General features: G+C 41.0%; 4 protein-coding genes across 10 annotated transcripts; all 4 read right to left on the bottom strand.

Annotated features, from left to right (window-relative positions):
• Positions 1–1,214: 1,214 nt before the first annotated feature.
• Positions 1,215–24,855, bottom strand: ccser1 (coiled-coil serine-rich protein 1; the record flags this gene model as incomplete). The annotated part of the gene is made up of 5 exons (XM_071546440.1): positions 24,723–24,855; positions 17,433–18,450; positions 16,108–16,531; positions 11,969–12,153; positions 1,215–1,353 (listed from the first exon to the last, which is right to left on the bottom strand). Coding segments are annotated over exons 2-5 (1,741 nt in total), but the record flags the coding sequence as incomplete, so codon positions are not given.
• Positions 24,856–25,953: 1,098 nt separating this feature from the next.
• trim36 (tripartite motif containing 36) lies at positions 25,954–62,170 on the bottom strand. Of its 7 annotated transcripts, none has more exons than XM_071546431.1 (15): positions 62,104–62,170; positions 57,861–58,095; positions 54,418–54,483; positions 51,804–51,884; positions 50,292–50,638; positions 49,179–49,325; positions 46,774–46,869; positions 45,453–45,590; positions 44,875–44,990; positions 42,915–43,036; positions 34,828–34,945; positions 34,391–34,596; positions 31,036–31,219; positions 30,289–30,402; positions 25,954–29,461 (listed from the first exon to the last, which is right to left on the bottom strand). In XM_071546431.1, exons 1-15 carry the CDS (start codon positions 62,164–62,166, stop codon positions 29,092–29,094), a joined length of 2,403 nt encoding a protein of 800 aa, XP_071402532.1. In that variant the 5' UTR covers positions 62,167–62,170; the 3' UTR covers positions 25,954–29,091. The 7 variants fall into 7 exon arrangements, with proteins under 7 accessions (XP_071402532.1, XP_071402538.1, XP_071402536.1 ...); XM_071546437.1 differs by lacking the exon at positions 51,804–51,884 and adding an exon at positions 34,657–34,663 and having other exon boundaries at positions 34,391–34,565; positions 54,421–54,483; XM_071546435.1 differs by lacking the exon at positions 51,804–51,884 and having other exon boundaries at positions 54,454–54,483.
• Positions 62,171–67,076: 4,906 nt separating this feature from the next.
• Positions 67,077–86,790, bottom strand: pggt1b (protein geranylgeranyltransferase type I, beta subunit). Its single transcript, XM_071546439.1, has 9 exons — positions 86,659–86,790; positions 85,871–85,989; positions 83,156–83,220; positions 82,738–82,889; positions 82,151–82,283; positions 79,247–79,292; positions 75,251–75,435; positions 74,351–74,459; positions 67,077–71,366 (listed from the first exon to the last, which is right to left on the bottom strand). Exons 1-9 carry the CDS (start codon positions 86,784–86,786, stop codon positions 71,209–71,211), a joined length of 1,095 nt encoding a protein of 364 aa, XP_071402540.1. The 5' UTR covers positions 86,787–86,790; the 3' UTR covers positions 67,077–71,208.
• A 608-nt stretch (positions 86,791–87,398) lies between these two features.
• Positions 87,399–93,849, bottom strand: LOC139667056 (coiled-coil domain-containing protein 112). The gene is made up of 13 exons (XM_071546442.1): positions 93,761–93,849; positions 93,138–93,259; positions 92,723–92,812; positions 92,375–92,450; positions 91,660–91,780; positions 91,022–91,138; positions 90,704–90,841; positions 89,908–90,029; positions 89,607–89,733; positions 88,992–89,159; positions 88,273–88,371; positions 88,019–88,137; positions 87,399–87,511 (listed from the first exon to the last, which is right to left on the bottom strand). Exons 1-13 carry the CDS (start codon positions 93,769–93,771, stop codon positions 87,481–87,483), a joined length of 1,341 nt encoding a protein of 446 aa, XP_071402543.1. The 5' UTR covers positions 93,772–93,849; the 3' UTR covers positions 87,399–87,480.
• Positions 93,850–103,285: the final 9,436 nt, after the last annotated feature.

Below are 103,285 nucleotides of genomic sequence, written 5' to 3'. Positions count from 1 at the left end.
GTGCTTTCAATTTTGACCAATCGTCCCACTTAAATACAAAGAAAAATGGCTCCAACAAGGTTACATCAGCAAACTGAAGTCCTTCTCACCACATTCATGCGTGGTTCTGATAGCCGCCTACATAAAATTTCCTCATGTCTTCCACGAAAGTAGGTTAAAGTGTTTGGCGCTGCATGCAATATTGTGGCAGAACACAAGCAATAATCCTCCCTTGACAGTCACTTTTGAACCGTGAAGCATGTCAGGCGTATGACTGCAATGCCAAAACAACAGAAAAAGATATATCACTGTAAACGAGGCAGCTACATCAAAGTCGGTGGCACGTGTTGAAAAGAACCAGGGTGATGGAATTCAGTCGGCTTAATTAAAGTACCAGAAAGGTAGAGGTAAGGAAAGAGACAGAGAGAGAGAGTGGGAGAGGGAGAAGAGGGGGTGAGGAGAGGGGGGAGGAAACAGGAGGAAGGAGAGAGAGTAACAATGAGAAACATGAGCAGGCATTCACTTGAATAGAAGGCGAGAAGGAGCCACAGAGAGACGCAGGCATGAGGTTGTGTGTGCGCACATAAGATTATTTCTTGTTGTGACCTCTCAATTTCTTTTAACTGACATGCAATTTCGACCGCTTCCCGCAATTATACTGCAAGGCTTTTCGATACCTCCTGCCACTGCAACTCAATTATAATTTCCAACTGACCTCGCTGTGTAAAATAACACAATACATGCATCACATACATGCAAGCACTGACTTTACGGTTTTCCTACCATGCTTTTGCCACTGGTTGTTATTGGATTGGACAATGGAACAATGATCTCAGTGGTAAGTTGCTTTTGGGAAATCCACTCAAAAGGGGTAAAAAGTAACAGGCCATGAATTTGTCCCATTTGCTTGATGTGCTGAATTCTGCACTTAATCTATACTGTATAACTGCAGTAGTAAGGATAAAGTAACAGGTATTTTCACAGTGTCCTACCACTATAATATGTTTGGTCGCCTGAGAAGTCTTTTGCATGTATTCTACGTTCAGTATCACATGTATTACGATGATGACTTAGTACTCAGGTAGACAGTAAGGTGCAGAAAATTTACTTGTTTTGTTCACTTGCACCTTAGAATTATAATGAAGTGTGAGAAAGTGAGCTGGTGTGTCTTCTGTGTCTTTATATAGCCTGCTGTATGCTTCACCTCTGCACCTGTCATAAAGACTCATGTGTACCAGAGACGCAGATCTCATGCAGTGAAGGGAAGAAGGGGAGGAAGTTACCATGCCGATGTCGCTGATCGTCTGAGAGGTCCAGGTCTAACATCAGGTCGTCTTCATCCAGCTCTGAGGAACCCAGGTTGTTCAGAACGTCCTGAGGAGAAAAACCAAAAACGTTTTACGACTTAAAAATATCGCTTTGATACGACGTTACTATGATTGATTATGAAATAATTTTCATAAAACTCCAGGTTTTATTATTATCCAGGTTGTTCAGTACTACCTAAGGGGGAAAACCCAAAACATTTTACTACTTTAGAATATGGCTTTAATAAGTCATTACGATAGCTAATTTTAAAATCATTTTCATTAAACTCTCAGTAATCCAGGTTGTTCAGCACATCCTGAGGAGGAACACCGAAAAACAATTTATTACTTAGAATATGTCTTTGACATGACATTGTTGTTACTAATTATTAAATAATCTTCATTGCACTGATTAATCCAAGTCGCTCATCGCACATCCAGGAAGAGATCTGCAAACCAGGAAAGGCATAAACATGAGCAACAATAATGGATGTTATTTTTATTAGGACATGGGGTTCTTAAACTTTTTCTGCCTGCTCTTAATGAGATATTTAGTCCCTCATCATGGCATCCAAGCTCATGAAAACATATTGCTACTCTTGTTATGTTGGGATCATTAGGTTCAGTTTGGGAAAAGCAATGAATGTGCCAAATGAGGCTGTAGTTTTATGTAACATCTGTTAGCATTCCCTGTGCTTCACAAGCAAAAAATAGCAGCTAAACAAACCAGAGAAACTTCTTTTGCAAATCTATTTACTCTCAATGACCCAGCGTTAACAGCCCACTATGTAGCATCACAGATTTCAAACATTTTTTCAAGATCCAAACTTTCAAATCATTTTCTCATTATCTAAACTTGATTTTGTAGGCTGTTATAGGTATAGGTTAATATATCATTTCTTTATCTTTTTCTTTAACAACCTGAATAACTTTTGATATCTTGTCTAAAGAAAACTTTCCTGACACAAAACCCATGTTTAACCCCCATGACTTTTACAAGGCACTGCTGTACTAAAACATTCAGTTTCTCCTTTGAGGATATCATTCAAAATGCAGTACGTCATTAGCATGTGGAAGAAGAAAACAAAATTACAACATAAGAACTTCTAAAAGTCTACATAAGTAAAAAAAAAAAAGACAAAATACTACTCTGGTAAAAGTCTGGTACTCTGCCATCCATTCAAAATTCTACTTAGGTAAACATACTGAGATATTTGAAATTAAAGTAAACATTACATATCCAACATGATGTCCTCAGTGCAAGGAACCTTTTAATCTTCAGTGTTTTAACCTCAATGGATTAAGCTGAAGCTGTCATTTCTACAAGTGGCACTTACAGGTACTGCCTCTGAAAGATGGCTGGCTTACAGTCAAAAATTACATTGTTTTTATGAACACATATTTTTATGGAGCTCATATTTTTATGGGGAAACCTTTTTTCTTAAAAGGTAGATTAAATTAAAGTGAATTAAGAGAAAGGTTTTGCTGTAAAATATATTGGAGTCAAAGCGTTAAGTTAGTTAATGAAAATATTAAAGTACCTCAAAACCGTAATTAAGTTTGGTGCTTTGAGTAAGTTCTAGGTTAGGACACACCCCAGTCTTTAGTTTCTTCTGTATTTCTGTCTATTAGCTAAAGGGAGTTGTCCACATTACTATCTGCGTTGTAACCCAGCCAAGCAACTAATTCAGTTGATCCCAAGGGCTTTCAAATTGCTGTCCCAACATGTAATATGTAGGTGTTTTTTCTCTCTCTGTGATTCATTCATTGCAGCTAATGCAAAAGGCTTAGACTAGAGTCAGAGTGTGATCACATACATCCAAAGTAATGGCAACATCTTGTGTACTAGATAGAGCCTGTTTTCATCTCAGAGTGCCAAGTTCTCAGTAGTCAACTATATTAGAGTAAATATAGTAGAGACCTACAGTATATAGGGCCAGGGGGATTCATTCAACCAAGTTAAAACTAGGTCACAGCAGCCACAAAGGGTTAAAAAAAAAACATAGAAACACAGGATTGTTGATTGAGTCTTCTGGAGCCATATGCATGCCCCTGCTGGCCTAGGATCAAATGGATTGAAATATGTCCAAAAAAAAAGAGGTGTGTGCAGTGGGGGTATTTTCACTCATAAAGGACCTTTAAATTAAAGTTAAAAAAATATACTCAGAGACTGTATAGTAATGATGTTTCACCCAAAACCTGAGGTAATCAAGTAATAACGTCCTATAAATCCATGCTTTATGAACCTCCCTCCAGCTTGGGTGGCCCTGAGTCATCAACACAGTATCCCCACTCGCTGCACTCGTGTTTAGCTTAGATCTGCTCAAGCCCTGATCTATCAACTGAGCCATAGCCACAGGACTGTAGTGAGTCATACCTCACCACTTAATACCCACCACCAAATCTTCACTTTAAAGCTTTCGTGGACATGTGGGCATTATTTACCTCCGATTTATAAACCACTGCCTGGTGAACATTGATGAATTTTAGTAAATACTCCCGTGTTGTTAGTGTTACTTTGAGGTTATAATGATGCAGTAGGATGACCCTCCTTTGGGTTTAGATGAGTTTCAAAAGGCAATGCTGCCATCTGATGGTAGCCAGAGGGAAATCAACTGCCCAAGTCTGATGATGCTTAAAGAAGAAAATGTGGCGTACCAGTTGATTGAAACACTCCTACATATTCTAACATTAGAAAATGTAACTGAAAAAAGACCACTGAACAATCTATTAATTACATAGACAGTAGTTTTTCTTACAAGGGAGAGAGCTGTGGCAATATAGGAGTATATTAAAACAAATACAACAGCAATAATAAACAGAAGAGTGCAGAATCAGCAATAGAATTAAAATCAATCAATTGAATCCTTACTGAATTTATCTGCGAACAAAAATTTACCAGCAATTTACCAGGTGCAAAACCGCACAGTGTGGCTGAGCCTTTATGAGACCACCTGGTGCCAATTGCTTGTCCACCAACCTTGCCCTTTTCCTTTGGTTGAACATTTTCTCTTGATCACACACACAAATCCTGGGGAGGTCAGGAGCGCCAACTGCCCACACTGGCTACCTTTGGAACCTGCTGTCACCACCAGCATCAAGACTTTTCCTACTTCTCAAGACTGATAACTGCAACAGACAGAATTACTTGACTCTGGACACAAAATGAAAGACTTTACCGATGCCAAATAGTATTTTCAAATAATTCTTTGCATTTGTTTTAGACTGTGTACCATTTGGGTGGAGTATAACACATAGGACAGAATAAGGTGCAGCAGAAAGTGTAGACAAACCATTGTATTTTAAAGTCTTTTTGGCCTTTTCTATCTCACATGATACCAAGTGATATTTTCAGAGTAGCTTTATTCTTATAGAACAACTATGTGCACTAAAAAATGAAAATGTTCAATCTTCAACATTTCTTCGAGCCAAACAAATTTTATCTGACATACTCATGGAGTGTATGGAGATGGATCAGAAAATCCAATAACCAGCTCTGTTGAGCTCTCATCGCTGTTGTTTAGACATAAACAGCCTCACAGCCTGACTCTGTATTGATCTCCTCACATCTGAGTACAAGAGCCTCAATGCTTAGTGTCATGTCTGACTAGTCAACCATACCTTTCATCTCCATCTCTTTCTCTGTGTTGTGTGTGTGTGAAAGAGAGGGAGAAAGAGAGAGAGAGAAAAATAATATCCCCAAACAGCTAAATCAGTGTTCCCCAAAGCCATATCTTTTACGATATCTTCCACAGGAAGCCATGGTGTTCTGTATATGAACATCTAATATTGTATTATCGTGTATGGGATGCCCAATGTAGTAAACATCACCAAAAGACTATAATGCTTGTCACCATAGAGCAGTTGAACACAAGACCTCATTTTAGGCATTAAAGCTAATAGCTAAAAGGTATTGGAAAAGAAATGAAGACCCATACCGTGCGATACTAGCACACACCAAGACTTCATTTGAAGCTAAATTACCCATTTTAATGTGCCCCTCAAGCCACAGAAATGTGTTAATACGATTTTATAACCCAGAGATGTCACCTTTTTACCTCAGATGTGTGATTTGAGTGAGTATAATCTTTGAGTTAATAGAGATAATATCAGATTCGGGTCTCGTTAAAAGATGGCTCCATTTCTTAACTGCCAGGTGGAATGACATCCAAAACAGGGATAAGAGGAAGCAAGGGATTCTTTCCCTCCATTAAAAGCCACTGGGTTCTGTGCATACTCTATGGAAATGACATATACAGTCAATGAAAATTACATTTATGCTGTGCTTTAGGGGTTGTAAATGCATTAAGATCAAGGGAGAGAGATTTAGCTTTGCAGAGCAGCCAGGTATTATGGCTTCAAGCAATCGAAAGTATGCAGACTTACAATTGACTTTCATTCTTTATGGGACGATACTTCAGAGCCAATTGCCTTTACAATATGCTTGAGGGGAAAAAAGATTGAATGTCCAGTCAAATCTGAAATGATTTCATTCATTAAAAGCAACCTGTATGTAAAGAAACTGATTTTCACTCATTTTGACTGATTTACAGCAACTGACTTGTTTTTGAAACTGTGTATCTCAACTATCATTTTTTAAGTGTGAAGGTATTGAATGATGACTCAAATTGGAGTCAAAGCAAACATCCTTTTCCTATGTGACAAGCATTATCAGTACTAACTAAACCTGGGCATCTCTGTCATTGAGAAACTAAGAAAGAGACAAATCCAAAATCCCACTGTGCTTTATAGTAGTAGCGCTCAACTGAGTTTGCACTCCAGAAGAATTCTAGAAGAACAAGCACTTATTCTGTACAGTCCCACTGTGCATTTGGGGTGATATCGACTCAACCTACTTAATCATCAGTTCACACAAAATGACTAGAGCGGTTGCATGTCTCTAACCTCTGTGATAAATATTGACTACTAAATGTAAATTTAAGTAATATGTTTACCAGCTGCTGGATGGAACACTACAAATTATTGGATTAAAATATAAATAGAGATTACCAGTTAACAGTTAAATTTGGGGAATTTAATTTTCACAGGCTAGCTAGCTGACTAACTGACCCACTCCACTTGGACTTTGAGGCTTATAGTGCTTTCTCACTGTGTACTCCTCTACCTGAAACCCCAATAATGAGTGTGAACCATTTTATAGTCTATGGTCTGAACTAAAAAAAAAAAAACAAGAACAGAATGTGTTGAATGCTAAGGAGCTAACTAGCCGGTTCACCTCCCTCAAGCAAAAGATAACCAGGAACACAATGGATGTCACAGAAAAAAGGTATGTAACAGGAAGGTATGGATTATCAGATGAAAGTTGCAAATCTCTGCAAACAATAAACTGATTAATGAACTACAAGTGTAGTGAAGCAGAGCATTACAGTCTGCGATGGAATTAAAAAAACAACGAAAACTAACAAAGATGTTAGGCGGAAAGTCTTTGAGATCTTTGGCCAAATTGCTCCGGATGATAAGACCAAACTTGCATTTCCCGTTGACACTAAATCGGGTTAGCCGCGCCAGAGATGATAGGAGCACACGTACAGTAATTATACAAATCACCATGCGCACTTTCAAGCAGAAAATTTGGTGGGCCTCCCTGAATGCGGCGGTCATGAAAGAGCAAATTTGACTTTCTCATTGACACTGTGCATCAGGTTAACCGCCCCAGAGATGATAGGAGCTCACATACAGTAATTATACAATTCACCATGTGCACATTCAGGCAGAAAATTTGGAGGGCCTCCCTAAATGCTGCGGTCATGAAAGAGAAAAAGTTACGCCTTGTAGAGGATCTGACTATCCTGAGAAGACAGTGCTGGACAATACTCTGGCCACTAGTCGACAAAGCTCACATGACATGCATGAGCCAGATGCAATTATTGATGGAAAAACAGTTACTTTGGGTGAGGTTAAAGAAACATTCTACAGTAACTGGTTGCACATATTTCTTAAGAAAATTTTCTGTTTGTTTACTTAAATTACCAGAGTTAGGAATCACCTTCACTTTGAGTAGTGGATGGATGGAAACAGAGATTTCTTATGTGATCTTTATGGGGCAACGCGGTGGCTCAGTGGCTAGCACTGTCACCTCACAACAAGAAGGTCCAGGGTTTGTACAGTGTTAGCCCTGTGATCGACTAGTCACCTGCTCACAGTGTTTCCCTGCCTTCCACCCAATGCATGCTGGGACATGTTCCAGCCCCCTGCGACCCTGAATAGATACTGCTCAATAAAGAACAGACATGATTTATAAAAACAGATCTTTACCACACTATGACGATGTTTGATAGCATCCAGATACAGAGTGAAGTGTATCGTCCTGACTGACTGACCGGAATATGGCACTTGCAAACCAGGAGGCCATGCCGACTGTGCTGAGGTAAAGTTACACCGAAATCTCAGTGTGAGTCGCTTGGTAATCATAAATGACCTCGAGGATCAATCTACTGAATGCAGGCTTGCAGGCTGACAGGTTGGTAAGGGCAACCACTTAGTAGTCTCAGTGTTGCTGATTCAGTCGCCAATAGCAGTACTCAATACTGCCAAAGTGCTGCTCAGAAAGGATATAACCTCCATCACCTTAATGTTCGAGCCTCATTTAGGCAAAGGTATTGAAAAACAGTTAGCTAAACTTTAGTTAAAACACTGATACAAAAATGGGTATACAAAAATCAGTCTGCAATAATCCACACTATTCCAGATAAAAAACAGGATAATATAGGTAGAGTATGAACAAGAGGCACTTAAGCTGCACAATGTCCTGCCATAATCACCATCATATATCAAACATAACCAGTTATGCTAATGAAGTCATTAATTACCCCAATTAATGCATTAATTAGCAAATATTTCTATGTGAACCTGCTTGTATTCACATAACACATGGGTGGTATTAATATGAAGTCAGTATCTTAAAGCATTGAGGAGTTATAGTAGTTTCAAGAAAATCGGTTTTTCCTCATTCATATGCAAATTGATGCAGCAAGGGGCTCCAAAATCTAATCAGATCATCTGCTCTATAGGGTGAACCTGTGGTGTAGGTATGAAGTACAGAATAATAAAGCTCTTCACTTAAACTGTTTATTTTACAGCTTTTGTAGCTCATCTTGTTGGTGCCAATAATCCTGGACCGCTCTGTATCTGTCAAGCGATTAGTAAGAACAAACATCCTTTTCTTCATCAACCACTTCTGTCAGTGCTCTGCTGCCTGGCCAGTTGGCATTAAGACACTTAGCGTAGAAAGATGCTGATTTCATGTATGTATGATAATTACAACTGCCTTTTATGATATATTTGAGCAAAGAGAGTACTCATAACCCATATGAATACTTCCAACCATCCTAATCATTTTCCTTTTTAATACCCAACTATCTGGTTGTAGTTATCACTGTGGATCTTGCCTGGGGAAGACAACAAATCCTTATCTATTATATGATTAATGCAGGCGTCATGTACAATATCTAGGCTTTACAAGGCAGCAATCAGACACTGGAGAATATGAAAACATGAGGCGCGCTGCTTCAGACACTGTCGAGCAAGAAAGCTACCAAGAAACTGTTGATATCCACCCTTTTCAGTAACAAAAGCGCGTGCTAAGAGTTATTCAGCTTGTCTGTGGGATAAGAGACAGAGAATTTCTTACAAAATGTCTCTGAGTTATGACAAACATCCATTTTTTTCATCAACTGGAATTGAATGTAATCACTGTCAGCCTGCCACAATCTCATCACAGCTGTCACTGAGAATCCTCTGAAAGAGAAATACTGAATCTGCTGGTAAGATAAGTAGCTTGCAGCTTCCCCAGGCTACATAGAAAATTACAATAACAATCACAGAGAGATCACCAAACAACTCAAGCAAACACAAATTCCCTTCGCCTGCAGCATACCTCTGTGAATTAAACAAACTAGTCACGTTCGTCACTGCAAACCAAATCTTCATTTGCTGTATGATAATTACACCGAGTCTGTGGTTTAATTAGACAATAACAATCAAACAGAATTCATCAAGCATACTTTTTTGTACGGTTCTCGTCAAGCTGTTATGTACTTTAGTCTTTCTCTGATTCACCCTTCACAGGTGATGAGCCCCACAAGCCTCCTTAACACAAACAAACACATCAGAGACACAAACAACACCTATATGCACACACGATGAACCATAAAACAACATTTTCTCTCTCTCACTCTCCCTCTCTTACACCCTCAATCGTTTTAGTTATTTATTTATTTAGGCGTAATGCTTTGCTGACTGGCAAATGAAACGACACACATACAAACAGACACATTATGAATACATGGAACGTAAATATTGTAAAGATACACACATACATAGGCACAGTGCAAACACTCAAGAGTCTCACTCCAGATTTTCTCATTAACTAGAAGTGCCTTCTGCTATCTGACAAACTTCCATGAGACAAAAAAGAGCAAGGAGAAGTGAGGGTGGATAATTTAATACGCACTCCCACACTCCTGCCTTCTCTCCATGACTTGGGCCCCTGAAGGGACCTTCATAGGCCCAGAGAGGGAAACAGAGAGATTACTCCATGCTTGGTGAAGTGTAAATGCCAAGGAGGCGATGCAGTCTGTGTACATAGCAATGTATGTACGCCTGCCTTTTTGAATCTCTTAGTATAAGCCTACGCTCCCTGGTAAAGTAAATGGGAACTACTTTCACAGCCAATAAACTAACTTTCAACCCACGGAGCTTTACTCCTTGGGCGTGCTGCAGGAAAGCCAATCCAAACAGAATGGAAGGATACCCACTGTGGATATAGCTACAGCATGCATCGACAAAGACTGGTGGGATGTTTGGTAGGCAGCCTAAGCCAACAAATAGGATAATAATGCTGAAATCCTACAGATGATTGAGGAAGTTTTTCAAAGTACTTTATCCATTCACACTCAAGCTGAACTTAATTTTAAGGCTTTGCATTAAGTAGCTTCAGATGTAAGAAACCAGACTTTTCCTGTATTCCAACTTCATGTGTATACACATATTCTTTATCTGAAGATTCTCAGACTTAATGTGAGCGACTATATGTCTATACTGAGCAATACACTGACACTTGAGATGCCATTTTGTCATGGCAATGTCATCACTATTAAGTGTCAAAGTTAATATAAACTATAAATTTCAACGAAAAAAGGCAGAAATGTCTCCAAAGGAGAGAACAACAACTCCAACCCTTCCCAACATCTTTCTTGTTAAATCTGAATGACTCACATAGTGAAAGTATAGCAATTTAAATCAATATTCACTCTTTAGCCTGCACACCTCCATAGGAGTGTGTTACTTCTGTTCATATTATAGTTCTCGCCAGCTGGCTCAACTTCTGACATTAGGAGGATCCACAATTACCACCAGCATTCAGGCTTTTGTACCAGCTCTCAATGCTGATAATTGGAATCAGGTCAAATTTTTATTTTTCAATGTATAACTTTTGGCACAGAATGAAATCATGTTAACAAGGTGTATTTACCTTAAATGCATGTACTGTATGATGGCAGTATGATGAGAGGAGCCAATATTGGAATAAAATAGAAGAAAAAATAAAAAATTTAGTTTTAAGGAACTGGATCATTAAGAAGGACGTGTTAAGGAACTGACACTGATAAAATCGTATCAATTCCTAATCCTAATCCTGAGCTATTTCATGTACATGACCCAGGACTCCAATCCATACAGCAGCATAGAAACAACCACTGAGCTGTATAGTGACAGGCCCAGTGAATGATTTCATAAACACAAACATAATAGGAAAGACACATATAGACATACACACATAACACAAGGACACACAAATAAAAAGATAGTATAGAAATATAACAACAAACACAAAGACACGCACACACACACACACACTAAGAAGCATACAGTACATACAGACACATACATGCGCAAGAGTACTGAAGATGCTGGTTAAGCCATTAATCCACATATTCTAGGGCAGCGATGTTATCCCACTGTGAAGATATACTGTAATACAGCAGAGGAAGCGCCACGGACTAAGCTATTTAGTCACCCTGGTTGTGTGTGCGTGTGTGTGTGTGTGTGTGTGTGTGTGTGTGTGTGTGTAAAAACCTACCTAGCTTCCCTGCTGAGTAGAACGGTGCCAGCTACTGCGCCAAGCCTATTAGCTAATTATGCATTCTCTGAACACCTCAATTAGAATGTAAACTATATTATACACACTGTGCTGTACATTTCATGCAAACACAATTAATCTCTGCTAAACATGATGTCTTTATGAGAGGAGGTTTGATGAGTAATACCACTGTGAAATAAAGCGTAGTAATGGCTTCAATTTCTAAGGCTAAGGATGAACGTAAACATAATGTTATCGAGGCCCTCTGTGCTCACTGACACTATGGTGGATGATAGTTTGGATGAAAACACAAAAACATTGTCTGTGATTGACAGGCAGAGGAACTGATTCACAGGCTGCTCATTCACTCATAATGTATTTTTTTTTTTTTTAAATCATTCAATAAGACACATACAGATAAACATACAAATGTCTTTCAAGGCTTGTAACTTCATGCACACACACATTAAACTGTGATATACATACATATACTTTTACCCATTTACCCGCCAAGTTTGCATATTTCACCCATAAACACACACACACACACACACACACAAACACACACAGGTTTGAGACCTACCAGACTTCCCAGTTTGGATGATGAAGAGTTGTTCCTGTGTTTCAGCAGACCGCAGCCCTCGATGCCCGGGGCATCTCTGGGGTTTCCATGGATACGAGGACCACCCGCCCCCTCGGACGAGGAGCGCAGACGCCTTTCCATCCGCATCACTTCATGGTAGGGGCTGACACTGCTACACAGAGAGGCTGCAGGAGAGGGTTAGGGTGAGAGAGAGAGAGAGAGAGCGAGAGAGAGAGAGAGAGAGAAAGAAAGAAAGAAAGAAAGAAAGAAAGAATGAAAGTCAAATTAGTTATTCCACTAGCATATCTTTTCCTTCAAGTTATTATTTTTAAATATATTTCCATTTCCAAAGAGAGAATTTAAGTATATATTTAAGTATATATATAATATTTTTGTGTAAAACTTGCTCAAGGAGCAGCTCTTTACTCTGAGAACACATATATTCAGGTTCTGAATCACATAGGCCTAGTTAGAAAACATACTTATCTGCTGCCTAGCAATTACAGGAGCTTAGTGAAAATTTCTTATCTTCCCTGCATGAAGCCCTTCAGTCAGGTTGCTAATGGTCAATTAAAATTTACACTTGTTTTGGTAACAGCCACCTTTTGTTTGAGTGCCTACGCAAGATAGCTGTGTAGCAATAAAATTGAATAGAAAATGAATGGAAAGAGATTTCAGTGACAATACTTCTCAGCCAGGCACGCTGAGGGCAGAACAGAGCAGATTGCTGTAATTGCAAATGGACAAAGGGAGCTCTATTTTGCCCTACTATTAATAGATAGACTTGAAAACAGACAGAGAATACCACATCCTCTCATGAAGAGAGAAGCAGGGACTGTAAAAAAAATTGATAAAAAAAACAACGAAAAAAAACACTAGGATCATGCCAGCTACTTTCTTTCTGTCTCTGTCTCTGTCTCCATCTCTGTCTCTCTCTCTCACACACACACACACACACACACACACACACACACACACAACAGTGGGAAAAAAAATCCCTGCTCTTCTGAACTCACACACTGTAATAAAAAAGAGCGAGGATATCTGCAGTTTTGGTTCTTACCCTTAGCAGATCAAGAAGAAGCCCTGCGACTTCAACCACGATTAAAGGCTTGTCTCCTTATGTCTCCACCCATGTTACTCAGGGCTTTGAAACTGTTTTCAACCGGAAAGGAAAACGAGACCCATACTATCACCCTTGTTATGTGGGGACCCACCAGCCACAGGCCTGTGTCCAATACCTTAATAAATGTAGCTTTATTGTTTTGCTGTTGCTGTAATATAATAAAAAATAGAACATTTTGTTGTTGTGGGTTCAACAGGCAAGCTCACCCCGTTAGAGGTTGAAAAACTATTTTGCCACAACTTCACCCACTGAAAAGGTGCATGGCATGAACAGGCAACACTGTCCATAACAAATATTTATTAATAAAAACAATGTGTTTCGGCACGTGGCCTTCGTCGGAGTTTGCAAACCCTGTACAAACCCTGCTGAAGGCCACTTCTGAAACACGTTGGTTTTACTAATAAATATTTGTTCTCAGTACTGCAAGTGTGTGTATGTGTGTGTGTGTACAACAGCTTATAGGCCACTGAAACAAGCCTAAATGATTCTATGCACATAAAATACTACAATTAAGCCCACTTCAAAATGCACAACAGCTCTGAACACTTTGAGCTGATCGCTGTAGTTCCTGTTCAGATAGAACAGTTCCAGTTCCAGTTCCAGTTCCAGTCACAGTTCTTTCAGAGTTACTAATATGAAAGAGAAAGACAACAGCGTATCCAATTGAGTATGCCGTAACTCAAAACTTTTTTACTAGTAGGATTGGCGCTTTATTAGTGGAATGTGACTAGGGCTGTACATTTATAGCTGAAATGATAATCACAATAATTTTGTTAGATCCTGTGATCATGATTGTTAGTCTTTGAAGAACAAAATGATTTCACTGCATTTTTGGCGTCTCTTATGAACACACTGACAATTTTCAACTAGAAGCAGACGTTCTAACTGAAATGAAATTTCAGTATTGCCAAGTTGCAATTATTAATTGTGGAAACTAAAATTATGATGTACAATTATACATGATTAATTGTGCAACCGTAGATGTGCCAACACTCTTCACGAGTCACTCTTCATGAGTTTGAATGATCCATTTCTCTTCCTACACGGCACTGAACTCAACCAGACGAGTCTCACTGATGCATGCACAGAACTGGATAACAAATGATATTTACACCTGTCAGACGGGCAGGTACCTGTCCAAGAAAATACACTGAAAAAGGTGTTCAAAAATGTAGTGTTCCGTGAAGGTTTGGCAGGTTAACTGGAGTCAAACATTTGCAGGAAAACATAGCCACGGGCTACACATTTATCTAGAAAGAACTTTTTGTTACCTGAGAAGCCTTGGCTAAAGAACCTCCTGTGCAATATGTTACAGCTGCTGAAGAGGAAGTGAGCGTGACAGTAACCAATCATCTGTGTTTGAAGGCTAAATCTGGGGTATGACACGCAGTTTAGCTACTGTCACCCCACTACTGGCATTGATTTATTGGTCTGAAGGCATTTTTTCTAATTGATTGTCAGAGCTATTGCTAAAAGGACTGCCATTATGTGACAGCTACACAAGTTTCAAATCTATTTTGAAGCTGTAGAATTTGTTGTTTTTATATTTGTATTGATTGGGAACAGGCTCAAATTCTATCTGTACTTTGAGTAACCTAAGAATTTGAAAGTTTATTTTCAGTCAGGAAGTCCTAACTTATCGTCATCTAGTGGTTTTCAGTCATCAAGTCCTTTATCACTAACTGTGGCCTAGAGTGGCAGTTTTTTACTCTCAACATTGATGTTTGATATAGTCAGTATAACTTCATCACAATAGTTTCGACTTGATGCTCTGTGACAACCAAACTTCCCTTCGGTAGAATATCTATCAATATTTCCTCTGTCCCTGTTTGACTGTTAAATGTCAGAACAGAATGCCCCTTGCTAGTCTATCCAAGTAAGTTATCAAGCAAGTGAGCAAGGGAGTAAGTAAGTAACTAAATCTAAAAAACATATCTACATCTAAGTAAGCAAGCAAAGAGAGAGAATATATCATACTAGCAAGTGACAGGCTACATGTAAGCCTAACTGCAGCTGCCCTCATATACTGTATCTTCACTGCACAGTAAGCTGTCAATATTGTTGCTACCTTTGAGCCGACCTACGTCTATTTGGTCAGTGATTTAAGTGGCCTGTCACCATCAATAATGGCACTCTGATTAGTAAATGTCCTACTCAGTGTAGAATTATATGGTGCCCAATGAGAGATAGTGTATAATAAGAAATAAGCAGCGTGGGCATACTCTAAACGAAATATATCAAAGTGGAATCTGTAGTGATATGTGTTTGTGCTGAGAGAAAGAGATTCATTCATTCACTTTCTTTACCAGCTTATTCCTCTGCAGGATCACAGGGGGCTGAAGCCTATCCCAGCATACATTGGGCAAAAAAACGGGAAAACACCCTGGGCAGGGCTAACACAGACAGACACAAACCCACATTCATACCTATGAGCAATTTAGGGTCTCCAATCCGCTTGACTTGTATGTCTTTAAAACCAGAGCACCGTGTGGAAATCCATGCAAATCAAGGGAGAACATGCAAACTCCACACAGAAAGAGCCAGAGAGTATCAAACCCAGGTCCTTCTTGCTGTAAGGTGACAGCGCTAGTCACTAAGTCACCATGCCGCCCATAGAGAAAGAGACATTGATTATCTCCTGTAGAAAGATCAAGTTCAATTCTATTCTTTCCTACTATGTTTTAATACGCTATATTCAATCCTGTTCTGATCTCTTCACATCTGGTAGTTCCTAATCACATCGCATAAGGGATGTAAAGGAGTTAATTGCATGCACGTTCCTTGGCAAAGTTCTGCGTGTTTCATGAGTTAATCTCTGTATTATGAGTATGTGTACTTGTTTGTTGTTTACCTATATGTGGCTTCTTTTGGTATGAGGACCAGTTTTGTATCTACCTGTGTGTATGTGGGGTGTGTCTGTCTGTGTGCGTGTGTGTTTGTGTCTGCTTTCTTAAAAGGTACCAACCTGGGTCTGTGTGTGTGTGTGTGTGTGTGTGTGTGCTGTCATGCTTACCTGCATGTGGTTTCCTCAGGTGTGAGGACCTGGGCTCGTGGCGGCCGCAGCAGCTCCCTCTTCCTCCTTCCTGAACGGAGAGTGTGTTCCTCGCCCTCCTGTCCGACTGCTCTGGGTTGGAGTGACACCCCTCGCTGCGCACCACACACGCCTCGCTCTCACTAGTCGTCTCTGTCTGGTAACCGGTCTTCCTCTCCTCCACCGATTCCTTCCTCTCCTCCGCTGACACCTCATCCCGCGCTTCCTTTCTCTCCTCTTCCCTCTCCTTCCTCTCTTCCGGTGATTGTTGCAGCGGGGGAAGGCAGGGCACAGCTGTCTCGGGCTCTGAGAGGGAAATGGCGGTTTCGTAGTCTGTGTTGTTGGCTGTGCTGGTCTCGGGGAGTAAGGGTTTGTCGGCACTGGACTGGGCTGGAGTGAAGAACACCTGGGGAGAAGACATTTTGTGGAATATGTTTAAAAACAGGAAATGCATCACAGGCATTTCAAAATGAAACAATCAAATGAAACCACAACTGCCAACTGTGTGGAGAAAGGGAGAGGTTCCCAGTAAGGCAAAATGTTAGAAATGTAAAGGGGAGGAGTTCCCAAGGCAAAATATTAGGAATATAAAGGTTAGCATAGTCATATTGATGAACACATGCGCACAAACATGCATTTCTCTCGCTTTCTTTCTCTCATATTTTAACTTTCTGATGAGTGCCCAGAATTGAACTGCCCCTCGGGGATAAATAAAGTTTACTGAATTGAATTGAATATTTTTATTCATATATTTTTATTATTATTTCTTCAACAGCCTAAGAATTCTTTTTATCTTTGACACTGTTAGCTTGATAAAATAGTTTTCATTTTGCACTGGAAGTAGTTCCCCGCCCCTTCGTTCAAATAAAATAATTTCCTGTTGATCAATGAGGAACGCTGCACAGGCTTCAAACATGTTCACTGGAGGTACGCATTGGAGAAAATGCACCCTGCATTTTCTGACGTTTTAACATGAAATAGAGGAGACTGCCTTGGACTTTTTCTTCTTATTTTTTCCTCTAAAAAGAAATTCCTGTTTGTATGTTTACCAAACACAAAGACTTACTATAAAAAAAACATAATACGCATTTCAAATGTTATATTACTGTAAAATGTATGTTTAGCATAAATATCATACTGTAGGCCTATGATTACAAGGAACATTTCAACATGCCTCTAAAACAGAGTACTACATCCCTTAACAAGATCATAACACACTTGATTTCAAAGCACTTTAGAGGAATCCAAAAGACACTGTAAGAATAAAGGTAGGATAAGAATAAAGGTGTAAGAATAAAAGAGTTGACCTGGGAGGTAGAGACAGCCACGCTGAAGATCTCTGGAGCAGGTGGAGGGTTAGGGGGAGCTGGTTCAGTAGCCTGCCCAGGGACAGAGGTAGGTCCTGGGGCTACACCCGATCCGGGGCTGGGGGCTGGCAGGGCATCCACCTCTGATACAGAATCCTCTGTGATGGGGATAAACTCCGAAGGGGTGATGGCTGTGGTTCGGTCCTCTGATATCATAGGGGACTGGAGTGAACTCTCACCCCCCGCGCCGAGCAGCTCCCCGGGCCACGACCCCGGGGTGAGCTCCCCTGCGCCTGGAGTGACGGTGGTGGAGGTCGGGGGTTCCAGATTCACCTCCGGAGGTCGGTGATGATCAGAGGTCCGGGAGAAGCGGTGGTGAGCCGAGAAAGATTTGGGCAGCAGCTGCTTCTTCTGGCGTGTCGACCGTTTGTTGTTATTACTCCCGCCGCTGTAGTCATCAAGGAAACCGGAGTCGTCGCCCTCATTGGTCCCCGAGCTGCTGATGCAGTTGATGAACACATTTCGATTGGCCGTGGAGGAGGAAGAGGAAGCCTTCTCAAAATCCTCGGTCTGAGAGCGTGTGATTTTCTTTTGCCTGTGGCTGCCAAACCCAAACGAGTGGCGAGTCTTGGAGCGCCTGCCACCATCGCTGAACCCTGTCGATGACGACGACGTTACCGTCTGTTGGTTATTCCCGTTAGCGTCCGTGGCCTGTGTCAGTGGAGGTGTGAGGTTTAGGTTAATAGGCTGGACACGTGGCTCGCTGTTCCGTTTAGCAGTGAAACTGAGCGACGGAGTGCGAAATAGGCTCCGGCGTTTCCCGGTGCTGCCGGAGCTGGAGTTGGTGCTGGAGGGAGAGGAGGTGTGGACGCCATTTCCCACGCCGCCTGAAGATGGAGAGGAGGGGAGAGAGTCCTGCCGCTTACTGCTGCTGCGGCGGAAGATGGGCAGGCGAGAGACAAGTGTGGAACGGCGTGAACCTGATTCACCCATCTAGCAGCTGAAGCAGTGGGGCACTCTGAGGGAAAAAATAAACAGATGACATACATCAAAATATGCAAAATTCACATTAAAAATATAGCCAGATGACAACCTGGCAAAAAAAATCAATTTTTTTTTGCCAGGTTGTCATCTGGGTTTTGATTTTAGGGTATCTGTTAATTGTGACATTGACAACTTCTTACATGTAAAATGTTATTACGTGTGACAGTTAAGAAATCTCAAACTAAGATCAGGATCTCACTTCCCATGGTGAATGCATTCAAATTTGCTACTGCTGCATCACTCCCTTGCAGATGCATTGTGCTGCAACAAGGGTGTCACATGTGCTGGATTATTCCTATTTAGGCATGGCGTTTTGTGATGAAAATGTTTCATCAGTGCCTGCGAAAAGGTAGCCAAAATTCAACTGCTTCAGATTTTGAAAATGAAAAAAATATATCAATGACAATATTTTCCACAGGTAAAAAGTGTTTGTATCTGGTCTACACATGAATAAAGATCATAAAGATAATGTTTTCACAATGATGCGAAAGGCCCCAGAATGAGACTAAATTTCTCATTCATTCAAGCTCTTGACCCTACATTTTAGGAATCCCTGGCATAGCCCACTGATGAAGAAACATCACCATTACATTTTAAATTTCTACTAAGGTGAGACAACATGATCTGTGTCAAACAATCTCCTAATCAAAAGGAAAAATGCAGTGGGACACACAGAGCTGATGCCACAGACGTACTGTAGATAGGACGTTCAAGATCAGGGTAAATCTGATGTTGAGAATGTCTGTGCTGCATGTGATTACTCTAGGTATGAGACATAGAGGCTTGACATCGCTTTAACATGCCACATTCCACCGCAGTTAACATTCATCTGACAACTAAATCCTCAAGAGATAGGAGACTGGCCCAGAGAGAGAGAGAGAGAGAGAGACAGAGAAACAGAGAGGGACACAGAGCGTTAGAGGGCCGTAAGTGCTGATTCTGATCTCCTAACCTGTGCTTGTGTACTAAGGTTAGCACAGTTGTAGTTAAAGTCACCTGGCGGGTGGCTTCAACGTGTTTGACACAATAAATATGTATTTTGAGGCCCAAAAATGAAGGAGGAGATTATTGAAATGGATCATTCCCATTGATTTACTAAACCAAAACATGCTTAATTGGAAATGCTATTTAACAGCCAGAGGGACCGCATCCTAACTTCTCACCCAAAGAAAGCCATGGCAAAACAGGCAGAGAGAGAAAATGAGAGAGGGGCCTATGCCATTTGAGAATTACTTATGCTTTAAAGGATGAGATTAAAATAAATTATAGGTTGCAAATTATAACTCTAATAATAACATCAATATTATTTTATCACTGAAACTGAAACCTCAAGTCGGACCAAGAGGAGTCATGTCATACCCATACTGACAAAACTCTTCATTTCCTGGCCTCTGGCTCATCTACAATGGGGATATCACAGTCTGTTCTATCACCTGCACAGTCTATTGCTTTGAGAGCAGTGCTGCAGGTGGGGGAGTATGGTTGCATCTCAGGTATTCTTAACACACTTTATTTACATAAGTGATTTTAATGCATCAGGAAGTGGAGAAAGCTGCACCCTTTAAGTTTTTGCAATCTAAAAATGAAGGCACCTCTTAGTAAATACGGAAGACCAAAGAGCAGACCAAAGTTCCACATGTAGAGTCAGTAAGTCAAGGGAGACATCCATTACGGTGAACACTAGGGCTGGGCAATAATTCAATATTATCATTAATCATCTTTCAGTGGAATCATATCATGATGACATGACAATATTGTGATATCGTGATACACAATTCTGTTGGCTAAACTGATGATAACAAGCATAGTATATTTAAAAACTGACAAACTGAGGTAGAAAAAATTTTAAGGAATATTATTTGAAAGTTTTGTCACACCTACCATACCATGCAGTTCAATGCGATGAACATCAATTTGATTATTTAACATGTGATTCTGCATATGTAAGCCACATCCTGTTATATACTGTATATATATCGATATCGAAAAAAATCTTTACATACTGATATCAACCATATAGCCCAGCCCTCGTGAACACTGAAATTTTCATTGTATTGTGTCTTTTGCATCATTACAGCAGCTGTCCTTCTGTGAGCCATTGAAGTGTTTTGTATCCACTGTGTGTGTATTAAGCTTTGAATAACAGCCATTATTGCAGTGGCTTACTAATGTGTGTCACCGCCTTGAAAGTAAATTTGAGTTCAAGTTCTAAGCAAACCTGCTGTGGTTCCTATGATGTGGTTCCTATGGTACTAGCGACAGAGAAAACCAATTACCTCTACAGTAATGACTAAGTAAACAGTGAATTGATACAAGCATATGACAAAAAGCTGTCACACTTTGCTCTGTCCTGGATGTCTTCTAGCTGTCTGTGCCAGTCATTAGCCAAACCAAAGTTTAACCTATTGAACCATTCAATGAGTTTTCAAACCAACACACCTCAATCTGCTGACCAGGCCACAGTACTAAATGTATTGAACTTAGACTTGCCAGATTAAGAAGAGGTAAACAAGTAATTAGACAGAGATTAAAACAGATTAAGAACACCTCTATTCTTTACTTGACAAGAGACCAATGAGCAGCAACAGAGAAACACTTCCTTTTATGCCATGGCCTCTAGCTGTCAAGCCTAGTGAGCAGTAAAGTGCAGGAGGCGTACAGGCTCACATGGGTTCCACTGACCAACCGTTATGTGACATACAATTGTATTTCATGTAGATTATTGGCCACGGCTATATCACTGAAACACAATGATCTGGCCAGCAAAAATACAGCATCAATGAGTGGTAAAGTACAGGCCACCTCACATGAGGTCAGCTGGGGCACTGACTTACCAAACAGCTTAATGAGTTCCTAAACAAGGGTAGTACAGCACTGACGCAGGCGGCTACTTCCCCACTGCTCTGTCACTGCAGTGTTGACAAGTGTTACGAGTGCTACCTGTGTTGCAGAGGCAAAGTAAAAGTCACCTCACCTCACTTCCACTTCTCTTTGCTCTGTGCTCCAGTTAGCGATGGTGCTGCTGTATTGAATAGCAAAGTGCAGAGCCAACACAATTTGATTTTGCTGTGAGTACGCCTGGCTTCCATTTTGATGTAGGCTTGGGCATACACTGGAATAAATTAAACCCATTCAAGGTGGACGAGGCCATATGCAATAAGGCTTTGTAGATACTTGCAGGTTTCTGGGTGTTTCATTTTATGAATGTTTCAGTAGTTTTGCAAATCGCAAATGTCCACATTCATAACGTGCCAAAACCATAGAATGGTTATTATAGGAATGTTCCTAATATTGACAGTGCAACAACAGAAATGCTGATGGGGCATGAACTGAAAAGTGGCTATAGAGGCTTTGCAGTTACATCAGAAATGTCCTAACAAGTTTTAGCCTGATAAGCACGTAATGTTAATGTTTTTAAGATTACTTTTTGGGCATTTTTGGCTTCATTGGCATTATTGGAGAGAGAGGGGGAGGACATGTGACAAAAGTCCCAAGCTGGATTTGAACCCAGGACATTGGGTTTACATGGTTGGCACCTTAGACTGAGCCACCAGGAAGTTCAGGAATACAATCGGCTATTCTCAGCCATTGCTGCCAAGAACTGTGGACTTCCAATATGGCTTCACCTAAAAGCCCTCTATTGGCATCCATTTTTCCTTACTTCTTTGTGAAATGAAAACTTCATAGACCTGTTTCCGAAAATGTAGTAAAACGGTTTCATAGTGCAACTTAATAAACTAAACCAATGGATTAATTTATTGTCAAGTTTTGAATTTTTTCATGCAGTGTGCAGGAGTCTTCTACAGGACAATCTCTGTGTGTGCCAAGAGCTAAAACCCCTAAATGGTTTACAAGCAGTTTCCGAAACCAAGTCCTTGGTCACTGATTGTGAAACACTGTCACAGTTCTCAAAATGGAGACATGACATTTTTAAGGATATGAAAACATTTTCAAAACATCACAGATGGCTAGTGATGGCTTGTATGAACAAGCATACTACAGTTTCCATTTGGAAAATTAAAACCAATCTGTTATGTCGTTTTCAATTCCATGCTCATGACTACACTATATGCCAAATAAATAGTCTACACTTTCTAGTGTTCTCCATCAGATTAGCTAGAAGTCTTTTATTCCTGTGCTGCTGTGTGGTTTGTGATGACCTATCAACCCAGCCTGCAGCCTGAGCCCACACTAGTTATATAATAACTGAGAAGGCTACTGTATGGGTCCGCCTTCCCATTTCTGTGCAATTTTACATTCACAAGTAATTCTACCAGTTTGAAAACAAAAGAATGAAAGGTGTGTATGGGGTGTGACTGCCTGGGCGTTTCCTATGTGACAGGTTCTACATGTGATACTTTTGACAACAATAAGCTTTCATTACATGCATGGACTCACGCCACAGAAATATTGGGCTACACTGTACTGCTGTACTTACAGTAGTACTACGGACACCAATGGAATGCCTAGCCTATGCATCATCTCATTTATACAAGCTTTCACAGTTTCCTGGTGACTAGCATGGCATCCTGAGATTGTCTTAAACATATGTAGTGGAGTAGCTCTACCCAAGACCCTGTAAGCCTAAATATCTGCTTTAGCCAGGGTGGCATTTGCTTTCCTACATGGAGTTAGCTCCATGTGTAATCAACTTGCGTTGATATCAAATCCATTCCATAAAATGGGTCAAATCCAATGGGCTACAGGTTATGGACAGCTCCATCATAAACCAGATACATTCTTTCTTTCACAAAGCAGGCGCTGTACCCAAACGATGCTGGTGGGTCCACAGTGTAAAAATGTGTGTTAAATATAAATAGTGGGCTCCTTCTACATGGAATGACCATGAAGGCAAAAATATTTTCAATCATGTCAGGCATAAGATAACTGCAAAACTCTTCCATACAGGCAAAGGCATGTGGTCAAAACAATCAACTGTCCTACCTTTTCAACCAGAGGCCAAAATGAGAAATTTAGTCTCTCACCTTCGGCCTGGCCGCCCAAGGCTGATGAAAACATTGGCACTCTTATCACATGACAACCCAGCATAGGCCCATCTCTTGTTTTGGGACAACTCAAGGATTAAGAAACTGGCATCTAAAAACCCTCAGCCAATTTAAACTACACATGTTGTAATATGAATCTCAAATTGACATGGACATGGACAGGTGGAAATGTGTTAACAGGGAAAGCATTATGCTACATTAATTATCAGATGAACAAAAATAATAAACATACAATAAATACAACCAACAATACAGCGATACAACTTCACAGTGCATCACACAGACAATTCTGAGATGGCAAAGCCTCACTAAACTCTACAAATACTGCTAGCATCATATCAGCAACACAATGCTTACTAGATGGATCACAATATTGCTAGTGGCCTATACATTCAATCTTCTGTTCAGGGTAGTCTACAGGTAGTAGCATGCAAAGATGTAAAGGAGAGTAAACACATTTAAACTCAGTTTATCCAGATTTAAGAATAGAGTTTATCCACCTTTATAGGCTGACATAAATATTCAGGTTTTAAATTCATTGTAGCGTATACATCATAGTAAATAGTGTCAAACTGATGTAGGTTATATGAGATAGGGTCTTTTAAGAAAAAATACATTAACACCTTAGTGAAAATATATATTTTACTTCTAATGGTGGTTAGGGTTAGGGTGATATACCTGACTGGAGGTTAGGCTATAGTTTACCCACATTCATACGTCCCACTACATCACAGCATAACATCAAATCACTATGATTGTAGTGATTGGGCCCTACTGTACTACTGTAGGCGTGATACAGTGTTACTACTACAGTCACATCGTTGTAGTAACAACCGTTTAATAGGCCTAATGCTGCTTTGTATTCGCTCCACGAACAAGCTAGCTACTAATCAGATTAAAACACGTTATAGTTTGCTTCAGATGTGAACGCATGTATTCCTAACCGGTGGCAGCCTAGCTGGAGACCAACTGTCAAAACGAAACGTCAACAACGCTTAACAAGCCTGCCGACCTTAAATCCAGCCTAGCAGTGCAATTCGGTAATACTGAATCGTGGAGAGATTTAGGGATTTAACAATTTGGCTTTATAGGACAACCGCTACAATAAAATACCAGTAAAATGTATCGCCGTCTCTTTCTTAAGCTGCAAAGGTCACCGGTGTTCAGAGGAAATAGCACGGGCACCGGCGGCAGTTCAGCTGGGCTGGCTAGCAGCGAAGACACACACACACAAGCCTACCTTCAACGGAATTCCAGTGTCTTTAACCAGGCCGCTCCGCACAAAAAAGAGCTGGATATCTTCGCTTTATGGTCATACGAATTATTATAGCCAAATATGAGGATATCTGGAATTTGCAAGGGTATTCAAATCGCCTAGGAATAGCACCTTGTGTTGCACTGACGCCAATATTACACCTCAGTGACGTGGAATGTCTTTTCCTCCTTCGTCTCTTCCGTGTTGCACAGCAAACAGGCCGCGAGCGCACCGTGCACAGCGTGACGTCTCTCCTCCTCTCCTCCCTCCCATCCCTTGACAACCAAGCATCCTTTAGCAGGTGGATGGACGGCCAGTCCCTCCTATGATATTTCTCTCCGGCAACTATCATTGGAAAATATTGCTTGCTTGGCATGACCGCAGATGTGGTTATCCTGCAGTGCGTGGCACTCTGCTCATCAAAATTGGCTGCTCTCGTGCATCTGGGATTGAACTAGCCTGCATTTTAACACCTTATATTGAGTGTGTTATGTCATTTTGGCATTCACATTGCATGCCTAAAGTAAGCTGGTTTTGGTTTCTTAAAAATGTATCCATTTACTGTACATTCCTAAATTAGGTGCAATCAATTTCATTTCACAGCAATATTTTTAAGCCTAATATTCAGTTTAATTGCATATTTCTTCAGTTCACCTGCCTTACTTTGGGCCAATCTTGCACATAAGGATACTTCATCAAGGGGCTGTTTTAAATTCAACCCCTCATCCAAGACAGACTTAATTTAGGCTAGGATTTTTAGTCTCCAGTAAGAAGCCAAAATTGTCTTTAGCTCTCATCAGAGGAATAATAATTCAAGGCTAGAGAAATGGCATCCAATTTCAGCAAAGTGCTATTGATTAAGGAATGACCTCTCTTAGGGTTAAGCTACATGGGTTTACATCAACCTTTTCCATAATGTTAGGTCAAGGCTGTGGATTTCATGACAAATGCATTAGGCTGTTTGCTGTACAGCAAAAATATTGTTGTTTTTTTTTACAATATAGGCCCAAATAATTTATACTGTTTTACATTACAGAATTAACAAAAAAATTCTGACATGTAATATAAAGTCTGATTAGCTGGACAAGCTAGAAAATGGCTTGGAGAAGTATATGATGCAAAAAAAAAAACAACAACTGATGATTGCCACTGATTAATGAAGAGACCACAAGTTGATTTTAAAAACACACTACAGTTTTATTTGATAAAATCCCCACACAGCAAATTAAAAAGCGTAGCGTTTCCAGGAATCAGGTCGGAGAACACACACAAATTTTCATGTCTTTACATACACTTACAGAAAACCACCACTTACACACCACTTCCCAACCCTCTGGAGAACACACTACAGGACAAATGCACTGTCACTACTTTAGAGTTTAGAAAATTTTAAGTTTTGCTGAAAAACAAAAGCTTCATATCTAAAGTCAAGCAGTGTTTTTAATTCAGTTTTCACCAATTTAAAACTAGAATGTAAACTTTAAACTATTAACAGTGCAAATTGTCTTAATAGCCTACATCTGTCTAAACTGTTCTCTTCTCTGTTCCGCAGTCTACCTAATATTGCACACACAAATTTAATTTATCATACACACCTGCAGAGCCAAACCACCTGCTGACATGCTACAGATCTTTAAAGTGCTAGCTTGAAATTAGATTGGGAGCCAGCCTGCAGAATATTTGGTTTTAAATTCACTACTGAAAAGCAGGCTAGGATGCATTACTTATTTTCCTAAACACAGCTGTGACGCTCAGATTACAAGCTTTGTACCAAATTTCTATACCTAGAGACAATGCTGCTGTGATCCCAAGTGAAAGAAACCAAGAGAACTAATTTAAAAAAAAAAAAAAAGACATTCAATTGTTTGTTCTGTAAATAACAGGAATACATTCTGTGATGTAAATAAACCCCTGAACCTGCCCTGCGTATTCGTAAGTGCATAGACTTGTTTTAAAGGTGTTTAGACAGTCAATTTAAAAATACAGGTATCACGGTTCAGGTCTGTGACCTAGGAGGAATGGAGTGAAAATAAATGACAGAGCAGCACAACTGATGAGTCAAATATGCACACCAAACATCACAGAAATTTGTGTTTCAGTTTAAGACGGGAGAAATTTTCTGTTTAGCAATAATAAAAGAGTGTGATTTTATTACATTTTTAAAACCAAAAACAAAAATCCAAAATATTGAGTCACATACGATAATTTCTATGATATCCCAACATTCAAATAAATGGACTAATCAAACCAACACCACAAACAGGAGGAAAGGGGATGTTAGTACCATTTTAAAAACACTCCCTTGACAAAGGCAGCTGGAAAGGGTAACATCTACTTGCTTAGTTACAATATATTTCCACCAATAGTAACACACAACATGAAATGTTTTAAGATGTACTTACAGTAGTTTTATTTCACTGAAAATAATATACTCTCGATTAATATGTACATGAAGTTAAAATCAAAAAGATCAGCTTATTATCTGACATAAGAGAAGGCTGAGATATTGAACTGACCGTGACTAACAAAGCTGCAAATCAAATCAAACATGTTTCTGAGAGGAAAGGTACAGTAGTTAAGGTTTTCCAGGGCTGACAGATAGAGGTAGGTAGCATTGGGACCCAGTCAGGGCCAGAAACCTGAGAAAACACACACACCGATTACCCTAACCCTCCAGAAATAAAAAATATACATGAATGTACAAACAAATCCATGTGCAGGCTCACATTCACACCTATACAAAAACCAAGGGGGGTTCCCCATGGAAGAGTTCATCTAGTGTGCCATCTTAGATTTAAAAATCTGAGCTGATTTAACCAAAGCCAATCAACTACTTTCATAATGTCCGTCTCTGACAGCCAAACTCACCACTGAGATACGTGAAATATGCTACATGCTGTCTGTCTGCACTGCAAATAATAGAAGGTCTTAATAGGAACAGTACTGAATAGTGTTTTGTGTAGCACTTTTTTGAGAGAACCTGAATCCCCTTTTTGTGTTTTTGTGTCTGGCTAGGCCACAGAACTGTGTGTTTTGCTTAAGTCAGTACCAGAACCAACTTGCTTTGGCTATTAGTGACTTAGGGAACACCTGTAGCTATAAAATTAATGTTGACGAGTACAAGATGTTCTGGTGCCTGGCTCGTTATATGATGTTAAAGATAACATTCAGTGCTGTGGAACAGCTGTGAGAGTGCAAACAGTGAGAGGCCTTTAAGTAACCATTTCATGATTCATATTTATATTAGTGAGGATGAAAGCTTTTGACAGTGTGACTAGGTTACAGTGAACATCAAGGTGCTAATTATGTCCATAACATTTAAAGTGAAGAGCTAACTAGGTAGTGATTAGAAATTGATGATTGTTTTAACATTCTGTGCAAAAACGGCTAAACACATTTGTGACAAGGTGCCCCTACATTAAACCTACAGTGGCAAAGTAGTATTTTCTGTGATATATTCAAGAGTAAATATATGATGTGAATACCATGAAGTGTCATAAGGGAAGATTTTGAGACCGGTGTCTGTGATCAAACCAGGCCTATAGTAGAAAATCAAGTGTTTTTATGCTGATAAACCTTTTCTATTATGCTTGTGCATCGACACATCATAACATCTGCGTGCTAGAGCAAACTAAGTGACCCATTTCCCAAAAAAGGCACCAAGGCACTAGCTTCAAAGTAGCTACAAGGCTCTCTTGGTCCACTAAGATTACAACTGGACCTATGCTGCTACAAAAGGTTACTCAAAATCTAACAACAAAAAAAACAGCCAAAGTGACGAAGATCGCCCAAAAATGTGAATGTGAATTCATTCCAATCGCACACAAAATAATTCTCTATAAACATAAACCTGGCAAAAGAGAAAGAGTTTTAAGTGTAAGCTAGAAGGCGTTTCAAATCATAGACAGACTTAAGATGACTGCAGACTAGCTTTGCAGCCAACTCCAACACATTAACAGCTGACCATAGCTGGCAATTAAAACCTGGTGAAATACAGTTAAGAGATACAGAGACTTTGGTATAGATGTGAAAGGTCTTCTCCACACCAATCTCTCAGTATCTTTGTATGTGGAACAAAAACCCACATCTAATATTTAGTGTCATAAGCAACTCTAAGTAAGTCAGTCTCAGGCAAAGACCCCATTTTCACATTTAGGACCGATGGCTATGATCAAGTCTGCTTTCTAGAATAATCTCTTGGATCGTACTCTGTCACCCTGTTAGCCAAACCCATGTCACATTTAAGACCTGGTTCTCACCAGAACAGTCATAGATTATACAGATGTATAAGTACAGGAGAAACCCAAACATACAAAGGTCCTAATGCATCAACGCTCTCCATCCCCATCCCTCCCTAGAAGGTCAGTCTCTTGGCGGTGATGAACTCTTCCAGGTGGACCTTGCCGCTGCCCATGAGGCCGAAAGCTGGGTACATCGTCCCGGAACAATCCACCTGCCTCTCGTAAAGGCACCTCATGGTGTCGGCGTCGTAAAAATACACCCGGCCCGCGTCATAATCGAGACAAACGCCCACGCGGTTTGGCATGGGTAGCACGCGGTTGCCAGGGTCGCCGGAAGCTGCGCTTGCCGTGGAAACGGAGGAGGAGGAGGATGCCTTGGGGATGAAGAGCTTGCCCATACCCAGAGTGAGGAGGGTGAAGGGCTGGGAGATCTCGTAGCATGTGTCCTCGCTGCCGCTGTCATGCCCGCTATCGTGGTCGTATCTGGTGAGGGGAAAGGGGAATGTAAAGGGAGAGGGAGGAGACCAGAGGGGAGAAGAAGGGGGGAGAGGAGGGGAATAGGGAGAGATGACTTTGTGACAATTTGAATCAAAGTTTTTAAAACCTATGTCAAAGCGAGAGCTGGGTGCAATTCAATCAAGTGTGTATAGAATAAGTTTAGATGGGGGAGTGTCCGAGTTTAAATAAATACTTACAATTTTATAGCGGGAGAGCTACAGTGGCTTAGGAATTAGGTGAGCCATTTTGATTTTAGCCCCCAACGTGAAGTATGCAACTGTTTCAACTCTTACCAATACAAAAATCCTCCAAAAAATATTAATTGATATGACTACTACTATACTGCTATACTGTGAAGTATTCAGGAGTTTTAAAAAACCTTTAGAAGTTTAAATGCTGCATATGCAAGCTTCAAGTCACTGGCTGAATGCTGCCTGGTATTTGTCACCTGTCATGCTTTACATTATGCAATTACCATAGTATAAACAATTATTTACGCAAATAATGTGTTCCTTTACATGCTTTTACACGAGCTGATCCAGTGAGAAAGGCAGGCTTTGTCAGTGAGTAAGCTGTTTACAAGTTAATACTGGCTCTCTTACATCACAGGATTAAGTATGACTCAACCACAATTATCCCTGGAGTGAGATCCTGTGTGTCTATATGTGTGTGTTACAGTCAGGTGTGTAAATGCATGAACACGTTTGTACTGTAATTTACTCTTCATTCAGCCAGGGACAAAAATAACGGACAAATTTAAAATGATTGCCTGATATTATGCACATAGACATGTGTGCCTGGCACTTACTTACCTAGGGCTACTGGTGTCTCTGGGATTGTGAAACCATTCAAGCAGCTTGGAGTCTGAGGCGACCCCAACTTTGACCAAGTAGGAGTGAGGTTCCACCCTGAAGGCCCAGTAGTGCCTGCAAAACAAAAGTCTGTGTCAATTCCACATTTATGACTGCAGGGTTAGAAAGTTTGATAACCCCTAGCCCATGGTTAGTTATTTTCTGACTATTCTCTGACCTCCCTGTGGAGTGCAGCTGAAAAGAGAAGGGATCAATAAAGTATCACATTCTTTTAAATGGAGGGTAATGGAGATGGTATGGATATATGGACAGTTTAATAATCCCATCAACGAGAAATAAGCCATGCAGTTGCTGAATCTGTATTCATTTTACATCAACAACGGCTAGTTTAAAAGTTTGCACACGAGTTTCGGGAGTTTTGAGTGGCGGCGGGTCACGCTGGACACCCGTGATTTGCATAAAGTAGACTAGACCTCAACTTTAAATGTGGAGCATTACATAGAAAATAAATGGGAAACGTGGAAATGACGGAACCTGTAAAAACACACCGTAAGAATGTTTATGTGGACAGCATGATACACTGATAAAAGTCTAATGAACAAGGTGGCAACAAGCTTCAGCACATGTGTGAATGATTCCTTTGAATACAATAAAACTTGCTACACTGCCTGTGTTGTGCTGTTTTCAAAGTCAGTCTCTGGCATCAAAATTTGCCTGGATTCAACTCTAGATGTTCCGATGGCCTACCTCCCCTGAGAGATGCCGGCGTCACCGATAATGTAGTCCAGGCCGATGTAGCTGCCGGTCTGCACGCGCTCAGCAGCAAGAAGGAAGGCCATGCCCGCCACACTCTCCACACTGTCGCGCCGCTTGTTTAGCACCAGGCGCTCTGTACTGAAGCCACACTTGTCACTGAAGAGGAAACCAAAGGCTGTAGGTGTGGAGACGGGGGATGGATCGAGAGAGAGAGAGGATGGACAAAAGGGAGAAATGACAGGAGGAGAAACAAGAGAAGAGAGGGGATGGAGGAGAAGCGGAAATGGGAAGAAAGATGGGAAGAAAGCAGAAAACATGGTAGAGTAGAAGAGCAGGTAAGACAATGGAGAGAGCAAAATAAATATATATTCAGGAGAAGAAAGAGATTTTATCACTGCACACAAAACATTCAAGGCAGGGGTTTATTTCCTCTACTGGATGTTGAGAAATGGGCAAGTTATCAAGGCTGCCACAAGAGGGTGCTATAACACAATCTGAAAAAGAGCTACATGAAAGCCTAATTTGCCAACAGCAGCATGTGGAATGACCCTCTTTACTGAAATCCATTGCATCATTCCTTACTCTTATTACTCACGTGTATCAACCAATTACAGGCCTCATCTGGATGTGATTAAATTCACTCTATAAATAGTTTATGGGCCAAAGGCCATGATTAGCATAATATAGGATACGTGTAGGCTGACATAATTATGCCTGTTCACTCAACCATCCCATGCAATCTGAGGTTTACACGGGGGAAGACCACTTCATTTGCATGCGGCTAGGGAAGTTCTCATAACAACTAGGGCATGATAATGATGATGACTGCATCAGCCTGCCTATAGTGTGAACAGACCACAGTACTCAACCTATTTCAAGTATTTCAAGCAGCATAATTGCACGCAAAGTTACACTGGATCTGTGATGTCTGCTTTGGTACTGTGAATTGATATGTTATTCGTCAATGCCATTGAATACAATTTCAATGCAATAAGTAATTTAGCAATTGCTTATGAGACATGTTTACAAGTGGTGAAATTGGTTAAAAAAAATAAAAAGGAAACAGCATAATGAAATTGGCCCCAGAGCAGTTATATTTGAATTTTACACCCAGTAAAGTAACTGGCCTAGTTCTTTATTGAATGGTAATTTGTTGGCAATACTGTAATATTGACACTTCAGTGAATGCGCCAGGATCGAAAAATTGTTTAGGTCTCAACAACAACAAAACAATCAAATCTCCTTGACGACAATGGGTTCAGTAACCATGGGCCCAGCACAAGGAATTCTTTTTGGGCAGGCAAACCGGCCCTGGAAAATGTTGGTCCCATGCCAGCCCATGAGGGACTGGGACTGATTTTCTTCCTCAAGCAATGACTCAATATCAAGAGTGATCGACCTTGGATAGCACAGACCTAAGTGCTCATGTCTTGTTGTGATGTCCTTATCGTTTACAGCAGGGTCTGGTTGAAGAGTGTATGCACATGTATGCGCTGTCTGAAACCAAATACTGCGCGCCATCCTGTTCTGTTGTGAGTAGGGAAGTGTGTGAGCGCGTGCATGTTTTGACCTCTTCTGCGTTCCGCCATGGCCCAAAATTCCACCTCATTACTGACGCACAGTGAATCCATCCACTGCCTCTTACACGAACCGCGGAGCACAGGAATGTGAAGCTCCAACCACAACACAAATGACAAATCAAAGCACAGCCATATCACATCGGGGAGTGACATGCCATGTATACATAAGAACAACGGACCGATTTTGATGCAGTTTCCTGGGAACTGCTTTCGTTTTGAGAGAAAGGCATGAGGTAATGTGCATTCTGAGACAATTATGTATTCTGGGAAGTGCATCAAAATGAAGTTCAAATGTTATGGTTTAGACAGCCACAGAAAACTCTTCTGTGAATTCAAATTCTATGGCTCAGACTCCAGACTTTGACTAGAATAGAATGATGATGCAATGAAATGCTACATTGAGCAATTATAACTACGCTTATGTACAAGTCCAGGTATGTACAATCTGGGCAGTCCAGGGCAAAGGGAACCTGATGATACACAATCACTCTGTAGAAGAATCAAAGTGATATGGTCCCTTGCTGGGAGGATAAGATTTAAACTCAAGTTCAACAGATGGCTGGTGATGATAGTTAATCAGAAAAGCTTTAAAATGAAAGCCACCTTGAGTCTGTCTGGCAAGCTTAAAAAGTCAATGACAGATGCAGACCAAACTGCAACTGCAGGGTTCCTCTGCAAGCTGGCACAATACACAAATATCCTTAAATAACACAAAAAACGATGCTGGTTTCCACTGTCTGCAACACAGAAGACATTACCATGGTGAAAAGCCACTGGAGGTGGTCCTTCATTAACTGTATCATGTACACTAGAACAGAATTCAAATTTTAAACAGTGAAGCATCTGTCAGTCGGTAATCTTCCTAAAATCCGGCACAGTTCTAAATACTCAGACATGCTCTGAGAAGTAAAGGGGATAGAGGAGCTTAGCCCTCGCCTTGGCCAAAAGAGGCCCAATAACAGGGAATGGTCTGCCAATAGGAGCCTAATGCTGGGAATAATAACGGCATTTTGTGGATTAATTAATGAAACTAGCATCAACAATAATGATACAACATCAGAAGTGAGTTTAGCCTGTGGAGAGATGAGGCATGGTAATAAAAGATTTACTCAGTTTACCACTTGCTACTTGTATGTATTCATCCACAATTTTGAACTCAAGAAGGTGCTAATGAGGATTATCAAATGTTTTTATCCTTCCCATTTCTCATCCTGTCTGTAAGTAGGCCTACTCAGGCAACATCTTGACATGTTGCCTCAGCACCTCAAATGCTCATAATCTTTATTAAAGATCCGATTTCGCATTTAAGGACCACTTGGCCATACCTCTATGTACTTGTCATAGTAGGACATGCTTATCTGTGCCATTACACTTGTCAATACGCTCTGCATCTCATAGGCAGGCTTTATTCACCACCCCAAATCCTACACTTGATGCAGTCATGAGCCGAACAGTAGCAAGAAGGACTGCAGCTTTAGTGTTCTTGGTTCCTAAGTCTGACAGTTTTATCTGGTAGAGAATGAATATAGGTCTTGGGGCCTAAATGAGTCTTTCTTGCTCCTGCTTGGCCCACCTACAGACTAGAAAGACAGACCAAGAATGACACATGCAAGGATTTCTCGATGATTTTGATTTTTTTTGTATTCTCATTTCTTCGCTCCCATACCCATTGCATGGAATGGTTGAGTATAGCCCCCTACTGCACTGCATTCATATTTTTCTAGCCAACAGATTAACCGCTTTGCCACACTTCTCATCATGCTTACCAGGGGCAGGTGGTGTGTGGAAGGTGACCTCAGGGCTGTAGGGGCTGAACATGGAGTTCCTGCAGCTCCGGACCCTGAAGGCGTACAGGCTGTCGGGCTCCAGGTCACAGACTACAGAGCTGGGACCGTACACCCTGTCTGTGGCCCTCCAGACCCCACTGTCCTCACCATCCTCCTGGGATGGGGACTGGCTAGGGCCCCCTAGTCTGGGGAGAAAGAAGAGAAACCCCCTATGGTTAGTTTATTCAGATTTTTCACACGCACACAGCTTGTCTGTGGGTCTACAGTCCCCCCACTCTCCTCTTGTTTGTTGTTTGAGTGTGTGTGCACATGTATGCAGCCGAGCGTGTATGATCCAAATGATACTACTCAAGGATAATTGGTAAGTAAGTGATATTCCATCATAATTATCTCTGTGTATGTGTGTGTGCACCCACCTGCGGTACTCGAGGATTTGATGATCTGTAGGCAGGTGGTCATCAGACAGCCTCCAGCAGATTGTGGCCTCATTGTAGACTCTGCTACGGGACAGGTCAATCAGAGGAGGGTCTGGGACTGAGAAAAGAAAGAAAGGGAAAGAAAGTAGAGGGAATGATCAACTACAGGCAGATTTCACCAATTACTAAAGACATGAGTCTATTCGCTTCATGCCAGAACTACAAAGGTCCAATTTGAAAAGTAAGGAAAACTGAAAATACTGAATACATTTTTTAAAACAAATTCATCACGGTGAAACTAATTTGTTCCTGTCCGATCTGAAGTACGATGTGAGAATATGTAAAATAACGACTGACACAACACAAAGAAATACCAGCGAAATCAAACCTTGATCGTGCCAAACACCCCTAACAGGAAAAAGGATCTGAGCCCAATATCTTGGGTTTATGCAAGTGAAAATGTGCAAGTGTGGCAAAGATTAGATTTGCCTGGATCAGGACTATCCCCTTGGGACAATGGACAAGATTGTCTTGCATAATGGAGCCTGCTAAGAGGTTCCCACATACACTCACTGCCAGGAAATGCACTTTGTAAAGCTCACCCCCCCCCCCACCCCCCACTTCCCCTTTCACCTCCACTTTCCCTCCTTCCTTTCTTTGCTTTATCCTTCCCACCTTTGACCCCTCTCCATCACTGTCCTACTCTTCATCCTCCATTCCTCTCTCTCTTCCCTCCTCTCTGTGGGTGTAAGCATCAACCTATCTTGGCCCTGGCTTTGGATTCAGGCCCCCCTCATTTCTTTCTGTTGCATCCTTTGTGTCATGCTTCCTCTCCCCTCATCCTCTACAATTTTCTCCCTCAATCTCCTCTTTTCCCTCCAGAAACAGAGAATCACATTACGACAACCATGTAGGTCCTTGTCCTCTTTCTGTAACATCCAGGCACGCTTTGCTAATTTCTCTCACTCTGCCCCTCTGAAATGTAATTCCCCTCCTTCTCCTCTTTGTAATATTTCAATCTTTCTCTCCCTTTTGACAATGCTGACCCCCCACTCCCCTTCCTCTTTTCTCTCTCCCTCTGTGTTGCCAATCCCTCTCCTAAAGCCCTTTTCCCAACAGACGGATTCCCCTTGCCAACCAGTGTCACCACTATCCCTGACCTTTCTGAGCTTCCAAATTTACTTTGCTAATCCTCACTCTCCAAAATCTTCTCTTCCTCCCAGGCATAGCTTTCCTTCATGACATTTTGTGTCCTCTACAGAACCAGATTTGGCTTTAATAACCATTTACATGTACTAAGAATTTAACCATGGTTAGTTAGCATCATAAATACAGCAAAATGTGCAGATATACACTCACCGAGCACTTTATTAGGAAGACCTGTACACCTGCTTATTTATGCAATTATCCATTCAGCCAATCAAGTGGCAGCAGTGCAATGCATACGATCATGCAGATACAGGTCAGCAGCTTCAGTTAATGTTCAAATCAAACATCAGAATGGGGAAAAAATGTGATCTCAGTGACTTTGACTGTGGCATGGTGATTGGTGCCAGATGGTTTGAGTACTTCTGAAACTGCTGATCTCCTGGGATTTTCACGCACAACAGTCTCTAGAGTTTACACAGAATAGTGCGAAAAACCAAAAAACATCCAGTGAGTGGCGGTTCTGCAGATGGAAGCGCCTTGTTGATGAGAGACGAGAATGACCAGACTGGTTGGAGGTGACAGAGAGGCTTCAGTAACTCAGATAACCTCTTTACAACTGTGGTGAGCAGAAAAGCATCTCAGAATGCAACACGTCGAACCTTGAGGCGGATGGCACTTTGGTAGCCGGTTGACACTGAGCTGAAAGCTGATACCTACCCAGTATTAGTATGGTGTTCCTAATAAAAGTGCTTGGTGAGTGTACATACACAGAACATATAATTAGAAAAATGGAGACGTAGATGTAGTAGATGTACGATACAAAAGATGACCTCTCCTTTCTAACTTTTCGCTTTCCTGTCATCACCATCACCATGTTAGTCACAGTGTAGATCTAGACTAGAGCGGTTTCTTTGAAATTACTGTTAACGGATTGTACTGACATACAAGCTGCAGCTCTGCCGACAAGTGCAGCTGTTGCACCGGTTCAGCTGCCCAAGAAAATCACAGACTGGATTGGGATCAGTAATGTCTGTGACTCTACTCCTGTTGAGGCGTTATATGATATGAAGTCAGTTCATAAGAGAAAGTTAGTTCCATAAACATTAGATTCTTATATACATTCCCAATAACCCTCCTCCCATTCTTGAGACACAGAGATTCCCCATAAACAATGACAACCACAGCCCAACCTGAGTTGTTCTTAACCGCTCTCCTCTACCTAGAAGAATTACACCTCCATTATACCTTCCCCTTGCTTCAGGCTAAGCGAGTAGCAACAACCAAGAAATGTAATCAGTCAAGCGGGCACTCCCATCACGCTTTACAAGACTGTAAAACACAAGATGGCACTCTTTATGGAAAATCACACTAGTTGCTGCGCTAACTTCTGTAGCAACCAGACAGATGGCAAATTTTCCTTGCTTTCTGCAGTTTTTTTTATCCCCCACAATGAAATCAGGGGAGGGCCCTGGTCCGGCCATCTGTAACGCACAATATCTTTGACACCACTTGTATGTCATTGCTCCATTCTGGCGATGGCACTGACTGGCCTAAGATGGGGCGCTACAACATTTCTTTACTTATTGGATTTTGTTGAAATTACACTCATCAGCCCAACAGGGGGCACTACATAATTTATTCACGCATCCATGTATCGCGCAATCTCTCAGACATCACTGATTAGATTTTGACACAATTTAGGGAAATTATGCATCTCACTGCTGCATTCCAGCATTCAAAATTACACTGACTGGCGCAAGGGGGACCTACATTTACAGCTCTAAACAAGGTGACATATTTGTTGCTGATTGGCCCAGACGGGGACAACATCAGTTGCGTGGGACAACATGTTTATGTTTGTCCTCGTTTTTAATGTGCGTCCAACAGAATGTGTGTACAATAGAACACACAATACAAGAACGTTTTTTAGACAGGGCCTTGTGTAAAAGCCATTATATCTGAGGAAAGCAAAAGAAATGTATTATTATCATTATTATTATTATATTACAGGGTTCACTGGTGTCCTGGTAGCCCTGGATGGTGCAGAAAGGAGCAGCGGGCAAGGACCAAACAGGGCAGCCAGCCAGGCAACGCAGCAGGCAGCCGTCCCAAGAGTTCAGCTATTCTGAGAAAAACAGCCCTATTGATCACATACAGGCGACGGCCAGACAGACAGAAAGCAGCACGGCCAAGTTACCCTACAGGGAGCTGCTTTCTCTTGTGCCCATATTCATTCCACTGTGCCGTTCACAAAATGTGACTGGACCGGGCACTCAACTGCTATATTTCTCCCTTGTCATTCCCCTGTATTTCCATTTTGTCCTGTCAACTAGACTTTCTCCTGGACTGCAATATCTGTGATGGAAAGTTCATAAAAAAAAAAAACACATTAAATGGATGAAATGGTGTTGGGCAGGGTGATTTCAAAATTGCCCATCAATGGAAACAGAAGAAAACAGCACTGTGTTTTCAGGCTGACACTGTTAGCCTGCAAAACCTCAGACACATGAGAGGAAACTTCAATTTGAAATGGACCACACAATCATTTAGGCTTGACAACACAGGCTTTTACAGCCTCTTGAGAAGCAGAGCATGGGGTCAAAACCCACAGAAGGGCCGAACTGGGGTTGGCATGGCAGAACACAAATACAGCCTTATCCAAGGCAGGAAGAGATGCCTCAGAAACATGGGCAGCCTTATAGCCATCGAGGACAACACATACAGCCTTGTGCACCGAAAAGATGGCTGCCACTAGTACTGGAGACTGACAGTGGGATATTATTTGATTTAAGTCGAGTGTTTCAGTGACACTTGAGCAGGATACAAGCCACACAACTCAAGGATAACAAATGATAGTATCTAGCTATTATCTCAGTTTTCTTAGGATATTTCTGAGACTGAAAACCTCCAGTGAGAAATAGTAAACTCTTGAGCTGAATGCACAATGTTCAAGACACTTGAAAATCCAATAAAGGAGGGAAGGTCCCTCTTTACTGGATTTAGAGTGCCTTTTCTCAGTGGAGGTTTTCAATCTTAGCGCTATAGTATCTCAGTTTTCTCTAGATTTGATTCCTGTTCACAATGAGCACCTATAAACATAAGGACTTCACTGCTTTTTTCTTAAAAACAACAAGAGCACCAAGTGTTACTTCTGTCTGCCTCTCTGATAGAAATATCGTTTAGACGCAGATTAAATGGGCCTCGTTCTAGACTGAAAAATGTCCTTAGAGGTTCTCCAAGCACCCTCACAACTAAACACCAATGTCTTTACAGCTTATACGAGTGCCACACATTGCGGTTTAGGCGCACGATGACTCAGTTCAATAGTCTTTCACTCCAAGGAAACATTGCTGCATCAACTTCCAAGACACCAATTCAATTACTGCAGTATATAAATGCCCCTATAGTCTCCTTTCTCCCTCTTGAGCTCAGACTGAGAGCATCATTACCTCCCGCAGGCCACTTAGATTAAACACATGCATCAATATGACTGGCACCCAACTGCTGCATACAGCACTTTCTATAAAAGACAGGACATTGATTCGTTTAGGGTACATTTCCTAACCCATCGAATATTCCACAAAATGGATGTCTAAAGAGGCATAATAATGAATATTCAGTCATTTTATAAAACAGGTCTGACTGACAGCCTCTGAATTAGTAAATGATCATAGTGGGGAAACTCATCTTATTGCTGCTGCTTTGTCCATCTCAAAAAAGGTACAGTTTATTATCAAACAAAAAAAGACATAGCATATACAATAGGACTGGAAACTCATCTTGGGAATGTGAATACAAGATTATTTCCACTTTTAATGTATTTTTCCTTAGCCATAAGACAGTTCGGTCTGCACTGAACATTTACTGTACTTCTGTCAAATGTACCAACTCCATAGAATGTAGAAAACATGGGAAAGGTAAATGTAACAATAACAATTATTATTGATTTCTGAAGAGCAGGGTATATTATCCGATTTGGAACGTAAAGGTTCAAACAAATATGGCAACAAAACAAAGTCAGGCTCCCAATTGTGGTCAATGGATCAGTTTCAGGTTGTACATCTGTATGACATTACATATTCAGAATTTTGATTATTTGGTTCAAAACTTTATTATTGAAATACCTGTTGTAGGACATAAACATCTAAACTGAATGTTATTCCACTTTAACAAAGAAAAGTCTCCATTACAGCGTTGCATCAATAGCCAAACCAGGTATCAATTTCCTCCAGTGTTCTTCCAGAACATTCAATATGGCTTTCTGATCTTCTGAATGTAAAACCCCACTATTTGTTCACTATTTGTCTTCACTGGAGGAGTATGGGCTTGCAAATGAAACATACATGCTTTCTCACCGACTCTGCTGTGATTGGGCCAGAAGGGAGCAGCCCAAACATTTCACGTTTTGATTAGGGCAATACAAAGTAGTCCAAGCCATTTTAATCCTAGTCCAACTGTCCAAAAGTCTAGATCCAGCCGTTTCTAGCCTTTGAGATAAACCTCACATCACTGACTCAACATTATTAACTGTAACAGGATGGCTCTCCATTGTTAACTGAATAGCCTTGTTTGTTGTCAGCAACGGTTATCGGTCACTGAACAACTGTCACTTGTTTAGTCGCATCCACTTGAGGGAAGTTGGCCCTAAGCCAATGAGAATTCAGCCTTGTAAACAGGGTCAGGATATGTCTATTCCCATAATAATCCCAATTCACTTTTTAAATGCTGAGGTCTGGAAAATAGCACAGCTGCCACTCAAAGCCAAAGTACTGAGTTTGTCTTGACGTTGGTTTAGTGGCTCATCTCACTTTCCATTAATGTCAGCTCTGACCCTGGGACTCAGCCTGCCCTCAAACCTCTAGCACCAGTCAACTGTCGCTGGCTAAATACGACTGAAAGACTGTCACAACTAACTGTCACTATCTGCAACACAGTGTCATTCAATACCTCCTAGTCACTCGCTTATACAATGTTGTTAGATTAGACAGGAGACAGACCAAAGGCCCATAAACAAGCCTCTGCCACATGCAGCCAAATGTCACCAACTGTCACTCAACTTTCATTTTCCCACACAGATGATCAATCGATGAAACTGGATTGATCCCGTCAAAAGACCAACACCAGCAGAACCATCTGTGTCAGGAAGCTACAATTGTATTGATGAAACTCAGAGTGACATGTGCCTGTTCCAGCTGGATGCCAATAAAACCTACAATACCAGACCAACCAACAAAATTTGTCCCTGACTGCAAGATCACAGCTTTTGATATTTAGCATATGATGAATGAAAGGCCCATTGGTGCTGCAGCTTTTATGAAGAACCTCTCCACATTTACCATCGTTTCAAAATGATAAAAGAGAAAAGTGCAGCTGCAGCGGCTTCAACATCATAAAAATGTGTGTAAGAGGCCCTTTAAATGATAACCAACAGCCATCAATCACTGCCAAACTCTATTCACATGTAGACAAGACCTACTGCAGTTCAGAACAAAAGCCATTTCACACAGACGCTGATGTTGCCTTTGATTGATCTTTTAGTGACCCTCATTGATTATTTACAGTTCCTTATTTTGAGATTTTTATGACCCTGCTCAATTATCTGTGGACTTTTGGCCTTTGGTCTTAGCAAACCTTATTGAGCATTTGTTTGCATCTTTGTTATGTCTTGGTAAAAGTTTTGAACCTACCAAGTATTGTTCAGTTCTTTTTTATCTGCAATGCTTACATTTGTTGTGCTGCTTTCTTGAGATTCTTGAACTGAATTGGACTACCTGGTATAATTAAGATTAAATGATAGAAAAAATAGTTAACTTGAAGCAAATGGTTATTTCATTGTTGAGCTCTTGACAAGCTTTAAAATAAAGTCTGATAGTTGAGTGACTAGGTGCCAGAACTTTCTTTCCTGTGCCTAATCTGGGCAGTCCACAGTATTTTATATTTAGTCGGGACAGTTACGAGACACTCTTTAAAGACAACATGCAATCATAGAAGTACCGGTCTGCCCTTGTCTCTGTATCCCTTAAGGCGTCTGCTACCTGAACAGGCTTATACAGAATGAGCCTCTGCACATCAGAAGACCAGTAAAAAGCTTCAGAAAACATCTCTAAAATCCAGTGTGAGCATATCCAGGGTTTTAACCTGCTTATCCAATCTAGCAGCCCATACATAACCTCTAAGCACGGCACAGTTCACATGGCAGTTCAGGTGATGACACACCGCTTATCCTGACCACACAGTCTTATTTTAAAGAATGACTTCACTTGGTAACCTAACAATTTGAAATGGCATAGCGCTATAATGATGGCCATGTTTTACCATGGTCAAGAGGACACAAGAACAAAGAGTGTCTTTATCTTCAGAAATGAATAGAAGCAGAAAACGTCACCATATTTTCCTGACTTCAATTGATGGTAGCTTTTTCCAGTCTTGGAAAAAGCTTGTGGTCAAGCTTTCACTGCAGCTTGTCCTTTAGCACAATGTATTGCTAGGAGACACGCTGTGACAACGGGGCACTGGGAGCAGGACCACAAACTGTTAGTGACCTCTTTAACTCCGAACAGCCCGCTCCACAAAACATAAAAGCCATTTCCAGACGGGAAGTGACTTTTATCCAGTTTGACCTTCCAGTGTCACTTTGCATGGAATCATGGAAACCAATGAAATATTAACCTATGTTTTTTAATTTGGCTCAATCCACAATTCAGTTCTGAACTGTAATTTGTTTTCAGTCAAATTTCACATTGCCTTCATCCCTACATAAATTAGATAGCATGCCTATATTAATTTGTGTTGTATAATTGTGTCTGTATAACTTGTCTGTATAAATAAAATTCAAATGTTATTACTTCCCTCCTTATACATGCACATGTGCAAAGGACTATGTTTATCTCTTCTCATAAGGCACAATACACTATTTAATGGAAATGAACTGGTTGTACCTCCACCAAAGCACATCTCTTTGAGCAGGGTCTCTTCTCTGGACGTGTCCAGCACAAACTCGTCAAAGCAGGGGTCGGCCGAAGGGTGGAAGGTCCTCAGCGACTCTGTGGCCTTCTGGATTCTGAAGACACAGACGAGACACAAAATGATGCCATTTTCACCGGAGCTGGATCTTGGTTGGTGAACAGTAGCGTAAGCTCGCCATTTACGAATACCAAGGGCACCGAAATGGCACCGTTATTCACTGCAGACATACTCAAAACTGTTTTACATCATTTCAAAACACATAAATAGTTCTGGCTGGCTGAGCTTAATTGAACACCAAGGTGCAAATGACAGCTATGTGGTTGTTGAAATGGAACTTGCAGAATAAAGGAGGCACAAAATGGTAGGACGAGTCACTGAGATGAAAAATGGTGCTATAAAAGCACTTTGTGACTCAGTCAGCAAAGACAATTAAGGGAACGATGTATCATTACCTTGAAAGATTAGACACTTCTCACAGTTAATTATCTGAGGTATCGCCTGCCGTAATTTTAATCAACCCTGTACTTTGAGGTTAAGAGGACATGGATCTATATTTATATTGTCTTTCATAAACTGTGAAAAACATCCTTGAAAACCAGGACTTTATGTCTGTTGGAAAAAACAAAACAGGCTCTGTCTGTACAGGCAATAGAGCACCACGCTCTTGAAAGTGAAACTGTTCCCTGAATATCCAAAGCCGCTAATGGAGATCAATTAGCCGCCTTAGAGCAAAAGACTCTCCCGTACCGAGCATTAACTGGACACTGTGGTGAGTCTGTTCTTAACTGTCCTGTAGACTTTTGCTTAACCTCTGCACTTGTGGCTCTGTATGTTTAAAACCCTGACACACTCCAGTCACACAAACACATAATCAGATTGAAGCCCTCAACACTAAAATAACAAACTACCGGTAAGTCCCACTAAGGAAAATCCACTGGGACCTAGGAAGGCACTGAAATTTCAGAGTCAGTGATTGTGCACATTGTTAAATAGGTAACTTTTGGAATTAATTCAAATCATTATTGAACTGAAGTGACTAATTTGACAGTACTGCAGTTTACAGCCATGGTTTTAGTGGATGAAGGCCTTAAGAATTACTGCCAGACTTTCTGCCAGTTTCCTTACATTCTGTTGAAGGAAAACTACTTCAAGAGATTGGAGGTATGCTGTAGTGCTCTGTTGGGACTATCCCACTGCAGAGTATGATGATGCCAAAGTTTTAAGTAGTATAACACAAATCAATTAAATTTCTGCTTCACAGACTCCTCAGCTTAATTGATACTGCACTGTTTTACACTGATAAGCACTTCAGTATCTTTATAGTGATACTTCACATAGGGAGAATGATCTAATTTTAGCTGCAGATATCCTTATTAGGTTTCAGCCACCAATATTAGCTGTCCCAGTTACACAATTGCATTAATTTCTGCCTCTGTTAGTCTCAATATCCTACTTCTAACACATGAATTGAAGCAGGGTAGTGAAGATGATGCTTTTTTTAATCTCCTCTTCAATAAGTAAATCTAGGTTGTATCTAGGTATAATTAACAACAAGTCTGAATAAGAGTCCTTAGGGTGCTGCTGGGAACAGGGAGCTCACCCTTCAACCACGGGGTTGAGGTTCAAGCCCTCCGTGTCAGCAAGTATCCGTCCTGAAGAGTCCCTGAGCAAGACAGTAAATCTCTACCAAAGGGCTCCGTTCTGTAGCCAACCCTGCACTCTGACCTCACTGTGGCAGGGGGCAAACAGAACGAGGATTTAAGTATCTCGCAATTACAATTCTAGAGGTGCAACGCATTCCCGGAGCAGGCGATGTCAGAGGTCGACTGCTGCGAATCAAGTCGAGTGGAGAGCGCTGCAAAATGAAACTGACAGGAGAAATAATGGTTCAGCATTTCCTGCTACATCACTATTCTCCAGTACACATTTTACCTGGTGTGCAGTTGCTTCGCAGTCTGTACGAAGCAGGACTGGTCGGTCTCTTTCAGCACCTCCTGGGCGTAACCCACCAGACCGCTGTTCTCCAGCATGCCCTGGTACTCCTCCACCTGGGTTTAAAAAAAAATCATTTATTTAGGTTTTTCTTTTCAGCTTTTTTAAATTTCCTTTACTTAAAAAGGAGGCTTCATATTGATATATTTGACATATTTTCAAAAACAAACATCAGATACAGCTCGTTTCCATCTCTAGCCTCTGTATTCATTGATTGACCTTAAAGATACCTAATGACTTGAGTGCTATTCATGGATTTAACCGTCAAGCTAGCGAGAGTAAGTGTCAGCAGCCAAGAGCATGATGAATAAGTGTGAGTCCCCACCCCTTGCCCTTCCTTTGCCAATTTATTCATCTATGGGCTTGTATCTAAAATGTACAGTCTATTCTATGTTCATTCAACTGTCTGACATTTCAACTACTAGACTGTGATTTACTAATTCATGCCAATTTTGGAAGCATGTGTTAAGTGGAAACAGACACAGAATATTGATTGCAGGTGTTCATTTCTGCTGTACCTGGCCCTTGAGTTGGTCCAGGCGTCGGTTGCGGGACTGTTCGATGGACCTCAGCATCTCCGACTTCCTCTCCTGCAGCGTTTCGAACAGACGCTCAAAATGCTCATTGGCGTGACGCTCTGCTAGCTGGCCATTTTCCTGTAAGGGAACAGTGAGCCACAGTTAATGCTTGGTCATGTTATTTGATGATCCTGTCGACTGGTTACTTTTTTTCTCCTCCCCTCAGAAGAATAGTGAGGAAACAGTTCATACTGAAACATAGTTACAGTTTCAATGTATTGTACTATGCATGTGTCGTCACATGAAACTTTTGACATAACACAGTGAGGGATCATTCAAAAGTCTAAACCAATGGAATATGAGTCAGGGAGAGAAATGCAGTTTTATTTGATGGGAGGGGTGGAGGGAAGGGATTGTTCAAAAATCTGATGGTTTTATTGGATGGAATTTTTCATTCACGCCTACCAGTACCTACCAGATCCACTGTTTTCCAGGAAGTGAAAGTAATGGGAGTTCATTTAAGTAATGTGGACTATGGTAGAGGACTGAAACCCAGACACACATAAGGGGAACTAGTATGCAAATCCTGTGTTTCCTTGTTTGTGTGGTTTGCATAATGTTTGTTTAAATGACCTTCCTCATACATTTACAGAGAACATCTTGTTCTTCAACTTCTCAAACTGGTTTAGAGGAGGCTATATAAATATTTGCCAAGTAAGAAAGACTACTTACTTACAGGCATCATAACACATGGTCTTTTTGCTTTCTAAAACAACCAATTGAACCATTTTGAAAATGAAATAAAGCAGTTCAAGGGACTATTAAGAGTGATTTACCATTTTATGCCAACCTTTTTTTCTCCAGGATTAAGGCAGAGTTTTAGAGATGTTAAATCAAAAGCAACATGTGAGATTCCTCTGGAGGAGAAGGGGGTAGAGGTTAGGGACCAGAAGTGGGGAGGGGTTAAGAGAAGAACTAATAACTAATATCTAAAAGTGTTGAGAGTGGCACAGGGGAATGTAGCTGGGAAAAGAGCTAAATCTTTAATAAGCGGTTTAAGCAACACCTAAGCCAGTTCTTTTGCTTCTTGATTGATGGTTAAGGGAGTGTGAGCTTAATACAAAAGAGTAATTTTACCCTTAGGGATCAAATACAATCAGGAAAAAGACAATGACATGGTTAAAGTGAAAGATTTTGAAAAGTAAAACAGACTCTTCATTCCATTGTAAAGATTATGAAAAAGACCATGCTGTGTAGGGGTTTGGGAGTGGAGGGGAAAAGGATGTTGGCACTGCAGCAGCATGAGTCAGCGCTCTCTTACCTCAGTCTGATTGATGAGCAGCTCAAGCTCAGTAATCTGAGTCCTGACCTGGTCCTCTTTGCTGATGAGGTAATGGATACTCTTGGCCAGCTTCTCCTGGTGAGAGAAAAGATCAGAGGCAAAGAGAGTGGGTGTCATAATGTCTAAAAACAATGATCCATGTATGCACACATAGCGCTGAGATTAGGTCTGGGCGAGGTGACTGAAATCAATATCATAAGGAATCATAAGGATATCGATATAAATCACAACATGCAAAAATCACATGTTAACTAATCAATGTTAATCCCATTGAACCGATGGTAATGTTAGGTGTGATGTCAAACGAAACTGAAATTTTCAAATAATATTCCTAATTTTATTAAAATAACATTTGTTTGTCATCATCAATTTAGACAGCAGAATTGTGCGTCACAATATCCAAAAATCACCATATTGTCACAATAATATTGAATTATTGCCCAGCCCGAATTGAGATGGTGACAAACATAGTGTGTTGCGGCAACTTGCTGGAGGTAAAACGTACTCGACCATTAAAGACACCAGATCTCAACCAAAATTCACAGCTGCAGCTGAAACCCAAATTACTTTGTGATTTATGATAAGTTCTAGTCATGTGCAGAACATCCAATACGGCCCCGACCACAATGAGAGCTGGTTTCAGTAGGTGCAGCATGTCACACAACATACACTAGACTATTACAGTCACATACAGATGTGGAACAATAACACACTGAGTTTAAGGGTACACACACACACACACACACACACACACACACACACACACACACAGGTGGTGTTCAACAAAGCAGCTGAAACCCAAACTACTTCCTGACTGATGAAGGGTTCAGGACATCCAATCCGGCCTCAAACAATCAGAGGATACAACACACACAAACTTATAGGGAACAAATCATCTCATTAAATATTAAGAACCCTAGAGTCTGTGTCCACATGGACCAGCCTATCAGATTTCACCCAGACTCCACCCTGATTGGCTGAACAGACTGTCATCGAGCTTACTGACTTGGCTTGTTGTTAATGCCCATCACCGGATAAAATTACTATTTGACACATTTCACTTCAACCCAACACCTATTCAGTTTAACAAGGTGGAAGTTCTCTTTGACTGACTGGTCTTGCCTAGTTCACTGGAACCAATCAGACTGTCCCAAAGCACACAACGCCCAACCCATCTTTGGCTCCTCACAGGCTAAACCAAAACACTCAAACTGATTGAAAAGAATTCAGTTACTAAGCGACAAAGTCTCTTGACCACATGTGAGGCCAATTAGCGATAGCCTGGTTTGCTAGCCTGGTTTTCAGCATCTAAACAAAGGGGAAATTGATATCTATGGTCTGGTGCGCGCCAGCACAGGTGCGGGTCAGCCATGAATATTACAGCAGGAGATGAGAGATCGAGGCACCAGGTCAGTGGGAGGTGTAACAGAGTAAAGCAGTTCCAGGATGAGGCTTTGTGTTCCAGAGTGGGTTGATCAGTCAAATGGTTTACTTACGGCCCAGCACCGGTCCTAGACCCTTTTGTGAAAGCAACATAAGGTGTTGCTGTAGGTGATATGTAGCAGAGTTTGACTGATACATCGGTTTGCCGATATTGGCCTTGTTTTAAATGTCAGATATTGGCCAGTCATGTCGTCCACTGCCGATACAGAGGTTTCTCCCTGACCATAGCTACATAAAAACTTGCAATATTTTTTTCTTTGCACCTTATATTTATTGATTTAGTTGTTCAATTCTGTTTTTATCTTAATTCTTCATTTAAAGGCCTAATGTATTCCCTACAATTGAATAGGTGGGGAGGGTCACCCTGCTGAAAAGAGCTGCTAGCCCATTGAAAAAGAATTTGATTGAAAATTTCAATGAAGAGTTTTAGCATCGCATGATGCTCTCAGTGCTGTTTCAGAGGCTTTTGCTCCCCGGTGAGACTAAAATTATCCTTGTAATTCTGGAACATAAAACGGTCAAATTTAAAGATATTGAATATCAGCACAAAATATTGGCTACTCAGAACTTCAAAAAAATATCAGTATGTGCCTTCAAAAACCCATGTTGATTGATCCTGAATATGTAGACTGCTTACAAATAGTTGTCTTTTTCAAGGCCCTGCTTTGCTTGGCCACATTTCTCCATTTTAAGGCCTTGTTAATAGAACTCTCTGGAATTGTATGTGAGGTCAGTTTAATCCTTGTATCATGTGTCAGTAATTAGCGTGTTACACTCTAAATTCTTCATGCATCACCACACCGATTAGGCTACACCAAAACAAATTCCATTGTGTTTATTAGACACTTAAACTGATTCTGAATAGAATTTATCCAGCATTTACCCTACCAGCGCCCAGACCATCTCTCCCAAAATAGTGACTGAGAGTCTCCGTCTGGTACCTTGAGGATCTTGTAGGCACTGCTCATGGACGTGACTTTGTGGTTAGCGTGGGATCCTCCCAGCTTGCAGAGGTGACAGACGGGTCGTCTGCAGACCTCGCAGTACATGTTCACCTTCTCCATCTCATGCTCTGGACACATGAGCACCTGAAAGTCAAACACATGGTTAAAGAGGGATATTTAACAGAGCACAGTGTTCAAGAAACAGCTCGTGATGGGACCAACAGGAAGATGATTAATAGTTTAAAAGCATCTAGACAGCTCTCTGAACCATTTCCCGAGGCCTCTTAAAATAGAAGTTAACTTCAGGATACTTAGCATTTCAGAGCTGAGATCCATATCAGCTTTATGTCAGAGATTGTTCAATATTTAATTGCTGTTTGAGCTAACAAAATAATAGTTATAAAATTCAAACTGATTCCCATTAACTGAGCACACAAAGTAGTTAAGTAAAATAGTGGACAAACTGGAAAAGACATCTCTAAACAACTATGGATGTCTTTAACACATTTAGATTGGAGGACAACACAAAAAGCCAACAAAATATATGGATAAGAACTAATTTAAAATTCAATAAGCAATTCAATAAGATCAATGAGTCATCAGATACATTCAGATTGATGCTGGTAAATCCTCAGTTCAATTCCTGATCAGGTTCTGATCAGATTATATCAAGAGCCTATATCATATGATAGCATTAGTCAACTTCAAGTTGACTAATCAACTGGCCAACCAACATGAACAAGATACATTCCTAACCAGCACCTTACAGACCCAATTAAAGATCAGTACATCCTTCAGCTGGTGACAGACTTCCAACTGCTTGCATTCATCTGCAATAATTGATCCCATTTAGATTACAGTGAGGGTCAGTGAGTCCTTCATTGATCACTCCCACCACCCACCAACTTTTTAAAGAATCAGAGTAATGACTCATCTGTAAAGGTTCATGTTTATATTAAAACAGGAAGGGAGAGTCCTGCAACAACTTCTCTCATGAAAGATGTCCATAGTCCAACTGAATAAAGCCGTTTTGTTTTGAGTTTCCAAAATAATCGACACAGTGCACTTGAGCCTTCAGGAGGTAATAGGAAAAGAAAATAAGCCTCCTACCTTGGGCCTGAAGTTAGTGGTAGGGCCGACGTACTCATGCTGGGCTTTGGGCGTGCCCCAAGGATGGTGCAGCTTGAAGCACTCATTGCAGTAGCTCGCCTTGCAGTCCATGCAGCTCTTAGTAGCTTCTTGCTGCTGCGGAGGCTTGCAGATGTTACACATGATGGCAATGGCCGCGCGGGCCGCCTGGCGGTAGCGCTCGACGATGCTCTCCAAGGTGAAGTTACGGAACAGCATGCTGATGCCGCGCTCGCCGAGGTCGATGTCATGGTGGCAGCCTGGGCAGGGGATAGTGGTGACCCGGGGAGTCACAGACCCCCTGCGCCACCCAGGGGACGAGATGGAGCCTGGTGGAGAGCGAGGGGCGAGAGGCTGGAGTGAGAGGAGATAACCTAAAATATAGATTAATGATCCTGGCTCGGACAATTTCCAATCATGTCTGAGGTCTATTTTCACAAGTGAAAAATTGCCTTTTGATATCTGACTTCAAAGGGGTACCACAGGCATATTTTTCAGGAGTGTAAAATAGGGCCTTGAAAGAAGTGTGCCCACATTTTGTGTTCCAACAACTTCTGGTTTCCCAAAAGCATCACAACAACTAGATCTTCTTTGACTTGCCATAAAAATATGATCTCAGGGCCTAGATTCCTTTGGGAAACCCAAGACAACTGTTGCCAATGATAACACCAAAAATGTGGACACGACATGCCTTCATGGATAGGGTGTAAAAAGAGCCTCAGCTTTTCTCCTCCCTCTGTGCGTTCTTTCCATAATGACCACCAAACACAAGGGTGTCGGCACCAAAGCAAACACCTATCCACACCTTTTATCAAGCAGTTATCATACAGGAAAGGAGTCAAGGAAAGGAGACATCCAAGAGTGCTGGGGCAGGATTTTGGAGTGGATAAGACATAGAAAAGGGAAAGACAGTATCCTTGGAACTTATACAGAATACTTTGTCTTTTTGAGAAAGTTGTTTTACACTATAAATAATTCAATGTTTTACATGATCTGGACAGAGGAAATAACTGCATCTTCAACTGATCAGTGATTATAAAGAAAACAAAAATGGTGAGAAATGATAGCATGGTTAATAAAACAATGTAACTACAGTACATTGCACAAAGTACAACCTAACTACAGTTTTAACTTGTTTTAACACTAAAATATGCAATAGTGAGCAATTTCTAGCAATTGAACTTTGTGATATCATGTGTCCAGTTCAATGCATCAACACTTATTTTCACATGACAACAACATGCCTCTTAAAGCAACACTGCTTTCAAGAGTTTCTCAGCGTGATCATTGCGCTTGTTACTAATGCAGCAGCATAATAACAAGGGCAGCAACATGGTGACAAGAGGTGGAAAAGCAGGATTTGTTACACAAGGTCACATCACAGATGCAAGCAATAGGGACCTTAAACACTGTCAACACACACACACGTAAAAAAAGCCAGCAAACTGAAGTCACTACACACCAAAATGGCACACTTAAACAAAAATGCTTCACGTTTTTTGGGGACAGGGGAAATGAGGAGTGCTGGATTTATCTCAATTTGCAAGCAAGTATTTCCACTTCTTTTCCAGGCGCCTGTAAATTAAATCAAACACTCCTCAGGCAGATGAAACATTTGAAATTTAAAATAGAAGGTCTGGCTGAGGGGAAAGCGGCAGCAGAGCAAACATGGAAACTAACATGTGCTATGAATGCCTGTGTAGCCATCTGCGTGCAGTGTGACGTAGAGCAGTGAGCAGAACTGAAGACTGTGAGAGTGATTTACTGGAGGTGCAGTTTGCTGCCCATGATGTGACTAAAAACTGAACTATTGAGCTTTGTTTGCTGTATATCAGCTGTCCTTCTGTATTAATATAATGACCGAGCTGAACTAACAGTTTCCTGCTGCATCATGATGAAGATGACATACTCTAGTGAAGATAAAGTCATTAGATGAAAAGAGAGTCATTATTAAAACTAATGGATGGTGCAGAACGCCACATTTCTAACCCTGAGGGGGGAGTGTGTGTATGTGTGTGTGTATTTGTGTGTGTTGTGTTGGGACGTCGCACGTAGACTGAGGTTTTCTGGTCAGGACTGGTCAGCACAAAAGGTGGGGGATCACGTGAGAGACAGGAGACGCCTGCAGCAAAGTGTGAGTGTGTGTGTGTGTGTGTGTGTGTGTTGATCTGTAGCTCTGCAGAGGGAGGCAGAGCCGAGGGCAGAAACTGACGAGTCATTGCAGAGCCGGTACGCTCTGGCTGGGCCAAAGGCGTCTCCTTTTCTCTATGGAACTGCACCATCAGTTTGATGTTCAAATTTACGGTGCGTTTCGATGACTCAGTCGATCATAACGGAGACAGAAGGACATCTACTACATCTACCAGGCAAAGACTGTGCCTGCACATTTAATTGAATATTAGCGAATACCAAATATGGTAAAAAGGGCAGTTTTGAGTGAGTCTTGCCTAACAAGACTGTTTTCTCATTTCTTATGTGAATAAAAAACAGAATCCAATGTGAGTCCATTACCTGAAAATCACTTAAATGTTAATATACTCTTTTTTTTTTTATCTAATAAACACCTCCTTTTCCATATCATACCGCCTATTCTGTTACATTTCCAGAGACTATTATTTTGATCTATTGTGTAAGGGGTTTTGTAAAGAAGTGGTTGGGGTCGTTGTTTTTTTAAGATAAAGACTTTCAAAGCACAGAATTTATGGCATCTCTACTTAAAAAGATCCACTGAGCATGTAAAAAAAACTGCATTAGAAGAGAGAAATCCCCCACTTAATCTATCTAACAAAAGTGGTATTTAGTCTTTTGTTTTGCTTGGCCCACATTCCCTTCATGTCTTATTTTGTCTAGCACAAAATGATTAGCAGAGACAGGTATGTCTTTCTAGCTCTATAAACTGTGTCTCAAACCTAATCACTCAAGTGAAGCATAAACAGTACCAATGCCTTGCCCTAAAGGCATACATATCACTCACAATCTTAGCAAGCCCAAACATATTGTAGGTTTTCCTGCAGTATGTGTGTGTGTCTTGTGTGCTTTACATAGGAAAAGGGCCCTACAGTACTCCCCATCTGAAGAAAGCTGCTTTACTTGCCTCCATAGTCTACCGAATGAATGCAGGGCTTAGTTAGTGTACAAGGAGAGACACACACACAAACACACACACGTAAATTCCAGTTCTACTCCAACTCCTAGGCAACATCCTCACCCCTTCCTCAGTAATTTTTGTCTCAGCTTTTTTCAATTCCTCTTTGTCACTTGCCTCCCTGCCTCCCTCCCTCCCCTCCTCTCCTCTCTCCCTTCAGACTCTACCTTCCTCACCATCTTTTCTCCTCTTGTTTCCATCTTCCATCTCTCCCTCAAGACAAGACTTTCCTCCATCTTCCTTTCTAGCTCCTCTCTCTTTCAATCTCCCTCGTCCTCTTCTCTCCTCTCCGCTGACTCACCACTCCTTCGAGGCTTTATATGTTGTTCCCCTTTCATTCTCTTTCCCTCATTTTTTTCTAACCTACTTAGTAAAGCACACACACAAAATTAATGCCAACGTCTGGAAAAATTCTACATGCAGAGACGCATTAATCTGAAAAGGGCAAACTGAAGCATTTTGCCTCTTGGTAGCAGTATTTTTGAAAGATTTGTTTAGCTGGCAAAACAAGATGATCTCTCTTCTGCTCAGCGGACTTTTTAAGTAGCATATGCCTTTTTGTTTTCACTACATAACCTAGTATAGGTAGGTAGTATATAATCTAGTATATGTTACAGACCTAGACCAGTGGGGGGCTGACAGTTGCAGGAGTTCACACTAGCGGAGTTGAATAACAGCAAGATGAACTTTAAAGAATTTTCCATTTAAATTTTATGGTTTACGAATTTTTGAGTAAAGCTGAATAGAGTAGGCTAACAGCAAAAGCTTGTACATTCTTTGTCGAGTACATGCTTTAGAGAATTAAATGCTTTAACAACGGTAGTATAATCAAGATTATACCTAGTCAGTGATGTTGTCAGTGAGTTTGTATGGTAGCGTTGACAAGGCTAAAGTAGACTTTGAGTAGAGTAGGAGTAGAATCAAACTAGGGTTCACAGGGGGTTCTAGTAACACTGTACTCACTACTACAGCTACTCAAAACATGGAGCCCACGTCTACCTCGACTTCCAAACGACCTTCGCACTGTGGCTGCAAGCAATGGACAGAGAAGTGAAGTGAGACCAACAAGAAAAAAGGAAATACACACAAGTGTGAAACCAGTTTTTAAAAAAACATCCATCATGACAGTGGAGAAAAATAGCCAACTTAACAGTGAAAAGTAATTAAATGTAAATCATTTGTGCTTAAAAAAAAAGAAAAGAAATCTGATTATGCAGTTATGGGCAAAGTGGAATACAAAATCAAAATCTGTTAAAAGTGTACATACAGAATATGGACATTTCAAATAGTACAGTTAAGTCTTGATTTGTGCACTTCTTAAGATACTTGGTTTATTTTAACACATATCCATAAGAACTCAAACCGAACATAACTCAACTTTTCAGGACTCAACTGACTTATTGTGGTAAAACCCTAACCGTGCAATAAAAGTGCATATCAGGCGGCAACTATAAAGCAACTCAAATGTATTTTACCATTTAGCATTTACTGCATCCTGTGCCATTGCACGTAAAAAGAGCATTTACTATCATTTAAAGTGCACTTGTCAAGAGTTAGCTGTTGGAACAAAAAATTGCAAGCATGCGTGGTTTGACTCCCAGTAACATAAAACAACTGTGTGCCTACTTGGTCTGAATCCCAGTCACATAAAACAAGGTGAAGACAAAAACAATACTGATGAAGTTCCAGTAACCGCCTTCCTCTGTCCCAACACAGCGAGGCTTGTCCAAGCTGCAGACTGATAAATATAGCCTTAAGTCTTTTCTTTCTCCCCGTTCACCTAATCCCTCATTCATTCCTCACAGGCAGGTTGCGTCACCATGACTACCAATGATCTGATCTCCCGGCCAATCGGGTTTAACCTTTTGGTGTTGAATGCGGACGGCGAGATTTAGTGATTGTGTTGAGAGGTAATATGCTCATAACGTCCTTCGAGGTTTCTTAAATATACTTAACACACTGAGAAATGCGTTTACTAATCTGCTGATAAAATGCACCGAACATGGCAACAACCTTACTGAATAATCCCCAAGGGAATTCTAGTTGTATATGGCCTGTGAATAGTTCATGATGACTGAATAAATTTACTGTTCCTTTATTGAAACCATTGCTAAATGAGTTGCAACGCCGCTATAAATTACTTAAACATACTCTACATTAACTCACCGCTGGCCAGAATGATAATATAGGAAGTATCTTTAGACAAGGGTTTTCATTCTGCTCAAAGTGGGTTCCGGCATAAATTTGTTTACTTTAAGTAGGACTTGATATTTCCTCCATGTCAACAGATGCGGTCCTGCCGGTGAAGAATGAGCTCATTCATTTTGGGGGGAGTTTGAATGGGGGTTCTGTGTTCGAGAGTCCGGTCCCAGAGGTTTTGAACCACAGCTGCATGCGTGTTCTCAAAAAAGTTGTTCACCTCAGTGTGCTCTTGCGACTTTTCAGATCCTGGGCTCCAAGTTATCGAGCGTCTCAGAGTAGGCCTGCTGATCTGGGGCCAGTTTATCCTTCATATCATCATACTGAATGTGAGGTGATCAGTGGTTTCAGATCAGTACACATACTTTCTTCATACGCAGTTTCTCAGAGTAACACTGCTGGTCTGAAGCTACTTGACATCTATATGGACATTTAACAGGACCAGTTACTATTAACCATCACTTAAACTCTTAGTTTTGTGAGTTCTGGCCCAAGATGATTGAATAATTTATGCATACTACAATTCAATTTGAGTGATTTGTTACATCATTCTGACTCAATGAAATGATTGAATTACGCAGAATGTATATATCTTCAGCAGTCAAATTAAAATGCATTACTATAAATCCTAATTTAAAAGGGTTTTTTTTTGCTAATTGCTAATGCCAGAGATAAGGTAGCTATTTTCATCCAGTAAGGCCAAGTCCCAGTCTTGTCAAGGGGAGTGGACAAGGGTACAAATGAGAGAACAACTTTATGGAAATGGCATGCAGCCCAGAGCTCTTGGTAGGCAGAAAGGCAGCCTTGTGTCCCACCACGCTGTTTTCAGAGCTTGGACATTGACCTGCTCGAGCCTTGCCTTAGCAGTGCCATATGTTGTGCAGAGAAAATAAAAAGAATATTGTGACAAGTTAATATAGCTACCAGCACCACCTCCGCCCCCCTCCGTCCGCTCCACACACACTTCCACATCTTTCCTCCCAGCTGAACTTGTTTTTAAGAGTTTTAAATGCCTTAAAGGGGCTTATAGATGTGCTTTGTTCAGCCATGTGTACATAACACACACAAGCCTCTCTCTATCCGATGAAGGGTGGAGTGAAAATGATAGCTACTCTCTTTTTGGAGTGGCAATTATAGCTGCTCTTCTCTCTTTTCTGACTCAAACATTCTCAAATGAATAGATGAGCTCTTGTATGATTGAAGGGGATGTTTGATGCCCAAAGGCCATTGCAGGCAGACACTGAAGACATTTAGGGCTTGAGAGAGCTTGTCAAATTTTCCTTTCTCTTGTTAGACAAAACTACAGAGCTCGTCAAGTTCCTCTGCTCTTTTTCTAATCCAGCCTTCTTTTCAGACAAGCCCTTTATTAGAGAAAGAGGTGATGACTGAGAATGTCACGGCAGAGCTGTAAAATCATTAAATCTTTTTTTTATTTTTTTATTCTAGTTTAACTAGGACAAGAGAGGGAGGAGGGAGAGTGTCTGCTCCATACCAAAACCCAGATATCATACAATGATAATTTGTCCATTCTTTTCTTGGATCAAAATTTCCATAGGCCTATTTTGCTATTGACCTCAAATTTGCATTGGATAAAGATTTGCTTATTAAATCAAGAAAGGCCCTTTCTGGTGGCACTGCCCTTTGTTTGTTAGGACAGAGTAGCTATATATACAACAGCAATTTCCTTATTTGAGAACAAAGGCTTGCTTTCTTCTCAGGCCTTGTTTTGCTTGTGTCCTTTTTGTGCAGGTGGATCACAGGCTGCAGCAATCCAAACCTGTTGCATGTGGAGCCGAAAGCAGAACTCTCAGCTGAAGATAAGTGAAGAGCGAGGCAGATAATGTAACAGGAGGTTGGCAGTAACGGTATAAACTAATATCCCCCTCCTTAATGGGCATCACAAATGGCCCAAGATGCACTTGATACTTTCATTTCCTGTGATACGAACAGCCCATTATCAGCCCTGCTGTATAAGGTCCAACTCGCAGACTGACAGGCGTGTCCAACAACAACATGAGTGCTGTTCCTGAAAATGCCTTAACCCGCTGCTGTGAACTGCCTTGGAGAAATGTGAGGAAGGTGGTTAATCTCTGAGGCTGCACTAACCTGCCCCTAATAAAACTCTACCTGAAAAGAATAAGGACATTTGATCGTCCATCTACAGAAAAAAAAGAATAATCCTTCTGGTTCCTTACCCCGAGACCCACCTGATCGTACAAGCCTGTCTAGCCTCTCCATGGAGGGGGAGGGCACCCTGGACCTGGGGCTTCCCGGCAGGGAGCACTCGGAGCCGGCGTCAAACGAGTCCTCATGGTTCAGCATCAACAGCTCCCGGACACATTTGTGGCAGACGCTGTGCTGGCAAGGCAGGATCAGAGGGTGGGTGAACAGCTCCTTGCAGATGGGGCAAATCAGCTCCCTCTCAATGTTTTTGATCGGGACCTGGAGACAGAGACAAGATGATTGGGAACCTCTTCTCAAGATAGACAAAGACTGACAACTTTTTACATTTCGTATTTTTGCACGTGAAGCACCACCGCAACCTCTTATCTTGTTGCAAATGCACATATAGCATCACACAAGAAATGATTTTGGGGAAAAAATGACAAAAGGCTGGAAGCTTTAATCACAACATAATAGTCAAACAGACATACAAAGAAAGACAGGAGGTAGAAATGATGATAGTTTACAGTCCTACCTTTTCGAACTTTGCCAGAGTTTGGTAGCAAGGATACAGCTTTCTTAGATTCGCTTACAATAACCCATTATTGGAAACCCTTGATTGAGCAACAGTACATTTTGGCTCTTTGAGAAGGCCTATTGTCTGCACTTCCAGTTTTGCCAACAACACTTGGTTGTGGCATCTGGGGATATGGGTGCGGTGGGCAAACTCCATCATAGCTCAGTGTTAATTAGCCTATTATGTGGGTATACTCAAATACCTATGAAGAGGAAGGTACCTTCTATACCTGAGCACCCTCAACCCCACTATCGCCTTTGCATGAATAACACATTGATGCAGTGGCTGCTTCAGCATCAGCAACCAGCCAGGGCTATAGCCTCTTCAACATGTTTCCCATACATTACATTACATAACAGCACGGGATTAAGCAGCCTTGTCTAAATATAGACAAACACTATAGTGCAAAATACACAATTCCAATAACACACTCTAAACATTTGATAGGGGTCTACAAAATGCTTCTCCAAGCTCAAGATGGAGATCCTCTGGTCTCCATTTATTTTAGGGAAAATTTGGAAATGAAAGAGACCGAAAAAGCGGCCAACAACATTATTTGACTGATTAGTTAATTCATTTCAGGTGGAGTAAAAAGAAAGGCTACTGGTCACCTTCGTGCGCAGTATCCCCCCAAAAAAACCCTCTAACCTCGTCCTATGTGAACAAACGTATCAAATTAGGAGAAAGCCGCACGCGAGACAATACACTGAAGAATAGAGGAAGTTTAAACTGAAACAGCGGCCAGTGCTGCCTTCAAGACTCTTCACAACTAATCGTCTTCATAAAATGAACCACTGATTTGAATTAATAACTGATGAACGTGTACAGGCTCCATCTGATAATACTCGTGTAAATGTTGTGAATAAACTAATTTTGAACCCAAATGCCCTAGAAACACAGACGGAGGCAACAGGCTGCATACAATGACGAGTCAGTGAGGGACGCCGAGAAAATGTTTTATCATCTTCCCAAACACCATAAATCCTCCACTTACCGCAATAGAGCTGCGCCGCATCTCTGCAGACATGATTCAGGAAAAAAAATAACACCTTTTCTGGCGTTTTTCCTCCGGGCTAAAAAACAAACTTCTCGGACGCGAGTTGAAGATGCCGACGGCGACGGCTGAATGAATTCAAACAGAGTGACGCCGCTGAGGACGAGGGGAGCTGTGGTGAATCAGCAGCCAGTTCACTGCTGCAGTTCACATACACAGCCAGGCAGGGGGTGGAGAGAGAGAGGGAGGCGGGGGGGGAGTCTCCATAGGAACAACTGCTGCCTTCATGTGCTCCTCGTAAACTCCTACTTCCCAAATCAGAAATCGTAAATCCGACTTGTCACGTATTCTAGTAGCTCTGGTCGGAACAAAATGTAGCATGTAACATATTTAGTTTTGGGAGGGAGGCTGGTGTTTTATTTAAGAAACAGAAACAGCCTAGCGTGTGCTGTTGTGCTGCAGCAGAATGAAGTGGCAAATATGCGATAGATGTAGATCAAATATATGTTTTCATTAATTTATTGGCCAAAATTTGTTGCATGCAAAAAAAATGCATGACAACTAAAAGTCAGGCATTACATTTACATACAATTATGGCTACATCAGTTGTTGACACAGCTCCCAGGCTCTCTGCTCCCTAAACGTCACATCTCAGACTCAGCAACTTGGGTGAAATTCAGACGGATCTGAACAATGTGCTCCAATCGAAATACACTCTACCTTTGAGCGTAATGTTTTATTGGCTGCCTGATATGTCACTCAAACAAAGGAATGCAGCATCATCAAGTTGCTAAGCAACCAGAATTTAGGCTACCTGATCTAGACTACAACATGGTGAGCGCAAATACTTATGCCCATGATTTGGACCACCAAGCAGTGGACACAGATAGCTTGGCTTTGTTCTGAAAGCCGAGCAGATTGTCTGTGTTACTTTTAAAAGATTTGTGTGCATGTTGTAAAGTGACATTTATGTTCAAGTTCTGCCTGCACAGTCTAGATAGGCCTACACGTTTACAAGTTGAATTAGCTGTTGGCACCTGTTGACATTTTCTCTCTCTTGACAGTGAGACAATCAGAAAGAAAATGCTCAAATACAACAACACCTGCCTCATCACTAGTGACGCTATCGTTGTGTCGGCAACATTAAACAAGAGTCTGGTTAGGACCAGGCAACATAGTTACCACTTTGTTGGATCGTTAATTTTCGCTGAACAGGTAATGGCAATATTTCCGACAGCATTTGAAGGCAACAAGGGCTACAGCCCCGTTGTACTGGGAGGGAGGGAGGACCTTGCAGCTCCTGAGTTTCTAGTTAAGTTTCATTGAGTCAAGAGGTTTCATCAATGTGCAAATCTCTATCCACTCTCTGCTGTGTGTGATAGCTTAGGGCCCGCCTTAGCCACATTATTACATATTAATATTGTTGTATTGGAGGCTAATAGCCTATCCATAGGGATCTGTGCCCATGGAAGCCATCCTGCTGTAATTTCGAATTTTTCGTTCATAATTTTTTTTTTTTTTTTTTTTGGTCCTATACCAAATATCCTAAATGAGGATTGGATATTTAGGGAAACCAAAACGATCTTAAAGAAATCTCCATATGCTGTTTTACAAGACTGGCTTGATTTCATTTTCATGTGCATTTACATTCTCTCTCTCTCTCTCTCTCTCTCTCTCTCTCTCTCTCTCTCTCCCTCCCTCTCTCTCTCTCTCTCTCTCTCTCCCTCCCTCTCTCCCTCTCTCTCTACTTCTCTCTCTCTCTCTCTCTCTCTCTCTCTCTCACACACACACTCACACTCACACACACACACACACACACACGCACACGCACACGCACACACACGTGTTTTCCCTAATGCCTTTGCAGAAGCAGCCCGTGATGTCTTATTGCGGTGCATGGAAACACACTTTCTCAGTCTCGAGAAGGGTTAAATGGGTAAAGTTCTGTTCTGTCTCTGTCATCGCTCGCGCTCCCTTTCCCCACACCCCGCCTCGGTAACCCGGTGCTCCGTCTCACCAGTCTGCTGCCAACTGTCCCACACACTGACAGGAGGAGACTGTCGTCTGCCTGCAGCATCTAACATCACAGCTTCTAATTAAGGTCTTTATAATACGGTTTGTCTAAGAATAGAATAGAAGCCAATGCCTTAAAGCCACGTGGCTTAGGCAATGAATAGAACAGAATAGAATAGAAGTATCACTATTAAATAGCATACCATAGATATAGCCTAAGTATCAGTATTTAAAATTGTGTATTAGAATTGAATAGGCGTATCAGCATTTAAAATGATATCATTAAAATAGAATATAATAGAAAAGAATATCATAGAATAGAATAGAATAGTATAGTATAGAATAGAATAGAATAGAAGTATTTAAAATTGTGTATCAGAATAGAATTATCACGATTTAGAATTGTATAAAAAAAAAAATTGAATCTAATAGAATAGAATAGAATAGAATAGCATGGACAAATCAATAGGACAATTTAAAATGATGTCTTAAGAATGGAATAGAATAGGCATATCAACATTTAACATTATGTCAGCAGAACAGAACAGAACAGAACAGAATAGAATAGAATAGAATAGAATGCAGCCTCCCACAGTGCAGACATGGAGGAGGCCGGGCGCGCGGGCAGCAGACTGTCACACCTCCTCACCGGCACACCGGCTCTGTCAGGACCGTAAATCCTCCTGATCTGCCGCTCACTCACCTCTCCTCGCTCGATCCGCTCCACGATGCTGGCGAACTCCGTCATGTCCTCAGAGTCCGACATGGTTAGGGATGATGTCAAGTGCGACAGCGGGGGGTGCAGGACAGGTAATGGAAATGATAATCGATAATTAATCAATCAGGACGGGAATATTAAAAAAACAAACAAACACCGGAGGCTAAAAGACACGGGATCAGACGTCTCGCAGAGGAGGTGAGGCGGAGATGACATCCAGAGAAAACAGTCGTTCCTCCATCCACATCGTTATCAGCAGCCTCTCTCTCTCTCTCTCTCTCTCTCCCTATGTACAATACATGCACCGGCTGCATGGAGGCAGTTTGATTTTAGTTGGAATCATCTTGGAGGGAAAACCCCGCCCTCATCTCCACTAGGCTATACTGTACTCTCTCTCTCTCTCTCTCTCTCTCTCTCTCTCTTTGCATCATCCCTTCCCTCGGCGGCGACGTCTCGATCCACAGAGCTCTTTGTATTCAGCTCTGTCAGAAATAAGACTTTAGCTGCCGCAGTGAATGACCTCCGTTTTTCTTTTAATCTTAGGAAATACTGATAATAATCTTGGGGTTTATGACTAATTATGACTGTTTTTTTTTCTCAGTCTTAATACGCCTATTACTGCAGTCAGTCAAGTTGGCTGTTTACGCATGGGTGGCAACGCGCTCATGTGTGCATATGTTGCTTTATATAGGCCGATTTCTGCTCATCACGACCCAAATAACTCGCTGTAGCCTTTTGGTCTCATAGTGTGCATAGTGGTTGCTTTTGTTGGGTGGATTTTCTCTGTCAATAAAGGCAGGAAGCGCACGAGAGTTACTCTAGTTCACGAGAGAAAGAGAGAGAGAGAGAGAGAGAGGGGGGGGGGAGGGGGGGGGGATGCCTTATGAATTTTTTTTGAAGATTTAAAAGAAAGAGGGTTCATTCAGTCGCCTCTTTGTAAGATGCACGAGCCTATACAGCATGATTGAGACCGGATTAAGTTTAAATTCTGGCAATGCCACTTGTTCCGCGTCACCAGATGGTCTGGCTCCATGCAGACATATTCCACCTCGTTGAGCATGTGGAAGCGGACAAACAAGCAGTCTGGTCTGACTGATCAAAACATGTCTGACACAACTAATAACCCATGTACTAACTGACTAGTTTCCAAAAGCTTCTTGGCTGAGATGATCATTGTTAGCTGATTTCAGTTGGAAAAGATTATTTCAGTGCTTGGATTTTTGGGGGAAACAGCATTTCTTCATCTCTGTGCTATGGAAAATCTAAAAATTATCTTTTTAATTAACTTATAGTAGAGACAAAATGATCTTACTAATGTTAAGAGGTTCTCAGAAACCCAACACTGCTTCTTTTTTTAGTGACAAAACTGAGCATCTAGCAATACTCTACTTTATTATCATCCTTGTTAATTGATTCATGGAGCAAAGATGTTCCTGGTGCTAAGATTTTTAGATGTATATGCAGTTACACTTACTGTAATGAATGCCCCATATACAGCCTCATAATTGAGCAGCAGAGCCCTCCACTTGAGTGAATAATCATTAGGAAACATTGATTAGTTTGTTTTACTGAGTAGAATTGATTTAAGTTAAATAACTACAGAGCAGCTGGTTGTGTAAGACCAAGTCCACCCAGGGCCTGCGGATCATTAGAAATGACTCATTCATATCACATGAGAGATCACTGATGCAATGCTGCAAACACGTGTCTGTATGTTTTTGTGTGGTAGCAACAGTTCCATAAAGGACACATTCAAAACAACAGAGAAACTGGGGGAGAAATGGAGATTAAGATGATTTTGTGCATGCAGGCTAATGTCAGTGCAACTTGAATGGAGAACGGTGTCATGACGTTATGTGTGACAGACAGCAAGTTGCTTCCAGCGTACAGAACAGATGGAAAAAGAAAAAGTAGACAGTGTCCTCATCTCCAGACAGAATATGAGGCTTGAAACTTTATGTTAAAGTTATTAAAGTAGCACTATCTAACCATTATCAGAATCAGAAATCAGAATCAGAAATACAGCCGCAAGCGGCCATGAAAGGGGTTCAAGCCTTTTCTGAACGGTACTGACGTCGCGAAAAAAGTGTCAGTGGTTCCGAGGACATCGTCCAAATATATCCCTTGATATATCTTCCAAGTGAGGGGTTACACCCGTTTTTGTGTTAGGCCACGCCCATTTTTCGTAATGTTCGTAATGCCATTCCAGACGATGCTGAGAAGTTTGGGACCGATTATGCGAATGGTCTTTGATTTAGCAGCTGTTACATGGTTATTACACCATAGGCCCCGCCCACTTTCACCAATGATGACAAAACTTCTGATTTTGATTAGTACACGCTCCCTGAACATGTGTACCAAATTTAATGCAATTTCGTCATCTGAATTAGGAGATACAGTTTTTTGGCATTTGTAGCGCCCCCTACTGTTCAATCTTAACACAGCTTTGCACACATGGTCATTGATGATATCTGAACATGATATCTGAACATGTTCACCAAGTTTCCTGATGATTGGACAATCGGTCATGAAGTTATGACAATTTAGCTGTCAGGCCACGCCTTCTCACAACTTTAAAAATTAATATTTTCAAAACTCGAGTCGATATCAACAATCCGAAACGGAACTTATAGAGCTTGGTCCATAGATGCTACTGACTGACTTTGGTGGTGATCGGTCAAACGGTGTAGGAGGAGATGTTAAAAATGTGTTTTTCAAAACTTTCAAAATATCTCAAAAATTTTCCAGGCGGACCTTGAGGGTCCAAATTACAAAGTTGTAGAGTATGCTCACCTTGATATGTGTACCAAGTTTCATGTAAATCAGACTCATGGTGTAGGAGTTATGGCCATTAAAGTAAAACTGTTAATTATAGCGCCCCCTTCAGGCCGATTGGGTAAATATTTCTTGACCTAGTAATGGTTACCAATATCTGTCATTGGGCCAAATTTCATGTCTCTGCGATGTACCAACTCACGGGAATTTGCGCCAACGTGGATGAACAATAATAATAATAACAAACCAGCACAAAAACAATAGGATTTCAGCCCCTTCGGGGCTTGAACCCCTAATTATGTGTCCTCTGATCCCCAAAAAAACAACCCAGATGCTGTTAAAGTCACCTTTTCCATCCTTTCTAATTCATTCTTTATTGCTGTGGCATCAGATTATGGTTGATAAGCATCTATCTCTTGCTTGTCTAAATGTGTCTGCATTGGCTGCACGACATTTTTTTCAAACCAGATTTTTACCTGAGACTTCAACATTAGACACCAAATTTCTACCAGTCAGCCTCTCCTATAGCTATTGAAGCCCTCCATTGAATATGGGTCCATACGACCACACCCAAAATACAGCTGCAGCTGGCTGTATCAAGGGAACCTTTTCCCTACAGTTTTCATTCGGGTTGGGCTGTATTCACACAAGAAAAATATTTTAACCCTATATGACATACATATGATATTTCGCTGCTTGCTAAACATGAAAAAGCATTAAATATGGGATCAAAAGGGCTATTAAAAGTATTTTTGTTACTCTAATAGATCCAGCCTTGAGAGCTGGGTGCCACTAGGACACATATGCGTGCATCATATTACCTAATCAGTGCCAACAGTGAGGACTGTGGTTGTGCTAGGCAGCTCCCAGGTGGGATTGTGTGTGTGTTTGCATGTGTGCACTGCAGCTTCCCCCCCTGGCTATTAGTTATGTTTATGTATTCTTAGTCACTGACCTGGCAAATAAGGAATAAAAACTTACAAAATTGTGTTACTCTAAAGCAGAAGGCATCCACTTTGCAGGAAAATGAAAGCCAAATAGATGAATAGAGAAACATTATGATCACCAGACCTGATCTTTGCAAAATAGGGCGACAAATGCAACACATGTGGGTGCTCCAGCCAGGCGCACAGATATGGACTTCTGTGAGAGAGTGGAAGAGAGGCCTCGGTCTCTCAGCTACCTCAGAGGCAACTGAACTGTTTCTGAAGCTGATGAAAAGCTGCTTATCACACAGCTGGCTTGAAAACAAAACAAAAAAACGTATGTTTATTACCAGATTAATTATGGGTGTCACTTAATCAGGGGCATTTATGTAGAAACCAAAAGAGTGAGGACAATACTTTCTTTGTTTCATACATAGGGTTAGAAGAAGAAATACCTTGTATGAGGCTACAGAAGAAGAAAACCCCATCAGAGCCAGACAGAATTGGGTCTATGACGTATATTTGGTGTGAAGGGTGTGGATTGTACAAGGAAGTCGGAGAGGGATCTCAATCATTTCTCCTCCCGCATCTATCTTCTACATTTAATCGAAGCTTACTGCTGCTGAAGCTGAAGTTCAATCGATTACACAGACGAGCCATTGAGTATATTGGAGATCAATGGATGGACTTTACAGGAGCTGAAAACCAGAGTAACTCAGTGGGCCAAACAGTCATCCGGATCTCATGGGGAGATTAGGTAATGAATGCACACAGTTTTTTCATGTATTTTTAGCATGGGTGGCCCCAGTGGGAAAAAATCAACCTGATGCTCAAAGGCTATGAGGGATGAGGAGAGATGGCATCAAATGTGTTAGGCATCCCCTTTGTTTCCATTAATATTGCCTGTAGTACGCGTCGTTGTCTTTTATTTCCTCTTTTTTTTTTTTTTTTTTACTGTTTTTGTATTGTTATTGTTTCCATTGTATGCCATGTTAACAGGGAACCATTGTACAAGAGAATAAAGGATAAATAAATAAATAAATAAAATTAAAAAATAGATTTAAGGAGAAAGTGAGGGAAATCACTGCTAGCTCACCACCTTGCCCCATGTTAGAGAGTAATGAATGGGACAAACATTTCCATCAACAGCACATCTCTGAAATATGTAAAAAACAAAGAACAAAAACAAAAAAAAACCACACACACAAACATAAAACCACTTGAAAACACACCGAACAATTGAAAAAGTTAGTATGTGTTTTTATTTACCATAAATACAGTATGCACTGCCAAGCTAGAGTCGTCAACATTTCTGTCCTTAATTTCCAAAATTTAAGTATTATAATACATCACATATGAACATTTGCATATCCAATTCCTCTAACCATCTTACTGATATAGCTGTAAACATATTTTCATCTTGAGCACTTGCACAATAGAAGTGACATAGGTATAGACATTTACATACGTATCTACACTCAATATTTCTACAAAGTATAGAAAAAATAAATTCAATTACATTTGTTTATGTATATTAGTTTATGATGGGGCAATGGTTCATGAGTGACCCCAAGTGGCGTTTTGGCTGCATCTCAAAAGACTATTAAATTCCTCCTCACATCTTTTCACATCTCTACACCATCCGAACACAACTGTAGCCTTCTCTAAAACACAAATCCCTTCTGTTTTATGTTTTCGGTTTAAGAGCATCGTCTGCAGTGCCTTGTGGCAGAAAGGAGACGCAAGAAAATAAGTAACGACTGTTGAGATGCAGCCTTCATCTGTAGCAAAAGAGGCAGATCCATCAATCCATTCTTTTATCCATTTATCGAGTAACTTACCCCTTCTAGGGTCAAGAATGCAGCATTTGTGGGCTCTGTCTCAGTGAATTCTTCCCTCCTTCAGGAAATGCATTAATCGATCAGATGTGACCAGACTGGACAAAGCCAGTTTCTGGTAAAACTACTTCTACCAATCAGATGATGTCAGATTAGATGAGTGAAATCTACACAGAAGGGAGGAAAAAGAGCTTACAGAGTTTGTTTATATGGACTTAGAATACACCTTTCCTCCATCCCCTCTGGAGAAATAACACTCATCTACAATGCCTTTATTGGTAGAAACTGAATTGAAATTGAAACCTGGCAAAGGCGGTTTTAAGCCTGCTGTGATTGTGGTGAAATCACACAAAGTAGGAAGTGAGAGAGGATTCAGAGAGCAGCCACCCAGAGCAAAGCTGCGTGAGGCACATTTCAGAGAGTCAAGTTTGAGTGAGTGGTCTGGCCATGTGACTTGGTCAACCAAACCCCCGAGGAAGAAGTAAACGTCACTTAAACCCTAAACACAGGCTTCTGAAGATGCATGGGAGCCACGGTCATTCAATTTCAATTGATTTGGCTCCACAATGCCGCAGTAGCTGGTTCACTACAGAACATCACATTTTTTTCCCCTGTTTCTTTCCTCTATGTTTTCCTTCAGTGCATTTAAGAGTCTTACCAGGACCACTTACCACCAAATCCACCTAAAAACAAAGTGTTTGAGAGGGTCACAACTGGTATACAAGCAACCATCTTTTTTTTAACAAAAATATCTCTTACATAAACAATATAACAAATAATTAAAGGCAAAATTTGCTTGAATTTGTTCAAACACAAACGCTTTGTATGTTTGAGGCTCAATCCAGCAGGTATAATGAAATAAGTTTTATGTGATCTATCGCCTAGGTCTAATTATTAAACACGTTTTGTGGAGATAAAGAAAACCGTGACTAAAAATGTGTTTAGTCTCTGTAAAACAATACTAATTAAGTAACAAAACAGTTGAAAAGCAATAACAGGAGAAAGGTCAGCGTCAGCACATGAAGATCAGCCAGTAGAATCACAGAAATGCTTATTGTCTCAGGCAAAATAGTCACATAAAGTAATATAACAATATAAATTTAATTAAAGAAGTTGGCTAAAAAGCAGTAGTCCTCACACCAAAACAAGGCTATATATAACACTGGGGTTTGGATCCTGTGACGATGGGGCAGACTGAACCGAGGTTGGGCAGAGGGGAGACGAGATTCCTGCCTCCGACGGTTTACTTTCAATAATAGATGGGCCAAATAATTTATTTATTCACCTCTCCTTCTCTCTTCTCTGCTTTCTTCTGTCTGCCTGGTCTGGTTTCTATTGCTATACGCAGGGTGACGCGGTGGGAGGGAAGAGGAGGCCAGACACGGCTCCATTTTAGGGGGTGGATGCTGAAAAGAAAAATGAGGAGGAGACAATATTTTTTACAGCCAATCAGAACCGGGGTTTGCACACATGCGCGGTGCAAACGGGAGCGTCGTCTCTCGCAGGCGACACGTTGCAGACCAATGTATTCCCGATTCTGACCCTCTGCGATATTGTCTCCTCCTCACTTGCGGGGAGCAGGTGGTTGCGGTGGCAGCGGCCTTAAAGGGAAAGGGTGTGGCTTCAGCAGGGGGCGAGGAGAATCCTTGGAGCAAGAAATCTCAGTGGCTGAGCATCCGAGGCTTGGAGTGAGGAGGATGCAAGAGGAGCAGGTTGAGCACAACACTGCATGTCAGTGAGCCTACGTGTCACCGTATCTATTTATACACAACTATAGATCTCCCATCTGTAGCTCGGCACAAGGGCAAGAAGGCTGGCCGAATCAAGTGGCCTCTATCATGTTCTATAATGCCTGTGAGCACTGTGTAGGCAGCAAAACACTGAACTGTGCTTTAGTGACAGTGGAGTCCAGGAGTAGATGGTGGATGGCTACTAGGTTAAGGATTACAAGGTCTGGTCAAGTCTTAAGGAAGTCAACAACTCAGCAGTCTGCGATGTGACCGGCACCGCAGAGAACAGTCGTTTCCATAACTAGACACTCATCGAAAAGTTCTGTTCATGTGCATTGTTCTTTGTTTTTGCCCTGTAGCCTTTCTGTTCTGAAAACAAACATTCAGTTCCTAGTGCCGGTCAAAAGAACAATACATTTCCTCAATGTTATGATGCCACTGTCTCATCTTTCTCCTATTGATTCTAGGATGGCTAGTCCCTTGCAGGGGATGTGGAAGCTGGTGGTGATGAGGCGCTTAGTTCAGTTTTGAGTTCAGGAGCCGGGGGCTGTCCGGCTCGTATCTGCTGTTTGAATGGACAGCTACTGCCTTGCAGGGAATACAGGATTTCCCCTCTTGCTTATTAAATCCCTTAAGAGGCCCATCTCTATTTTTATCTGTCTGCCTCAAGAAAAATGTGAAATATCCAATATAATTTCTGTGTTCTGCAAAGATAAGGCCCTTAGCTGAGCACAAATGTTTTTTTGCTAGGAGCTTTTGAACAGGTGCCAACATCCATAGATTTGCTCCTAAAGGTTGTTCTGTGCTCTAAGCTACATATGCATGAAATCCACCACACTTGGGCATTTCCAAGTATCAGAGGGAAGCCAGCAGTGAAGCTGGAGGAAGCAGAGTTTAAGAGAGTGGTGAGGAACTCAGGGGAATAGGCCTGCCAGGCTGGTATCAACTTCAGGACTGGAGAGCTAGAGACTTTGGAGAGGTTCAAGAGCAGTGCAAGGGTCTTGTTGTTGGACGGGTCATGAAGGCAAGGTAACAAAAATGATGTAGCGGGTCGTGTCTTGGAGTGTTTTTTTGTCTGTGAATCTACTTTTTCTCCAGGGTTCCAAAATATCAAAACTAATTTTACCGTCGGACCCATACTGGTTTGCGGGTGGTTGTTTAGAAAAGAAAATAATTTTTGATAATGTATTCATCCTACCATAAAATACAGGAACATTGGGTGGCAAAACAGCGTGTCACTTCATATAAAATTAGAACTGCCCAGTCAAAATCCTTAAGCTGCTGAAGCCACCAGTTACTGAAGCCACTTTAGATCTTCCCCCAGCCCACCTTTGGGTTCCACCCCAGATTTTGAATTACACCGTCTTGGAGGAGGTTTCTTATTGTCCATGTGGAGGGAGTCGGTACTTTACATCCCTGGCTAGGAAGCTTTGCAGAGCAGTCAGAAAGGTCTTGTTGTTGACCATGCTGATGAGGCTAGGGAGCAGGTATTGTCCAAAGCCGGTATTGTCTAAAAATGTTGCAAAATTGAGGCATCTGGAATGTCTTCAAGTCTCCAGTGACTCAGATTTTACTTTCTGGCACAAAATTTGATCCAACTATTAACAGACATAATTTCTATTGTCTGTTATTTACTCTTGTCTACTACTAAAAGGCAGCGAGAAAAGTTTGGCTTATATTGCTTAACAGAAATGTCGCTTTAGGTGGACTTAAATTTCATTCCAGGAAGCTACCACTGTACAACTGGAGTCTTTAAAAACGTTCCTGATCCCTAAAACCTGTTTAGATATAGAGCTGCGGATCATCCTATTGTCAGTGCTGTCAGGTGCAGGTGCCTGCGTTGTCCCTCCATGTCTGCTGCAGCTGCTGGAGGTGCTGAAAGGCTCTCTGGGTGATGTTAAGAGCTGGGTGGACCTTCCTCAGATTGGGCTCTCCGATCAGAGACAGACCACACAGCCCTAAGTAGGCATGGAGAGGGTCTGGTGGAGAGGACAGGACAGGAGAGAGGGAGGGAGAGGCACAGAGACAGATGAAGGATGAGGGAGGTGAAAAAGTGAGAGAAAGGCGGGGGAGAAACGGGAGAAACTAGGTCAGATGGTTACATGTATCACAGCACTAACAGCTGCTTGTGACAGGTGTATAAGCTTCAGAATGATCAGAGCTAATATGGTTTTAGTCGTCACCTCAACCTCCTTTTAAAACAAGGAAAAACACAACTCAAAATCATAAAACTGTCTGAACATTTTGATCCAAGCACACTCAGAAAGCCATTCTTCATAAACACCACCTCATTATTATGCAGGAGCATAATATTTTTGTTGCACTGTTTCTTTAAGGAAATATAAATAATGCACATAGGTTGGCCCCTCTGCTCCTCCCCTCCCCCGGGAGCAGACTAAAAGCCATGCAGGCCAGTAAATGGAACGGTAATTGAATTATAATGAAATGACAGCTGATTGGACACTGACATTAGAATCAATCAAAACACCATTAGCTACATCAGTCAGGATTCATAAGGACTCAAGCTCAAGGCTGTTCAGAGATTTCTGGATTAGCCTGAACTCTGAGGTGAGATTTATTATGCAAGTTGAAGACCGCTTCACAGTGTAGGACATGTTATCTAATTTAAATATGTCCTATTGAGTTGTTTCTCTTCATATTTCCCAATCTGTGAATGAGGTTTCAAAATAAAAGCCTTAAAAACTCAGTGATGATACACCACTCTTTACAAGAGCAATGGCTCTAGAAAATTCTGAACTAGGGTCAGTCAACAGGACTTCTAAGTTTTCTAAAACTGTCAGGAAATTAAATAAGCTGTGGGTTCTTTTCTGGGGTGTGTACGCTCACATGACAAGTGTATTTCATTGAGACACAATTCAATAAGAGTCAATCAATTTGGGCTGAAATTTTGATAATCCTAATTATTCATATTACGAACATTGATCCAAGACCTGGACTCCCACTTGGCAAAGGTGGGGCCAATCACTTGCAACATATGATAAATCAAGCGCTCCTCATATTTTTCCATTTGGCTATTATGTGGCCCTGGTCTGCTTGACAAATGCACAGCTGGCTCTTTTGTTCCACATTATTGCTACCTTCCTATCTTCCCAGACCAGTTCCTGCGTCAATGGACATCTGCATTGTTCAGAAACACAAGTCCAATGCTATCTGTACCTATACTCCAAAATAGCTCCTTTTCATTCCCTTAAAACTCTCTTTTGTTCTATAATATTTAAGAGGCTTTGTGAATACAGCCCCTGTGTTTTTCTTATGCGTCATTGTTTCTTCCAGCCTATCTTCCAAGCCCAGTTCCTGTAATGTGAGGAGCTGGATCTCCTGTGTCCTCAGGCTAGCTATGAACAATCACCTCATCAATTAGACATCACACAGGCAAGCAAACACACACACGCACACACACACACACACACGCACGCACACCATAGAAGTTTAGGGTTACAAGCAGTTTTCCATTGACCTAAAGCAAAATTGCCAACCACAACTCCACCCTGACCTCCCTGCACCTGTGGAGGGCAGGGCAGTAAAGCTCTGACAGATACCATGAACACACGCAATGTTCAATAGCCTGTGTAGCATTAGGTAAAAAAAAAAACCTGAAACATTGAAACTGCTTGCCTCCTCCACCTTTTTTGTTCTTGAGGTGAGAGCTTTAAAGTCATTGAGAAACAAACAACAGCACAGCCTCTTCCACATTTCCATCCAGTCCTTTTATGTCGTGTTACGCTTTGTTTCCACCACATGGCCACTCAGCTTACACCAAGACACCCACATCATTCAACTTCTCCACCCAAAAAACAGTGACTGTTTAGGTTTCTTCTTGCAAACACAGAAGCTGCAACTACACTCGTCATTTCACCATTTGTGAGATCTAATTCTAAGGATCGAATTTTTTGAGATTACATGTCTGTATGTCAACTGTTGGTCTGACAACTGCTGTTACGCGTCTGCTGTGGCTGTATCTATTTAAATCGGTGTCTACATTCCTTTATCCCCACTCTTCCCCTCCATCTCTTTACATTGCTTGTATGTGCTTTGTGGCAGAATTGCCTCCAGGCTATGCAGAGTTCTGATCACAAAGCAAGCCTGACCGCCTCCATATCTGCTTTTGAAGATGTGTTAGCAGTGTGAGCAGTGTGAGCAAAATCCAATTTTTGTGCATCCAGACATGACACATAATGCATCCAGGCATGATGGTAAAAGTCACACTGAATCGTAGTCACACTGAATTGTAGACACACACACTGTCCACATGGCTACAGCGTCAAACATACAAAGACTGCTTTTGATTTCATGTCATTAACATTTTGAGTTGGCCTTAACCCCACAATGGAAAACTGGCCAATATTCCCACCATTCACAGCACTGGGAGGTTGTCTGAAATTCCATGGAGATCATGGAAAGAGTGAGAAACTCAACTTCATAAAAAGAAGAAGAGCGGTCATCACTTTTTCTTCTGTTTTCAAGTCTGGCACACTACTATTTTACTTTATGGTTTCTTTTAGTAGCACCCAGACAGCAGGCAGCGCAAGAAGGCACATTTGTTATCCAAGGCTTGGCAGTGTTGTTGTCTGACACCAAACACAAATTTTCTCTGAACAAATATGAACTGAAATATGAATCCTAGCACCACGCTGGACCTGTGGGCTCTATATCAGTCTTACTTTGACAGAAATGCCACTAAGAAAATACACCAAACAATGTTCTGAAGATCTAACATCTATCAAGGCAAGAGTGACACAAGCCCACATATCAACACCCATGGCAGTATACTGTAATTGGCATTTCAGCAGTATTTTTCTAATTGCAGTGTAACTAACCACTGTGAGCATCTTCCTTTCTCTTCATGTATTTACACTGTGTGATGCTGTTCCTGTGAGAATAACAGCCAGCTGACTGAAAGCTTCCCTCCCTCCCTCCCTCCTTTGGGCGTCTAATTGTTTACCTGGATGGCTGTCCGGCCACTTAGCGAAGCCGCCCACCAACCGATCCTGTGTGGATAGGATGTAGTTTCTGTTCTTCTCATAGTTAGTGTACTGGAACACATCTAACAGCTAGGAGAGGAGAGGAGAGGAGAGGAGTTGGGGTATGAGCATAAGAGAAAAGGAGGGAACGAGAGGATAAGGATAATCATATCATTGTATTTCATGTCACAAAGGCGGGTCATCACAATCAATACCCAATGAAGAACACTTGATATTCTATATATTTATCAAAATACATTAATGCATGGAATACATCAAGCCTTATCGTGTGTCACACTGTGCTCTTGCCATATACAAATATTTTGTGCGTGTGTGTGTCTTTGTACCTCTGGCATCGTTGTGACCTAGAAATTCATAGTTTTGCTCACAGTTTCCCTGCATTGTGTTTGTTTGTGTTTATGTATGCATACATGTAGCTCTGGCTTACTCAGAGCTGTAGACAGTTTTGCTTTCTGGATTTTGTGTGTGTGTGTGTGTGTGTGTGTGTGTGTGTACCTCTGGCATAGTTATGACCCAGAAGTCTATAGGTTTGCTCACTGGGTTTCTGGGTTGCATGTGTGTGTATGTTTTTTTGGCTTTGACCCAGAACACGCACCACCACATGTCTACAGGTTTATTGGGTTGTTTGCAGTATGTACAGTGCCGTAAAAAAACATATTTGCCACTCACTCTTGCCTTTCCCAGTGTCATTTTTTCTCTCCAACTCCTTTCATAAACTACTAAAATCCCCCCCAAAAAACTAATCCAATGTGAAAATGGAGCAAAAATGTGGAAAATCAAACAGGGGGTGAATACTTTTCATAGCACATTATGTGTTAAAGTATGCAGGTGTGTGTGTTAGTGTTCACACCAGTGTGTACCTCTAGTGTAGCTCCCACCCAGAAGGAGTAGCACGTGTCTACAGGTTTGCTGGGGCGGCCATGAAAGCCGCTCTGCTGCCTCATGATACACCAGCGCCGGATCCTGTCCAGCTCCCGCTGACTCAGCGCTTCCTTCAGACGACCCATCAGACACAGAGAGGCTATGGCACAGAATGTCCAGCCGCCTGCACAGACAAGAGACAGACAATAGACAGGTCCATCAGATACATACAGTGGGTATCACAAGTTTATACACACTCTCCAATTTTCTAATTTGTATTGCCTTGAGGTCTGAAATGAATCCCCATTAAATCAGACTACTCATTTCTGACAATATCAAAAGTGGAAACTTTGGTTGTTTAAGTGTGGGCAGCCCATATATCTGGGGGTTGTAACTGTTAAAATTAAGTAATCACATTTAATTAAGCATGCACAAACCTAATTTGCCTTCCCCCGAAATCAAATGAGATGATTCTAATTAGATCAATTAAAACCATGAATCCACTGAAGGTTTCTTTGTTGCATAGTGTGTGCCAGTGAGCAGAGACAAGCTTGAGCTGCGAGAAGCTGACACAAGATCTTCAAGATCTTTTTGTTGAAACGTTAAGATTAGAGGATAGATATAAAAAAGATTTCAAAGACCATAAATATACCCTTGAACACATTGAAGACCATAATCAAGAAGTGGAGGGAATTTGGCACCACTAGCTCCTTGACTAGATCAGGCCTTCCTTCTGACATGGATGACTGTGCAAAAGGGAAGCTTGTTAGGGAAGCTACCGGAGAGTCTGGCCACTTCGCACCAAAAACAACACCCAGTCCCATCTTAAACGACACCGTCTCCCAAAACCATGTGAGAAAAATGTTTTATGGTCTGAAACAAAGGTTGGACATTTTGGTCTTAATTTCAGCGCAGAACACAGATTTATTGTCTTCTGTGATTTGCTTCAGTTTTTTATAGAGGAAGTTATAGAGGAATTTCATCTTTCAACATGACCATGATCAGAGGCACATGGCCAAATGCACCAAGGAATGACAAAAAAAAAGGAAGATCAGTATCCTTGAATGGCCAAGTCTGAGGCTGGACCTCAGTCCTACAGAAAATCTGTAGACTGGCCTCATGGGGAATGTGAATGGGTGGTCCCCAAATGCAAGACAGTGTGAACTCCTTTGCAAAGAAGATGGGACAAAATTCCTAAATCCAGACATGGATGGTAAAGGCTGATCCAAACAAATTTTCTGCTGTTATCAAAGCAAAGGAGGCTTCTGCCAAGTCTGAATTTACACATCAAGGTGTTTTTGCTTTCCACTTTGAATACATTGACAGAATCCAAATGAAAGTGGAAAAAGCTATTTAATAGGTTTAACTTCAGGCCTCAAGGCAAAAAAAAAAAATAGAAAACTTGGAAGGGTGTGTAGACCTTTGATATCCACTGTACATTTGTATACCAAGCCAGAAACACACACATAGTCAGACACACCTACAGTTACATAAAGTACAGAGACGCTACGGCACAGAATGCTGAGCCACCTGGACGGGCACACTGACTGAAAAACAATTAGACTAATTATGATTTAATGCAGAGACAAAGACACACATGCAGACAGGTTATGGCACACACCTGGACAGGCAGACAGGTAGATAGGTAGATAGGTAATGACTTCATAAGCAACGCCGACACACAGACTGAAATTTCCGGGTTAAAAAGACTCTTAAGGCACTCTGATCTCAAAAATTTGGCAAGGACACCAACTTTGTGCTTAATTAGCACAAGGAATCTTGCCGTGCTTATCCACCCCGACATGTTTTGACGACAGAAAGACAACTAAATAACTACTGGGTGCAGCAGTGAAGACAGAGGGTGTGCGTGTGGGGTCCTATTACTGCCAAATATCAGAGAGCGCGCTGTTAACATTCACCTTCCGCCTTTCTCTGGAAACAGCATGGAGCTCCGCAGAAGATGCAGCAGTGTGTGTTTCTGTGAATGTGCCTGTTTGTATTAATGAACTTGCTAATTAAGAAACTTTTCTACACAAGAACTGAGGACTTTGGGGGAGGGGGGCGACATAAAGACATTCTAGTTAGTCCTGCTCACTTAGAAAAAGGGTGATTTTAGGTTTAGATTTACAGTCAGGGCTACAATTTGGCTTATGAATGCAGTCACTGGCACGCAAGTATAGTGATACAAACGTGTGTCTATTGCTGACAAGGTGTTATCAGTACAGCCACAGGAGCAGCAATCCATCACTGTATTACCGCTATTACAGCCTGTTTATCTGTGTGTGTTTGTGTGTGTGTGTGTGTGCGTGTGTGTGTGAGAGAGAGCATGTGTGAGGGAGAGACACAAAGAGGTGGTGCGAGGTGTGTGGGTTGGGGGTGTAAATCTGCCGACATGTCAGCCCCGCCTCTAATCATTCCTGTCTAGCTCGCTATCTGCCTTAGGCACAATAGGATCAGAGGGGGTAAATATAAATCTACGTCTACGACAGCTCCAGAGGTTTTCATTCAAAACCCTTCACTCTACCAGGACGACATACCTGGGTCAGAAATAAATGGGGGCTCAGGGTAAAAATGCTCTTGAAAGTTCATAATGTGTGTAAAATTTGAAATTATGGGGCACAAAATACCCCCAAATAATGATAGTTTTCACCTTGTTCACTTTTTTCGGTGAGTTGTCAAATGTTCACGCGTGAATACAACAACTGTGCCCCGTGGGCCACCGTAGGTGATTCATGGGAGCCTACGACTGGCGGATTCTTTTAGTGCATTCTGGGCCGAAAAAAAGGAGCCGTTTTTTCCATGACAAAACAACTGAGTACGCAGCCTGAGGCAATAGAAAATGTTGGCACCACACAGCCAGCAGTAGAAGAAAATGCCAACGCCACACAAACCACTGAGTCAACAAAAAGTTAGCCAGCCAATATCGTAAAAAAAAGCTCTTGAGGGGTGGAAGATGACTGGTTGGGGACACAGAGTGGGGCAAATGGCATCATTCCAGTAGTGGGAAAGAAGTGTGGGACGTGTGGGATGATACAAATTGAATGCTTACTTGCCAATATGCAATGCAAATGTATTATTTCATTGTTAAAAAAAATTGTCCCTGAAAAGATACCCCTAAAATCAGATTCAACTTTCTTTCTTTTTTTTTATTTCTTTTTTATTTCTTACCCTGATGCATACTTATTTTTTGTAATAGCATGTATCGAGTTACACAGGACCACACACACACAAGTATCTACAAACACACAGTGCGAGAGTTTGTTCACATTTACAGTGTGGGAGGTCTTGATGCTGAACAAACACACACTTCAGGGGTGGGTGGGTAATGGGTATCTATACCTATATCTATAGTTACGTATAAACCTGTAATCACAGAATTGGAATGTATTGAAAGGAAGGAAATAACCGTGCTGCACAAGGATCTGTGCATTCTAGCTATTTTAATTCTATACCTTTACTTGCTATCTGTGCCATGTCAAAAAGTTAGGACCATGAATCTCTCCCCCGCAGTGCTTTGAAATGTGTGTGTGTGTGTGTGTGTGTGTGTGTGTGTGTGTGTGTGTGTGTGTGTGTATGTGTGTGTGTGTGTGTGTGTGTAGGATGGGGGCCTTCATGGCAGAATAATAGGGGTTAATTTGAGTGGGAGAGGGATTAATGAGGACATTGTTTCTAGTGAGATGGATTTTAATGGCTAATCCTTTAAACCAGTTACTCCCATCAGCCACCATCATGTCACGTGCTACTGTACCACCAACGCTCACACAAACGTTTTGATCTGAGGTGAACCTTCTGACCAGAAAAAGATCAACACTAAATCAAAATGCTGTCAATACAGGCTTATAATTGCAGTACCAAGTGTGGGGGTTTTACTCTCTTCTACTGTGACTTACTCAGGCAAACACCTCAACCTGATGTGCATACAGCTTTCAAACTGACTTTTCAACATCTGTAAGTGAAGGAAATAACACAAATTAGTAAGAGAGCATCACACTCACCATGCGACTCCAGCCCAGCTCCCTGGCCAAAGCCGTTGTCGTATGACTGCAGAGAAAACAACAACAAAGCCATTTAAATTACATTCAAAATATTTCATCCAGCAAGAAAGGCTGCTGTGAATATGGAAAGAGATTAGTGCCAGCAGAGATTGTATCTGAATTGCATAAATCTGAATTTGTCATGCTCCTATTGAACCACTGAATTTTAAAAAAAAAATTGTAAGGTAAAATTTGAAATGGAATGCAATGGCTTGAAATTAAATGTGATTCTTATTGAACTGAACTTTTAGCTATAATTTCAAATTTTGTTTTCCCAATTCAAATTGCTTATTTCAGATTCAGCTTCCTGAGACACATAATCTGTATTTTTTATTCAACAGTTCAATATGAGCATGGCAAATTCCAATTTATGCAGTTCAAATACAATCTCTGCTGGCACTAATCTCTTTCTATATGTGATGGCAAGTGGCAAAATATTCCCCATTTTAAATCAGTTAAATTGAATCCCATTCGAATCCCATTCTGTAGAGTTGTAGTGGGGTGGCCGAATTACATACAGATATGATAAATTCACATTTCAATTTAAAACAATTTAATCCATAAAGTAACCATAGCACAAATTCAGTATTCATGGAGCACAGTGGACAGACATTAAATGACACAGGACCCTGTGTGTATTCATTCAAAAAGCCAACAGGCATACAGTGAAGGCATGGAACCACCACAGGCTTTGTTTTTTATTTTGTTTTGTAAATCAGATGAAAATGTGTGTTTTCCATCGTAAACAACGAAGAAAAGCTGTGTGTGAGAAAAACAGGCCTTCAGACACGAGAGGCAGCCAGCTGCTTACTATGACGTTATGATTACTGATAACAGGGACAGATGCAGTGTGTGAATGTGTGAGTGGATGAGGGACTAAGAGGATAGGGGATGAGAGTGTGCAAGGGAGCATGCTATACAGACACAGAGGGAAGGGTGATGTTAGCTTCAGCCTCTCTGGACACACTCATTTATAGGAGGGAATATGAATATGGGAATACATTTAGGTTTAAATCATTAATGTCAGATTTACTAAACCAAGGTCAAATTCAAATTGTACAACACAGCTCCAGTGAATTTCCTAGGTGTACTTATTTGGAGACTATTTTTACTCTAGTTTTACTTGTTTTCCAGTCTGGCCAAACTATTCATGGGACGGAGCAGCTAAAAATACCTGACAATAACGGATGAGAATGCTCTATGACCTTGTTTTGGGACCCCAAATGGATTGTGACTTTACTATGGTCTGTCCCTTCATGAAAAAAGGAGGAATATGTCTTTATGAGCCTGGATAAGTTGAACACTTGCTTTAGAACTTATTAAAAAAAACTCTGTAATTATGACTCACTTTAAAGCAATTTTATGAGAACTAATTGCCTGATTATGAGCAGCAGTTCCCACTAAAATATGCAAAAACAGTCACCTGGGATGAACCAACAAGGCCTAGTCCATGTCTGTCTGCGCATCTAGTCTGATCAGACCGTAACAACAATAAGGTTGGTAAATTGATACTTGGCGCCATCCAAATGCTAGCGAAACTTTAGTGTGGCTGGTAAGCTAGTCTACTCTTCCAGGCACGTTGACACATAACCAGCTATCATTAAGTGGTTTCTGTGTTCTTACATATATATCAATTTGCCTTGGAATCCACCAACCAATGTGTGGCCAGTGGACAAAAATGGTACTTTTCAGTCATGATTTACAACAGTTTAGCAACATACTAAAAGATCGCAAAATGCCATATATGCAGCGTCCTTTGTCTGTCTGTCTGTCATCCTGTCTGTGTGTGTGTGTGTGTGTCTACAAGAGAGAAAGAGTGTGGGGGTGTTGCATACACACCCATGGAAACAATGAGGAAACTATGTAATAAAACACTCAGTTTCTTGTGTTAAAGGTCAAACTTTAAATAAATTGTGGTTTAGAAGTGAACGGGACCATCTCTCCTCTCTGGGGACTTGAGTTGTAAAGGAGACTGAGTTGACAGGAAGGCAGCTGCCATTGGCTTTCTTTATGAAGACAATACCTCCGACACTGAACTGCTTGATCTAACTAACTCATATCCGATGGAAAGACAAACAGCTAGGCTAAAGCAAGGGTTGAGTTAGAAATCAGTAAATCTAACAACAATGTCACTGAAGTGCCACATCATGAAATTGAAATATGTTTTTCTTTTCTTGGTGGGGTGGAAAGGCCTCTGCTGCAGCATTTAGACCACGATGCAACACTAAAACTCCCTCCTGAATCTAATAGAAATGAAATGCTTTTAGGCACAGTGCCACGTCCTTAAGGCTGGTGGCCCATCCTGTCTATTCAAACACCGCCTTCAATCAATGGTGTAGAAGCGGCCATCCTGTTGGCCTGGAGTAGTATTGCCCAAACCTTACATAAACATTAGGGGTGCAACACCACAGCAAGCAAATTACGACCAGTGTTAATAAAAATGATAAATTAAAATAACGTAAAATGAGATAAAAATCAAAACAACATTAAAAATGTCCCTCTCAATCACAAAGAAAATGTCTCCTAGTGTTAGTATCCAAACAACAAATGAGGAAACACTGATTGGGCAATAATTCCCATCTACACTATATTGCCTCACATTCTAGCCTGCATATGGTGGCAGTAGATCATCTATAATAAGTTTTCCATATATTATTCCAGTCCTCTTGGATGGTTTACTCAAGATTTGTTTACAAGTTTACCCCTAGAAATAACCAAGCCAATACTCTAGAGTGCGATGTCATCAAGCACTTCTAGAGCTGCTCCAATGAAAAAGAACAGGAGACACTGTGCATGTCCTCAACCTTCACTGTTTCCCGTAGCTCAGTGCCTAATCATGTGTATTTATGAGCAGAGTGGACTCACCATGCTCCCTCTGATGTACTCTATGGCCTTCTGGATGTCCATGCCTGACCAGTCATCCAGCATGTAGCAGATACAGGCAGCGCAGTAGATAAACCGTATATCGTTTTCACTCCCCTCTGGTACTGCATAGAAACTGGGAGCAAGAGGACGCACAAGAAGACACAGAAACCCAGACACACACACACACACACACACACACACACACATTAGCTGAAGGTCTGTATCTAGGGTGTGTAGTGTTTCAGGCATGTTATCTAAAACGAAGAAAAGGTTTGTCAGATCTAGGTGCTAACCTATTTAATGAGTTCTATTTCTGTCTCAAGGTGGTGTTATCTGCCAGACATCGTATACAAACTGTGTGTGTGTGTGTGTGTGTGTGTGTATGCATCCATGTGTGAGCCAAAGTGAGTACTATTGTAGGACCTCAAGTGAGTTTCAATGTCAGTCCAAATTAAGAATGTTAGCCTTTACATGGCCTCAGGTGTCTTTGAGTCAGAGTGAAAGTGCTAGTGTGAATCAGAGTCCAAGTCCAAGTGTGCGTGCGAGCGTGTGTGTGTGTGTGTGTGTGTGCGTGTGCGTGCACCAACCTGCCGTCCTCTAGCTGCAGTGCTTTGAGACCAGCCAGACAGGCCTGTTTGTTGACCCGGCTCAGGTCATCGCCCAGTATTAGTAGCGAGGTCAGTCCAGTGTAGGTCATGGCCACATGACCGCTGTCATATGGATGGAGCACTCCTGGACCCTGGAGACAGGACAGAACAGTATTAAAATTAGGGATTATTTATACAGTTAAAGCGGAATAAGCAACTAAGACATTACAATAGTTAACAAAACTATTCAACAGAATATATATCAATTGAACAGAGCAATGTACAAATACGGCGACCCAAAATATGATCCTTTGACCACTGCCAACAGTGGGAATGCTTGTTGAATTTAACAAACTGAGACTGTTTCGTCAAACTTGGTACGGGTCTAGAAAAAGCGTAGGGCAGGGAGAGGCAGTACCTTAGTGCTGTAAGGAATTCCAATATGCGAGGATCCTCGAAACCCACAACGACTTAGATTGGATTCTGGAAGAAGATAAGAGGGAGACAGAGATGGAAGACATTTTCAGTGTATTGTGAATGGAAATATCAAGATATATTGGAATAGGAAATAGCCTAAATAAATTCACATTTCTCCACTGTCTCGCTGTGTCTTGACTGCATCTAACATCACAAACCAAGCCCCATTCTTTTTGTGCTGACCTTCAGCAAGGTGCTGCATAGATGCACAACTAGGTGAACTAGCTATGAACAAGGTGTACTGCTGCCATCTAGTGGGGATAATCAGAACATTACAGCAGGACATGTAGGATCCTTTGAACAAAATGTATTCAGTGCTTACATCATCGCAACAGCAATCCATACTAACAGCATATCATATTGCATGGCTAGCACAAAAAAACAACATGCTACTCAACAATTTCAACATACTACATTCAAACCATACTGAAGTCCATATGTTGACATGTGTCAGGTGTCTCATCACCATTTTTGCCTGTGACAGGCTTGTTTTAGATCATTCATGTTACATTAAATGAATGGCAGTGTTATGCTCTCTTATTTTGGGGTTTGTTCTTTACAATTTTCTATTAAATCAAATCAGGAAAACAGTGTAATATCCTGGCATTTTCAGTACACTGATGTTGTAAACAAAATTGTCTGGCAACCAATTTTCAAATTCAGTACCCTGAAAAGACCCGGAAGAGTAGGCAGATACTACAGCATAGTAGTATTCAAACATAGGAGAGAGACCGTCTTTTCGCACAGACATGTAAGGGCAGAGTGAATTAATCTATTAATGTCATATTCAACCCTCCTCATATTCATATTCAACGCTGTTGGACAATAACAACACGCCCATCAAACAACTGTCTCAACAGCACATACAATGTTTTCCCCATATCGATGACACATAAGGGCCTACCGAGCCACATTCAACACATTCAACATGTCTAATGACGAGAAACCGGCTAGACACCAAACATATGGCAGCAGCGTGCTCGGTCCAATCAAGCACCACTATCCCGACATGAGTTCTGTTGGTGTCTTGAATAATTAACTAACTGGGCGTCTAAACAGATGGCAGAGAGTGGCTTGTTAGTGACAGAAGAAAAACAACAAGTCATTAAATATTTCGAACCCAACTTTCGCCTAAGAACGGCAGGTACAGTTGGGACAGGTTAGGGAAGTAGGTCACCTGGAGGTTTGGGTGGCTGAAAAAGAGCCACTGATCAGTGGTAACCTGAACTTGTCCCATCTTGTCTCTCATCCTGCACCAGCGACAAGCCAAGCAGCATAACAAGTTCAACAGGATGTCCAGTGCTTCCAGTGATTCAATTGTCCTCTAGCTGCCCTCTCCGAATTAACCTTTGAAAATTTAGCTCCACAGTATCCATTTTTATATGAACACTGACAGGCAGAGTCATCTCATGATAATGTAGCTGTGCCAGCTTGGGGGCAATCTGTCATGGGGCTGAAATGATTCGATGACTTAATGCAAAAAAGTGAAGTGACCTCTGCACAGCGGCTTGTTTTAGGTTCTGGCAAAATACAGGAGAAGCACAGTTCATAGGAGATTAGGACTGTTTTGTCTTAGCTCAGGTTTATCATATACTAATTTCAGCAAGTAAAAACAATGGAGTGAATGACATGTTTCGCATCCCTGCTTCATCCTGATTCCTTGATTTACTCGATTTCAAAAAATCATTGATTTGAATTTTCCTCTTTGTCTTCACCTTTTATAGTCATTTTTTTCACACGCATGTCTAAACATGTTTGTGTGTGTGTGAGTCCACACCTGTCTTCACAGCACTGGCTTCCTTGTTTTGATTTAAAGGACATCACTGAGTGATGAGCATGCAGGATATTAATGGTGCACTGAGCATTAAAATCCAATTTAAACTTCAACTCCAATTGGATTCAATAATTGGCTGAGTGTGAGAAAGTATTTATTTTGCTGACAGTGAATTTGGCAACGGAAATGGCACGGGAATACAGATGCTATTAAAAATGAGGAAAATTGTTTAGCAATAAAACAGAAATGATAAATCCAAATGAACAGTCTCACTGTTATACATTCTAAGCAGTAGCTCAATTTAAATTGATGGGCTTTAGCCCTTATCCTCTATATTTTTATCGTTTCTCATTTTGTATGCATCATGCACTCCTGGTAAAGTTTATTTATAGTGCAGCAAGTGACACTAAAAAACGAAAAATGTAATGATGTTTAGTTACACAGGCTATAGCAGGCTAATTAATTTGTTCCATAAAGCATTAAAAAAAGTACAGATTTATCACTTTTATTACTTGATTCATTGTTAGAATGTTTTATAGAATATTTGATTACCAAAACAACTGGTAGTTGCAGCCTGATGTGGCAGAGGTGACTATCCATCTACTCATAAATTAATGATGTGGCTTTGACACCAGCTTTTGATTTGCTGCTGCATGCTGTCCCCTCTTGAACCATGCAGCAGTTGGTACTGGCAATGACAGCTTGCACACTGCCTCCAAACTTTTGTGAAACTAACAGTTTGGACCAGGCTTGATTATAAGGACAGTCCCACAGCAGTGTGAATAAATGTCATGCCATACTGGGATTTTCTTCAGATTTAGGCGTTCACATCTTTGCATGCAGAGAAACTGATTCAGTTTTGTAAACTTGGCAAGGACTTACGATCCTCTGTGGGTAGAACCTGTAAAGAGTAGATCCACTCGATCATGTTGTTCTTATCGATCACATCCAGGGCATCCAACACATCGAGACCAGACACCGCAAAAAACATTATGGTCAACCTAGAGAGAAGGCAGAGCAAAAAGACAAGGTGTTAACCACAGAATAAAAGTCTCATTTTATGACATTGAGAGACAAAGAGACACACGTCTAAAAATAAGATTCATAAACATGAATATCAATATGCAGCAAGCTAAAGAGGCCATGCAAACAGTAAAGAGTCACATGTCTGTAAGGTTACTGGGTGAATGCTGGTCTGAATTCAAAACAATATTAGGGTAGTAGTAAGCCAAAATTGGACAATACAACCCGAGTGTTAAATACCTATCTTATAAATTCAGCTTGTAAATGTAATCTACCACACACTTTAGTGTTACCTGGCAAACTATTTGGTAAGTTTCCAATGGAGCTAACCCAAGTAACCTAACTTAGCAGTCCAATTTGACTGAACCCCTTTGTCAAACGATAGGCTCAACCCCAGTATCATATGATAACCTATTAACATTGAGTAATAACTCATGCATCACATAATGCACTACGTTCTCACACTGTACGAAGTTCGTTGACTATTAAGCTGTCATCACTTCACTAGCTGCCGTTAGCAAGCAAGCTAAACAACATTAGCCTCCCATTCAAAAGGGCTGGTAAGCTACAGCTAACGTTAGCTTGCTGGCTAGCCAAGTTCTCCCAACAAAACAGATCAGCTGCAGTGTTGATTTCAGTTATCTTACCTGGTTGTTTCCAGGGAGGCGTATCTCTCGGGCAATACCTGAAGCGTTCTCTGGAAGAATCGTACATGTCGATTTCTTAAAAAGTCTATTTGCTCAAATTCTTCTAACTGGTTCTCTTCTTCCGCCATCTTTGCGTCCGCACCTACGAGGGATCGTTTCCGGTATGTTTAGTTTTCAAAATAAAAGCACAGACTACAGACCACTGTTTGTCCAAAGGTTTTGCAGAGCAGCAACGACTCTTGATATTGCCAAGAGTCAACACAAATGATAGGGATTATCTATGGACAGTGAATGAGTGAACTGACTTTGTGGGAACAGTGATAGTATCTAGTATCTTTCTATCAGATGAAACAAAGCTCCTGCTAGGCTAGACACCTAGATAGCTGTTGAAGTTCACTAACAATAATTGTGAGCAAACCATCAAAATCATTCAGTTTTTAGGCTGGATTTTCACTACATTTTCAGAGTGCAAATAGACACTAGTGATGAATGAGAAGTCATGTTGAATTCTGATCAAACCATTAGACTTCCCACTCTGTGAACAGCAGCCCTGTGTATGACATAAATAAATACTACTACTACGACTAGTACTTCTACTATTAATAATAATCTTTCATTAAAAAGATAATTTCCATGAAAGGAAGTTTATTTGTTTATTGTATTTTATCAAACAGCAGCACACAACAAATAAACAAAGGCACAATCTGGTGTTGAGGTTCCAGTGCAGGATTTCTATAAAACAGGGAAAAAATTTGCATGATCACAGAGATCACCGGTCTTAATAAATATCAGGACTGTCCAGTTGGCTTCCATTGTTGTTTATCACAGGCCTTGTCTCCAGCTGGGAACGGCTCTGCAACAAAACAACAGAAGACTTCAGTTTCTAAGCACTTGTTACCCAGTTATTTTTGGATTACTTAACCAGTTACTTTTGGGTTACACTGCTTCCAAAATCATCATAATTTACCACCATAACCCGCTATTATTTCAAGGTGCATAAAAATTATGTGTCAGTAATGAGCCAATCAAAATGCATTTTTCCCTCAAATGTGTATAGTTTAGGTGCACAGTGATAATATCTAGAAGTGAAGTGATTGAAAATAACACTGTGATAAAATAAAGTCATAGAAAACAAAAAGAAAGAGATGCAGATTACATTTTTGCTGAAAAAAAAAACAGGTTTAGCAAAACAATCCAAAGGGGAAAAAAAACACAAAATAACATTAAAATGAGAAAATAGGAGTGAGATTCAGCAGGAAGTCACATATTTTGACCCTAAGAATGATAGTTTAACTGACAGAACCTACCAAACAAAGTATACAGTAACAAAGTAGAGACAATAGCATTACTTCAGTCCGACCTGTGAAACATCTGTAGTACAGGCGCTCCTCCTGAAGGTCCAACGTGTTTCATTCGCTCCTCCCATCCCTTAGTGGGTCGGGTGAGTCTGGACGGGTCTCTGCTGATGTGACCCTCCACCTGCATGGAGACAAATAAATCAACCTTATCCTGCTGAAAACCTCATATTTTCAAAGGTGCCTTTTACGGGATATCAATATTCAGCCGGACTTTCTCATAGTACCTCAAATTTTAAAAAAAATCTTGAACGCTCACCTTCTCCCTCATCTTGGCGGCGATTCTCTTCTGTCTCTCCTCTTCCTGCTGCTCCCTCAGCTGTTTCACCTGAAGCTTTGCCTCCACCTTGTGAAGATCCTACAGAACAGCAGGGACATCATCATCAGCAGTAATGGATTTTTATGGATTAATGGATGTGTGCAGCACCTCTGGCAAGTGCTCAACACAGTGCTTAACACAGTTTAAGGATATCTCTTGTCTACTAACATTAACCCTTGTACTAATTTCAAGATTTCAAAAACATTGTGTTGCTGTCAGGTGAAAACCTCACATCTCCAAAAAGAAAAACAGCTTTATTTTTAGCTTGACAACCATATATTTTTGAGTTTGTCCAATAGGTTTTGAAAGGGTTTCATAAGCCCAAGAGGATTTATAATCCTTGAATTGAAGTGAAAACATGTAAATCACCAAAATAATCATTAGGAGGTTTTCACACGACAACAGCAATATCTATGCGTGATAAACACTGCAGTAATGATAAACAATCAAAAGCACAATATTTGGGATGATGAGCTACAGTTGGTCTTGTTTTGTTTGTTTATATCAATCTCAGATAAGGAGCAATGATTTAAGGTCATTTGACTGTATAACCTTTTTCGACTTAAAGAGGTAAAACTGATGAGCAATCCTAATATACTGTAATTATGAATAAATACATAAAACAACAGTCATCTTCCAGTCATTCCCAGAATCCATACCCTTTCCTGGAACTGTTTGATGCCCATCGCTGCCTCCCTCCTCCTCTCGTCCATCTCTCTCTGTTCCTCATCTCTCCTCCTCCTCTCCTGCTCCTCCTCCTCCTCCCTCCTCAGTCGGATTTGCTCCTCAACGGTCATCTTCAGCTCCAGCTGGCGACGGCGCTCTTCCTGATGCACACAAATCACTTTATTTGGTAAAAATGTTGAGCGGTCTGATGAGGACGCTGCCCACGTACCAACTCTTTCACTGTTACATCGACTTTTACTTGACCCATTTTTTTTGTGTGGTTTCCCAGTAGCACAGATACAGTACTGTATATTAATGATATATTCTGTTCAGTCTCTCTGAGAGTTATCATGATTGCGGTTTTTCTGTGTATCATCTTGCTTGTGGTAAGGGATTTTCCAGTGTAGGATCAATAAAGTGCTACTGCTACAGCTGCTCCTGCTGCTGCTGCTCTTCATATACATCTTGTTATGCTTTTTGTTCTAATTATGTAGTGATTTTTATGCTATATAAATTAGACATACATACACTGTCTCCAACTCATTCTCCTCAAAAGTAACAGTAACTATACACACAATGCACACACACACACACACACACACACTCACCTTTGCCCGTCTCCTCTTGTGTATCTCCTCAGCCAGTCTCTGCTCCTCTTCCTGCTCCTCTCTCCTTCTCCTCTCTTCCCTCCAGGCCTCCAGTCGCTGTGCCGCCTCCCTCCTCTCCTCCTCATCCCTACAACAGAAGAGGGTAGAGTAGACTAAAACGGACATGGACCTAAAATGATAATTATAAAGTCTGGGACAGTGCAAAGCTTCAAAAGGTCTGGTAGGCACCTTTGAATTGAGTGTGGATTTGACTGCTTTTTCCAGGGAGTCGTCTTTCTTTCCACCGTCCTGTTTTTCTCACCTGTGTTGCTGAGCTTGGGTCTTGGCCTCCTTCCCCCTCCTCTCCGTCTCCTCCACCTCCTCCTGGCTCTGTATCCTGGCCTGACGCTTCTGCTGCTTGCTGGCCTTCCACCGCTGGATAGCCTGGTGGTGAAGACAGGTGGTGAAAATGGGAACCACAAAATATTTTGGGGACTGTGGCATGCAAAGCTCCTGGCTACATTATGTTTATAAAGAGAGGAGACTAATTGAGGTCTGTTGTTCGCTTTGCCACACATTTGATTCTGTTTTGGCAATCGAGTTCAAGTTTGTAAGCGTTGCTAGCAATACTATTGGAAACCAGTCAATCAATCTATCAATATCCCCACACCCACCCCCCAACCCCCAGTGGATCTCCAATATACTGGGTGTTTCAAAGGAGGTATATATTACTAATACTCACTGTATTATTTTATATTTTTCCTGTTACTTTCGGATTATTGAATGCTGAATTACTTTGTTAAAATTACTAAATAAGCTAAAAATGACTAAAATGATACAGCTTTGTTTTTCAATATTATTATTATTATTGTCGCTATTATTATTAAAAGCTGTATACCTACTTTTGAAATATACTGTACGATAAGGGAAGACTCTAGTCTCATTTAATTTTTCAACAACACAATGAGATGAAAATGCAATGTCAGGAGGTTGGAGCAGAGTCTTACTTTTTCCCCGTCTCCATCTCCAGATACCAGTCCGACAGCTTTTGTTTTCCAGGTACCTAGCCTAGTGTTTTTTCCTTAGAGATGTTATATGTTTGTGTCCCTCCTCTCTACCTCTCTCTTCCTGTCTTGTAGGTAGTTCAGCTCCTGATGCCAGTCCTCATGTTGCTCAATCTCCTCCAGGGTTTTCCCAGGCAGGTACAGTTTGGCTTCACTCCTGTAGGCTGGTCGCCCGCCGTGCTTGGTCCACACCTTTAAAACAGACAGATTAGAATAAGTGAGACAAGGAGCTTGCGGCAGGGTGGCCATGTGGTAAGAGAGCCCAATGAAGACCCTTGTCTCATAAAGTCAGGCCAACTGTTATAGACAGAATCCTGTAGGACATCTCACCATTCACATGCCATTTATAATTATATAAAAATGCGGTATTACCTTGAGGAAGGCTTGGTGGTCGTACTGGTCCCAGCCCCCATAAGGGCCTCCTGTCTTCTGCATGAAAGACTCCAGAGCTCTGACCTCCGGAGGGAAGTCTCCATCTGGGGGTTTGGTCTTCTGGAAAAGAAACATTACGTCAGCCAACCTGTTGACTCCTAAAACTGTGTAAGATGGATTTCATTTCAAGATATTTTCAAGATGGAAAATAAGGCTGAAACAAGGGCAAAATAGAAAATAAATGAACGCCAGGAGAGACCAATTCTTGCATACATAAAGGCTAGCAGTACGAGAGCAGAAGTACGCAGGAAGGAGTGCCAATTTCACATCACATGATTATATAAAAACACTTCCTAATGGTTTCAGAAACAAACTTGTCTCCGGTCAGCATTTGTTGGGTACAGAGGCCTGCTTCTCTAAACTTACGATACCACCAAACCCTTTGTTTTGCATTATCTCCCATGACCCCTCTGCGCTCAGAGGCAACGGTATCTTGTGATATTTATTCATCACATTCCGAATTTAAGATTCTTTATGCACACAAACTCAGGTCTCTCTCTCCTAGTCATATCATAACTAATGAAGAACGAGAGAAGAGAGAGAGAAAAGGAGGAAGATGAAGAGAGACAGACCTTGACTGTGGCAGCAGGGGGAAGTTTGGGGTCTGATTTGACAGCAAGAGTCCAGTTCTCAATCTTTTTCTCATAGGCAATGATCTCCTGACTGCAGATCCTCTCCTCCTTCAACAGCTCCTCAAAGCTGAGAGGGGCAAAGAAACAGTAAGGACAACGGTTCATTATGTTTTTATTATAGTACATATGTTTCATACTAATATGGAGCATTGACATAAACCCTTATCATTGGCTGTGGCTGTTGTTTGCTTGTAGTCAACTGTTACTTGCCTACCTTGGCTTTATGGTTGTATTTATTTTAGAATACTTTGCTGAAAACCAGGTATAAATTAATAATAATAATAATAATAATAATAATAATAACAATAAAAAACAAAGCTGTGTAATTTGTCATTTTAGTCATTTTCAACTGCACAATAACATGTCCAGCCATTTGTACATCTGTGTCTCTGAGTTTAAGTAGAGATGTCCTCCTTTGAATTTAAATACTTTAAAAAATCTTTCCTTAGAATTTATGAATCCCTAGTCTTATTAATTATTAATGATTTCTCACTTGGCCTCAATATAAAGTAAAGGATATTCACTGTTACAGATTGGAAACCAACTTTTTTACCTACCAGCCACAGTAGTTTGAGGCAGATTGAATGTATCACCAAGTCTGTTTTCTGCCAGTTTATATTTTACATAATCTTCTCTAAAATTGTTCAGCGAGTCCTTTTACCGTAAGCGCTGGTCCTCCTTGAAGGTGTTGATTGAGATTTCCACCTCTGCCATTATTTCCTGCAGCTTTTCAATCACTGAAAACCCAAGTGGAAATGCAAACATTTTACATTTAACATTGCAATTACTGTCCTTTTATTAAATATTGCAGTAAATTACTACCAATATGGCAGACTGACACAAATACTGATGCCTTAAATATGATGATAAATAAGTGCTGTTTTCCAAGATGGCTGAATGGTGATGTAACAGAATGAATACTATGATTTTTTTGAGGTACTGCATAGAAATATTACCAGATACACAACTACCATAAGTGGCTGCATTGATCTTAATAGGTACTACTTACACTCGGGGGTTGGCTTCACATCGGTCAGCTGTCTCTGAAACTTCCTCACCCCATTATGGATCTTCACCAGCTGCTTTTGAAGATCCATCTCTAAGGGAAGACATTTCTTTTTTTACATTATTATATTGTAAATGGGCCCAGAAATGCAAGACATTTAGATTGATATGTTGAAGATATGATGCTTTTTTAGCGGTGTTTAAGTTTTTAGGGTGGATTTTTCCCTGAATGAGGGTCTACTGCGGTGATTCCTCTCCCAGTGAATCATCAGAATGGGCTGCCACCCCACTTAGTACTAGTTTCAGTGGAGAGTTTTTGTATCAGAAGGTCCAAATGCTCTCAGAGGCCCTTCCACCCTACCAAAACAAAATGTCTGCGGGGGAAACATTGGTCTACTGTATTAGAAATGAAGACCCACTCTCAGCATTTCTTTCTTCCTCCAGCGCTTTCTCATACTCCTCCAGTTCTCCAAACCCATCCCTCCAGCCGTTCTTTCTGCACTGAGCACTCAGCGTCCGCTCTTTCTCTAACATGTCAATCCTGTCAGAGAGAGAAAAACACTTTAAAGATTTGAAATGTAAGTAGACATGAAAATGTTTGTAATAAATCAATCAATTGGACCCAGGATCCCTAACCAGCACTAATTACTTGAACTCTTGACCTTTGACTCTTGACTATTGCACAGGGATACTATGTACCTCAGGAATATATCCATGGAACTATTGCATTTATTAGTTGCATTTATTTGCATTATTCGCACTATCTCTATTGTTGTATATTATGTTCAGTACCTTTCTTCTATGATAGTAGCTATTTCCTTTATTTCTTCTTTATTTCTTTATTACCTGTACTTGACTTACTTTATTTTTTTGGTATTGTCTTATCTTATGGACAAGCCTATGCAAGTGAAATAATAGACATTACAACAACATTACAACCTATACAATAACACTGAAGAAATGTTATTTCTACAGATAAAGTAAATTCTTTCTAGCATTTAAATCAAACAGTAGAGACTGAGCAGTAAGTAGCTGAACTTACTGCCTCCTCATCCTTTCAGCTTCCCTGAGAAACTGTGTTGTCTTCTGTTGGGCCAACGGTGATGATGCGGTGTTGTGCTGAGGACTGAAGTCTCCATCTCCCTGCTCGAAATCATCAAAGCATTAGTCAAAGCAACATACAACAGTTGACGATGGTGCAACATATGACAAACATTACAACAAGTAATTCAATCCCATCAACTTTACTGAAATCACGTCCGATAATGGAACCTATCAACCCGTTCAAAATTCTGCGCACCACATCGCCACGGGAAAGAGGAATTTCTTTGCGTCCGGTATCTGACAGCGACTGATTGCGGCAAGACGTCCATTATCGGACAAACCCCCGACTGACGTGTTTCTTTACTTTCTCCTGCAAAATTTGGACGACAATGCCCCCAACGGCACTCTGTCTACAATATTTTAATAGCGTTACCAGTGAATATGCAATTATATCGATAAATATAAAAGAGTTACAGAGATATATTGTTGTTAACGCGGTCATCTAGCTTTGGCTAACGCTAGCTAGCTAGTCAGTCGCCCAACAATATTGTTCTCTCTGCAAAACTGTGAAACTGTAAAATAAATATGACATGCTTTACATATTGTCGACTGACTAGTATCCAACATGTTTTTTTTTAACAAATGTTGTAAAACAGGTATTACCAAGCGATGTTGATCATCACAACGTGTGGTTGCTAGGGCGGCCATTTTTTTTTACCTGAATCTAGAAACAAAAAAAACTTTATTTGAAAAGTGAAAAGACTTGTTGAGCACTCCTGCAGTTAGTGTTTCACCCCAGCAGAGGACGCTGTTTATTAGCTAGTCATTTATGCATTAGACTGTATGAAGACTGGATTGAGACGTACTGTTGTCCTAAAGGGAACTGGTAGGAGAGAGAGACAGACAGAAACAAACAAACAACTAAGAAGAAAGGGGAATGATGGCTGACAGCTAGTGCTACTTAAAATGTGAACCACAGGACACATTTTTCTATCTTCAAAATGATCTTGGCCTTCTGAGTTCTGGGGTGATATATCATGGAATTCCATTAATAGTATGTTTTGTGATAACTGAGATAAATGTTAACTGAAGGTTGTAATAACAATCTTTGATGTTGCAAGACCTAAGAAACTGTTTTGAACATGTTACTTTTCTACATGGAAAAAAAAAAATCTTATGCTACGTGTCAGCCCTCGGACGTCTACGCCACACTGTTTGTGTATCCTGCAGTAGAGTAGATGATTAGAGTTACTGTACCTGTGCATCTCACACTCTCAAATAACTGGCTATGTTGTCTACAGAGACCTAGGTTATTTCTGTAACAGCCTTTTTATGATGGCCAGCAGCTATAATTACTATGAGAGCTGGCCAAGTGAGAGAGGGAGAGAGAGAGAGAGAGAGAGAGTATAAATAGATTTCTGAATCCATTATTGAGTGCAGATATTGGGGATGGTCTCTCCCATGGGTGGAGAGGCAGAGTTGTCTTCGCAACATAAATAGCAACCGCTCTCCTTAATGAAGAGTGTTACAATTTCCTGTCTTCATCCCGAGCCCAGGGACTCACTTAATTTGACAAATGAGACAAGCAGATGAACATTCAACTGGTTGGCAAACCAGTTAGACACTCACGGCTGTTGGAAAAGTAGGGGGTTTCCAGTTAGGGTGTATTTGGGTACAAACCCTAGAAAGGCATGTGAGTTGTGATGTTTTAGGCCTGTTATGAAATTGCACAATGTCATTTTTCTCAGTGTAAGGAAGGACATTTGTGTCACAAGGAACAAATTACTGTTAAACTGAAGTTGAACCTAATGCATCTTGATCAAATGATTTTACCCTGTATGTGAAGCGTCTTTGAGTACCTAGAAAAGTGCTATACAAGTCTAATGTATTATTATTATTATTATTATTATTATTATTATTATCTTTGACCTCAGCAGCCTACTGTACAATAGCAGATAGAGAGAAGAAAGAAAGAAAGAAAGAAAGAAAGAACTTGGTGTAAATTCCTTTGACCTTTGGCCTGTACTTTGGGTCTAACTGAATTTGATGTAAACTTGATGTAACTAATATTCAGAAATGTTATGAAACCTGATCCCCAGTAACTGAGAAGTTTTGCATTCTCTCCCACTAGATGCTTCTCTGCTGCCAGTTCTTTGAATTAGACACGCTTTACTTATGACGTCTGCCACCGTGTATATTTGTAATAGACACTTGTGTGTGTGTGTGTGTGTGTGTGTGTGTGTTGGGGGGTTGCATACGCACTCTACAACACTGGTGTGAGTGTGTTTATGTGTGTAACCCTCTCTCTCCTTGGACCTGCTCCCCCCGGCTGTCAGCCTGTTGCTAAACGGGAATGTGTTTTTCTTGCCTGCTTAAATAAGGGTTAACTATGTTGACAAACAAAAACATACATAAAAACATGCACAGACACAAATGCACACACACACACTACTCACACAAATCGTTCTGACACCTGACCAGTGCTGTAATCGTATATGGTGCTAAAAATGCCATATGATCCTGCTGTATCCTGCACATGTTGGGCATGTTAGACTCTCCAGACAGGCAACTAGCCAATGCACATGCACATGCATACATGCATGTGTGTGTGTGTGTGTGTGTGTGTGTGTGTGTGTGTGTGTCAGTAAAGCCTTTGAGCTTGGGAAGGCAGGGGGAAAGTGATCACTGTAATTGCAATTCCTGCTGTGCTTCAAACTCATACTCTCTATCTCTCTCTCTCCCTCTCTCTCTCTCACTCTCTCTACCTCTCTCCCTCTCTCTCTATGTGACATCAATATTTTCGCTGAATGTACCTTTCGATCTAACCGCACATGCCCACTGTAACTTATACTCTTAGCTAATCTAGTGTGTCTCCTGATGCAAGTGTGTTTACATGCCAACTCATGATCTTTCTGTATGTCTGCCAGTCGGTCTTCTTTCACTGTAGCTCTATATCTAACCTCATTCACCCTCTGCACCCGGGCGAAGGCTTTGCAGCAAAGAGTACTACTGTAGGGTTCTTGTTTATCAACATTTTGCTGTTTAATTCAATTTTGGCTAAATTTGTTGTCGCTTTTGTTGCAAAGTTGACGCTCAGACCAAATCGGCTGGTAGATCTCATCATTTTCGTAGCTCATCTATATCTTCACCTCTAGGAAACGCAGGTGACCTTATGGATCCCAGCTCATGTTACAGCTCTCTGTATATCGGCCTCGTTTCTCTCTGCGTTACCTTATTCACCCCTGTAACCATGGTAACTGGGCTTTGAGTGCACCTTGGAAACATTCTAGTGCATCCACTCTTGCTCATAATTAAGACTTATGACAGTACTCAGGACCTCTGAAGATCTAAAAATAATTGAATCATGGTTTCCATGTAATAGCAGCACTTTGTTATCCAATTGGAAACGCGGCCAGGGAAGTTACTTACCAAGCAAACCCTGACAAGTTGTAGTGTTACAGTAAGGCACATAGACACCTATAGCTGCATTTTTAGTGTTTTCATATTTTTACTTGAAATGAAAGTCTATGAATATATGAATTCTCTCAACACTGAATTTCTTTCAACGTTGAATTTATATGTTGGACTCTAGGGTCCATGAAACCCATTCACAAACTTTTGTTGAATTTCAAACACACTTCAGCACCATTCTAGAAAAACTCTTGAAAAAGGCTCACCCCCTGAAAACTTTTGGACTTTTTGGAAACACAACGTTTACATTTGACCACAGCAATGGATACAACGTTGTGAGGTATTTTATGCTTTCAGTTATTAAATCTTACTTCCTGAAACATAATTTCATTGCTAGGAAATAATATCCAAAACATTGCTTATTGTATTAGTTGCCTAACAACATTATAAAAAAAAACAGGAAGCAAAGCGTGAATTACTGTAAGTTTAAAAAGTTTAACAACCGTCACCGTCACATTTTTTTTTTTTATGAACTGAATTTAAAGCAGGTCTCTCCTAAAGCCATAAAGAAGTTTATATGGCTGAGCGGCTCAGTGAGGCTATACATTGTAGGAGTAGAGACCATCTTTAAATCAATTACTTTGAATAAGCGCTCCTTTTATTAGAAACATTATAAATCTGTCATCTCGCAGTGCCAGCATCTCTTTCTTGACTGTACTTTCACTTATATTATCAGCCATTAAGCTGATGGTCTTATCCAAAGTGCTCCCCTCACATACCCCCTGTAACATAAGTCCTCACCTAACCTACGCTCCCCACACTGTAATGTAGAAGCCTCTAATTCTTCTCCTTGTGTGACCTGGTGAGGGAGAACTGCACCACTGCAAGTTATGTGTCCTTGATTCACTCCTTTACATGGAGTGGTAGGATATTAACAACCACTCGTCCATCTTGAAATAAACTTGCAAATTAGTTGAAACTAGAAAATTGTATTAGTGTGTGTAAAATTGAAGAGTTTTCTTCTAAAGTGAGACATGTGACGTCTCAAGTAAGGTGACATCTGTGGTCACAAAATGACTGATAGCACAAAACTAACAGTAGAGTAAAGAAGTTTTTGTTGACGAAATGAAAAGGCTTCCACAGAATGGATCATCTATATTTCATTGAAACTGAATGATAACATTAATGGAACTTGTTTTCTTAATGGATATACAATATAGCATTTTGGAACTATGCTCTTAAATTGTAGAAATAGCAAGTAACTAATATTAAGTCCGTATCACACACAGATGCATGAGAAGTAGATGTGTAATGTAGAATTTTGTAGAAAAACAGTTTCACGGGTCGTCACTCAACAAACAAATATTTCAGTCTTCCTTTCAAAGGCAACTTTTCTTCAATAGCCATGCTAGCTTCTTACACATACATTTCCCAAAATCCAATTAGTTTAATTTCATCCCAAACAATATAGTTAAGTAGTATCTAATATAGCCAATATCTAATTGAGGAAGACAAAGACGAGAATAAAGACAATGCCCAGGGGGTCACATGGCTATAATAGACAGGAAGTGGGTCACCCTTCCTGCTCCAGCTCTGACTAAAGGGAGATTTCTCTCTATGCAACACATGCTGCCATGGGGTCTACAGACTGCATTTTCACTGTCACATGTGCAACAAGCGTTAGGGTTACAAAAAATAGTGTCAGGATGCAATGCCTGTGTTGAGGAGAGTCAGATTTACTGTTTACTGTGCTTCTTCTGATGTTCATACACGCATTGCTCCACTGCAAATTTGTTTTTAAACTACAGTGAAGAGCAAAGTTCTGGAGTGATAAGAAGCTTCTGGAGCCACCAGTTTATGATCAGGCGTTATCTCTACCACTGCAAATTCTGCTGTGCTTTAGGTCAGGAAAAAAGAAAAACACAACTCTCACCAATAAGTCCTGAACAAAATCTTAAAATGAGTTCTAAAACACAAGTGGTTATTGTATGGAGGCTAAAGTAGTTGCGATATCTGATTTGTTGTCCAGTTGGAGAACCCCTATGAGAGGTTTATTGTGACCATCTAAATAGGTTCCAAACTGTATTATATTTTTATATTGTGGATAATAATTAAAGTCATGGGGTGCCCCAATAGCTGAAAAGACTTACCTTTGCCTGGTATGCTGTCGATATAATCTAAGTAGATTTATTATAACTAAGTTCATGTTGCGCTGTCACATTACCCATTTTGAAAATGGCCTTTCTATGGTCTGTTTGTGTATTAATAAAACTCATGAAAGAGTGGAACACTAACCTAATCTATTAAAGATTATTGGATTTTATCAAAGGCAAAGTTGCAGTCCTTATTACAGTAAATTCAATTCTAGATCAGGATGCTGTTATAAAAGCTCTGAGAAAAACCTCTGATGTGGAATTTCCAACCTGATCTTCTAAATTTGGGGCAAATCAGGCCTAAGCCTCAACCTAATATTGTATTATGTGCAGTATTTCCTCCCTACCAGGAAACTAATAACCGCAGGAGTGTCACTGTCCTCACACCACACTGGATGTGATCAGATGGTGACACACAGTCATGTGGAAGTATTTGTCACCCCAAAATATCCCTGCTAGACATACATCTAGCAGGGATAGCAGTCTTCCCTGCCTTCAAACTGGCTTAGTAAATCATAGTCAAATGTCCTAGCATCTATTGAATTATAAGCAACAGCTGTGTCCCGGCCCTTATGTATGGATTTTCTTGTTGCACAATTAAAAAGTTGATTAAGCAATAACTAGTGGGAAGTGTGTGAGAGCTCACGTTGATCCTGGGGGTTCGTAGAGGGAGTTTTGCATCTAGAAAGGAAAGCAAACATGAAGCCCAGTTTGCACCAGTCGGACATTTCTGTCACTGCCCTCAGTCAACTTTACGCCCTTGTATGTGTGTATGTGTGTGTGTGTGTGTGTGTGTGTGTGAGAGAGAGACAGGGAGAGAGAAGCGATAGAGTTACACAGACAAACTGTGGGGGCTGAGAGAAGAGTTGATTGCAGGCATGCCACTCAAGGTTCACAGTGTGTGCTGTGTACATGCAGGTGTATGTGTGTGTGTGTGTGTTGTTGAGCCGTCACTCTGAGTCTGGGGTTTTAGTGGGTGGAATAAAGCAGGAGTCAGGGTTGTGATGTGAACAAGTGTTTTCTTCACCGAATGAAACTCCAGTTCCTGAAGACAACATGATGAAGCAACACTGTAGAGGTTGTCTACAGTGGAACACACTGCCTATAGATATCAGGGAAGCCAGCTCACTAAGTATTTTTAAAAGAAAGCTAAAAACTTATCTCTTCCCTTTAGCCTTTAACTAGCTACGACTTTCCTGATACAGGCCTTAAACTTTTTTTTTATTTATTTATTTATTTATTTATTTATTTATTTTACACTTTGCTTCGCACTTATGCACTGCTGCACTTCTTTTAAAATGTTGTGTTTTACTTGATTTTAATTATTCTATGTACTCTATTTCTTAACTTTATTTTTATTATTATTCAGTGGGTTTTATTTTCCATCTTATGTTATGCTCATTCTATGTCTATTTTCATGTATGTAATTTCTTTGTTGTAAAGCACTTTGAGCTGCATTTCTTGTATGAAAGGTGCTATACAAATAAAGTTTATTATTATTATTATTATTACAGCTTGGTGGGAAAAAATAAGACTAGCATGGATGACTTTCATCATCATTTTTAATTCAGAACCTCCTCCAACTCTCTAATCACTGTTATGCTCAGTAGAAGTTTGGTCATATCTGGTCATATATCTCTGCAATTTTAATTTTTCATGTCACTCTTAAGCCTAAAGGATTTCTAAGGTGTGAGAAAGAGAAAAGGTGGAAAAGAAAATTAGGAATTAAAAATGTTATCTCCAGGGAAAGTCGTATTGAATCCTCATTGTACTCTGACTGACGGGAACGTTCATGAGCAAATGGTGATTTCCACTTCCATTCTGAAGCGTGGGGGCGGTCAGGTGTGATTGGTTTTTTTCCCATCACTTCATCACATATGAATTTCTCCTTGCTTGTCATCCGCTCTTAGTCCTGTGTGTCGAATGTGGGTGAAACAGAAAACACAAGACAGTGCCCATTAACCCTGTACAGTAGTTTTGTGCACTGCCCTTGATAATTGTAAATGGTTGAAGGAATAGACTCTGAGGCGCTCCCTGCATGGGATGAGACGAATTGTGAAGTCAAATAGGAAAGTTTGTTTTTAGTAGAGACCCAGTGTATCGCAAAATATCCTGAAAAGACTGATAGCTTACATTATTCACCTCAAACATCTTATCAGTTATATGCTCACACAATGATTGTTTACAGAGTTTGGACTAGTATTGCTTTCCCTGTCAGTTGAGGAATGCAATCTTGTGAGTTCTATTGTTTTGATAAAAGTAAATAAAAGTCGCATGCTCTTTGTTATGAAACTACATTGTACACTAAAAGGCCTCATTCTGTGATTTTACTGCTGCAGAATTTTAATTCTAATACATTTCAGCATCAGAAGTAATATAATTTACTGTTGAAAGAAACTTCAACATTTAAAGTATTTTCCTGTTTTTCTGAAATCAGTTTCACAGTAGTTGCAAACTGCACTGAAAACAAGCCCAAAGGTATTAAAGCCACTTGTCGAACATATGAGATGGCTGCGAAAGGAGAGGCTGGCTGTCTGCTGATGTTATATAAGCTCTCTCTCTCTTTCTATCTCTCTCTCTCCCTCTCTCTCTCTCTCTCTCTCTCTCTCTCTGTGGTTTGTATGTATGTATGTGTGTGTGTGTATGTGTGTGCGTATGTTTGTATGTATGTGAGGAAAGAAAAAGAAGGGGACACAAAGGGAGAGAAAAGAGAGAACACAGAGAGAGAGAGAGGGAGAGAGAGATGTAAAGGTAGAGATTGAGGTATCAGCTGTATCAGTGTGATCAGGAGTAATGGACACCCGCAGGCTGGAGCATCTAGTCTATCCTGCAGCCACTGGATCCGTCCGTCTGTCCCTGCCAGGTCTGCACCAGAACAAACATCGTCCTTGCTCCTCGTGCAAACTATCAGCTGCTGCTGTGTGCCAGAGAGAGAGAGAGAGAGAGAGGGAGAGAGAGAGAGAGATTGTGTGTGTGTGGGGTGTGGGTGTGGGTGTGAGTGTGTGTGTCTGCACGTGAGAGTGAGTTTATGTGCGTCTGGGCACTGGAGGCATGACATAATTGTCAAACAGACAAACTAGACTAGACAAGACTAGACAGAATAGAATAGAATAGAATAGAAACAAGAGCCTATACTCTTTTCAAGGACTGTTTCACAAACAGGTGAAGTCTCAATGAGCTTTGACAAAAAAGCAACATCGTGCGTTCACACATTTCAGGCCGAGGCTCCGGTTCTGGCCAAGACTGCATGCGCTTTTATCTGAAACGCTTTCCCACCTACATGCTCTGTGTCTGATTCAGCGCTGGAGAGCCACAGTAAAAGACAGGGTGAGGACACGGTGATTAGATAGGAAGGGAGGCACCTTGTGGAAAACATGGATTCTCAAAAGAGCGTAGGCAGGCCTGATGGATGAGTCATTACAGCTCTGCGGCAGATGGTTTGGCATTGGCAACAAATGTGGGCACATGCAAAAAGCTTAAGTTGATCAATTGAATCGGTACTGTACAAGGTGCAGTCTAAGGGAAAATAAAGGGACAGGCATTCCCCCTTTTCACCAGGGACGGACCTATTGATTTGGGGGCCCTATAGGCAAAGGCAAGCATGGGGCCCCCGAAATCCCAACCTTCTCCCTTTTCAATCCTTTCTATACATTACCTTCAAGTTGGGGGTTATGGAACACTGGAGCTGATCTCTTAAAAGAACGATACTCTCATGGTGTCACTCACCATATTTTGATGCTGGTTGACATTCTCCTCATCTTCGTCGTTATCATCACTATTCCTAATATTTATTTGCCCTTGGCTCTGAGCGGCAGTTGGCCATCGTTGTTGCTGTTGGTTCTGGTGGTGAAGCCAAGGTTTGCTTCACTAGAGCTCATTGAGCTTGGAGGCAGTGGGAATATACTGCTAGCAGCAAACAGTAGCAGCAGTTGATTCCTGGATAAAAAAAACATGGTCAA

Source organism: Centroberyx affinis, unplaced genomic scaffold, assembly GCF_046629955.1.
Source record: "Centroberyx affinis isolate AG114_WGS23_722 - 3 ecotype Tasmania unplaced genomic scaffold, CSIRO-AGI_Caff_v1 ptg005270l_1, whole genome shotgun sequence".
Taxonomy (NCBI): domain Eukaryota; kingdom Metazoa; phylum Chordata; class Actinopteri; order Beryciformes; family Berycidae; genus Centroberyx; species Centroberyx affinis.
The sequence above is the reverse complement of the archived record's forward strand: the minus strand, read 5'-3'. Positions and strand labels throughout refer to the sequence as shown.

Excerpts from the sequence above, each read along its gene's own strand:
- trim36 (XM_071546431.1), bottom strand. The coding sequence starts at position 62,166 with ATGTCGGACTCTGAGGACATGACGGAGTTCGCCAGCATCGTGGAGCGG. Across the intron at positions 54,484-57,860 it reads AGACAGGCTTGTACGATCAG|CCACAGTGCGAAGGTCGTTT; the intron begins GTGGGTCTCGGG and ends CATTGCTTGCAG. Across the intron at positions 29,462-30,288 it reads AGAGACACCAGTAGCCCTAG|ATACGACCACGATAGCGGGC; the intron begins GTAAGTAAGTGC and ends TCCCCTCACCAG.
- LOC139667056 (XM_071546442.1), bottom strand. Across the intron at positions 91,781-92,374 it reads AAGGAGGACCAGCGCTTACG|CTTTGAGGAGCTGTTGAAGG; the intron begins GTAAAAGGACTC and ends TGCCCCTCTCAG. Across the intron at positions 89,160-89,606 it reads ACAAGAGGAGACGGGCAAAG|GAAGAGCGCCGTCGCCAGCT; the intron begins GTGAGTGTGTGT and ends TGTGTGCATCAG.
- pggt1b (XM_071546439.1), bottom strand. The coding sequence starts at position 86,786 with ATGGCGGAAGAAGAGAACCAGTTAGAAGAATTTGAGCAAATAGACTTT. Across the intron at positions 75,436-79,246 it reads AGCTGGGCTGGAGTCGCATG|GCGGCTGGACATTCTGTGCC; the intron begins GTGAGTGTGATG and ends TTGTCTGTGCAG. Across the intron at positions 71,367-74,350 it reads GTGGCCGGACAGCCATCCAG|ACCCTCTCCATGCCTACTTA; the intron begins GTAAACAATTAG and ends CCTCTCCACCAG.